This window comes from Podarcis liolepis (assembly GCF_965112155.1).
Source record: "Podarcis liolepis genome assembly, chromosome: 5".
Taxonomy (NCBI): Eukaryota; Metazoa; Chordata; class Lepidosauria; order Squamata; family Lacertidae; genus Podarcis; species Podarcis liolepis.
The window spans coordinates 35,333,158-35,475,146 of record NC_139556.1 but is presented as its reverse complement, the minus strand read 5'-3'; the positions used below and the strand labels follow the sequence as shown (position 1 = coordinate 35,475,146).

The window sequence follows — 141,989 nt, the reverse complement described above, 5'->3', positions numbered from 1 at the left end:
GCAGCTGTCTGCCAATGCTGTTACAGATAGAGATCTAAGAACTGTAAAATCCCTTCAGCAATGCAGCTAACCTGCTATCCTTCAGCACCACAGATATGGATGGGCCTGTGTGGAACAGGACAGGCAGAGGACAAGGAGATAAGAGAGACCTGGAATTCCTTTATGGATTGCATGGGCAGAGTGGTGGATGGCCATTTCTTTAAATAATCTATCTGCTGCTTAGCAACTGAGCGAAGTGTTACTTGGCCACTGGGTTTATTTATTTGTTAAGTTACTGGGTCTCATTCAAGCAGATGCAAAGCCACTGGGAAATGGGGAAAGCAAAATGTAACATTTCCCCCCAAGGCTTCTTATTAAATTGAACAACTACAACCACAAGAAGGGAAAGAAAAGGAAAAGGAAACCCGCATGCAATGCAGATTCACAATGTGTTTTTGTATATCACATCTATTACAGAAAGCTTCCAGGAAATTCAAGTAGCCTCTCTCGTGTATGAACCAAGATTCATTCGGTTTGTAAGCAAGGCAAATGCAGCTTGGAGGGCTGGTTTTATTAGCAGGTTGGGGGGGATGGGGATCACAGGAAATGAAAGAGTTAAGAAACCAGCCTCCTCATAGAAGTCTTCCACTACAGATGCAATGAAAAGAGACCCAAGCAGTTCACAATTCCTGATATAGATGGCCTTTATCTGTAATTTTACACCTGTAATAATGCAATTTGGGCATGGATTGTAGACAGGTGGGTGGGGAATGTCAGTATTACTTTACATTATAAATTAATAGCAATAAAAACAGTCTTGTTTTTAAATCAATTCTGTTCTAGAACGACCTGACCTGAAACAGTCCCAAAGCATGCACTAAAAAAAAGTCCACATTTTAGCATTTACACCCAGGTTTTGCATCAGCAAGAACAGCAATGTATGCGGAGGCATAGCTTGGGAGTTGAACTGCATTTTGTAGAGAAGAGCTTCTCCTCTGAAAGCAGGGTGGGGTGGAAGAGGGAAGGGAATCTAATAACCTATTTCATATTATTCTTTGTTCAAGGCATTACCTCCTTAAAAGCTTATTTCAGCTGCAGGCAAAAGAAAGCAGAGCTGCATTAGGGTGCCGCGTCTTACTTAAAGACCTTAATAGGCTTCACTTTCAGCTGAATCTCTATTCCTGGGGCTAAGTAGAAAACCTTAATACAAAACAATAAGCCAAGCAGTAAATACCTCTGTCAAGATTTTCCCCACGCTGATGAATAGCTCACAGGGAGCCATGATGACCAGCATTTTTATCATGGCCTTCCCTGAGGAGAAATCCTTTCGTGGCTATTGTTGTCCTGAATATTTGTGTCTGAAAGTTGTGCGGCTACATCTGAGCATGAGAGCCTGACCAAGACAAAGGACAAGATGGTGGCCGTTTGATGTATGGGGGGGGGAGGGGGGCTTTTCTGGGACATTTTGCCAATTCAAAGAAAGTCTGCCCAGACGCCATTTGAAAGCCTGTTTCCTGGATGTGTATATGGCAGCCCTTACATACGGGAGTGGCAGCTACATCTTACTTCAAGACTTGTGAGAGGAAAACATCCTCTGCCACACTTCATGGTGGCAGGTATGAGGCCCAACACATTGTAAACTATAGCAGCAGAAAAGTCCCACCCTCCTTTGCCACTGTCCTGATCCAGCTTAGCCCCCATAAAGGATTAAAAATCAAATATATATATTATGTATGTACTTATAAGCATTTCTAAGCTGCTTAATATTTTTGTTTAAAAATCCCTCAGCAGCCTATTAAAAACATAAGACAACGGCATTATAAAAACAAGAACAGATTCAGAAATAGCAAAGTCCAATCTTATGGGTCAGGAAAAGCCCGGGCAAAAAGCTAATGCTCTCACAAGATGTCTGAAGAAACTAATAAATGACACTTCTCTTATGGCAGGGGAAAGGGGGAAATAGCAGAAAATGAAATATTCTGTAGGGTGAAGTGTACTGGGGGGGGGGCAAGATTCCTCATACATAGATTAAAGGCCTAAATCAAAACCAACAATCTTATCATCAACAGTCCAAAGTCCGGGGGGGGGGGTTATATCAAGGAAATCAAAAACAAATAACTCAAAAACAGGGGGTGAATTTTCAACTCATCTGATACTTGAATTCCTGCACAGAAAAGCTACTTGCAACTGTGCCACAATCTTGTCTTCTGTTTTCAAGATATAGGAAGCTTCCCAAAATAGACCACCGTTCTCATGGAGATTCATGTCTTCGCAACTGCACCAGCCTCCTCAACAAAAATGGCTGTACTCTGCGGAAAAGCTGCTTCTGACGCAAGCCCCTCTCCTTCTGTGTTGCGACCTCTCTTTCATACCTTAAGCCCCATTGTTACCGAACACGTGTGAGAAGCCCATGCACACCAACTCAGCCACTTCATTTTCCACACAGAGAGTGGTCAGTTGCATGTCAAAGAATATTAGTAGCTGTTCAGTCTGTTACCAGGCCAAATTCAATGTGTTGCTATTGGTATATAAAGCCTTTAAAAGCTTGGGACCAGTTTACTTGAGGGATCATCTTAGCCCATATATGCTCATTCAACCGCTTCTTTCTCGCAAGGAATTCATCCTTTGGTGTGGCAGCACTCAAACGTTGGAACTCCCTGCCCATTGAGATTCAGCAGACGCCTTCCCTCAGGGCCGGCAGCTGCCTCAGGCAGCAGAATCCAAGGGTCACCACCACCAGAGAAGTGAGGAGGAGAAGCAGCAGGTTCCAGTGAGAGCCCAGCAAAATCTTGCCAGAAACCCGGAAGCTGCAACTGTGCAACCCCAGTAAGCAAGGCTTCAGTGGGGGTGACAAGCGGTGGATGACAGCATCTTCCCATTTTGCCTCAGGCATTGAGGCCACTCCTACCTTCATTGCATTGATTTCAATAGCCACTAAAAAGCTTGACACTCATTTTAATATGCAATTTTATTTTAATGTCTGATTTTATCACAAATTTTAATGCACCATATTTTTCGCTCTATAAGACGCACCAGACCACAAGACACACCTAGTTTTTGGAGGAGGAAAACAAGAAAAACAATTCTGAATCTCAGAAAGCAGCAATCCCTCTTGCTGTTCTGGCTTCTGGGATAGCTGCGCAGCCTGCATTTGCTCCATAAGACTCACACACATTTCCCCTTACTTTTTAGGAGGGAAAAAGTGAGTCTTATAGAGCAAAAAATACAGTATATTATATTTTAGGTAAACAACTTAGAGGTTTTGCTGATGAAATGATACACAGCATAATTTTTGTCAAATAAATAAATGTGATGTAGGAATGGGGGGCCTTTGGGCAGCTGGTTGGAGTGTTTAAGCTGTGCCTTCACCTGTGCTTCACATGTATATTTGCAGATAAAATACAGCTGCACCTTGGTTTTCTAACAGCTTAGTTCTCGAACGTTTTGGCTCCCGAACGCCGCAAACCCGGAAGTGCGTGTTCCAGTTTGCGAACTATTTTTGGAAGCCAAACATCCAGCAGGGCTTTTGTGGCTTCCAATTGGCTGCAGGAGCTTCCTGCAGCCAATTGGAAGCTGCGCTTTGGTTTCCGAACATTTTGGAAATTCAAATGGACTTCCGGAAAGGATTCTGTTCGAATTCCAAGGTACGACTGCACTACAAAATGCCAATCAGCCTCCTTTCAAATTAAACAAAGGCCAGATTAGCACGCTGACAACACCGCTGAAACAACTTGCCACTTTAAGACGTGGCATGAGCAACATTAGCACAATTCATTGCATCCACTTAAAAACAGTTTGAGAACAGGAATACTTTTATAATGGAAGAAAATGTGTAGTCACATTGGCTTGCCACCCCTTTAAAACACAGGATTTTTCAATCCTGGTGATTTCAGACTTTCTAAGGATTGGAAACCCTTCGTGTAAAGCGGGGAAAGGTCCAGGACAACACTGGAATAGGGATGACATCATGTGGACACTCTTGGATTAATGGGGAGAAAGGCTAGTGCAAATCCAGATTTGCTCCAGCTGTGGACAAGCACTTAAAAGGTACAAGATTCAGTACAAGCATGTTGCTTTGGGACCCCTTTTTAAATGTTGCATTGGCCAGGGCATATTCAATTGCTTGTGTTTCACTATGTGTTGGAATTAATTAACTTCCTGTTCTTTGTTCATTCGACATGTTATTTTGTTATGTTTAAATTCCACATATAATCTGTTAAAATAATAATCTCCTTTCCTGCCTCTGTCTTTACCCTCCCTTTCAACTTCTGGCTGACCACCTGCCTGCTTCCTAGAACCAGTAGGAAAATGGCCTCAATAAAAGATTACAAAGCTCTTTCAGAATTAAAAGGGCCGTTTATAAGAGACCAACACGGCTACCTATCTGTAACTGCGTTTATAAGAGGTCATTGATGAGCCCAGGAGAGTAGCAATATGGTAATAAGAATATGAAACTATCAGGGAAGAAATGGAAGAAATGTCAACTTCAGGAGAGCAATCCCACAGCATTAAAAAATCAATGAAGGTTTTGGCCATTAACTTCAACAGAAAGCAAATTACATGTAAGAACATAAGGAGTCCATTCTTTTGCTGTTGAAAAAGCAATAGAGCAAAGGAAGAAGATTTTGACCACCTGGTTAAGAACAGACAGTTCTTTCACTGCCTTCCTCTGCCACTCTGGTCAAGCTGACCTGGACTTCATTGTGCCTCTTAACTGAGCTCTGGGAAGCTGTTTGTGCAGAACTCCCCTGAGTGAGTCATGGGTGATAGATTCAGTAGTCCTGTCTTCTGTTCCTTACCTAACAAGGAACCTTTGTGTTTCATTTAAGGCTAGAGGCAGCTGCTGCTGGGTTTTCTATTTTCAACAATGTGGAACCGTCCACTATGCATTTCTTTGTCCCACAGCAAACCTCTGCAGGTTTCAGGTTGCACCTTGAAACTAGATAAGCCTAAGCTTGACATACCTTACAATTAAAAGCACATCAAAAATGTAGTTTTTTTGGGGGGGAGCTATGTTTTTAAGGGTGCTAGGAGCTATAGCTCTGTGAGGGGTTGGCTACAGTCCCCATGATTCTTTGAAGGAGCCCACGCTGTACTTTTACCAAAATTAGAAAGCTGCTTAGCAGCATGATATTTTGGCACCTACAGAAGAAATTTTGGTTTAATAAGGCTTTCTGGAATATCAATCATATAGCTGCTGAAACTGAGGCTGCTAAAGAGGCCAGATACCATCTTGGCTGTGTGTCCTGGAAGAGCTGCTCCCTGCCTTGCAGGCCTTTTCGACCTGGCTTGGGAGGGTAGGGGTCTGGACTACAGCTACAAAACCTTAAACTGCTGAACAGACTTTTGGGTTGAAGTATTGCTTTTCTGGGGAGGCGGGTGTTGTCATTGATGTCTTGTATCTTTATTTTAGATTTTGTTGTGACTTGCTTGGAAATTGTTGAGTTTGGTTTTGTGTTTTTTTAAATGTTTTATTTAATGTTTGACTGTTGTTGTTTTTTGTTATGTTGTAGTTATGGAAGACAGGAGTGCCTGGCATGCCTCTGGTCCATGGGGTCACGAAGAGTCGGACACGACTAAACGACTAAACAACAAAAAGCCGCCTTGAGTATGGTTTAAGCTATGGAAAGGCGGCCTACAAATAAAATTACGTAAGTTTTTAAAGATTGTAGGAATGTAGAATTTAGTTTGTAGAAATTGTTTTATGGGTTTTATAATGTATTCATTTATTTTATATCATAAAGCAGTTTCTAAATTTGTTAAATACATCTGTCTAGAAGGGGCTCTGTGGAATTCCATTGCACCAGCTAACAGACAACACTGATTTCCACAAGTAATGTCTGTTTGTCTACGGTTGTTTTTATAGAAGTATTTCACATCAAGTCTTACCTCTGTTTACTCCAGTGCACTATCAACTGCTAAACAGATGAGTATACAATGGTCAGCAATTGTTTACCAGGCTATTAAATGTAACTTTGAGACTCTGTAAGGGACATGTGCCACTATTTTTGCCCTCACAGGGGCACAATTTCTCTAAACACCAATTAATAATTCACTTGTATGCCAATTATCCCAACTCCTCATTATGCAGGAGCTCAATTATTCTTTGCTTTTGCAGCAACCCTATTAAAACTATATTATTGTAGGTGAGGTCTGAGTCATATTTATAAGGTCAGAGAATGCACAGCAGTAAACTTAACGCAAGACAGTTTTAATGTGCTGTCTTATATTTAGAGGGATGCAGAATAACTCTTGTTCTTAGGAAGCAGCTCAGCCGTTCCTCCGGATCATCATACTGGAAGAAACTGAAACTCAAGTAGACAACACATTTATGTAGCACAAAAAAACTTTCCAGAATTAACTGCACCATTAATAAAGATACGTATAGCATTTCCACTAGCTGTAATAGTCTCTAGGTAGCAAATTTTGAACACAGCACCATCTGGTGGCTGCTTGCCAACCTTACACTGCACACTCCCTTATTTGATAGAAACTTTTAACAGCAACTACAAGGGCATTTTTATGATTGACAAAGAGCACATGCTGATCTCTCTGCTAGGATGTACAGGAGCAGGAAGCTTGATCTCAAACAGAAAGTACCGCATGGGACAGTTACTTCTCCTAGTAGAAATACTGTATCTGTGTCCATGTAATAGCATTGGCACAGGGAGGAATTGTCTAGTCAAGGTAGGCCATGCCCCTTGACCTTTTTGAATAGCTTGTGGGCAAGTATGTATTAACAAGGAACTGGAAGACATATGCTTGCTCCCAGAACTGGGACATGTGCTTGCTCCCGGACTGTGGCAAAGGTGTGGGGGTCGGTGGGAATGCCATCTCCGTGGAACCTAGGTAAAGGTAAAGGGACCCCTGACCATCAGGTCCAGTCTTGGCCGACTCTGGGGTTGCGGCGCTCATCTCGCTTTACTGGCCGAGGGAGCCGGCGTACAGCTTCCGGGTCATGTGGCCAGCATGACTAAGCCGCTTCTGGTGAACCAGAGCAGTGCACAGAAACACCATTTACCTTCTCGCCGGAGCGGTACCTATTTGCACTTTGGCGTGCTCTTGAACTGCTAGGTTGGCAGGAGCAGGGACCGAGCAACAGGAGCTCACCCCGTGGCGGGGATTCGAACTGCTGACCTTCTGATCGGCAAGTCCTAGGCTCTGTGGTTTAACCCACAGTGCCACCCGCGTCCCATTTTCTTAATCACCACACAACAGCAGTGTTAGCAAGAACATGGCAACCTGCCTGTTCCATGGCATCATTTACCACACATTGAAATGGTGGTTAATGTGCAGTTCTGCTCACTCTGCTTAATGCAAACAAATCAGACCCCAAAATGGACACAAGAATGAGAGAGACTGCAAGTAGATCCCACTTGGTAGGCAGGTTGCATGTACTAGCCCTAAATCAGATGAAAACGCTGTGGGTTTTAGCACCCTCGTGGCAGCTGGTGGAATTTATTGCACTGTGACCGTGACTGCAATTTCACAATGGACTACAAATACCATCAAAACAGAACAGGCTGAAGGAGATCACCAATGTCATCTTGATTCTCCGAAAGGGAGGGAAAACCCAAACATCTTTATTGTAGAAGTAAATAATAAATCAGTTCTGAAAACCATGCATGCATGCGGCAATAAGGGTAATAGGGGACTCAAAAGAAAACCTTGCATCTGCTGTATTTTCCACAGTGAGATTATCTGTAAATTCCTTTCTAGCAGAAAGATAGAAAAGATTTAAACAAGTATGTAAAGCAGTTTTAGCAGTGTTTTCTCCCAGGTGGCTAGATTATGCCAAACTTCCACCAGAGTATAACAATAAAACAATGAACAGGGTAGTGATACAAATGTCTACTGCAGTTGACACAACGTAATATTATCTTGTGTCGAAAACAACCACCAGAGCAGAAATCTTTTCTGTGTTAACATTTTCCCTTCACCTTTGTAATCTATTTTTTAGAGAAGCACCACCATTCCCACTTCTGAGAAGTCATCCTTGAACTTCATTCTTTCCCCTTTCTTCAAGATTATTTTTTGGGGGATGGGGGGGGGTTGTAAGTACTTTGTAAACTGTTTTTTTCCATTGAGATCCAAAGTTATGGCAATTAAGATACATTAGTGGCACTCCACAGCTCCTGTATTTCCCACTGGCAAAAAATTTAGAGCTTTAAACATTCATTCCCTCTGAAATAGTACATGCTGTGCTGTCCTGCGGGCTACTGCATCTGAAATGTATAGAAATCAAACTTCCACTAAGAATCAGAAGAGCTGTAGTAAGGGAAACAGCAGGGGACTTTCCAACAATTCTTACATTTCTAACTTATCTGAACAGGTTGCATTTGAGCTGGTGTGTGTGTGTGTGTGTGTGTGTGTTTTATTTCCCTTTTAGATAGATAGATATAGATATATAGATATATTGTTACTGAAGGTCAATGGGAAAATATCTTAAACTTTCATCAAAAAAATCATTCAGATTTTAAGAGGGTAAAATAGGAACAGGTTTCTTACAATAAATGTGTAGATCTGTTCTGCCTCCATGCTGCCCTGGTGAGAAAAAACACGAGGAAAGCAGCAAAACGTGCTGTTAGAAGCTCACACACATTGCACAGGAATATGCAATTTTCCGTTTGCCACGCCTTTCAGCTGCCACTCCTAACTTAGTAAAAATGTAATCTTAAACTGCTTCTCCCTGTACAATATTCCAGAAATCCAGTCCTCCTTCAGCTCCTTGGCAAGCACTACTACTTTTGCTCTTGTCATCTTCCACCTCGACTACTATGGCCCCCTCTTCCCTGCCTTTCTGTTGTAGCAACTTAACTCTTCCATTCACAACTAGGGTAGGATTACGATCTGAAGGCAAATGACACAGCCACCTTGCTAAAGTTAAGTGGGTCTGGTCAGTGCTTGGGAGAAGAAGAGTTTGGATTTGATATCCTGCTTTATCACTACCCGAAGGAGTCTCAAAGCGGCTAACATTCTCCTTTCCCTTCCTCCCCCACAACAAACACTCTGTGAGGTGAGTGAGGCTGAAAGACTTCACAGAAGTGTGACTGGCCCAAGGTCACCCAGCAGCTGCATGTGGAGGAGCGGAGACACGAAGCCGGTTCCCCAGATTATGAGTCCACCGCTCTTAACCACTACACCACACTGGCTTCCTGGGAAACCTTTGCCCACTTTTATATAACCTTCAAGTTATATAAAAGAAAGGGATGTATATGTAATAAATGAAAACCAAAACTGCCTCAAAAATCACCTCTCACAATTCTTTCCAGGCATACGGCTTACTTCCTTAAGGGTGACCATTCACTGACAGAAGGAATCTGTCAATAAAACTGAGAAGCAGGTGTTTTTCGGCAATTCCCCCTCCACAGTGCAGTACCCTTCACCCCCGTATATCTGTTCCAAAGAGTTGGGAGTCCTTCCAGAGAAGATTTTAGGGGGTGATGGGCACTTCAGGGAGGAGGATGAATTCCCTCCTTCCCAGTCTTGCAGAGACATTCCTTCCATAATAGGAAATTGCTACTGGATACCACCTTTGGCTCTCTCTTCCTACAAAGGTGAAACCCAAGCACGTCTAGTCGCCTTTGCACATATTCTTCCTGTTACTCTTATTGATGCATTTATTTACAGGCTGCTTTTCAGAACTAATTAAAACAGCTCAAAGGAAACATTAGAAGAAAAGACAGTGTTAAAAATCAAACAAAGCACTATGAATACAAATACACACCAGGATTAAAAGCCAGCGAAACACAGCAAGCACGCAGTAGAAACATAATAATGTCAATCGTAAATTCCCTTACATAATGATAATAAAAATTCAAGTGCCCTCAGAGGGGCTCGCCAGACTTCCCTGGAGAAAGAATTCCACAAATATAGTATCACTACAGAAAATCTCCTCCTGTTCCTAGTGCCCATCAGTCAGATCTTTGCTAATGCTGGAACAGAGAACCAATCTACTTCTACATACCTCTGTCTCTAACACACAGTTTTAGACAGTAAGCTCCTCAGGCCAAAAGCTTTTTTTGTTTAACAATACTGCCTAAGTGTGATGTACATTAATAAGTGTGAAGTGCATTAATATTTGTAACTTAGTAACAAAATTATGAGGGGCTTGGTAGTACACACCTTCATCAGTATTATTTATTTATTTATTTATTTATACCCCACCCATCTGGCTGGGCTTCCCCAGCCAATCTGGGCGGCTTCCAAAAAAATATTAAAATACTGTAATACATCAAACATTAAAAGCTTCCCTAAACAAGGCTGCCTTCAGATGTCTTCTAAAAGTCTGGTATCTTGGAGGAACTAAACAGCTAAGAGAGGAAGAACTCACCTGGCAACAGAAACTACAAAAGTGGGAGAATGTTTTCTCACAATTGAAGCAATACATTGCTTAAGAAGTCAAGGACAATGCATTCAAGGTTAACTTAAAAGACAATTTAATAGTCAGCCTAATATACAGCTATTAGAATCACCTAAATATCACATAAATTACAAAAGAATTGGTATATAGCATAATAGATTTTTTTTTTACTATAAAACACATACCTCTGCAGTCCAACAACAATCCTCCCAAAATATCAGTTACAGTCAAACACCAAAAAAGGACATTGCACAACACAATTTCAACTTTTTGAGCCAGAGAAAATGAGGCCAGATTACATTCATTCATTCATGTACATTTAAACTGTAAAATCCCCCCTCCCACCCCCACCAGTTAATCCAGCTCCAGGTGCAATTTCACATGCTTCCATATATTTTCCAGTACAGTTCTCAGAATATTAAAGTGCTTATGTGCACTCTGGTATCATTCATATGCAGGTGTGCAATATTAATCATATTTGGACATTTTAGTTCAAAATCAGTTCAGCCAGTTCAGGTATTTTTTTCCAGTGCCAACATTTATACGTTTCAAAAGCATATTTAGACAATGATTTAGACAATGTGTGTAAATGTTCGTTTGTTCCCAAAACCACTGTTGCTTTCTCTTTCCTGTTGCTGGATTTCACGTAAAGATTAATCTCCAACAAACTCTAAATGTACAGGCGTCACTTCTCTAAATGGCAAACAAAAATTAATTTTCTATACCTACATACAAAACTACTCAGAGTTGCTATCTAGGGAAGATTAGTAGAAATATTCATAGTATGAAAGTTGTTTTTTTTTAAAGTGTGCATTAACTTCAGCTAACAAAACCACAATGAACAATTACAAATGTGCAGTATTTAGCTCCTGGATATATAATGTAATAATATTTCACAGCTGAATGAGTTCATCACTCTAGGCTCCAATTCAATGGTTTACCAGCATGAACAGTACATAGAAAACAGGCAAAACAAAACTGAATGTAAGGCTTTTGGATGGATACGATCTGCAAAAAGCTACACGTTGAGTGAATAAATTATTTACTGCTGCCTTCTTCAGCATCTCCAACCTACACTCTTATTCAAATTCCTTTCCACACAATATGCTACAGAAGGCTCTCTTCAAAAAGATTCACATATGGCCAGATTCAAGCACCCTAAGGACTGGTTCACAACCACACAAATGAGGTCGCCTCTTTTCAGGAATTTAATTCCAATGCTTCTTTTGAGTACCGGCAAGGCACATGGATGCATATGATTGTGTATTAAGCCCCCGGGGTTTTGTCGTTGTTGAGTAAAGGCAGTATGTCCACAGAAAGCAAAGTTTTGAGGTAGGGCCACTTGAGAAGGGATATGGGGTGGGTGAGCCAAAGCCACAGTTCCCACCCCTTCAGAATGCCCCGTTCCCAAGTCCTGTTGCTATAGATGCCTCCTCAACCTTTCTGGCTTATTTGGTAACATGCGAGCCAGACAACATAACGGGGGGGGGGGGGCTTAAGTAATTCATTATGTGATTCACTCATAGGTTTTTAAGCATGGCTCACAATTTACTATTATTGTGGAACTGAGCATAAAGCGTGGCAGTTTTCCGAATGAATTTGTTTTGGATCAAAAGAAGCTAACTATTGAAACCATGCTCTCCAACATTAGTGGGACATAATCAATACAGTCATTCAACTCTCCCTTAAAGCATTCCATTACATCACAATAGATGCTACGTGAGGTCATTTAAAAGGTACCAAACCTGAAGCAGAAGGCACTCAACAGGGACGGTTATTGCAAATAGTGTAAACTATATAAAAAAAATTAAAATAGCTAATATGAACAGGTCGAAAGGAGTGTTTTGTATCAGTTGCAGTCCTTTAAAAGGGCCATAATATAAAGGAATTTAGAAGGGTTTCGGCTCATGGGCTATAGTGGTTGTGCCCTTTTCTCTCTCTCTAGATTAGTATTTAATACTGAAATATGTTTCCCTCAAAATCCGTGCAATATTTTGCACCCTTAGTCACATTCCTAAGTGACCCTTATTCAGTTCTGCTATGACAGACTATGGCCATGGTGCAATGCACGCTTATTAAGAAATGCCACAAAACGCAAAGGGACTTATTTCCAGGTAAGCATGCATAGGACCTACTTGTAACCTGCCAGATTGTTCATTCAATCCACAATTTAAGTGAAAATAGTCTCTTCCTAAAATTTAAGCATCTCATATGGAATGGTATGGAATGTATGGGATACGCAAAAATAGTTCTCCTGTACAATAGAACAAAAATAATTTCAGTTTGAAAATACAGCCTCCATGTGAAAACACAATTATACACAATTTCATAGTTCTGTAAAACTAGTTAGTTAAAATATTTTAACATTTCATAATACCATTATTTTAAATTTCATTTGAATATATGCACCAGGAACCACTAATATCCAAAAATACCAAGAATGAAAATGTTTTGCTATTAAAAAATTATATAATTTAAATTCTTATCAGGTAAGATTGTACATAATTTCCCACAAAATACATTTAAAAGGAGTATTTTCACAAACACATCAGAAGCGATACTAAGAAGTGTCCTTGTGACAAGAGCCAATTTTTCAAAATCAATGTCATTTACAGAGGCTGTAGCTGTGGAGTCATCTTCATTAGTGTTTACATCAGTCATTCTTCCTTCCAAAGAGACACATTTAAATACTCCTTTCGCTACACAAGGGCTCCCATTTCAAGCCCTGTAGGTGCTCTGATATATACACAAAGTTCTCATAATACACAGGTTTTCATATCCACTTGAATTAGAGGTGGGCGTATCTATTTTTTTGCACATAAAATCAACTTGCCTCCTTCATTAGGTGAATAGGGAAGGCTATGCGTGTACCAGGCATTCCTGTGTACATCCAAGTTCCAACATACACAATAAGCTACAGAATCAGGAAATCTATGAAATAAGAACTTTCACAATTACGTACCCAACCTTATGCTATTAAAGCATCACTCTACAAGGCTTCCTATGAATAAGAAATGGAAATAATGAAATTAGTCCATAAACAATGGTGAGAGTATACTAACATAAAGGAAAGCATACTATCCTATTCTGAGTTTTTATTCTCTTTTCTCTTTCCTCCCGTGAAAGTCACATACGTTCTGAATTTACCATTTCTGCAGTCTACATTTGAAAGGGCTAGTTTTAGCTGTACCCAGTTTTTAATTTAAAGTACTCTTAACTTCCAACTGAATAAAAATGAGTATAATTCTGTTACAATTGCAACTATAAAAACTGAAAATTAGATAGGAGTGCTTTCTGTAAGGTGATCCTACAATGTTCTAGTTACATTAAATAGTGTAAGCAGCACAGCAATCAACAATTATAATACTAATATTACAGAGCATACAGATTACTGCCCTACAGATGTGAAATGGTACAGGACAAGAAAGAATAAATACCTGCCTACATTAGACATACCCATGTGTGTATGAGAGTGTATTCTGTGTTGAACAGAAAACAGACACAGATAACATAAGATACTATAGAATAAGCTAATTGTGACAAAGGTAGCTCAATAGGACAGAATAGTGTAACTTTTTCCAGAATATGCTTTAAATTACTTCACAGAACACTGAATTCTTCTAATCACTCTTAAAGATGGTAGTATCACCTTTGACATTGGTTTTTATTAAATAAGGCTCACTTTATAACCTATGTGAAAACTGTTTATCAATGTAGAATTTTTTTGATAGGAAATAAAAAGTCCATGTATATTTACCACATGTTGCTTCCAATTAAAATCAGTATTCTAGTGAACCTTAGAAAGTGAAAACACAAAACTCTGATAAATTCTTATGTCCAATTAGCCTACAAAACACCATACAATGAAGAAGTATTAGCAGAACACTGAAATTAATCCTAAAATTGTAGCTTTCCTTCTAAAAAGTTCGGGGGGAGGGTGATCAAATGCAGGAGAGACTGTCTGTTTGCATAATTCCCTTACAGCATTGCTGTAAGGTGCTTCCAAGTGGGGCCTGCTCAGTGACAGGAGCCTCTGGTTCTTGGTAGTTTTGAAGTCAAGCAAAGTGTTCTCCTTAACGGCACAACTAGAAAATGGACATTTGGTTAAAAAGCATTTTCCAGCGATGTGAATTTCAGGGGGTGGTAGAGGATATTTTTTCCTATGCAAATTAAGTAAACTTAATTTACACAGCATAATTTGTGCTAGAATTTTTTCTGGTGGCTTATAAAGTGATCTAATTTACCTGTGTTTCATAAGCAAAGCTAAAAATGTCAAAACTGCCAAGCTTGCCTTATACTGTATTTGCAGCTGGCATCTAGTTATTAATAAACTTACAAAAAGGAAAAGAAAATCCATGGAAAAAAATTAAGCACTGAAAGATTTTCCAGAAAATTTTCTGATTTGTACAATTTTACATCTTGTATTACTGGATTTGACTGCAACCATTTCCATGCTAGACAGATTCTGAAAAATGCCCATGAGAATTGTTGTGGGATGTTGTGCAATGTCACCTAGGGAGAAATTCATTGTAGAGCTATGCCAATCATTGATTAGCACAAGTACTTAAGCTTGCCAGACAAAACATTCACACTCTACCTCCTACTGCTTTGGGGGTCTCCTAACAAGAGCCATTGGCGCTAACGAAAGTCCTTGCACAGGCTTCCACTACCAGGACACATTAGTTGAACAAGGTCCATACTCTCCTTTCTGCCTTTTTTATGTTTATGGAGATGCATATGCTGCCAGAAGGAAGCTCTCTTGTATCAGCCAAACGTTTGCACGATAAGGCCCACTTCAAATGTAACGCTAAGAGAGCAAGCAGACACAAGCCTCAGACTCACAAATTCTCCCCCTCCTGTTCGAGCACAAGAAAGCATTTATAGCTACTGTTTATGGTTTGTTCCAAAATGCAGTTTCCCATTATATTGTAATACAAGTAAACTGTGGCTTATTGAAACTACAACATTAAGCCGCAGTGCAATTCTGGTTCGACTGAACTAACTCAGCTTTAAAAAAATAAAATAAAAATCCTGTATTTGGAATTAACAGAAACTGTGGTTTGTTCCAAAATGTGGGTGTAAGCTTTAAACATCCTCTACTTGAGTCTCTGGCTTCCATCTGCTTGTATTTATCAATGTGTAGTATTATGTCTGATAAAGCAGTCCTTATTCTCACCATAGGCAATTTAATAATTTTGAAGACCCTGGCTTATAATGGCCATTTTTCAACATGGACTTATTTCTAGTGCTCATACATTCCTTGGATGAGAGGATTTCAAGAGAATGCAACTTAAGAGACTGGAGAGCTCTTTAAATACTCTCTCCAACTGCAACCTCTTAAAACTATCTTAACCACTGGTTGTGCAATTTTAGAAAATTGCCCACACAATGAATGGCCATAGTACTACCTTATTTTTATAACTGACTTTAGACATTGTAGACTCACTAGTATATATTATTTTGCTGTTTTTCTGCAATGTCCAAAGCAACTCCTAGTTGAATATCTAAATATAAAGCTTATAAACAAAATAGGGCACAAAATCTGACACAAATGTTTCAAAACAGCATTTAACATCTTTACATGGCAGACAACTCCTATTTCATTAGTTCTGAAAAACTTTTCAATAGCACTCATAATAAATTACACTGTTCGAGTATACTTTTAAGTTTAGCCATGAAAAGATGAACATACCTACCCAGTTTTAAGAACGAAGCAGTATGATCACCTCACACTAAAATGCTGGTTCAATTAGAATATAGATTTTTAAGTATTTATCCCTCAGAAATGCTCCAGTTCTAAAGATGTAGTAAACACCTAAGGATAATATTCTAATATTCTCCTGATAACCCGTTATTTAGAGATATGGCTCAGTGTTCTGGCTGCATGGACGGACTCTGATTAAGCTAAAAATATTTAAGGGCATGAGAAAGCTCTACCATTTTATCTGACACAAATCATCCCCCAATTTTAGCTAAGCTTCACAAGTTAAATGCAAGTTCCTACGATTACCAGTTAAATCTCATTAGCTTCTCTCTTACTAAACTGTAAGAAACTACAGAATAATTTTCCTGAGTAAGATTATAAAATACTTGATCATCCTACCAAAAGTACAAAGACAAGTAAAATGTAGAACAATACAAACCAACATATAACAGAATCACAAGTGCAGAAATGTTGTTGCTTTTCATTATAATTGGCCCCCAGTAGAAATCATAGCAAAAAGTTTAAGTATCTAAAATATTTTGAAGGACGGTAATTAAATTCTTCAGACCATGAATATAGCCCTCATCGTGTGTGTTGCTGGGGAACACATGCGCAAAATCTATCATCCTGACTTCAACCTCCATGCTTTCTGGCAGCGTAGTAGGCATGTGGCAGAAAACTTTTTCCAGCTGAGGTATAACATTTCCATTCAGATGTTCTTGTGAAAGGCAAGCACTGCTCTTCCATATGTTGTCTTGTTCCACAGTTTCAACTTGAAGGGAAATTTGACTCTGGTGCCTTTTGTGAAGTGCATACATTTTAGAGAAGCCTTTGCCTACAGAGGTCTCTACCTTGCCATTCTCTGTAGAACTGATGACCCGAATGTTGTTATTATATTCCAATGTACCACCACTTGGCACTTGACCCTTGGACACTCTTCCCTTCTCGACCAGACTGCCATCATTTAACCATGTAGTTGTCATCGGATACAAGCCATCATAGACAAATAGTAAAGAACTTGCATAAAAGTTAAGCTGCTTCTGCTTCTCAAACCACTGCAGTATTTCTTTGATCTTTTGAATACTGGCAGCTACAGCATCTTTTCTCAGGCAGAATCCATTATGGAAAAACTGAGCCACACCTGCAAGAAAGAAACCAGTAAAATTAATAGCCACTGACTGGAAAGTTCAAACTGCAGTATAGCAATGGTGCCTAGCTTCCAAAAAGCAAAATTGACAACAAATTCTCAGCTATTCATATAACAGAATTCAGGTTTAAGTTGCTATTCAGAGTCAGCTGATAATATGCCCCCAAAAATTCAGACAAGTGTCCCAATTCAGATTTCCCATCATCAAAATATTAATTGCAATGTTAAAGGTTTCAGAGCAAGTGTGTCCGATTTATTCTGGTGTTCTCTGGTTCAAGACTCACTTCTTACATGCACTTAAGCAAGCCCTCATCTTTCAGTTTTATCCACCCAATGCACTATGGGAATACTATAGCATGATCACATCTTCCACACATTTTACTTGTGCAAATTCAATTGTACACACTCAGCTCAGGCAGCAGTTGCCTTCTGGATAACAGTTACAGCAGACAAGGAGGGAAGACTAAGACAGAAGGGAGGTGAGAGGCAGACAGAGGAAGAAGAAACCCACCTCTCTCAGCTGCATGGTGAGCAGGGAAGTGAGGATGAAAAAAATCCCAGCTGCAGAAGGGAAGAGAGAGGCCAACCTAGAGACATACAGGCAGAAGCAAAAGGCTGGAACAGTGTTGCAGCTTCTGCCTGCCTCTTTCCCTGTCTGCCTTTCTCCTCCCTTCTGCAGCTGAAGGAACCAGGTTTCTTCCTCCTCCATCTGTTTCTACTGCTTCCCCACTCGTTTTGCTGCCAAGGCAAGATTTCTTCTTCCCCTGGCAGTGGGGATGCAGGGAGCTCCTCTGTGAGATCCCCGCCCCCCCTTCCAGCAGGCAGCTTTTGACTATGCACAATTCTGCATGCGTGTGCTGCTTCTGGAACAGAACCCTTAAGTGAGTTGTGATTGCACTGTACAACTGACCTAGTTTCCAGGATTATTGTGAGAGTTTATGGGAATCACTTTAAACCCTCAAAACATACTATCAATGCTCAGAATTTATAACTAAAGAGCTGGGACTGCACTATAAAATATTCATGGGGAGCAATCCTATAGCAGGATCTCAAGTTAGGATGAGCAGGTTAGGATCCACTGCATCTCCACGTAAGTTAAGAGGTTCCTGGCATAAGCAGGCTGTGCTGTCTTAACTCCCTCATCCGAAACTAAGTCAGAGATACATGTATTTCCCCCATCTGAACTCTCCCACCTTTAACCCCAAGTCAGAATGATCCCACTTTCTTCCCTTCTCTGGCAATCCTGCATGCTAGAGGGTTTTCTAATATTGTCCTCAATTTTCTTAACTATGAGACAAGCTATATGTAGTTTATAAGCACACAGTCTCGTAATAAAGGCCTAATAGTAGTACTAAAACCTGGTCTAAATCCAAACATTACCATCTTTTACTGTCTCTTTCGTTAAGCCTCTTCCATAGTGCTGGTTTTGCGTCTCATAGCTGTCAGAATGGGCGCGATAAACCTTAAAACACACAAAATAATAATGTAATTTTGCCATCTGATTTCTGAAAAAATGTCTTTGTCCTAGGACTAGTTCCAATGTACTCTTCAGCATACAAAAGAAGGGGTTTTTTCCAAAATGCATTATCCACACATCTCTGAAACTTTCATGAGCTGGATCTATCTAGCAATCCAAACTCAGCAAGTTCACATTGAAAACATGATAAACTTTGTATATTCAGATATAGCTTTTTCAATGGAATAATACATCAGTGAGATGTTATGTTATATACCTCTCTATACTTTACAGTCCAATAACAAGAAACCAGTGCAAATAAAGTTATGGGTGTTCAGAATGTCTACTCTGATGCGCCAGAATCAACTGGCCTATGTAGTCTTTGGATATAGGCCAGTGACAGAGGATAGGTTAGTATTCTACAGGGGATCTAAACTCAGACATATAAGTTCATGACCAAACATCATTGCAAAACAAATCTGTCTGGAAAACAATAAACATGCTGCATAAAAATAGAAATTAAATGAATATAAAAATATGTGTGCAAATAACCACTAACAGCAGCATGTTTAGAAACAAAAAAAATATTATCTAGAATAAGATCACTAAACCAACATTTAAATTATATCTGTTACATGGGACAGCAAATGAACTGATACTTATTTTTCATTCTCAGTAACTACACAAACAGAAGCAGTAGACAGTGCATCCAGCAAGGTCCACCAGAAAGCCAGCCAAATGGGCAGGGTACAAATAATAAAATAATAAAATTATTATTATTATACAGGCTTCAGACCATGGCGTTCCAATTAAAATCTTAGAGAGATGCCTACAGACATAGGAAATACAGCATATATATATTTTTGCAATCTATGTCTCTATCCAAATCTGCCCATTTTCATTATATTAAAGGAACAGATTTTTGCTGACATATTTTATGCCAATCCAGAATATACATAGGACATTTATTCTGCTACACCAGATCTGAAAGTTAAGCACAAATATAGGGCTGCTTTAACAGGGAGTCTGGGAATGGTTGGAATCCAATTGACTGAAGTCAGCAAGATTATGATAAAGGAATAATACACTTCTCCCACCAAATGTTAATGAACATGTGTTTGGCACTATAAGAAAGCTACTGGACAGCAAAATTATACTAAAGAACTTGAACATCACACACAGTACAGAACGTTAATAGCTCCCTAAACATCTATGAACAACAGACCAAAAATGTCTGTCAAATTCAAGTGCCAAACAACATCATCCACCTTCAGTAATATACTGATAAAATATGTTAATAACTAGAGCCTCATTGAGGTCTCCATGGGGACCAAACAGAAAACATGTTGTTTCTTTTCTTCTACTTGGCTAGGGAAATTACAATTATAATCTATTGCCTGAAGGCTAATTTTTAAGGTTTTGAATGCGCTTCAGCATCAGAATTCAGTTTATACAGTTAAAAGCCAAATCTTTCACATTAAAAGTCAATTAATGCTTCACTAACACAATGCTATGCAAGACTGTTGCAGTTTATCACCATGCTGCACCAAAGGCCTGAAGGGATAGCCAAGCTATCAACACAACATGTTAGCTCTCTGGAGGACTGCTGTGAACAGCTTAAATTTCTGAATGCAACCCATATGAAGTTATGAATATGAAGTTAACAAATCTAGCTATTTGCTGGTGTTATTGAGTAGAACAATGAAATGGAACGTAAGTATGGGGTGCAAGAGGCGGAACTACTGAGAATATAATATGATAAAGGAGGAAGGATAGAGCTGTATAAGAAAACCAGGGAGATAAAAAGAAATATATTATCAAAGTCCACATCTAGACAAAGTACAATCTTCTTTATAAAAAGAAAAAAGAAAATCTTGAAGATGCTGTTCAGATTATTGTACTCAAAAGAGAAATCAATAATAGGTCTTCCTTTGGATCGCCAACCCTACCCACTTCTTTTCTTATTATTATTATTAATGAGAAATTAACGCAGATTGTCTCAATTCAGTCACCTACATCTTCCTGCAATAAGGGAAGCAGGGAATACGGCATGACAGAAAACATTCAAACCCAAAGCATGCTGACTCCTAGCATCTTTCCGTGGGGAAAAAATCATCTATATACACAAAGTATCAAATGTGGTGACAGTGATAATAATACAGCAAAACAACACCATCACAAACTGGCTTATAAGTATAAAACCAAATTTACTAAAATAGCTAGAATAGAGATAGACTTATAACCATTCAAACAACAAACATACTAAGGTGCCATGTGCATGACCAAGCCTGGAGATACTGTAAACATGGAGTGTATAAATGTACAACTCTATCTTAACAAGTTACATGTGCAGTAAACGTTATAGAGACTGGATAAATGAACCGTTCAAAAAGTAGCGTAAGCCCAATCACGGAACGGCAACCCCGTGCCACCACAACGGCAAGGGTAGCACACTGGAGAATATGAAAAAGTTTTTCAAAGCTGTTTTTCAAAGATTGAGCTGGATGAGATGTTCTTCAATGGGTCTTGAGTTGGAAACACAAAGCCGTGTACATGGATCAATCATGGGAAGGAAAATCAAAGTCACCACCCTGGTGAGAATAACGCAAGTAGCCAAAAGGAGCTCGGGGTCGCATAACTAGTTAGCCTGCCAGAGTCTCGTTCGTTATCTGGATGTTACCCTTGCCGTTGTGGTGGCACGGGGGTTGCCATTCCATGATTGGACTTATGTTACTCGTTGAACGGTTCATTTATCCAGTCTGTATAACATTTACTGTACATGTAACTTGTTAAGATAAGAGTTGTACATTTATCCACTCCCATGTTTACAGTATCTCCAGGCTTTGTCTTGCACATGGCACTTTAGTATGTTTGTTGTTTGAATGGTTATAAGTCTATCTCTATTCTAGCAAATTTGGTTTTATACTTATAAGCCAGTTTGTGGTGGTGGTGTTTTGTTGAAAATATCATCTAAACATAATTTTAGTTTGCCCCCATGTTGTCAAGAGCATAAAAAGATATAAAATCCAATGAAGAACTGCATCTTACCCTCATGCCTAGCACCAAGAACCCAATCTCTTCCATTAATGGGTACTTGCTGACTTGTTGCTTAATCTTCTCAGCGGAAGCATATGGATCATAGCTTTTCTGGCCTATTTTTACATCCATTATACATGGCTTTTTAAATCTGTGTGTCACATCTTCCAGTTTCAGGTACAAATCTGTTAACAATTCAGAATAAACCAGATCAATGTCATAATCTAACCAACCCAATCATTAGAGGTCAGTGGAAAGGACACAAGTACAGGAGTGGTTCAAAGATGACGTCCTCCTGGTTGTGGTATATTACAACAAGCATTATATTAACCATCTAATTCCCAACAATGATTCTTTTTAGTCTGTGATTTTATTTTATTTCATTGTGTATACTTTTATATCCCTTCTCACTATCAGACAGTGTTGTATAAGTTAATATAATAGTATAATTTTTTATAAATTATTTTTATTATGAAATTTGCTGTCCAGGTCAGCTTCAGCCTCCTGTGTAAGAATGTAAGTAATTACAGTAACCATCCTTTCAATGAAGCAAATTGTAACTAACATTCTGAGAAAGTATAAAATGTTAAAAGATAATAATAAGCCCTTTAGCATGCTTTAAATTGCCAACGTTTATTCTTGGCGGTAGTCATTTTATTATCTTCCTGCAAGACTACTGTACCCTACTAGTGGTACCCCTGTTGCTGTTAGAAGTAGAAGGTGTATTTTGACATACAAATTCTGCAATAGACCTAAATATGCTAAACTGGATCTTACTGAAGAATCAATTGAGTTTGCAGAAAACAGCCCTTATTTACATGACATTTTTCCATCTACAAAGCATAGCAAGATATTGTTTCATGATGTTTCCACATGATAGCGATTTATCACGCTGTGCTCGGGTACTTAGTTTCTGGCATTTTCAGAACCATCTCCCAAGCAGTTGCCAAAAACTTAGTGCTTATTGCACTTTCTAACAGCATTACCATTGGGTGCAGTAGGTGATGACCAGGTTCCATAATATTTTGGCAAATATTTTTGGAGTTCTAGAAACACAGAGTCTTCACAGTCAGCAGCATACACCTGAAATAAAAGAAATATGATTGAACTGCAACAAACCACTCAATTCCCTCTTGTGGCAGACTGCATTTGGATATTTAGAACTTATGGGGGGAATTCAACATCATGCTAAGGTAATCTTCAGCACAAGCATTTAGACTTGCCAGATGGAACAATTCATTCTCATACCCCTGCACGCTGTCCCAGCGCTTCTTCCAACCACCAGCACCCAACCAGTTTCAGGGGTACACAACCTAAAGACCTTGCCCAGGGCTTCCACTAACAGGACTTGTTAGTTGAATCTTACCCTCTGTATGTTTAAAACCTCACACTCAATGAGAAATATCCATTTAGAAAGGAAACAAAGTGTCTCTCAGAATAAATGCTGTAAATTGTGCCAGAACGTTTGACTACTGTTAAGTCTTTTATTAAAAACAAATAAAAACCCCCACCCCAAATTGAAATTCAAAGTTTGACAGCACTAAAGCACACCAATGTGTGCTGAGGGATCCTGTGCAGCATGAGTCAATCTAATCAAAACATTCTTAGGTGTACTAGTGGCAGGATGGGGCACAGGGAGACAATCTGGTCTCCCTTTCACCTTCAGTTATGGCAAAATCAAGTATGAGGAGGATAATCTTTCAGTGATGAATTAATCAACTGCATTCTCCCACCCACCCCAAATTCCTAAACTAAATGGCCTTTAAAAGATTATATTGGATTGGTATAACCCTAGAAAGCATCCAGTAAATACAGGAACTCTTAACATAGCCTACCAACTGTGGGTTTACGCTTCCAAGTAGGGGAGGAGGAGGAGGGGAAGGTGAAGTAGAGTGGACTGCAAAACTTGTATACTGTAACATTAGCAGCTTTATCGTTGATTGAATTTGTAAAACAATTAAAGTGCATTGTTTCTACTGCCATAAGATACCTGATTTTTGTTAGAGGGATGCAATTACCGTATTTTTCGCTCTATAAGACGAACCAGACCATAAGACGCACCTAGTTTTTGGAGGAGGAAAACAAGAAAAGAATATTCTGAATCTCAGAAGCCAGAACAGCAAGAGGGATCGCTGCGCAGTGAAAGCAGCAATCCCTCTTGCTGTTCTGGCTTCTGGGATAGCTGCGCAGCCTGCATTCGCTCCATAAGACGCACACACATTTCCCCTTACTTTTTAGGAGGGAAAAAGTGAGTCTTATAGAGCAAAAAATAGGGTATTTATTTTGTTCATGACTTGTCATTCAATTGCCACAAAGCCACATCATCAATGAAGAACAGAAAGAATATTAAAACATGCAACTCAACAACTAATTCCTAATGTGACACCAATGCAATTTTAAATTTTTTTATTCAATATTAAATTTTGACCCTTAGTTGGCAATAACAACTGCAGAGGCAAAATGCTGAGCAAATACTTTTCAGAGACAGAAAGACAGTCAGTCCTGTTATTCTAGTTACACTTAAAAAGGAAATGAACAAGACCATTTATAAATTACTGTTGTCCATTATATATACTTATAAAGGAAAAAATGCCTTCAAACTCTTGTCTGCCTGAACTATTGGATTTTCCGTCACCAAGAGAAACCAGGTGACAGATCACAGGCTGCCTTGCCTGTCTCCTATGTAGGTCAGGAAAAAGCTGAAGCTTGCTAACAGGTTAATTTTAGGTCTCTAAATTATTGTTGTTAACACACTACAAACTCTGGTGAATTTATTCCTTTTTCCAAATCCCCCACCCCCTAAAAACCAAGTCAATATAGATATCCAGCTATAGGAATAGTAAAATAATCAAATTACTTATACTGAAGAAGTTATAAGGTCTGATTAGCAGGAAAAAAATACTTTGTTATAGGAGACATTTCCTAAATGAGGATCACACTGTTTTTGGCTTTAATAGCGAATGGATTCATTTGCAACCAAATGTTTCAGCACAAACTGTTCCAAGAGCTCATATATTAATGAACTATTTACATTTTCTCTCCACGTGCACACTAATGTTACTTTATGCAACTCTGGCAGAAAGTACATAATCCACTCTGACTCAACCAAACATATGTTGTAATTTCATTCCCCAAGAATGGTTTCAACATTTATTTGCAATATTAGTTTGTTCTACTGACAACCAAAAGTTAACTTCAAAGATGTGCCACCTATGCCATGAGATCCAGTAACTAGCTACATAACCCCGGGTTCCTGTACAAAGTGATTTCAAGGAAACAGGGTAGCAGGAGCATTCCAGCACCCCCTTAACCAAACTGGCTTTTACTCCAATATCACACCTTATTTGGTGCAATGTACCACTCCCTCTTCAATGCATAAACCAGTCTTCATTCCCCCAGAGGCTCCATGCCTAAATAGGCCCCTAGATAATCAAATAAGCAGTTGCCAATGGGGCCACATCACAGCTAGCACGAAGCTCACTTATGGAATACAGTCATACCTTGGGTTGTGAACACTGCAGGTTGCATGTTTTCGGGTTACGGACCGTGCCGAACCTGGAAGTACCGGAAGGGGTTACTTCCAGGTTTTGGCGCTCGCGAATGCGCAGAAGCACTAAATCACACTTTGCACCGAATCGCGTCACGCACGTGTGAAGACACAGCGCTGCGGGTTGCAAACGTGCCTCCCGCATGGGTTACGTTGCGAACGTGACCCACGTGGGAGGCACGTTCGCAACCCGAGGTATGACTGTAAAAAAGCATAACTTCAGTTAGAGGATGAATCAGAAAACAATTACCTTGTTATAGAATTCTAGTTCTCTGGGCCCTCGAGGTGGTGGCTGCAATTGTTTGAGGACTGTGCCATCAGGATGCTGCAGGATGCCTGGGAAACAAGAAATACATTTGTTCACATCTTAACTTCAGCATGCTTTTGAGTCCAACTATGGTAACATAATCTAGTATATATACTAAATGTTCAAAAAAAACCCCCCAAAAGTTCTTGTTAGGGGGGAAAGTAAGAGTTCGTGTTAGGAAGCAGCTTTCTTTAAATGAAATCAATAAAACAGAGAAAATACACCTTACCTTTAGAGTCTGGTACTTATCCTGAAGACCAGGCAAATCTTTCACACATTGGCCTGGTTTGCATGTAATGCTAAGCCATGATTTGTTTAACAAATCAGTAGTTAACCATAAATTATCCCACAGATTTGTCAAACTATGGTTTGTTTCTCCAAAGTTTGGTCTGTTTCCAATCTGCTGTAGCCTCGTGCATTTGTACCCTGGTGAGCGTCTGGGGAGGAGTAGCCAAGCAAACTATGGCTAAGGAAAGTGCTGAGCTCACATGTAATGCCAAGCCATAGCTAAAACGAAGACAGGGAATAAGCAACAAGCCATGGCTTCAAATCATGGATGACTGGCAATAAGGAAACAATAGATAAGCTGCTGGGAAGGGTTCACACATAATGCTGAGCCATGGCCTAGCTACACAAGAACCAGGACAAATGCAAAGCAAGAGTTTTGCTATTTTGCAGCTAACTTCTCTGCTATTTTTCAATCACCAAAACACTGCTAGTTCTGAACAGTTTCATCTCACTGAAGTTTCTTCACAGCAGTGGTAACTTAAAATTTAATCCTTAAACATTCATTTGCAACTACTGGAATAAGCCCTTTGGAGCCAAATGAAACTTCAGTATCATGTCGGTTTTTTTCTTTCTATTGATGTTATTCAAGACATTCAAGACAGGCAATATTAATACAACCACAATGTCACAAATTAAAATTGAGACTCATTCTAGGCTGCAGTATTACCATTAGGACAACAGACTACAATAAATGTTATCTCCACTAGTTGAAAAATAACCAAGGTTTCTATTTAGTAATGGTTATAGTTATAAAAATCAGCCTTTGGACTTTATTATTAGTAAAAGTAAAAGTAAAACTTTAGCTTCTAGGTAAAATTGAACATGTTATTTTCAGCAATAAATCTTTGTTGTTATCACGGTCACATTATGCAACCCTGAGTGAAGCCACAATCAAAACCACTTTGTCAGACAAGCAAAATGTGAGTGTTTACCCCTTCCCAACCTCTATTATAAATTCCCTTTATTAAGAATTTTAAGTAGTCAGAGCACATGTCAGAACAGCTTTTTTCTAGTATAGTGAAAAGAGCAACTCTCATAGGAGTCTCTCCACTTTTTGAAATTCTGTGTGTGCTAGCAACTAGGGAAAGGAAATTTAAGGTAAGAACCTGGGACAGTGATAAGATAAGTAAGATCTTCTCAGTGATGACCCCAATACTTCATAATTATTTGCTCATGAAAGACTACTTCAGCCCAAGTTTGTTTATTTTTCGAAAGCAAAGTTTTACTACAACAAATTTTTAACTGGGAAACTTAAAAGGGTATTTTAATGTGCTCCACTGTTTCAACAGTTTAATAGTGGAATATATAGGCTGTCATGTTTACTTTTTTGTATTTGTGATTCTATGATTTTATGTATGGAAACCATACATAAAGCCCTGCTGGATCTGATCAAAGGACTCCAGTTCAGCATTATGCTTTCCACATTGGCTACCAGATGCCTATGGGAAGCCCATGAGCAGGACATAACTGCAGTAGCACTATCTTCCAACTCTACAATTTTATGATTCTATGATTCAATCCTAGCTGGCATTCAGAAGCATACATACTAGCTCTGATACTGGAGGAAATATAGCCAGCACAACAAAAAGCCATTGGTATTCTTATATCCCAAGAAAACCTATGGAATAAGTAAAGTATAAATATAATATAGACTGATATAGCAGATCTCACCTTATGAATATGTGAAGTGTTTAAAAAGTATCTTTCATTCACAGAACTCTAATATACATGACACTCCACAGTAACAATACAAAATCAAGGAGCTTATAATCTAAATTTCAGCAGTGAGGAGGAGTTGGGAGAATACATGGGATGGAATAAAATGCAGTTACGCTAACATAAGGAGGGCTGTAAGCACTCTGCACTTAAAATATAAACCCTGAAAATCTGCACCAAGGTAACCCCAGATCTGCATCACACACGCAAAAATATCTTGTGATCTGTGTGAGTTACGCAAATGTAGGAAAGTTGCTTATTTTCTTGTTTTAAATATCATTCAGTCACCACTTTAGGTTCTGAGATTCCAGAAGGCATTAACCATGCATTTTCATACCTATATTTGTAGTCCACAAGGGCTAGAAACACTTTTAAAAAAAAATCTGGAAGCTAAATTCTGCAACCACTACCACGTACATGCCAGAGCCCTGAACTTCAACTTCTTATAATCCATGCAAATTTGTTATTCCTGAAGTTGACTGCAACAGGGATAGCAGCTCTCAATCATGGTTTCCACACACCCCCTCCCTAAAGAAGAGATACACATTATGACCTTAGAAGGATGTTGGCTTAAGCAGAAGTCAGTGAGGAAGGTTAATCATGAAAACTGCAGCTAAACAATCTATGTTCTCACTTTAAAATCCTCTCCTTTCAGGAACAAACCAGTTTTCTTGTGAAATCCTTGCTTTCAGTTGTTCCATTTGAACCTTTGCTTTTGTAACTATCTGCATTTCATGGGTAAACAATGTTATAAAAATGAATAATTACATCTTATAAAAATATAAAGATGCATATGCAAGAATATGATGGGGATGAATAGTTACATGTTGAGCTTGAACATGTGTAAGACCCAGTTTCAAATTCCTGCTCAACTTCGAAATTTATTGCACAGCCTTGGGCAAATCACCCTCTATCAGTTTAACCTGAATCATAACATTGTTTTGGTGCTAACACACATTGCTATGAGCTTCCTGGAAGAAAGGATAGGGTGCAAATACAAGAAATGTCGATTTTCACCACTTTTTGAACTCCGTATGAGTACTCTACAAGTGTGAATGAGTTAAGAGAAACCATCTAGTGCGGTTACTGAAGAAAAGGGGACATACATCAATCAGGTGATCTACAACTTGCTAGAGGGCCTTCTCAGCAACAGCACCCAGGTTAGTTATTCAATCATTTCTATATCACATTATATTTTTGAAAAGTTCTCTAAGTGGATTACAACCCATCTTAAAACAAGTTCTTAACCTGAAGCAATATTTCTGGGTTAGTGGAGTCTGTAACCTGAAGCGTATGTAACCCGAGATACCACTGTATTCCCACTAACTATACTCATAACACAGCTAATCCCCACCCAACTATTTTTTGCCAACCAGAACTCTGGTTTGCAAAACATCCCCAGAAGCATTAAGCACAGGTTACAGCCAGCTCATTCACTCACCTCCATGTCGGTCAATATATTATCATATAAACAAAAACATAATCCGTTCTCCTTCCTCTCTCCCACCCGGGCAGGATCTTTGGGTGGTATCAAGCTACTTTACAAATACCTGCCAAAGAAGGGGAAGAAGAGGCATGGGAGGAGAAGCAACCAGTATGCTGAAAAACCTAACCATGGTTAAGTGAAGGCACTTTTCCACTTCATCTTAGTGCAGATGTATTTGTCTAATACTGGCTGATCATGTCTGATTTGTTTAATACAAAGACTAGAAGAACCTAGCTAGGAAAGAAAAATAGACCAACCAGAATCTGTCTCTTGTAACAGCATCTTATATATACACATGTAAAGCCCCTCTAGTTGCCATATAAATCACTTTAAATGGCACAATCTCTTTAAGTTCCTCATTGTATTCATGTCCATTTGCCACAAAACACAATGTGAATACAAGGATAAACACATTTTCTGCAGTGATGAAATTTCTCCCTAATGAATGCCAAACCTTCTGTTTACTCAAAACAGGAGTAAATCAGTGTGTTTATTCTTCATGCAATTTGTTTCCTGCAGAAATCCAAAACAAGATTTCGCAATTAAAGTAAATGCTTTGGGGATTTCTGGAGCAGAATCACAGTCATTATTTTCCAAACCTACGAATCCAATTTCCTTTTTTCTTTGGGGTGGGGTGGTGAAGAGAGAATCAGGTCATTTCCCCAGCTTCAAAACTTCCTATTCATAAACATTAAACCTACAAAACACCTCAGATTAAGACTACATGCTTAGGTATCAACAAGAAAAGCAGGGACCTTGTAGGTAGATACCCCTGAAGATTTAGAAAGAGAAGGGAGGTCATATTATTAGAAAACCAAATTAACACAGAAAAATGTGCAGCAGCAAATACAACAAAGACACAATAAAAGAAAGTGCTTTAAACAGCTTATTAGGCAGGAGAATGTGTCATTTCATTATTGCTCCATTAGTATATTCCCAATAAAGAAAAACATTTTTTTACTGTAAACCACCAAGGTGTATACAGAGACAGTAGAATACCACTGTGTTATTTTGTAAGGAAAAAAGAAACTGAAGTTCTGCGTGGATTTCAAAAACCTTCAAATTCTACTTTTGAAAATCCATTTCAGAGCATCATTTTCAGCTGTCATATACAGTAACACACCCTGTCCTTCCTACACATATTGCTCAAGATGGCTTACAATTAACATGCCTATTTTTAATTAATACTATTGTTGCATAGAGCCACAGCCAGCAGTCTTTCTCAGCTGGGTTCAGGGGCTGGATTGAGGGAGCCTAGGAAGACCACTCAGCCATAAAATAAAAAGTCCCTAGAAGACCTCAAAGCGGTCTCTCGCCGGATTGGGGCGGGGGGGGGACGACGACAAAATTAAGCAACCCCACGCATGCAAGGGACGTCTTGAATATTGCTCACACGGCTCAGAGAGAGGGCTGTCAGAAAGAGACACATAAGCAACCCCAGCGTATCACCCACAACATTAAGGACACACCGATGTCGTAAGTAAAAACAAAACTCGCCCTGGTATTATTATTTAACACTAGAGCACTGGATCCCACATACCAAAAACACGCACGCGCGTGCATAAACGTGCACACACACACACACACACACACACTTGGAAACGTTGAGGGGAATAACACCCAAGGCAGAAAAAAACCGGACTTTGGTTGCTTTGTATCCAGATCCAAACCCGCTCTAATTCCTGAGCGCGGACCCAAGGGACTTGGCTTGGGTTGGGGGGTACTTCCCACTCCCTGCCGAAGGGGTGCCGGGGGGGGTCCCGGCTTCCTGTCTCCCCTTAGGACCCGCCCCACCCACGCACCCAGCCCCCCACCCACCCCAGGCCTGCCACTTACCGCCCTTATCCTTGCCGTACATGTGCCCCGCCACCTGGTGAGACAGCGGCACGCAGCCGTTGAGCAGCCGGGCGCTCCTCCCTCCTCCTCCTCCTCCTTCCTCTTCGCCCTCCGCCGCCGACGACGCCGCGGAGCCCTTGGCGCCCCGAAGAAGCCGCTCGGGCTCCCTGCTCGCCGCACAGCGCGGGGGCTCGGTGGCCATTTCCTCGGAGGCTCCCGCCGCCGCCGCCACGTCCTCCTCCCCGCCTTCAAGGGCCTCCTCCGCCGTTGCCTCCGCTGCCGCCGCCCGCCGTTCGCAGCCCAGGCCAGGCCCGCGGCTCCATGGCGTGCGCCCCCGCCCGCAGTGCTTCCACTCCCTCAGGCGAGCGGAGCGGAGGCTTCCCTCGGCCGCCTCAACCGCTCGGGTCGACTGACTAAGCGGCACTGAGGAGAGAGAGCTAGAGAGAGAGAGATAGGCAGCACCTCGGCGTTACTGGGCCTGCGCGGCTCGCAGCGAGCCTGCGCAGTAGCGGCGACTGAAGCCGCTCGTCCCTGGCTTGGGAGGGGGGCGGCTTCTGAATGGTTTCCCCTACGCGGCTATCCGGACGCGAGGAAGAGGCAGCGCTGCTGTTATCAAGGGCACAGCACTACCTGACAGCCGCGCCCTTCTGTGCGGTGGTAAACCTTCCCTCTAAGCTCAGGGGTCCGGGGCCGACCCAAGGTGCCCCCTTCTCCGCCAGGGAAGATCTACTACATCAGGAGCAATCAGGGGTGCCAACTTGGATAAAATATTGGTATTGAATAATTGGATATTGAACTGAATTGGTAGTCGATTGAATATTGAATAAAATATTGGCACGGGTAAGCTCTGCCCCACATCTGATGCAGTGCATACACCGCATCTGAATGGCAATGCCCATCAACTTTGGGGGTGCCGGCCCTCTCCAATATTTTATTGGGGTCAAAGAGACCTTGGCCCCTGGGAGTTGGTTCCTATGGGAACAATGGAGAGATAAAGCTCTCAACCGGGATCTACCGATTAGCAGACCTTCCAAGTGTCCCTGTTTTCCAGGGACAGTCCCTGGATTTACAGAAGCTGTCTCAGTTTCTGATTTGATCCCAGAATGTCCCACTTTTCCTTAAGATGTCCATGTTTTCATCGGAGAAATGTTGGAGGGCATGCACCCCATGAGTGGGCCAGTCCTACTGTTGTCTAGGGAGTGGTGAGAGGGAGAAAGCACTCTGTATGTGCTCTGCGGAAGAGAGGTCCCAGTACATATTATTTTTACGGGACTGAGCTCTAGTAATAAACCACAAGTTCTGCTACAAACTAAACTCTGCCTCCAGTGGACTCCAATTCCGCTCTCATCAGCCCAAGCCTATCATGGTCAATTGTTAGATATAATGGAAATTGAAGTTCAGCAACATCGAGGATCAAAGGTTCCCCACCCCTGGTATGACAAAGCTCAGTTTTAAAATAAATAAATTTTAAATAAGGCTCAAAGTGAAGGCCATGAGTGAAGTCTCACTGTGAGCAAAGTTGCTCTCCTCACACTGGTAGCCTTTTTTTAGCCTTTAGACTTCTGCTAGATAGCTAGAGGATACATTTCTGGTAAGCACGCTTAAAGGTAAAGGTAAAGGGGCCCCTGATCATTAGGTCCAGTCGTGACTGACTCTGGGGCTGCAACACTCATCTCGCTTCATTGGCCAAGGAAGCCGGCGTACAGCTTCCGGGTCATGTGGCCAGCATGACTAAGCTACTTCTGGTGAACCAGAGCAGCACATGGAGACACCGTTTACCTTCCCGCCGGAGCGGTACCTATTTATCTACTTGCACTTTGACATGCTTTCAAACTGCTAGGTTGGCAGGAGCAGGGACCGAGCAACGGGAGCTCACCCTGTTGCGTGGATTAGAACCACCGACCTTCTGATTGGCAAGTCCTAGGCTCTGTGGTTTAACCCACAGCGCCACCCGCGTCCCTGTAAGCACACTTACTAAGCTGTAAATGCCCCATTGGACTTACTTTGAGTAAATATGTTTAGTAACGCAGAGCATCCAAGTCACAGTCCTGAATTCACCATTTCCTACTTGACCCATTAAGCACCGTGATATTGCAAGAGAGCAGGGATTCTGCAGGTGGGATGGCTAGATGGAGGAAAGGTTCACACAACAGACCAAAGGACACTCTGAGAGAACTGTTAAGAGTGTTGAACTAAAATCCCCACTCAGCTTTGAAACTCACTAGATAACCTTGGGCCAATCACTTCATCTCCATCTAATCTCCTTCACAGAGTTGTTGATCTGATAAAGGGGAGGGGGAACTGTGTGTTTCACTTAGGTCCTTGGAGGAACAGGGACAGAAATATGGCAAGTAAAATCAGTTTGAATGACATGTGAAACTATGCCACAAGTATGCATTTAAGATATGGCAATTGAAGTATGGGTAGTTGCTTCTACCAGCTTTTGCTCCATAAGTGTAATATATCTCCATTTCCTAATAAAGAATTCAGTTCTCAAGTCTGACACTATAAAATTCAGAGACTTTGTAGCTAGGAAACTGAACAGGACACCCCGAGCAGAAGACAGGAAGAGAAAAGGGCATTATCTCCTCTCAGTTTAAGAAGGAACCACTCCCCAAAAAAAACCTTGTCTGTCAACTGGAACAGATTAAAATCTTCATATTTTCCTAATCAACAATTTCCTGTTTTGTGGGAGGCTTGCCCAGCAGGATCTTTATAGGGTTAATGTCAATAACTTTGTTGCTCCAGTTGCAATGACTACCGATTATTTTATTTGCGTAAGTCAACATGCTACATATTGTTTAAAACCATAAATGGCTTGGGACCAAAATACATAAAGAACCTGTCCTATCAAGGAGGTGTATTTGACAGGAATACTGCCCTTCCCTTTAACAGCACCCAAGCTGTGGAACTCCCTGCCTGGACTCCACCTTACCATCTTTTCACCACTGAGAGCAATCTTAAAACACAAGAAGCTGGTATAAATTGAACCAACATAAACTAAGTCAGCCATTCAGCCATTCAGGACCAGGCTGAACTGCTCTAACCTGGAAGAGGGAAAACGAGCCTTTAAATTAAGTTACACTACTTTTTTCGTTGCCTTAATTTACTCCAGGTTCCTAGGTCACATAACCAACATGCATGTGATAAGGATTCAGCCTAGGTTTCACTCCCTTCTGTCCTGCCCCCGCCACACTCGTTTTTCAGATTTTACATGGGCTTAAGATCCAATAGAAGGGACGCGGGTGGTGCTGTGGGTTAAACCACAGAACCTAGGGCTTGCCGATCAGAAGGTTGGCGGTTTGAATCCCCGCGGCGGGGTGAGCACCCTGCTCCTGCCGCAACCCCAGAGTTGGTCACGACTGGACCTAATGGTCAGGGGTCCCTTTACCTTTATCTTTTAAGATCCAATAGGGTCTGCTGAGCCAGGATGGAGGAGTTATGCTAGCCTATGTCTGGCTGAGCCAGGTTAAGGGAGTTAAGCTGATCAGCAGGATCCTAACTCCACTCATCCTGGTAGATCTAGCCTTAGAATTGTGCCCCAAGCCTTGTTTAGGCAATTGTTTTGTTAGGTAAACCAATTTTTACTTTTTGCTCTTTTCTTGATTCTCTCTCAACTTTTTTATTTGATTGAATTTGTATAATAACAGTTTCAATATCTTTTTTAAAATTTTCTGTAAGCGCCCCAGGATGCTACATAACAAAAAGACAGGAGACAAATGCTTCTGCATGTAAAATATCTGAAATACCGTAGAAGCTGCAGCATTCCTAACAGACAACAAGGACTATCACAAACATAAGTTGCTACAATGCTGAAACCCTGGCTGCTGCCAAATAGTAATGACTGCCTGCAGCCATTTATTCACAAGGTTTGCAGTACTAGAAGTGATTTAATTATTCAGCTTCATAAATTTAACTCAAGGTTGTTAAAGGAGTCACACACTGGCAAGAAAAGGCTACATGTAGTATCTGCCCAATAGCAGTGAACAAATTGTGCTGTAGACTCAGCAGTCTCATACTGACGCACACTATCTGTGGTACTCAGAGTTCTCAGTGTTTAATGCCTTCCTCTTATGCACTCTAAATTTTTTTTTTAATGCCTTTACTATTTCCTCCAGAGCATAGAGGGGCCCACAATTAAATAAAGGGTTAGAGTCAGGGCAAAACAAGAGCTCAATCCCAGAATTTATTTATTTTTTACTAAACAGAATACTTTTTGTTAATGGTCTGCTTTATGTTGGGAGTGAAGCTTTCTTGCTGTTGAAACCTAATAGTCACAGGGAGGACTGAGAGCAATAGTTCAGAGTCCAAGGAATCTGGCTCGAGCCCTAGAGCAACTGTTAGGGAAATGTGAAGTGGGTGTTTCCCATTAGGCTGGCTAGCCACCTTCTCAATGCGGATAACTTTAAAAACTGCATACCAAATAATGCCACCTTGTGCAAATAGAATTCTCTTGCCTGGAATGGTCTGCAACTTTTCTAGACTTAAATGTAAAAATCCTGCAAGCGACCTTGTTTTACTCAACCTGCTTTTTGTAATACAGCAGTACATCATCGTCATTCTTGTGTAGTACATTTAATTGACCTCTGCCTAGGGGTACAGTTATCAGTTAATTCGTTTTTATTAAATTTCTATATTGCCCTTTATCAGAGGATCACAGGGCGGTTTGCAATATAAAAACACAAAAATGCATACCATAGCAACAACCAAAAACAATTCCCCTGCCACACACACACACACATATTTCAAAGGCCATAGATTGTTTAATTAGCCAAAGACCTGGCTAAAGAGGAATGTTTTTCATATAGAATGAAAATGCCCCATTAGCCTCCCTGGGGAGAGCATTCCACAAGTGGGGAGCCACAACAGATAAAACCCATTCTCTTGTTGCCACCCTCCAGACATCTTATGTAGGTGAAACATGAAGAAGGGTCTCAGATGATGATTGTGGGGTCAGTTCATATGGGGAGAGGCCGTTCTTGGGTTATTGCGTTCCTGGGCCATTTAGGGCTTTATAGGTCAAAACCAGCATTTTGAATTGGGCCCAGAAATTGGCAGTCAGTGCAGTCGGGCCAGGATTGGCGTTATATGCTCTCTAAGTGGAGGCTTCTGCAGTGTGGCAGAGGAAATATTTTTTGTTGGCAAAGAGGTCAAAAATCAAGTGTGCCGGGGCAGAATGAAAAGCCACTTCATTTCCCCAACACACCCCTGAAAAGGGGCAAAATCTATGCCAGCCCTGGAGCCAGTGTAATTTCCCTTCCTGTTGAAAAACAACCTGGGGGGCACAGGAAAAATACCTCTTTCACCTTCTGCTGTAAAAGCAAGCAGCAGGGCTTTGAAATGCTAGTTCTTCTGCCATGCAACTTCACACCACTACCACTGTAGGATTACCCTGAATTATGGATCCAATGATATACCCACCTACTGGGAAATAAGATGCAATTAATCAATGAACTTCTGAGTATATGTGTATAGGATTATGCTTTAAGATGATATAATTTTGCATGGAAAAAAATGCTCTCATATTATTTATGTCTTACGCAGAAGCATTCATAAGTAATTATACCAACTATCAGCAGGTCAAAAATACTTCCTTAAAATAAATTCAGTCATTATTATTTTTTTAATGCTTTCATTACATTTTGAAGCCTTATTCCTAGCGCACCATGTTTGAAGTAGGTGGAGAAATATACCACTTGGTAAAAAAAAAACAACTAAAAAGAGTCGTTTCATTGTTATATTGCTTGTGGATATGAACAATAAAGACAGCTTACAACAATTTATTTGAAAATAATTTAATGTATTATCTTCCCATACATAGTTCGGAGTACATTCTAAAGGTCTTTTTTTTTTAATACACTTAATGAGAATGTACATTTTACAAGACAAAACAAAAGCAAGATCACAAGTATTCATTCCTAACATACATTGTAGTGTTTAAGCAAGGCAAACACCATGAATTACATCAGTTGCAGCATACTGTATACCACACATCTAAAAATCTTCAGTGAAATGACTTAAGACCTCATTTTTACACCAATTACAAGTGAGCAGAAAACACTGCAATATGGTTGTTTGTGCGGTGTCCAGATCATTCATCATTTATGCATCTTTTCTCTTGATGATCAGAGGTCCCACATTGTCTCCCGTTTCATCATTATGGTTTGTATGAGACCCATCGCATAATGGAAACTAGGGAGGAAAAAATACATTAAATTTACTTTTTTATATATATAGCAAATAGCAATTCACAAACAACAAGGAAACCTAAGAGTGGCCTGATTTATACCAAGTCATGGTTTGTTTCGCCTAAGTGTTGTTGACTTGAAATCTGAATGCAGCCCAGTGGATAGCCATAATTTATTTTCTGGCAAGAAAATCAGAATGTAATGCTATGATTTGTAGTTGGCTTACGAATCACTGTTTTTGAAGACTATGGTTGGCATTATGTCTCAATCCAATGGCCTTGCTTAACCATGGTTTGTTTGACTATTCCTTCCCAGGTACCTGCCAAACTACAGGGAGAACCAAGTCACAGTGTATTTTCCTAACTGTGAAACCAACACATGGTTGGCTAAGCAAACTATGATTAATCAAACCATGGTCAAGAGTTAAATGCTGTTTACAGCCAATGCTGAAGAAATTTGGGTACGCTACCATCTAGTAATTTAGTAGGCCATCAGAAGATATCACAGTTCCTGTGCTGATATGACAGAAGACTTGTCCGTACTAAACTTAGACCTAGATTCAACTAACCCACTGCACTAGCAGAAGCCAGCAATGGGGCTTCTACCCTCTCCTCTCCTCCTCCAAAATCTATTCTGGAGAGTCAGGAGAATCCCAAAAACAGCACAGTGGGAGGGGGGCGGGGGGAGAGCCGGGTCATTCTGCCTGGCTTGCAAAAATACTTGCATTCACAGGCCCGTCAAAAAAGTGCAATTTTCAATTCCTGCCATTATAAATAAAATACATTTGTCTGAGGACTAGTATCAGCATTTGGCCTTGAAAACAAGGACAGGATCAAAGTATTTCAACATATTTGATCAACTGCTTTATTATCCAACCACTGTTACAATTTACACTAGAATAATTCCTTTTTTGCTTCGAACACTGAACAACCTATTCTCCTGTTACAATATTTCTTTTCCCACTATAACCTACCCCTCTCAGTTGTCTTTTAAAATATGAATGCTTAAACATCAATATTCAATGGGGTTTATTCTTATGTTACATGCTCTCAGGAGGAAACCTTCCTCGTATGGAAAATTGCTTTGATTCTAGAAATAGCCGATTATTGGGCTTTCAGTTATTCCTTCTGATTCTTCGTGATGAACTAAAAGTACCATATTTTTCGCTCTATAAGATGCACCAGACCATAAGACACACCTGGTTTTTGGAAGAGGAAAACAAGAAGAAGAAAAAATCTGAATCCCAGAAGCAAGCGGGATTGTTGCGCAGCAATCCCGCTTGCCGTCCTGGCTTATGGGATAGCTGCGCGCAGCCTCTTCCAGGCAGGGGTAGCCTTCATCCCCCTGCCCAGGAGAGGCTGCACGCGGCCAAAGGCTTCCCCAAGAGCCGTGCTCCCTTTAAAGAGCTTGCGGAGTGTGCCCTGCTTGGGGACTTTTCCCTGAGGAGGGAGAAGGGCAGCCCTTCTCTCTCCTCGTGGAAAAACCCTGAAGAGCCTCAAGATACGCTCCACGCGGCTCTTTAAAGGGAGCACTGAGCAGAGCCTCCCGCCTGCATTCGCTCCATAAGACGCACATGTATTTCCCCTTACTTTCTGGGAAGGGAAAAGTGCCTCTTATAGAGCGAAAAATATGGTAAGTACTTTGGCTGTGGAGGGTTCAGCTAATTTGTAATTTAAAAGTTACAAGATATTTGCCGTTTTCTTCTCTTACCTTCTTTGACCTCCAACATCGGCAGTACACAGCTTTCTCCCCCAAATCTTCCATATCAAATGCATGAACTACCTTTGGGTTATCTTTCTGGATATGGAGATTTACCATCCCATTACAGCATCTGTCCTTGCTGATAAATTTTTTGTAAGCAAGATAGCCAATGGCTGCCGCTCCAGCAGCAAACGTAACGGCTGCAATCCATTCAACTGAAACAGAAATATGGAGAAATGGTTAAAGAGCACTCACTAAGGCCTTTTGTGCAAACTGGTGCTGAGAAGTTACCGTCTGACAGAATTTTCATTTTCTCCTCATACACACTTCATAGCATTTAGTAGGGCTTAATCTGTGTTCCCAACTGCCAGAATATAAACTGAAAGCACTCTTTCCTATGCATGTCTACTCACTAAACACGGAAAGATTTTGCTTCCAAAGTGTGCACAGGATTAGCGCCTTAGGGTTACATCTAATGTTAGACCTATTCTGAATACAGACATTGAAATTAATGGACATAATTAACATAGGTCCATTGATTTCAGTGGGTCTACCTCCAAGTATATCCTAGTTGGATTTAACCCCTAAAATGCTATTCTATTCCAAGTGGTGAGTTTGATCAAGTTCAAAAATACGATTGTAGTTTTAGTTTTTGTTCTGACACTCATGGAAAGGAACCACTTCATTTCTTTTGTGTAGACCCAGTAGAAGGGGTAAATAAACTTTAGAATACTAGAAATCATGTTTCCCTTCTCAAGGAAATGATTAACCCTCAAGACTTCTTCCCCCTCCCTATGCAACTTAGAGCACAACCATTTCCAAGTAAGTACTATTTTCAAAAGGTCAAAAATGTAGCTAACATGTGACTTTAAGGAATGCCAAAATGAGAAACAAGTAAGTTAGATCGAAAGAGTTACATAGAACTACATACTGAGACAAGAGATAACCTGGAAAGGATTCTCATAGGAAGAGAAGGAATTCGAATATTATCTGGCAGGTAAAAATAAGGTCATCAGTACATGTATTTATTATTAATCTAGTACTCTGTTGAGGAAAGAGAAGTCAACCTATTCATCAATCACAATCATTGACACAATAGAGGTTACTAGCTTCCAGGCTAACCAGAGGTGATTAACTTTGCAAACAAACAAGTATTTCCCAATTAAAAATTCTAAAACTCCCACTGACCGCATTGGGATTTATGTGTTTGGATTAGCAACCCTGAAGATGCAATCTTGTGCAATAATACTTTATACTTTGTCCACACTATTATTTCAACAGAAGGCATTATGTTGAATCAGGAGTTCCACTAAAGTAGGAGTAGGAAAAAAATTTAGCCCAGCAGGCCAGATTGTTATCTTCCCCTATCTGTCAATCAGTTGATGTCACAATGAGGTCCATTGACCTTTTTTGCTCAGAGGTGGTCTTCAGAACCCTTTCTCGAAACACTATTTTGTGCAGGGCTTTGAAAGGGGCTTCTGACAATCAGCCAATTATTGGATCTTCAGAAGTTCCTTTCAAAGTGCTGGTCAGCAGAGCAAATAAACACACTTTCAGCTAAACCAGGTTTTTACCTGCCCTGACCTCATGCACAGCATCAGGTACAGAGAAAGTTGCTACAGCTTGGCCAAAACTGTCTCATAGGCCAAATGAGGGTGCCTGGTAGTCCTAATCAAGCCTGCCAGCTGGAAGTTCTCCACCCGGCACTAAAGCAAGGGTTGCAGTCGAACACAACCAAAATATTTACCCTAGAAGCTTTAGCAGAGCTTCCAGGCAGACCAAAAAATATACCAGAGGTTAGGAAGCTTGAGCTCCACCAACTTGTCCCTATCACCTATATGCAAGTCCATAACACTTTTATCAGGACCAGCTTAAGAACAAAAAACAGCAATGGGCTGCTTTTGCAGAATCACAGAATTTTTCTCAAGCTCAGTATTAAATGAGGGGAGATGGGAAGAGATAAAGTTGTTAGCGAAGACATGGTAGAAAGTTGTGTTTACAATGTGTGATTGCAGTATGAAGGCAGTGTTTTAAGAAGACTGATTACAGTTAGAACCAAAATGTTTTGAGAACATCCAGTTATTTTTCTACAGAAAATGTTCCATTCCAGAAGCTCATTAATAATAAAGAATAGATGCCACTAGCCAAACTTGGAAGTTTCGGAGTTTTTAGCTTTGTCTGCTAAAGTAAAATAAGCATGTTGAATTAGGTTATTCTCTAGATCTTGGATATCAGAAAATTTACTAAAACAAATGGAAGATTTTCTCATTTGCAAATTACCCTAATTTACAGAAGAATTTTCCCTATAAAAATTGTCTGGAAAAATCGTATCACACAACCAGAGATATTTTATGCTGAGCAGAGAATAAGACAAAGCTCTGCAAAAGGCTTCCTGGACAACCATCTTGGAAACTGCAATATATTGGAGGGCATGGCAGAAACTCCATCTGCACCAAAAGTATTTTATTTACTCCCTCTTCTTTATCTCTGCCTGCCTAGAGTTCTGTGAAACTGTAAAGTTCTTACCGTCAATATCTAACAAGCCTCATAAAACTGTTGTACTGTACTCTCAATTTAACCAACTATAGTGGAGCAACACAGCTGCCGCTGAATCTTTTTGTAGATAGGCGAAAGTCCTTGGTGCCGAGTTTTATTTCCAAGTTCAGTAAGACAAACAGCTCACAAACTCCATACCCACACATGTCAATACAACAAAAGCTATACAGTATATAACTACACACTCATGAAATCCAACCAGCTCATGTCAGACAGAACACAGGAAAGCATGGACCAACACATCACAAAAAGAAGCTTGCAACTTTCAGATGCCCTGCACTTGTTGGAAGTTAGGGGGTCTAACTACATACCTGCAAGGCTGCACCTGTGTCATAGGCACATATAAACCATAGTAGGGAACAGATCACGCAGACCAAGATAAATATGGCAAGAGTATTCTGATTCCTACTATTTAACTTAACTAACATAAGTGGAGGATGGAGTGTTGCCACCAAAAGCACTGTAGGGCGCAAGGAAAATGGGTGATCAGGAACTATGGTGAATGTACAGAATATCATATACAAAAGGATTGAGCTATATAACATATGTGATGTCAGGATCCCGACAGGCACCTGCCTAAAATGCTGGACAGAGACACCTACAAAAAATTACAACTCTGGGCGTGCATCAGGTGTCCTTAGAGATGTGAATGCCCAGAAACTAAGGCCTGAAATTGAGAGAGTTGACATGGAGTAGGGAATAACACAAATACTGAAAACAGCTCTTACAGCAATAGTGCTTTATTTAGTGTGGTTGTACAGCACCTGACTGCTTTATCCTGTTTTTCATCACAAGATGACAGTTCTGCTCTACAGATCCTGGAACTTGAAAGATTGTTACTTATCCAGGATCAAAGAACAGTTAGGTCCCTTTAGATTCTGAACAAGCTTCCTCAAACTCAGCCCTCCATATGTTTTGAGACTACAATTCCCATCATCCCTGACCACTGGCCCTGCTAACTAGGGATCATGGGAGTTGTAGGCCAAAAAAACACCTGGAGGGCAGAGTTTGAGGAATCCTGCTTTAGAATCTTTTCAAAGCTGGGCAATAGTTCTTCAAAATATGAATTAGCAATCCGCACCCTTAGTTGATGTTGGTTTGCTAAATCTTACAAGTAAAAACAGGGGAGAATCCCAGCCAGTCTCTGATTATGTGCCAAGTGCCCTCTGCTCACTATTGACCAAAAAGCCAGCCCTCAAATCAAAGTGCGACTTTTAGGCAAACGAAGCCCTGAAGCCTCTCCCCTTAGGAGCAGGAGCCTGAATGCAACCTTTCTCAAACCCACACCTAGTTACATTTCCCCCAGCAGGAGCACTAAACTACCCCACTAATCCCCAAAGGTATTAGTTAAAGACGCTGGTTTCCGCGCAAGAGCTTCAAGGGCGTCCACCACGAGCAGTTCAGAGGCCGAGCTTCACCACGCCCCCTTCCCAAAAGAGCCAAATTCCGGCTAGGAACGCGGTGCCTCAGCTTAAAGACTTGAGACAACAATTCCAGCAGCAGAAATGCTTGGCATTTGTAGCGCAGTCACGAGTTCCTTTGTTCTCGGCGCAGAAGCGAGCGGGAGAGGCAGAGGTCAGGCAGGGAAGCCCGACTGTCGGAAGTGCGCGGCGCCCGAGGGCTCCCGCGGAGCAAACAGGTGCGGGGAGAAAGGCGAGCGCTTGGCCAACGCCCGCTAAGATGACTCAAGGAGGAAGAAGCAGCCTCGGGGCATCGCTGCTGCTCTTGCTGCGCAGCGCAACGCTCCAAGCGGCGACCGGAGCCCTGGAGGGGAAAGAACTGCTGAAGGTCACTGCAAAAAAAAAAAGCCCAGGGGAGCTGCAGAGGTCGCAGGTGCAAAACTGCTCGCCCCCTATTACAGTCAGGTTGGGGCCACTTTATTAAAAAAAGACTATGCCCCGCCCGCCTCGTTGCAGGCGCCACATTCCCGGAGCCTTTCTCTTTCCCCGGCCGTGAAGATGCGCCTGTTTCGAGGGGGAAAGAGAACTGCATGGCACACAGGGCCCTGCGCTAAGGTAACAGGTCTCTCTCTCTCGGCTGGCAACGCGGGTCAAAGGGAGGAAAGAATTGCTCGGGAACCACGGAGAAACCCCACATAGCCCGCCCCCCTTGCAAGGGCGCCGCTGCAATCCCGCGACCTTGCAGGCTCTTACCCCGCACGGAAGAATTCGACCCGAGCCCCATGACTGCAGCCCCGGACGCACGCCGCGCGGCCACCCTCTGAGGCTCCGGCGAAGGGCGCGCGAGGCGGGGCGAGGGAAGTGACACCCGGCGGCGACGCGCCTGCGCGCCAGGGCTTTTAACATGGCGCCGGCCGGGGGGCGGCCTCTCTGCTTCAAGGGGCGGGGCAAGCGCTGCAAAACCACCCAGCGCGGCTCTAGCGGGAAGGGCGGCCGCGGTGGGTGGAGGGAGGTCAGGGGTCGGGGGTGAGATCGCCGGCGGCTGGAGACTTAGAGACCCCGGGGGTCGTCGGGAGGATTAAAGGAAAGGGGGGGGGGGAGGAAGAACAGTCAATGCCACCCTGAGCATAAATGCTGCAAATGCGAGAAGCAGCTGAATAAACGAGCCGGGAAAGATTTGGGGGACAGGTGCCAAAGGGGACAGGGTCCCTCAGTGGAGACCTAAGAGGGCGCTGCCCCACCAACCGAAGCGCCTGCCTTCCCGCTTGCAAACAGTCCATGGGATGGCGGTGCCTGCCAGCTCCTCCTCCTCCTCCTGCTTAGCCTCGGTGTTGCTCTTGCAGAGTTGTTCCCAGGTTCACCTACACCTACCAGTCTTGAGGGGCACCTGCTGCCACTGATCCTCGAAACCTTTAAGAAGTTGAGAGGAGAGATGATCCCAACAGGCGTAGGTTGTTCTCCTGAAAGGCAAACCTGTTGGAATTTCCTTTCAGGTGGGGCTCTCCTGGAGATGCCTGAGAACTTCCGCAAGCAAAACAGATGGGCTACCTCTTTGAGCTACAGCCCCTTCCCTTAATTTTCCCTCTTTTTCACCTTTTTCATCAAGAAGGTCCTCTGCTGCTGACAGGTTTCCATGCTTTACTTACAACAGGGATGGGAGCCTTTGATGCACCATATGTTTTATTTTATTGATTTAGATTTCTTACCCACAATTTACCATAAGGTATATAAAAGTGTAAAAAAAAAAGAGAAGAAAATCAGTTCCAGATCCCTGACTTGCCTGTGCCTTTAAGATGCAACATCAGAAACACTTGCCTGGGAGTAAGCCTTATTGAATTCAGTGCTGCTTCCACATACACATGCATAGAATATTGGGCTGCAATCCTAAAAAATACTTAGTTGTTAGTATACCCAGCTTATATGGAAAAGTAGATCTACTATTATGTAACTGGTGAGGATGGGCTGAACAACCCCAACTTTCACACACATGCAGCAAAAAGAAAAATAAAGAAAATCAGTAGAATAGCCTATGCAGTCTTCCAATACCAGTTGTGTAGCGTGCCGGATAGTGGTATCTATGGTTTCACTGTTGTGGTGAACTAATGGCAATTTGCATATATTCAGAATGAAATCTCATATTATTTTGTCTTCACAAAAGACAATTGTTCCAAGTAGCCCTGTTACGTCTTTCTTGTAAAACATTCTGCTTTACAGATACATGGCACACAGAAATTCCATAGCAGACTTCCTCAGCCTTGTGTCTTCCAGATTTTTGGATTACTACTCCCATCATCCCTCACCAACAAGCTATGCTGGCTGGTGCTGATGAGTTATCAAGTCCAAAACGTCTGGATAGTACCAGGATGGGAAAGGCTGCTTAATGGAGATGTTGATTGTCTGTCTGCCATGCAATACTGTTGATTATTAGGCAGCTATTTAAAGGTACAGAAAGTCTAGCAGGAAAAATAAGTAAATATTGCTTTCAGATATTCAAGGGTGCAATTTTAGAACCCATAGGTGCATTTCCACTCACTGTACTGCTTGCTTCAAGACAACTGAGTTACTTACACAGCGTCAAACAAACTATATTCTAAGCCAACATCAACTTTTAAATAAAAGTATCACACAGCTCTCTGTCTCTGAGGCCTCTGTCTTTTTAGACCAAAAGAATTGTGCCTTGCTCTTTTCCAGTTGCTGGTTTCTCTCATGAAGCACAACAAAAATCAGGCCCCATCTAATGGCTTCCACCGTGTTTCCCTGCTGACCTACCTCTTCTCGGAATATATGCAATAATTACTTATGGAGCTTCAAATCATATTTTGCGGACGAGGGATGCCTATGGTGCCATGTAGCAGCAAGTCAGCCCTAATGCTCTTAACCTTTAATGTCATCCTCCCCCCCATCCCCAACCCAGTATTTTGCCGCGTGGGGGGCTGCTCCCGACCAATTCCGGGTCCTGCCGTCATCACCCACCTCCCCGGAGCAGACCCGCGGGGGTCGCAGCAGCCGCCGGGGCGCCACTGGAACTACACGCCCCAGAATGCAGCGCGGGGGCGTCAGGAGGCGGTGGGCGGGGCGTGGAAGTCTATTAGTAGAAGCGGAAACAAAAGACCCTTCGATTGGGAGCGGAGAGGCACCTCGGCCTCGGCCTTAACACGCCCCGTGAGAGCCCGGCCCCCTCCTGGAGCAGCCAACGCCGTCGCCGCCTCCTCCTCTCTCTTCCCCCCTCTCGCAGCTTCCCCAGACCGGCCCGCCCGCATCCCCGGCTCCCCATGGCGCTGAAACGGATACAGAAGGTGAGAGCACCCGAGTGGGCCGGGCTGGGCTGCTCGCTGTCCGTTGGGAACTGGGTGAGCTTCGAGCCGCCCGGGCCTCGGGGGGTTAGTAATAGACAGGCGAGGAGCGCGCTTTGGGGCTGAGGGGATGCGCAGGTCTCGCGAGGGGCCGGAGGAGTGATGGCTGAGGGGGGGGATGTGGGCCTATATGGAGGGGCTTAAGGGCGGGGGGGGGGCTCGGTTGAGACCACCCTCCGCCCCCCTTTTTTATATATAGAAGATGGCATGTATATTTTCACGGACACCTTCCGGGAAGCCGTAAGGGCCCCGTCTTGTTTCTGCAATGGTTTAGCAAGCGCTTGGGGGCCACTGAAAAATCCTTCGTTAAGCTGACAGGCCGCCCCCCCCCCAATAGGCAAGCCTTATATATTCGCGTTTGTACCAATACAATGAATGGTATAGCAGCTTTTTTCCCCTAGACTGTACCACTTTGGATGGGAGGGGTACAGCGTGTGCTTATTTTATTACCCACCCTCCGCACACAACACGCACGCATCACATCAGAACAGGAAGACAAGGGTTATCGTATCTAGTTAGGCCATCGAAATGGTTTAGCATACAGGATTGCTCTTTGCATTTGCGTTTATGCTATAGTCATAATCAGCCGCCTTGTGCCACCAGTTAGTGGAAAGGTGAGATATAAATTCAACAAATAATAATAAATCCCCAGGAGAGCATTTGCACATACAGAGGCTCCTGACCCACCAGCAATCTGAAGTAATGTAGCCCAGGAACAAGAAGTAAGGTCTTAGTGAATTGCCTTATTCCAGTCTGCCAAGTGTGGAAATGGGTGCAAAAGAATGCTTTGGGAAATGCATACTGAGATGTCATTATGTTGCTCCACAGGCATGGGATAGATTTTTGTGTGTGTGGCTGGGATAGTGTGAGAAATTCATTCTGCAGCTTCTCCCCACACCATGGTCAGCATTTGGGAAATTGGGCCAATGCTGGCAAGGGGAGTTCAGTGTGAGTTCTTACAGCCATGTTCTGGACTTCTTCCATTACAAAGCAGGAATAAGTATTAATGCAGTAGTTAGTATGCAGCTAGAACAGTATGATATTTAAACCTAACTAGTTCACATTCAAGCCAATTGTCCTGGAAGGTTTGGAGGACTCACACCAGAGAGGAAACTAGATAAGAACTCATTTGTCTCCAAAACAAGAAGCTCCAGATTTTCCCCAAACATAACTAAGTTCAGTGCCACCTAGTGCGTAGACCATATAATGACACAATCCACACATTAATTAAAAATGTGTTAAGTGGGTGGGCTCCTGCTCTACCATTTAGCTTGTAGGTTTGTTGAAACACTAATCCTTAGTAGCAGTTGGGCGTGTACATGGATACCGTGCTGGCAATGCTTTCTGGTTGATGTAATGAGGGCAGAGAGAGACTTGTGGCTTGGGATAACAGGGTGTAACTTTGTGTATTCCCCTAAAATGGATGGGGACAGATGACAGTTCCCATCATCCTGACCATTGGCCATACTGGCTGGGACTGATGAGAGTTGGGAGTCTAAGATAATCCGGAGGGCCACAGGTTGCTCCATCTCTGCCCCCAAATATTAGGGGTCTAGAACCTGCCTCACTGAAAGAGCATTCTGTGGTCCATTTGCTTTGAAATGTCCCTGTGTTCTACCTGTGGGCTGATTTCCCATTGCTGCTATTGCCGTTTATGGAGGGAGGATTTCTTGTTTCTAACTTGTTTTCCACATGAATGATATGCTTCAGTACTTGCTAATAGTCTAAAAAAAGAAAGGGATATTCAAATGTTGTCCTCGTCAAGTGAATGTTAATAGTGAAAAGCTAGGGAAGGTGAAGGACTGAGAAATTGAAGGTTTGCCAAAAAGGAGGCAAGCTCTATAGATGTTACAGCTATCAGCAATTGGTGTCACTTAACACAGTTTCTTTGTGAATGTAGATAAGGGGGAGCTACTTAACACCATTTCTGAAATTATGTTCAACCTCCAAGAAGAATTGACATCTCTGACTCATTGTCTACCCAAGGTGATGTCTCATTGCAACAGACGCAGTCAGTTGACTTTTGGGAGATTCTCTTTGACAGGAGATCTAGGACAGGAAAAAGTACTTTGTCATACATTGCATAGCTAATTTATGGAATTCACTGCCATAAGATGTGCTGATGACCACCAACTTAGATAGCTGTCAAAAGAGATTAGAGACAAATGTATGGCTATCAATGGCACCTAGTTATGAAGGCTATATGCTGTTTCTAGGATCAGATGTAATAGGCCTCTGGATAAGAGTTGCTGGGGAACAACAGTGCGAGAGGCCTTTTGCCCTGTTTGTGGGCATCCTACAGGCTTCTAGCTGGCCACTGTGAGAAACAGGATAGGGCTTGGCTTGATCCAGCAGGGCTGTTCTTACAACTCTTCAGCTTTACTTTGTTGTTCTGGGAGCAGCTTACTGCTTAGGGCATTTTACAAATGTGCCAAGGCTGCAATCCTAACTACATTTACTTGGAAGTAAGCCCCACTGAAATCAGGACTCGCTTCAAAGGCACTTTGGGTATAGGAAATATTCCCTTGCAGATGTTCTTAATGCATAGAGCAGGAGTTCCCAAACTGTGGTCTGCAGACGAGCTTCATTCAGGTGGTCTGCAGCATGTCTGTAAAAATACAATTTAAACTTGCACAACAATATCTAACACAATGCACTACAATTGCTATGATAGGCAGGAAAAAAATTAAGTGGTCCACCAAGACCTTTAGCAATTTTCAAGTAGTCCATGGGAGAAAAGTTTTGAACCACTGGCATAGAGAGTGAAATAGGTATTTTTAATTCAGTTGCACATTTTAACAAGGGATGAGCAGAACTACCTGGGGTACTTGAGGGGTGCTGTGTCTACTAGTCTCATTGCCTTTCAGACTCTCCCTTAAGAGATTAGCCAAGGTAAATACCAACCAACACTGGATTGAGGGGCATCCATCATGTGTGTCTAGCACAGATGGAGCAGCTCTTATTCCAAGGCATCTGATCAACAAAGGAATAGTATTTTCACCCTATGCTGGATTTGAAATGTTCATGACGAGGGAGGCAAACACTACCCTTTGCTTCCCTGTATTCTGGAATGAGCCTGGATAGTTTTAGTCAGTATCATAAGATTATTCATGATTGGTCTGTAGTATTCTCTTCTGTTGTATTCTCAGCACTTTTCCTATCTTGGTCAGCTGAACTTTAGGACCTGAGACAGAAGTCTTTGTCATTGTAAAATACTTTCTCTTGTTACACTTCTGATAGATTTGTATTTGACCAATAACTGATGACACTTGATCAGTCAGACTTCAATCCTACTACCCGGTCAGTGACAAGAAGCAAACTATATGTGGCTGGAACTCTCCATTATAATTTCAGTGATAGGCTATGGCTGTCATTTTTTACACAACCTCAGGGTAAGTCTAATTGGGACTTACTTCTGAGTACTATGCATAGGACTGTGCTGCAAGACTATCTTAGCTACCCAAGCCTTTAATTAAAAGCACTATTTTTTTACTATAATATAAAGGGTTTTGTAAAATAGTATGCTGCATTTTGATATTTGACATGCTTTTATTGTAATGCTGGTTGTAAATAGCCCTGAGGCCTTTTCATAGTGGAAAAGTAGAGTAGGAATCTTACAAGCATGTATTTAAATGGATTTGTATTAAAAGTTGCATCTTTTAAGCTGCTTCGCTGTTGGCCCTATGCCTTTTACGCTATTAAGCTAGATTACAGGGTTTGGTTAATGTATTAGTTCTTAAACTGTGGTCTGGGAAGTGTGAGTAGTTCCTTGTGCTTCTTTAGTTGTCCTTGAAAATACCAGAATAGAGTAAGATTTTGGAAGCTTTCTTTGAAATGGCCTCTCTGCTGAAGAGGCAACTCTTTTAAATTAATATATATTTAAAGTTCAATTTCCGTTTTGAATATGCATCACCCACATTCTTTGGTAAGCATCTATTCCTGCTCATCCTCTTGTCCCTCTGTTTTTCTAGTTGTATTCTTCTTTGGGGTGGGTGCCTATCAGTTTTTGCCTACGTTGCTCTCTAAGGCACCGTGTGTGCTAATAGCATAGTCAAAATAATAATGAATACAGTTGTAGCTTAAGAGAAGGTTGCTTTTTGAGTAGTGCAGGTACCTGAAGAGGAAGCTTCAGCAAAACTACCATTGTGTGCCTTGCTTGCCCCCCAATTGCATGCAGAACTTCACTGCATTGTGTGACCAGAAATATAGTAGTTAAGTTTCACTTTGAAAGCTTTTCAGTTATCTCCCCATGACATAGCTAGAAGGTAAGAAAATGTGATGGTCTGTGAAGAACAAGCATATTCTGAATGGTGTTCTTCAGTACAGTACAGCAAAGGAACCACCGGCTAGCTTCTTTAGTGCTGAAATAAACAAGATGGATAATATAAAAATCTTGCACAGTCTGCAGCTTGAATGACAAATGACGGGGCAAATCATTTCTGTTCACTCTGTTGCTTGTAAGACCATGGCAGCTACTGCCATGTCAGCAATGTTAAATAAATAAGTATCCTGCTAAAGCAGGGAGGGAGATGACTGGAATAGATAGTGGATGACATCATCAGGACCAAAAATGGGCCCCTTTCTGCCTCTCATCAGCCAGCATCCCCAGTGGTGAGGGAGCTGCTGCAGCACTTCTCCTTTATTCACCATGGTGTAAGGTGAGAAGTCCCATGTTGCAGATCTTCTTTTTCGAGGTCTGGCCCACTTTCAGAAGGACTGACTATGGCATGGGCAGGTTGTTGCAGGGTAAGCTTCTCACCTGTGGACCAGGACCAGACATTTACCTAAGCAGTAGAGGGGAAGGCTCAGTGATTCACTGGCTCCAGGTAACAGAAGAACCTACTCTGAAAACACTGTTGCTAAGAGTCATCTTGACTTCCATTCTTTTCTCACCCCCCAAAACCCTCCTAAACAGGCAGGGCAAGTGACTGCAAGCCAGACTCCCAAGTGATAAAATACTACTGAGGAATGCAGTAAATCTGGCTGTAAAAGAGCAGTGATTTAGACAAAGGTTGTAAAATTGGGGGGGGGGAGACATTTGGAGAGCTATTGTCGATGCAGCTGCCCTTCAGGGTTACGGAATTTTACACTTTCCGGGACAGAGTCTTACAAGGCAACACAAGGATCCCTACTAATTGTAGATGACGTTATGCTTTAACACTTGCAGTAAGGCTGACATGCTGCTATCATAAATGGCAAATGCGGCTTGTGTTCAGCCTCCAATGCTTAACTATGGTTATGTTCTAGAGCTGGAAGTAATATAATAATTAGCGCACTTCACCCTCCACCCAGCTGTCAGCTGGTGCTTGAGAAGCTTTGCAAAGCAAAATACACTCGGTACCCTCTGCGCCCACATAAACTAATAACAAATTAAAACACACTTTTACAAGGGATGGGAAGGGGAGCTATACCAAAGAGTAATTTGACAGTGAATCCCTAAAAGCATGTGGGGAATGATTTATATCTGAAGGTACGTTCCACGTTAAGGTGCCTGTCAACTTAAAATGAAGTGGTAGGATTTCTGAAAGTGGGATGTGTCTCAGCACAGCCATAAGGATAAGGGTTCAGGAGGGGTTGGAATATCTGCTTGATAACCAACAAAGCAGGCTTATGTTCTCTATCTGCTGCCTTAAAGGCAGCCATCATAAGGAATTTGCGGTAAGTTTAATAGAAATACATTTGTCATTACCAGTGCTTTCTATCTTCCATGAAGCCTTTCCCTATCTGATGAGGAATGCCAAGGTGAAAGGTATAGAACCTCTTCTGCACTGCAGAGGATACCAGAACCATGTTTTAGGTTGCACTGTCAGAAAGGCATTGGCCAAGCCAGTTGGCCTTACCATCAAATTGTACATGCAGAAAGTTCCTTTTTAACAAGAGGTTTAAGAGAAACTGAGCACCGTGGTTATCAAGGTATGGGCCACATTTGCAAGGGCAGCGTACGATAAGCAAACATGTAAGTTGTGTGAAGTATATAGCCAAACAAAATGACTTTGAATGATTGCATCAAGTCAGAATAATACTTGGGTTTCTAAATAAAGCACATGGCTTTTAAAAACAAGGTGGTTGGAAAAAATGTATAGATTCATGTTAAGTCTGGATTGAAGTGTTTAACAAGCACAGAATCTAATAGTTCCAAATTCCATCTTGTGAAATTACGGGAACCAAGTTAAATAATGACTTACACCAGTGTTGGTTGTAAATATTTTTAAGAAGGGAAGAGATGTAGCAGGGAGATGTAGCCAGTTGAGATGTCATGGACAGTGTATTGGATTTGGACTGAGGAGAGCCAGGTTCAAATCTTTGCTCAGCTGTTCACTAAGCAGCCTTAGGCAAGCCACTGTGTCTTGGTCTAACAAGGTAGTGGTGAGGGTAAAATTAGATAACTATTTATATACTCTCCTGGGTTCCTTGGAGGAACAGTGACATACAATTTTAAAGTATAACTGTGGCTCCTCGAAGGTCTCACTGTTAAAGAGATGTCCATTCACAATTTGTTTTTACGTTCTATGGGGAAACATTTGTAGAGTTCTGGTGTAACAAAACTGCCAAATAAACAGCTCCTAGTCATGGAGACTAAACTGAAAAACATAATGCTAAAATACTAAAGGATCTCATAATCAGAGGGTAAGAAAGGACAACTCAAAAAGTTCAAATATCGAGAAGTTTTTCAAAACATGGTAAAAAAAAAATGCTGGAAGTGAACGATTTTGAGTAATATGTAAAACGGCTGAACATGACTAACAAGTGCGGTTTGGCATCTGCTTCATTAAAAAAAACAACACAATGCATATTATGGTTATTCACCAGACCTGCAGATTAGCAGCTGCCCTCTGGCACTTGCTACTGAAAATGTACATGCAACTCTGCTCAACATGTTCCATCTCAGAGTTATAAAAACAATTAATCTTGGAGGAGTTCTGTATTTTAAAAATAGCTGGGGGCATTATAGAGTACATGGAGCTCAAGTCCCTGCTGAGATTAATATTTCTACTAATGTACACGTCTTAACGTGAAGTGCCTGCTGAGAGGTAAAGCTGCAAAGTTATGCTGAACGTTAATCTTTCATATTGTGTTTTGTGTGAGATTGCATTATAGTAAGTTTTTTATGTTTAATGAGTATTGTCAGAATACTTTCAAAAATTGTATTATAGGTTTCTATCTCAGATAGCCCTGTATGAGGTCCTTTTCCAGAAATAGGTTTTCTGTCATAAAAGCACAGCTTTAATACTAATTTGATCCACCTAGTGATATATGGTGTATTCAGGAAAGTCATTATTTAGAAGAGTGAGCTAATATGTGAGAGAAGGTGTGCTGATAATTTGAAAGGACCCTGTGCAACTGGCAGCTGGTGACTTGACTTGATGAGGAAATGAAGTAGACTTGTCAGCAAATGAATGCACTAGATAGAGCAGGGCATTGTAATCAGCATGATGGCCTACAGAGGTTGGACTCCCAACTCCCATCAGCCTCTGCAAGCATGGCCACGAGTCAGGAATGATGGGACTTGTTGTGACTATAAATTGGAAGCTCCTGCGTGGAACCAATGCAGACCGAAAGCAGCACAGCTTGCGTTTGGCACCAAATTTAAACAATGCCCAATGGAAGTCAAGCTTACAAAGGAACAATCAAGAGCGCACTTTTAAACTCTCAGTTGGTGCTTTCCAGCTGTGGCTTTTACCTTGCCCATGCCGGATGCCATATGACATCCAGATTGGGAGGCCTAGCAAGGCTAATGCCCTCTAACTTAACGTGCTTCTGGCAGTTGTATTCTAGACTGGTTTCTCCTTCCTGTGTAACATAGGTAAAGAGTGTATGAAACCAGGTTCTTGGATTTAGACCAGCTAGCTTAATTGATTTTAGAATGCAGATCTTCATGGAAGCCTACTGCTTGCCCAGTTAAATAAACTATTACTGATGTCGCTATTGCAGAGTCTTGAGGGCCAGAGATGATTTGATGTTAAATACATGAGTACATTGAACAAGTATGTGTTTTCCTATGACAACATCCCTAGGGGCCCCAATCACAATCAGAACTGCAGGGATTACTGTGATTTGATTGAAAAATCTCTTGCCTGCCCAAGATCCTGTTAGCCATGGAAGTAATGCTTTCCACTGCCACCAATGGTAGCTTTCCTCCTAAAGTTAATAGCAGCTTAAGGGGCATGTCAGAGGGGAGCATTGAACCCTGTCTCTGCATGCCCCAGTCCTGCTTCCCCCCTGCTTGTGGCTGTTGTTAAAATATAAGCTACACATTAAATACACCAAAATACACTGGGAAAGTGTGTGAAAAGGGTACATCCCATGGATTCCATGCATCATTCTTACACATGGATGAATTGTTCATGCCGATTAATAACAACATTAAGCTTTTCTATAACATCCCTCAAGTAGTCAAAGCACTTTGCTTTGACTAATATTTTCCATAGGTCTGTATCTGGTCAGAGAGGAAGGTGTAGTTTGTTCACGAGTGTCCAGTGGCTGGGAATTTGATGTGTTGAATCTACATTGGAGGTTTGGGGGAGTGGCAAGGAAAATTGTTTAAAAGGAAGGAACTATAACATTATTGAAGCAGAATCTGTCTTAACAATTTGCAGCCCGGCAGTACCATATATGTTCTCAGTCCCATCTCCCTACCTCGGGTACACTGGAAGTATTTTTGTGGTGTAAATTGAAAAAGCGCTGTTGTGTTTTCTCAACTGTATTGAAGTGCCAAGTTGTTCAGTAAACCTCTGGGAACTTTGGAGAGGTTATTAGGGTGCTAATTTTAAACTCTGCAGGCTCTATTTGTGGTTGGCAACTCAGTGAATCATTCACACAGCTCATCTGCAGAACCACTGTCTAGGACTCGGTGGGCAGTACACATCCACATTTCTATTACAAATTCTCTTGTTGAAAATGCTACAGCAGAGAAGATGCTTTGGCCATAAGGAGTTATTTCCTTTCTGCTGGAAAGAAGAAAGGAATTAATTTGCTCCTAGCTCAAATTTTACTCAGAAATACTTCTTTAAAAATTTCATTCTAGCTATTCTTATCAGGATTATGGGGGAATATTTGAATCCCTGAAATATTTCTGGAAAGTATATTTGCAAATAATTATTCATGCTGGAAGTCACTTATTATAGTGAAATTCATTTGATTCTTAGGTGTGAAATAGTCCTGATTTTCTTTCTTAGGACCCACCACTGGGTATGTCATTTGTAACACAAAATCCCATCCTTATGACACAAAACCAGCACAAAACTTTGGCATAGGTTTTGAGGGTTGCAGATAACACAGATGATGACATAAGAAGACCCCAGCTGGATACGGCCAAAGGCCCATCTAGTCTATTATCCTTTTCTCATGGTTGCCAGTCAGATGCCTATGGGAAGCCCCTAAGCAGCACCTAAGTGCAGGATCACTCTCCCTGCTTGTGATTCCCAACAACTGGCATTCAGAGGCATTCTGTACAACATGGAGATTGATAGCCTCATCCTCCATGAATTTGTCTAATTCTCTTTTAAAGCCATCCAAGGTGATGTCAATTACTTCAGCTTGTAGGAGCAAAATAGCCATTACTTGTTTTCAGGGCACTGCAGAGAGGGCTCCTTGCTTGTGTCAGACAGACCGACTCCAGTGTCAGATAAGAGGATTCTGAGCAGGAATTATAGCTAACCCAGGCACAAGTAGCAGCACTAACATGGTGACAAAACAAACACCACTGCTGTCATTTTTATCAAAAGTGTGTGCATGGGGAGATAGAAACTGAAGCCCTTGGTGATGAGAATTCAGCTAAAAGTGTTACACCATTTCCTCCAAAGAAAGCACCCAGTTTGGATTCAAATGTGGGTCAAGAAGACAGCTGTAGTATGGACAAGGGAGCAAAGAAGTGATAGGTATAGACCTAGACCATTTTTTAAATACTGTTTTTCATATTGTGAGTGGTTAGAAGCAGGCAAGGACCAGAACACACTCATATTTTTGCAAGAATGATCCTACTCATGATAAGTCATCTAAATCAGCTGCTGTGTCATCCTTTTTAAAAAACAGACTCTCAAGCATTATGAAACTAGACAAACTCATCCTCCGTCTGTGAAAGCATAAGAAGATCCCGCCAGTGCTCTTCTATGACAGTATATAACAAAATTACCTGGTGATTCGTTAAGCAGAGAACATCTTTTCAATGTGGCTTATTTCTTCATTGTGAACCACTCAATGGCTTTGAAAGCATAATTGAAACAGGAGTCATGATAAAGAAAAATAAACAAGTACCACTTTGCAGCGTTAGGCCACAATTTCCCAGTGAATCCCCTGGTGACCATTTTGCAAGAGCACCTGAAACCTTGGAAAAACTGAATATCCAGTTTAGAAAACCCATTGGTTAGTTGGCATAAACAGATCATACGACCAATAGAATGGAATGTAGAGTTTGTCTTGTTAAGTTCCAGGATACTTTATCAGTGCTGATCTCACTTCATTGGTTTGATTATGAGGTTGAATCCAGAGTTAGTTGTGCTTAGGTGCCAAGACAGGTTTCAACAATTTAAACAACTTACAGTCACAAAAATAGGGTGGGTTCCAACAATATACATCTGAGGAGTCAAAGGCCAGGGGAAAGAGGTGTGTCTTCAGCATTTGCAGAAATCTTTATACTGGAGTTGTCAGATGCACCTCAGTGGAGAGGGAGGCATATGATCTAGTCCTAGACAATGCTTCTGAGGGGGCTTGAACTACGAAGAGGCCTTCTTCTGCTGATCTTAACACCAGAGAGTGTCTTAAGGGAAGGACATGGTCTTTCCTCCATTTGGGGCCTAAATTTAGGGCTTTAAACAATAATGTGAGCACCTTGAATTTGGCCCAAAACAAACTGGCAGCCAACACAGCTGTTTTAAAACGGGGCTTATGTGATACCTAAATCTGGCTGCTGCATTTTGGGCCAATTGAAGTTTCTGAATGTTCTTCAAGGACGGCCACATAGAGAGTGCATTACAGTAGTTCAGCCTGGAAGATACCTGAGCATGGAGTACAGCAAGCAAGTCATTCCTCTCCGAAAGGAGCCGTGGCTGGCGATCTGGTTGGAGTTCAAAAAAAGCACTCCTAGCCATCAAGACTACCTGAGCATCCATTGGCAGTGTTGAATTCAGGAGTATTTGTGATGCTGCACTCCAGGGGAGGAGTGCAGGCCTGGCCAGAATAGGCTGTCTCCCCACCTCCCGGACGTGAGAACTTGGGACACACAACACTTCGGTCTTCTCAGGATTCCACTTCAGTTTATTGTCCCATATACAGCTTATCAACCACCTCTCCCACTTCAGATGGAACACAGAGACAGAGCTGAGCGTCACCTGCATATTGTTGGCACTTCATTCAAAATCTGATGACAACTCCCAGCAACTTTGCCTGGATGTAGCATGGGTGACACAAGACAGCTCTCATCATACAAAACCGTCTTCCGTGGCTACAATCTGGAAAGGTTCCTGGGGCAACTTTGCAGGGTGCTTAATAATAATAATAATAATAATAAATTTTATTTATACCTCGCCCTCCCCAGCCGAAGCCGGGCTCAGGGTGGCTAACAACAATCAAGGGACAAGGTGGCTCAGATTTTTGGATAGTTTTGAGTGCCACAGTTAGAGCACGTCTAATCAAGGCATCCAGAGCCTTGTCTCTTCCATTTGTACTGGATCAGCTTGGATTATTGCAGCCTGAGGATCTGAGCAAGCTGCTTGAAGAAGTGCAGCTAACCGCCTGTCCCTTGAGCCTTGCCTGCCTTGGCTTCTTAAAGCTAACCATAGAGAGCTGATTGGGTGGGTCTTAGGGAGTGATGAATGATTCCCTGGAAAAGGGGGAAGTACCATCTGGCCTTAAGGAGGGAACATGACAACCCCCCCAGAGGAAAAGACAAATACAGAACATAAAACCTATAAAACGATTAAAAGAGGGTGAACCCTTGCCCTCAACATATCCTAAAGATGCAAACCAAAGAGGGGGGAAAGTGCTTTGGTATCACCTCTTTAGGGCAGCCTGCACCAGCACCAGTGCAAGGTGTGATGGTTTGGTGGTGCCCTGAGCAGCTGCAGGCACTCAGGCAGGTGGTAGAAAGCCTCAACAAGGCCTTATCCTCCCAGAACAATAGCCTCTTGCCTCTTGGAACCAGCTGCTTCTGTAGGGAGCCTGATGGCAGACTCTGTGCCTCTTCCTAACTGCTAGCTGCCTCCTTTCCGCTCGCATCTCTAAGCTCATGAAACATCACAGGAGCTATTTCCTTGAATAGGCATTTTGATTCTCAAAATCCATTACTTTCCCTCATGACAAATCGTTCATGCCCATCAGCTACTCAAAAATAAATGGTTAATTTTGATGTACAAATCAGTCCTCGGCTGAAAGGCGCTTCTGAGTGTATATTAACTGTTAAGCTCAGTGCAGAAAAAAATTATGAGCTTATTCAGGTTTCAATTAGAATTGGCCAGTTGCCTTTGTATATAGTCTTGTTTTCAAGTTCGTGTACCATTATGAATGAGCACTACTTTTCTATAATTCTAAAAAGGAGCAATTTCTCCTAGCAGTGTATTAGTCAAAATTTACATCTTCGCTGTTTAGCATTACATTTTCCCACAATCTGTGTGGTATCCTACTCAGAGGAGGACCATTGAAATCAATGGTTTATGCACAACTAAAGTCTATGAGCCTACTTTAAGTAGAACTTAGTAGGATACCACCTTTTGTCTGTTAGGCTAAAAAATAGTTTTGTTGTTACTTGGTGCAAGCTTTATGTACCTGAGCTTCTGAAAAGGGTCACAACAAAAATGTTTAACAAGCCCTTTTTCCAAATTTACTGTTTGTAATGTTAAAGGGAAAATGATACGATCCATCAGTTTTTATTTATCGTCTCTGTACTCACCTTGATGCAAACTAGTTTCCTCTTTGCTATGTCCCAATATGGCAGCAGCTGGGAATTATTTTTTTAATTAACAGAACCCATTTAAAGAGCTGTACTGCCAGTAGTTAAAGCCTTTCTTGCCTGAAAGGCAGTGCTAAATTTGGAACCAAAAGTCATGACTAGAGTTTAGAAGATGAGCATAATTTGTAACAAACAGCATCAAGACTAAGTTTCAGGCAGTTCTATAATTACAAAAGATAACAGCGCTGTCATCGCCAGCAACATTAGTGAATAGTTATTTAAACTATTTTAAAGGTTTTCCAACCCCCTAATTCTCCCTTCCTCCCCTTCTAGTCAGCTTCAGTTCAAAAGGCAGTACATTTGCTATCACAAGGCACATTCAGCAATTACAGTGAACGAAAGTTAAGTATTTCTGTTGATTTAAACTAGAGACTATCATTGGAATAAAAGAAAATAAAGTACTCAAGCTTTGGCTATATCATACCCAGTTTGTAAAAGCTTCCCTATTTGGTCACCTGGGAATGATGCTTAATTACCATAGGTGAGCAGGACATGTATAAGCCTGACAAAATTTGCCCTTCTCTCAAACTTATTTAAATTATTTTGAAGAATCCTGTTTTTCCAAATGACAGCCAGAAAAACATCAGTTTCCCCTTCTCCAAACAATCTTGGGAAAACTATTGGCTCTGTTATCTGAATATAGTAGCCGGTGTGCTACTCTCACATAATAATTTCCTTGACCTTCAGAAAAGAGCTCTCACCTATCTACTTGCAACTAATTTTATTCAGAGAAACGAGTTGCATGCCAGTACAGTGAGGTCATTCAAGTATACACTTGTCCGAATAAACCAATGGCAAAATCTTTTGGAAGTGCAGTTCCCTTTTTAATCTAAGTGGCTCAGGTTTCACTGAGAGGGGAGAACAAGTTATATGTGCAAAGCCAGATATTACCAGTTCGAGAGAGGATCCACAAGTGTCAGATTTCCAAGCACCATGAGTCATGAACATTGAAGCCAGCAAGCTCTTAAACAAAGCAGCAGTACTCGAGGCAGAGGAAGACATCTTTACAGTTTCCAGCTTCAGATGAAACCAAACATCCCTAAAATTGTTCACTTCTCTAAAAACTTACTGTACTTGGTTGAAGCCCAGAAACATCTCAATTATTCAGGGGTGGCAAGATTCTTTTTACCTGCTGGTGCTCAATACCTGTGCAAGCAATGCTACAAAAAGCTCCCACTCCTATGAGGTTCTCTGCTCCAAATCCTGCATGTTCCACATTATACCATTAGTTATTCAGCCGAGTCCCATGTGAGTCCTACATATGCCAGTGAGGCCAATGCAAACAGTTCCAGGATACTGAGTTACCACTCCCATCCATGCCTTCTATATGCTCTGCTCAAATGAATATTCCCAGAAGAAATGTTCATGTGAATAATCCTGAACTGTGATTTTTCCCTCAAGCATAGCTGGAAATCTATTTTGTACCAATAAGGATGAACCCCTGGATGGCATGGTGTTATGTTTGCTCACCTTCCTGCTGCTCATCAACCGCTGGTTGGTGAACCACATATCCAAACCAACTATATTTTGCATGCCACCAGTAACTCATTAAACTTACGTTTGCAGTGGGTGAGCAAAATGTCCAGAGCAGTATTCTGGAGAATTGAAGTCAGCTGCAACATCCCTATGAATAGCACCTTCAAAAATGATGTGCAGAGAATTCAGCTAATTGAAAATTGCCCATCTAAGTGATCAGCAAGTAACATTGAGAACTTAAAAACCTAAAGTGATGAGGCTAAATGTAGTCAAGAAACTGCCTCTTCCCTATATTCCACTGAGAACACAAAAACCTGATTGGTGCTCTTTTGAATATCTATGAGGGCAGACATTTGCCAATGGCCCTAACTAGGTTAGGGTGAGGAATCTTTCAATCCAAACACTGAATTCCTTGTGGAAGCAAAAGTCAGCAGAGCAGTTAATTTGACTCTTGTAGCAAAAACTGGAGGTTTCTGCAGATGTGCACACATGCAAGCAAGCAAGCAAGCAAGCAAGCAAACACACACACACACACACACACACACACACAAACACCCAAACTTCTTTATCTAGGCTAGCAAGATGCAGTTAAAGGACATACTCCAACCAGGGAAAAGTACCTGTGGGTGCAATGGAGGGCCAGAGAGAGATGTGGCCTGAGGAGTGGGTGTGTGCTCAGATATAAGTGCCTGGAGGTTTGCATTTGGCCTCTGGGCCTGAGGTTCCCCATGTTTGTGCTAGACCAGGGCTCATCAGTGTGGTGCCCTCCAGATGTTGCTAGACAACAACTGCCATCATCATTGATCATGGTGCCTGGTGCTGATGGTAGTTAAAAGGGCACCCACATTAGACCTCAACAGACATGGTTAGTGAGGAGAGAGCTGAACCACAGTGTTTCAAGCTTCATTTGGTAAATCGTAATTAAGCAGAAGTTTGAAAGGGGAAATTCATATTGTGGAAAAGAAATGGAGGTTATTGTTTGGGCTTTGGAATGGAATGATACATTACACACAGAGAAGGAACCCCCAGAACAGCACATGGAGGAAGGAGAGGACTGATCATTCTGTCTCGCATTTGGCACCATTTATTGCAAGCCATTCTGGGAATCTTTTTGGCTGAATAGCAGAATAAAAATGCTTTAATAACGATGCATTGTGCGTTCCTGTTGGCAAGCCACAGACTAGATCAAGCTACAATATTGTGGTCAACTTGAGTTTCAAGTCCACTTACCAATGTCCTACATCAGATTTTTCCCATTTGAGAACTAAAATATTGTGGAATGCATACTTTCTTGTTGAATAACATGTTAATGGAAATGAAGTGTAAATTATATGCAGTAAAGTATGGTGATCAGCTGCCTAATTTAATTGTAGTGCTTAATGCTGAATTGGTTGTCATTGTATTTGGAAAACTCTGTCTTCATTGAAATTTTTCTTTCCTTTTTGTTGTAAATTGTGGGAGCACTTGATCAAACCTAAAGAGGATCCACATTTGGATAATTAATCTTGGGTTTGTTTAAGTAACATTGCAAATGTTTTCATGTTTCCTGTAGGAGCTAAGTGATCTGCAACGTGACCCACCTGCACACTGTTCAGCAGGACCTGTTGGAGATGACTGTAAGATCTTTATAGTTGATGGCAAGATACTTTTGCCTATTTTGTTATGCTTAAACACTTAATAAGGTGAATAATATTTTGTGTTTTTCAGTGTTCCATTGGCAAGCAACAATTATGGGACCTGTAAGTATGCAATTTATACATAACTTATCTTCTGATTCCTCTTCTGTAATAAGCTTTAATGGATTTTTGTATTCTAGACAATAGATGTCAATGTTTTCTAGATCGTAGAATCATATGTGAGGAGGAAATAGACTCTGATTATTTGTGAACCAGAGATGTACTTTATATACAACGAGAGAGACACTATCACACTTTATACACGTTGGCCAACATAGGGAATTAAAAAATAAACTCCAGAGCTGGGCTGGAGAATCAAGCCATTCAAGAACTCTGAGCCAAGGTACTGTTTGCTTTTAAAGCCTGAGTCATGTTTTTCATATAAGAGATAAGTCCAAAGACTGTAATAAATAGGACCAACAGATGGGATTGCAGAGACCAATGGTAGTGGAGAGCTATGTGAAATAACAAGTGAGCTAACAAAGATGGGTTCAAGGACCACTCGTGTTTTTATTTGTGATCAATCTACTACTAGGTTTATATCCAGCTGTGGCAGAGTCATCACTATTTCAGAATTCCCTAATTCACATTCCTATACTATGAAGTCATACATTGTTTTATGTAAATGTACTACTTTCCCAGTCCAGCAGCTGCCTTCAGACAAGTGTTATTTTAGTAAAGCATAAGGCATGCAGAAATTATGCATAAAAATGAATTTATAAAATCAGACTGATGAAAGGTTATTTTAGTTATGGAATACATATAACCACATATTATAGATTTTATTTCTATTGCTGAGCAAGAAACAGCTCTGTTATTTCTCAACACTGAAAAGCTTTTGATAAAATTGAAAGGTCTTTCCTATTTCAAACTTTTGAACACCACCTGTTTTGGAGAAATATCTATGACATGAGTGCAAGTTATATACAGAAATCTGAAAGCAAAAGTCTATATAAATGAGACTGCTTCAAAAATACTCAGTTTTTCACACAGAGCTAGAAATGATTATCCTCTAGCCCCACTCGTATTTGTATTGACAACAGAGCCATTTGCAATCAAAATGCATATAAGACAATTAGGGGGGTAAAAATTAATGAGCAGGATACAGAATAGAGTTGGTACATAATCACATAGTATCATATTATATTTTAATAGCAAGGCTTATAATTATGGCTTATAGAAATAATTAATTTGCCCTTTCTATATTCCTTTGTAGCAAGAAGTATAGTATATTTCTAATCATTATAACCTTTCTCTTTCAAGTTTCAGCTTTGTTACAGTTCATTTTGATTAAGCTTGCATTTTATTGTATTATCTTCAACAAAAATAGTGTTGATATCATGATAGGTCAAATACGAACAAATAGAGCCATATCTGGATAGGAATTACATAGGCATGTTTTCAAAACCTAATTTGCTAATTAATATATACTTTCTGGTATGTGCCTTCATAATAAAATGGGCTGTTATTCCTATTTGCTTTTAAAAACCTCAAGTTAAAAAGATGCATATAGTCAGAAATTTGTGTGTGGTCTAAGGTGTGCAGAGAAGGAAGTGGCCTAAAAAGAACATACTGAGGAGTTGTTTTTTTAAGTGATACACTCGTTTCTCTATGGTTAAAAGTGATATGGCCATTGAGTTCATCACACACACACACACACACACACACACACACACTCTTCAGTAATTTGAGCTGCATCCCCCTGATCAAAAGGAAGTGGGGAAAGATACTTTAAATCTGCCCCTCAAAGGTGCATCACATTGTGGTATTCTCCAGTTTCTATGTGTTCAATGCTCTGCCTTTTGAACTTCTTTAACTTGTTTTTCTCAGGTAGGGGGGATTTCTGCAGAATATACTTTGAAACCTCTTCTGGGTTATGCTTCTATACACACTAGATCTGAGCCTGCAAACACTTTCTTTAAAAAAAAAAAAAATTAGCAGAATTTGCAAAAAATCCATGATGACCTAATACTACATTTTAGGTTTTGCATCATGCCCTGCATGGTGTGGGTTCTTGTAACATAGAGTGTGGCGGCCACAGATTATGTCTGTTGATGAAGAGGAGGACTAAGGCTTTGAACTTGGGCAAAGTGTACTAGGGAGACACTGGTGCAGAATGAAAGCATTACCCTGTTAATTTGCTTGCTTTCCAGCCTGATAGTGCATATCAAGGGGGAGTCTTTTTTCTCACAGTACATTTTCCAACAGACTACCCATTCAAACCACCAAAGGTAATTTTTTAAATGTGATATGTGCTTTTCAGAATTAAGTGTAATGTGCAAATATAAATGAAAATTAAATGTAGCATGCGCTTTTTAGAATAGGGCTTGACATCTGTTTTGATGTATTCGTTGTTTTGAGGCTAAATACATTGGAAGGATCAGTATAGAATAGCATAGATAACTTATTGAAGCAAGAGAGAATTAAAGAGGGCCTAGCCGAGAGCCTTGTGAAACTCTTAAAATGAGTTATTTATTCCAGGAACTCTTTCCACACACAGCTTATTGACAATGGAAGGTAAAAGGTAAAATAACCATGATGTAGGAAATTCTGTGAAGTGTACAAAGCACACACTTGGTTTTTGAGGAATACCGATCTAGCCTATTGTTCTGTTAAAACACATTTCTAACCATGCTCGTGATTTTACTATTTTATTTTAATTTGGATGTAAATCACTTCGGGGCTTTTTTAGTTGGAAGTGATGTATAAATTTAATAAACCTATTGGTCTCTGCGCAGAGCTTCTCTGACATTATTGACCTTGGTACGTTTCCAACAAACCCCATTTTCCTCAAACGCATTTTTTAAAACTATTGGTCTGTAACTCCTTTAATAAGCAAATTGCTTTAATGCATCTTTGCACTATCCCATTGCTAATCTTAATTTTTGATAGTCTTAACTTTGCTAGAATTGCATATATAAAGTTAAAATAGGAATTACTGCTTAAATCTGCTTAAGTGGTCGTATGTTTTCTGTGGAGCTTGCATTTAGGTGCTGCTAGATGAATTGGATCGTCATGTTCTACATAGCCCATAAGGCACTTTTTATATCATCTTACCCAGGGAACAGCTATAGTTAATACTCCTTGTGCATTCGTAACAGATTGTGTAACAGAACGTATCACTACTTGTTATCAAGCCAAGGTATTCGGCTTTTAGAGATGTCAGATGGAGAAATAAAATAAAGAGTAAGAAAAGGACAGTGTGTGTGATTAGAACTCTGTAAAAATATGTAACCATTCTTCTGTTGCAGATTGCATTCACAACAAAAATATACCATCCAAACATAAATAGTAATGGGAGTATTTGTCTTGATATCCTGAGGTCACAGTGGTCACCTGCTCTGACTGTATCTAAAGGTAACTATTTGGAGAAATACTATGCCCAATTTAACGCCACCATCCTGGTTTCTGATTATGATTTATAGCTGAAAATGCATCTAGTTTAAAGGAAGGCATTATCTAGACAGAGGTGTTTGATCTTCAAAGTTTTCCACAGGATCTTATACCCAGATGCGTTGGCTGTGTGATCGTGTACATCATCTACTAATTTGGAAGACATATCATTCAATAAAGTTTGAAAATCTGCATTACTATAAAGGATAAAAACTTTGCATCTACCTCTTGTCCTTTACTATCACATTCATGTCATAAACACTCTTTAACTGATCTTTTTTCTTTTTAATATAGTTCTTTTGTCCATATGCTCTTTACTTTGTGATCCTAATCCAGATGACCCTTTAGTACCAGATATTGCACAAATCTACAAGTCAGACAAGGAAAAGTAAGTATGGATATATTTTTTAAAAATCTGAATCAGTTAGTTTTTATATTCTTAGCCCCTCACCTCACTTACGATTTGACTACTGTGATAGGGTGATACACAACAGAGGAGCTGTGTTGATTTCAGCGGGTGTACTCTTGAATAGGACTCACGTTGGATATCACCCATAAGGTTTTTTTAACATAAAAATGGATTTTTTAGAAAGCTTACAAACAATTGTACTACTTCAGAATGTTTACAGCGTTCCATTTTGACATCTTGCATACTTGGGCCACTAAGGACAGAAGTAGAAAATTTTAAATTTGCATTCCTCAGTTTGAAGTAGCAGTTATCGTTTGTAGAATTATTTAACTTGTATACCATGTCAGCCTTGTTCCTTCCTTTTTTCTGATGTATTACTTATCCTAAAGTTCACTGATCTGCCAGCTTGGCTTTAATGTGTGAGCCTATTTCTAGATAACAAACTGCTTTGCAAAGTTCTGGACACCCACCTTTGTGTCCCTACAAATGTTTGGAAGAGAACCTCGTTGAACTTTTCGGGGTGTCATCAAACTGACCTTGTGTTCAGTCATATCATCTTTAGTCTGTGGTTCAGCATACTTCCCTTGCTTTGAGCTAGACTTTAAGCTAATTTAGACTAGCTAAGAGGTTCACTGTCTTTACCTGTGTGGCATCCTAGTTTGTGAGCAGATTGAGATGGTTGTTATTGTAGGTGCTTGTTCGACTGGCTGTAAGTATCATACTCAGCCTAATGAAGGTAACTAGGCTAATTCGTTTACACGTTTGATTCAGGATGATGGCAACAATCCTGCCACGTGTTAGATAATATTTGTTGTAATTCAGTTTGTAAACTTCTGTCTCTTAAATTGTAAGATTGAGAAAGGGGGAAAGATGTTGAGGTGTAGCAATATGAAGGCATTGTAAAGGTTACAGATTGCTACTCCAAAGTCTGTACTTCGGAATTATCCCTTGTTGTAATCTCTGTGCACCCCTGTCTGTATCTTGCATAGGGATGCTGCCCATTATCAGGTTACTGTCCATCAGTTACAATTCATGTCTTGTAGTCAACTAAATCCAACTCAGAGTAGACCCAATGAAATTAATAAATCTAAATTAGTCATACCCATTAAATTCCACTATCAATGGATAACATCCCACATCACCATGTTCAGCCCGTGACTTTATCTGTACACAGCTTTTCAGCTGAGCTAGCAAACTCTCTATTCGGCTTGTATCCTAAGCTCTGACGAACCAGGAAGGATGCAAATGTACACACTGATTGTGTGCAGACAGCCATGATATTATACAATGGAAGCAATAGGTGTGCATCATGGGGTTCTCTTGCCTTGGAAAATCATTAATTATTGGCTGCATTTCCAAATCACCCTTCCTTCCAAAGGCTTCAGAATGATATAATATTATTATTATTATTATATTATATTAAAAGACATCAATTCCATAGATCATATTTCGTTACATTGTGCGAAGTATGAGCAAGCCAGGGCTGAACTGATACTACCCTTGCTGGTGCCTTTCCCGGGAAAGTCAGAGGCTCACTATGTCAGGTTCCTACTGGAAGACCGGACAAAAGCTAGAACGTTGGCAGTGGCAAAGTTTTTATCGGTGGTTGCAAGAACAAACGAGCCCTATATTCCAAACAAAGTGCTTGATTAACCTGGAGGTAGTATGAACTCTGTATTAATTTGTAATGTTTTGTTGGGTCTCTGGACCGTAATAAAGATTGATGATGATGATATTATATTAAGACTTCAGAATGAAATAATAATAATATTATAACACAAAATAGAAAATAATAAATAAGACATAACAGTAACCAACACACTTTGAAATACTGTATCTATAAAATGCGGAACCATTAAAATGCACCAAAACCATCTGCTACTCTTAGGTGTTAACATTAAGACTTTGCATCCTCCGTGGACTGTTTTGCTTTCTGCTCAGCACCTGCTCTTTTCCCCAAGTGTGAGCATGGGTGCTTGCTACTTATCACTGCTCAAGTTGCCCAAGTGTGTTTTGAATCTATACTTTGTTTTCTAAGCAAACATAAGTAACATATAACCGAATAAGATTGTTAAATAACCCCTTGAATAAATTTGTTGGCAACACTGTGAATCCTAAGCTTGTGTGTTTTCACTTTGATTTTCTTTTACAGATACAACAGACATGCAAGAGAATGGACACAGAAATATGCAATGTAAACTTTGAAGACTTTTTCATATATACCAGAGTACTGTAAATTCTAGGGTTTTTTCAAAATTAGAAGTAAATGGAGCACAGTTTACTGTTTCAGTGTACCATGAAGCCCTTTTTGATTTTCACCCATTATAAGTGTGTTTCTGGAACAAGGAAATAACTACGAAAATTAACCTGAAGACTGTGATGAGAGTATTTATCCTTTTTGTATGCTTTGCAAAAGACATTTATTATGTTTTTTAAAGATACGTGGACATCTCTGTCTCCAGCCTACAAGATCCATAATGCAGTTGTAGAGCAACCAAATTATTTTTGCTGAAAAACTAGGTGTTACATGAGAGATATTCTGTGTGTCTTTGAGATGTCAGTCCTGTAAGTCTGTGTTTGAATTTCATTCTTTGTTAGTTCATTGTATAATTTGTATTTTTTTACTGTATAGACTATATTTTATTTACCATGCAAGTCAACTCACTTTAGACTTTCTGCACAGTATTGAAAAAAAAAATACAACTGCGATTAAATGAGTGAACTATTCCTCCCCAGAGGAATGCTCTATAAACTGATAAACTTCTTAAAACAAACTTTGCACTCTAATTCTCAGTATACTGATTATGGAGAAACACTTGGTTTTGATTCTGTTGCATACTTAATTTTATTGCAATGTGAACTAATTGCACTACTCTGTAGAAAGAAATGTAACTAATTTTGTTCTATTCACAGCTGACTTTTTTATCCCATAAGGGCAGTATAATCTCTGACCTTTTAACAAAATTGACTTGAAGCTTTTCCATATAAATAAAATGTGTTTTTTACTACTTGTCTTGGCTGTTCTTTAACTCTTGCACATCCTTTACATGTGCTTGCTCTGAAAAGATCAAGTTATTGTTAAATGTGTGAATTGCTATTGGGAGGAATTGGCCTGTGTGTTTGAAATTGCTGTGAACTGATATTATGGTAGCTGTTGCATAACTTTACATGCAAATTCATTGTGTTGTGTATATGATCTAAGTTCTTGGATCTTGTACCCACTACAAAAACTTCTCTCTGATCTCCAAATCTTGCTTAAATTGATAACAACTAATGTTGAAATGTCACTTATGCTTCTTCTCTCCCTCACGTGTATAACGATATATTGATGTTATACTTCCACACACTAAGCTGATGCCTCTAAACCATTATATGTATACTTCACCTTGCATGTAAGGAGAAAAACAGCCTTAGGGACTTTACAAATAAGAGTGCTTTAATTTTTAAAAAAGTATGTTGCTTCTGAGGTAGTAAATGCTTATTGAATGCATTTATTTTGTGGCTGTAGCAATTCTAACTAAACACAACTTACTTGACTAGGAGGTTTTGCCACCATTTGACCCCTTTCAGAGAAGGGAATAGAGTCCTAGTGTTTGGCTACACCAAGGAACAATTAAACAAAAAGCTCACAACTGGAATAGGTAGAAATGTGACAAGCATCCCAGTGACTATTTTTTGTATTACTGGACTTAAATAAAATAAAAAAAAACCTGTGCAGCATTTTAATCTTGAAACTCTTGGATAGTTCTGACAGCCTAGGAAATAAGTCTCTACTTATCGTAATGGTCCTCTAGGCTTCAGTTGTTTACCTCAATCTGTACAATCGTAAGATGGAAGCTTTCTGAAATAAGCACTGAAAAAAATTCATTGCATTCTGTAAGTGACTTTGCTTGCTGTGAAAAAAACAATTTCTACAAATAGCCAATAAGTGTTTCAATTTAGTATATGATTGCTTCAATGTACTTGAAAAAGGGGATGCCATAGCTTGAAAAGCAAAACTATTCACCACATTTTGACATGAATACTAAAAAATTACCCCTTGGTAAAATATTCTGATGGAGTTATTTCCCAAACTTTTTTGCCCCTATCTGTCTTAGATGTTTATGATAGGCTTGTCCCGGATTAAATAATTTATAGTCCTTTAATCCCTTACAATAAACTCTTGTGTAATTTGGTAGTTTGATTTGCATGCCTGTTAAGTGAAAGAACATTTAATCTTCTGCTTTGCTAAAATTATATGGAGGCTGGTTTGAAACTGTTTAGATGTTACTATGCTTTGAAGTATGCATCATACAAAAAGGAATTTACTTACCATAATGCAAAGTCTTCAGGCTGAGCAAAAGGTGCAGATCAGCAAGCCTCTTATTCTTGCTTCATAAGAGTTATTTGTGAACAAATGTGTTGAGCCCACACTTGTCTCTCTTTTCAGTGACATTTAAAACTGAAGTTCAGAGACTTATTTTACATACTGTCAGGCCAATCGTAGCGCCTTTAAGAAGACAAGAACTCCATTCTCTTGGCTTTCTTTAAACCACAGCTTCTGAGGGTGTTAAGCATTCCCTCTTAAGTATTTTTGTATTTCCTGGTAAATGTTCTTTTGCTGTTTAAATGATCCATTGTGAAGGTTCCTTCCCCATCCCGCTCCTTGTATCAAACATTTGCTCAGTCCTGGTGCTTCCATTATGGTGGCATAAATGTTGTCTGTGCTTCAGTCCCCTCCACCAAATACCAGTTTATACTGTACAATGCCTTAGCGAGGGCACTAACTGAGCCATCTCATTCTCTGTATATTCCTCACTTGGCACTATTGGCATGACTAAAGCAAAGGATCTCTGTATCACTGAAATTCTTGAAGTGTAATCTTTAGTCATTCTAGTTGTTAAATAAGGCGTACTTTCTAGCTACTTCTGATGTGGTATTTTTTCTGCCTAAAGATGTCAGCTGAGGCTTGAATGAAAATAAAGATCTGATTTGAAATCTGAGTGTGTCGAGTTTTATTCTTAACTTCACCCTTTTGAGTGAGAAAAGGAGTGGTAGCACTTTAAACTTGCAAGTGACAGTTGTCTGGTGGAGGGTAGGCGTGGTTTTGCTATCCAAGCTGTTAGAGGAGGCTCCGAGTTCTTTTGGAGCCATGTACTAGAGTGCTGGCAAAACAAAACATTACTGAAAGTGCCAGGTTCTAAATATGTAAGATGTGACTCAATAGCTGTGTTGAACTCTCTTGTATTCCCATGGTTCTTTCCTTAAGGGTATAGCTTGTTCCCACAGACGCAAACCAGGACATAGCTGTCAACATTGCCCTTTTAAAAAGGGAAATTCCCTTATTCTGAATAGGATTCTTCGCAAGAAAAAGGAAAAGTTGACAGCTATGAACCAGGAGCGTGTCACCTAAGGCGGTAACAGCTTAATATATTGGATGCAGTTATCTTAAAGTAATGAAGACTTCCTGTTACATGCTTGTGGAATTGGGATTAAAGCCTTTCCTACTATTTAAGAATACTACTAGTTTAATGTGAAAGTGCACGTGTAGGCAGCATTAATACTGCTGTTATGCAAATCTATGGTGCAGCCATATTTGGAGTACTGTGCCCAGTTCTGGTCGCCTCAGCTCAAAAAGGATATTGTAGAGTTGGAAAAAATTAGAAAGTGGCAACCAAAGTGATCAAGGGGTAGAGTGATTCCACTGCAAAGAAAGGTTGCAACATTTGGGACATTTTAGTGTAAAGGAGAGCAAGTGGTGACATGATAGAAGCTTATAAAATTCTGCACGGCATGGAGAATTTTTTCTCTCCCTCAGAACACTTGAACTTATGGACATCCAATGAAGGGAAATGCTGGAAGATTTAGGACAGATTTTTTAAAAAGTAGTTAGTCACACACCACATAGTCAAACAATGGTACTTGCTCCCTCAGAAGGAGGCAGTGATGGCCACCAACTTGCAGGGCTTTAGAAGCTGGTTAGGCCAATTCAATCAATACCAGTCACAGGAAACCACTGGAGGGGAGAGTGGGCCCTTGTGCTCATGTTCTGCTTGCCAGTTTCCCAGAGACATCTGGCTGGTCACTGTGAGAACAGCTTGCTGGACTAAATTGTCCACTGGCCTGATTCAGCAGGCTCTTCTTACATTCTTATGCAAATAGCTTTGAACCACCATGATCTTTTCTAAAAACCACCTGAGACCTCTGGGTACAGGGTGGAATATAAATTCAATTAATAATGTTATTGTTTAGTCGTGTCCGACTCTTCATGACCCCATGGACCAGAGCACGCCAGGCACTCCTGTCTTCCACTGCCTCCCGCAGTTTGGTCAAACGCATGCTGGTAGCTTCGAGAACGCTGTCCAACTCTCTCGTCCTCTGTCGTCCCCTTCTCCTTGTGCCCTCCATCTTTCCCAACATCAGGGTCTTTTCCAGGGAGTCTTCTCTTCTCATGAGGTGGCCAAAGTATTGGAGCCTCAGCTTCAGGATCTGTCCTTCCAGTGAGCACTCAGGACTGATTTCCTTAAGAATGGTTAGGTTTGATCTTCTTGCAGTCCATGGGACTCTCAAGAGTCTCCTCCAGCACCATAATTCAAAAGGATCGATTCTTCGGAGATCAGCCTTCTTTATGGTCCAGTTCTCACTTCCGTACATCACTACTGGGAAAACCATAGCTTTAACTATACGGACCTTTGTTGGCAAGGTGATGGCTCTGCTTTTTAAGATGCTGTCTAGGTTTTTTGTTGCTTTTCTCCCAAGAAGCAGGCGTCTTTTAATTTCGTGGCTGGTGTCACCCATCTGCAGTGATCATGAAGCCCAAGAAAGTAAAATCTCTCACTGCCTCCATTTCTTCTCCTTCTATTTGCCAGGAGGTGATGGGTCAATTAATAATAATTAATAATTTGCAAAAGCAAACTTCCTGGGACCTCATCCATTTGTCCGGCTTTGCTTTGTACTGGCTGCTCAGGGTCTCCTACCTTAAGAGAATAGCCAGGCTATTATATTACTGCAGATAAGCAGGATTTCCCTCCTTTTTTGCTCTCCCTGCCGCGAATCCATATTGATCCAATATTGCCTTTATTTCTCCCCTCCTCCTATTAGCAGCGAGGGGTAAGAAGCGCTTCGAACCGCTCATCCGACTCCACCAACCAAACCCTCCTCACTTCGCAACTAGGGAAAGGCGCGCAACTAAACCCGCCTTTTCCTCACAGCCGGAGAAGGGCGCGCTGGCTCCGCCCGCCGACCGCGCTCCAATCAAAAACTACCTTCCCACCCGGATTTCCCGCCCTCCCCATCGCTCCTCAAAACATTCCTCCCCGCCGACGGGAAGGACGCGCACGCGCAGAAAAGCATCCGAGCCCGCGTCTGCCGCTTCCCCAAGAGAAGCGGCGTAATGAGAGAATTAAAACACCCGCGGTTCCCCAACTGAGCGGAACAAAGGTTCCAAGACCTGACTAACCAGTTGCGTCGCAGATATCTCTGCTCCCTCACCCCAACATAATGCCTGCCCCCCACTAAATCTTGGCTATGCCCAAGCACACCATCCCTATGTGTATATATTTATACCCCTCTCTTCCCCGCATATGGCGGCGCGCCGATAGAGAACCGGAAGTGAGACCTTGTATAGTTGTGTCGCACCCCCTCCTGCTCGACGTTCGCGAGCGCACGCACGCACTCGCAGGTGCCTGTCATTCTCCCCCCAGTCCCCGTCTCTCCCGCCTCCCGGCTGCGACTGCGCGGATTGCAGATAAGCAGAGCGTCGGGTCGTTTCCTCGGCTGCCCACAATGCCCCGCGCCAGTGGCGCGCGATGATTCTGAGGCTCGAGGGCTGAGCGGAGTCGGCGCTACTATGGCGGCGGCGCTGCTGTCCCGCGTGTGGTCGTCGTCTGTCTCTGGACCGCGTTATTTCCTCAGGTAACACTGCCCGCGGCGGGGCGGCCTCCTCTCCTGGCATCTCCCCCCTCGCTTTTCTCGATGGAAGAAAAAGCCATTTTCGGTCCTACCCGGTGCCCGCTGACCGGTGAGGTAAAGGGAGCACAGAATTGCTCTGTGTCCTTCGCTGCTACTGCTCCTCCTCATGCCGTTGCCAGATCTCGAGGTTCGAGCTCGGGGTGTCTGGAGACTGAAGTCTCCCTGTGGATGCTTCCAGGGGAAGGAGTTGAAATAGGGAAGCGAAGCTGTTTTCCAGTTTTCTTCAAGGTGGAGTTAGGATACTTAAAAATAAAATATGATAGTCAATGAATCATAGAACTGTAGAGATGGAAGGGGTCCAAAGGGTCATCTAGTCCAGCCCCCTGCAATGCTGCTGCCCCGTATGGGGGGGGGCACCGAATCTGCATCCTTGGCGTTATCATCGCCATGGGCACCCTGGTTTGCTGTTGTGGTTTTATTCGGCAACTCTGTATTACTTTGTCTCTGCTACCTGGTTATCTTTTGGGGTGCCTACGTGCTCTTGTGCAATAAAAGAATTATTTTTAAAAAGTTTGAACCACCCTTTGTTTCTCTCTGTTGTGTTCTTACCAGGCTTGGTACCTTTCTTGGAAACACTGGTGAAAGTTGGCAGGCAGGGAGATGGTAACTTTGCACTTGACGTGCATATGAATGAGATCTTCAAAAATCATTCCATGTTCTCTGACCTGATACACACAATCGTGGGCATTTCCAGTTGGGGGCAGCTGCTTTCTCCCCCCCCCCCAATCAAGTAAATAAAAATAACCAATTGTGTCAAAGATAACTCAGTTCTGCTCCCCCCCCCCAACATAAATCTTGGCTAATGCCCAGGCACACCATCCATATATTTATCTATTTACATAATCTATATCCCGTGCCTTCAGTATAATTGCATCCTCCTTGGGAAGAACCCACACAACCAGCACATAAATCTGTTTTCAGCCTTAAGTGTCAGAGTCTCAAGAGGCTTGGTGACTCTTACCTATTTGAAAATTGACTTGAATTTCTGAGTGCTATGGAACAGAAATGTATTTCATTTTCCCTGCTCAGAATATGAGCCATAATTAGCTACTGCCCACCTTGTGGTTCTATTAGAAAGGATTTTTGTTTGAGACTTGAATCTTGACTGGAGGGGAATCAAAGTGAACCCCATATTTCCCTCATCATTTCAGCTGTAATTTCTCAGCTATTTTCTTCTAACTTAATTCTCCGCCAATATGCTTCAGCTGAGTAAGTTGGTTTTAACTTTTATTAAGAAAAAGAAGCCTTCAGCAACACACAAAGTAATGCTGTGGTTTTTATTAAGGGAGCATGGTAATAGGGTTTTATATTTAGTTAATACCTTTTTATCTGGTCCAGACTGTACATTTCTCTTGTTCAACCTTCAAAGCTGTTAGTCTGTTGAAATTAATGGCATCCTGATTAGAACTGCCAAACAAAAATTTCCAAAAAATATTTTATTTCATAAAATTTGTACACTGCTTTAAAAACACATCTTAAAGTGGTTTACATCATCATTAGCTAACTAGGTAGTTACATAGGACTTGTAGGGGGGTAATTAAGTGTGTGTGATTGCATCTGATCTCTAAACTGAGCTTGATCCTATGACAGTTTGTTAAAGAGGATAGAGGTGAAAGCAGAGCTAGCATTGGCTGGTCTGCTGTACAAACCAAAATCATAGAGGTAATTTTGTGTCAGGTCTTTCTGTTTGTGTCCACTTGACCCATTCGGGTTTGGTCATATAATGCTTAGGTGAGTCTAGGAAAAGTTCAAGTTCAAAATGTGTCCTTGAAAGTCTGCTAAATCTGCGATTGGGTAGAAGATTGATTGCATTTATATCCCATCTTTTTCTCCCAATGAATTCAAAGTGACATACACAGTTCTCCTCAATCTCATTTAATCACAACAACCCAAGTGGGGATTTGAACCCGGCTCTCCCATGTCCAACACTCTACCCACTATGCCACACTGCCTAAATCAGGCTGTTATTTTTTATATTTGTGAATGTAGCTGCATTATTCATTTCCACTAGATTTCAGACTGTTCTTTTATCCTTGGAGTAATGTCTGATTTTATCTGAAGCTTCTGTTATAATAGGTATCAATTTTGCTTTTTTTTAAAGGTGCAGTGCTACTTGTTCAGTAGAGAAATGGTTTTCAAAACAATGTAGTTCAGATAACCGTCCAAAGCAGCCACTGACAGCATACATTCGCTTTTATAAAGAACAGCAACCCTTTTATAAGAAACAAAATCCAGGTAAGGAACTCACTAAGAATGAAACTTCACTGTAATATAAGTTTTTGTTGTCGATTTGTAAAATATGTTAAAAGACTGACTGGCCTTTTATTTTTCTTGTCAGGATTCTCCTAACTTGCTTGAATCGTTGGTTTTCTGTGTGCAGCAAATTATTCCCCAAAGCCTCTTTTTTCATTGCATTAAGTATAGCCATTGTGTACGCTTGTATTTAGATAATCTGTGAGCCCACATTCTGCAAAAACAGATAGGCTGTACTGTATTTAGGATGCTGGAAGGAAAGAGCCAAGTGAATGTGGTATGTTCCTAAATTTGGTTAGGTAATCATAAGTATACCACAAAATCAGTATGTATATCACTTTGCTGAGTAATATACTAAAAAACAATTCTGAACCCTGTGAATCAACAGAGAAGAGGAGAGAATGAATGCAAGCAAATAAATAACACTCCTCACTTATTTAGGCTTCATTTCCATTTCGGGTGAAACAGCCCAGAAATGGCACATTTTGAGGAATTGTTTGAAGGAATAGAGTGGTGTCACTGTGCAGCAGTTCTGGGAATAAGCAGCATAATGGACATATCTATTTAGGGAACCAGAGACTTGCATCCAGATGTATGGAGAACTTGCACACTTAATGTTGCATGAGTTGATTAACTGCTGATATTATAAGACTTCGTGTTGTATGTAGACACATTGAGAGTAGAAGTATGGCCTGTTCTAGATGTGTTTCCACTCCTTCTAAAGGACCAGGTTAGCAGTTTAGGGGTGCTGCTGAGCCCAGCGTGTCTCCTGGATAACCAGGTGGCCGTGCTGTGGCTAAGAGTGCTTTTGCCCAACTTCAGCTGAAGTGAGACTTTTGGTCACAGCCCAGTTATTAAGGTATCTACTGGGGAGATTTCATCAGCCCCTGGCTTTGGTAGGTGGCCAAGAGGATGTTATTTTGCCAAGATTTTGATAGTATTTGAGTGGTTAATCTTTTTTGAGACTGTCTTCTAAAGTATTGTTTTCACTATTTTTATTGCTCTGTTTCTGTTGTATTAAAAAGTATGTTCATAATTGTAAACCACACTTTTGAGAACTCTAAGGCATTATATATTTTTTATAAATTCTGTGTTTTGACTTCTGAGTAACAATGGTGTTTAGTACAATGCACACCAAATTTTAGCTTTGTTTCAAATAGTTTGGCTATACGTCTGTCAAACCCAACTTGTATATCAGTGATGAAGTTAATTTGAGTTTGTTTATTCCTTAAATTTGTTTTTGAAATTTGACACTAAATTTGACAGGATCTTCATCCTTGTAGCTTTTTTTTTACTCTGCAGACATAAGTGTTGTGGACATCACAAAAAAGATAGCACACGCTTGGAGGGAGCTGCCAGCATCTGACAAACAAGTAAGCATGGATTTTGGTGTTCATATGAACAGAATGTTATTCTATTTTACTAATAAAATTGCTTCCTTGGTTTGAAGAAACCTCCTTAATGCCTAGGGTTCTGTATTATTTGAAACAGATATATATGCTTTTCACAAGTTTTAGTAAAATTGTGTTTGTTCATATTCTAGCCATATGAAGCAGCCGCCAAGACTGACAGACAGATCTACAAAGAACAAATGATCAAATACAAAGCACAACTAACTCCTGCCCAGGAGGCAGCTTTGAAAGAAGAAAAGAGAAGGAGAGTGGAAAAAAGAAGAGCAGCAAGAAAAAAGAGGGTTAGTACTAAATAATCTTTATAATTTTATAATCCACCCTTCACTAGTAGGTCCCAGGGCAGGTTACATTTTAAAATTCAGAAATAAAAACAGTTAAAACAAATCAGTCACAGGAACAGGTTAGGTCATGAAATAGGATGATCTCATTGTCCAAGTACCTGAAGAACGTTTGCCACCTTATATTAAGGTTTCAGTATAAAACACATGATGCTCTCACACCAGTTACACATGAAGGTGATGTGTCTTCTGATGCTACTCACAACTTTTTTCCTTTTGTATACTTACAACTGGTGCCTAATATTTTATGATTGCTGCTTACGAATAGTATAAAAGGAAAAGCTTTAAATTATTCTATTTTTTATTCCAGAATTTATAAACCACTCTACATTCAGGAAGTACACAAGTGGTGTACAGAAACAGAGTTTCAAACAATACAAATAATAAAATGGTATTAAAGCATAAAAACTAACATTGGAATAAGAGCTAAGTGTTTGAACTTGCTTCAATTCTAAGGGAACAGGCTTTTTTTTTTACTGTACATCTACCAATTTAAACTTTGATTTGATTGTGACTTTGGGGGGATCTGTGTAAAATCATGCAGATTCTATAACATCTTATTTTAATTCTGCTGGGTCTGAATTTTACCCAAAGCCGCTGGAAAAGCAAAATGGAAACAAAAAGCACCTTTGCACCTGTGCTTTTTCTGTCTGGAGCAGGGAAGTGGGTAGAAAAGCAAGCAGAGCAGGTGGTACCTACAGCATTCCAAATGTGCTCAAGAGACTCAAAAAGCTTTGGGGGCCCCTGATTTAGGGCTTTAAAGGTTAAAACTACCTGTTTGAATTGGGCATGGAAACACACAGCCACCAGTGCTGTTGGCACAGAATTGGTGCTGTGTGCTTCAATCATAGAATGATAAGAGTTGGAAGGGACCCAAGGGTCATCTAGTCCAACCCCCTGCAATTCAGGAATCTCAGCTAAAACATCCCTGACAGATCTCTGTGTCATCGTCTTCATGTCAGCATGTCATGGCCTTTCCCTTTCCCTACTGTGGTTTTACAGGACTCAACATAAAGCACTGCAACACTATACACAGAAATGGTAATAGTTTTTTAACTTAAACCAGTTTTATTAGGAATCTTTGGATTTTAACAAGATACCGTATTTTTCGCTCTATAACACGCACCTGACCATAACACGCACATCGTTTTTAGAGGAGGAAAACAAGGAAAAAAATATTCTGAATGAAACAGTGGACGTATCAGTTTTGTGATTCATGCTGTGGCCACAGGCATGTGATCTGATGGTGAATTTGGGGTGACCCAATGCAAAAATCCTGAGAATCCCTGTGGATCCATGCTTTGTAACCACGTTTTTGCACCATTGCAGCCCCAGGCAACAGTGGGTGCGTGATTTTGGGGGGGGCAGGCTGTAGCCATGGACATGCTATGTGCTCTGATGGTGAATTTGGGGTGACCCAATGCAAAAATCCTGAGAATCCCTGTGGATCCATGCTTTGTAACCACGTTTTTGCACCATTGCAGCCCCAGGCAACAGTGGGTGCGTGATTTTTTTTGGGGGGGGACAGGCTGTAGCCATGGACATGCTATGTGCTCTGATGGTGAATTTTGGCTGACCCAATGCAAAGATCCTGAGGATCCCTGTGGATCCATGCTTTGTAACCACGTTTTTGCACCATTGCAGCCCCAGGCAACAATGGGTGTGTGATTTTTTTGGGGGGGGGACAGGCTGTAGCCATGGACATGCTGTGTGCTCTGATGGTGAATTTGGGGTGACCCAATGCAAAGATCCTGAGGATCCATGTGGATCCATGCTTTGTAACCACATTTTACGTGGGGAGGGAAGGAAAAACACAGAAGGCTAAGAATGCAGGAGAGGGCTATAACGTGAGGAAAGGAAGGCAAAAGTTTCCCCCCCCCCCCACCCACACAAGCCAGCCACTGTTTAAGGATTTCATCCTTTTAAATGGAAATAAGCATATTTGAATGCTGTGTGTCTCCAAAAACAAAAAGCAGGAAGTCAAATCAGAATTTTAAGCCGAACCTGTAATCTCTCTTCCCTTCACAAACATTGTTCCCTCCGGAGCAGGGAGAGGAATTAGAGCGACGCTCTGCTCTCCTCTCTACTTGCCTGGAGGGGAGGGGCTTTCCCTGCTCTTTGTTCGGACGCTCTGCTCTCCTCTCTACTTGCCTGGAGGGGAGGGGCTTTCCCTGCTCTTTGTTCGGACGCTCTGCTCTCCTCTCTACTTGCCTGGAGGGGAGGGGCTTTCCCTGCTCTTTGTTCCGTTTGAGCAAACACAGCAACGAAACAGAGCAGGGTGGGCAGTAAGACCCTGAGGCAGAATGCAGGGAAGCAACAGCTTTCTCTCTCACGGAGCTCCCTTCTCCCTGAAGCGCGGTTTGATTTTTGCCTTATTTTTCGGCTACAGGGACCACACATTCGCTGCATAACACGCACAGACATTTCCCCTTCCTTTTTAGGAGAAAAAATCTGCGTGTTATAGAGCGAAAAATACGGTATTCTTTTTAATGTGACTTGGAGAACTCTGATTTCAATTCTGTCTTGGAAATTGGTACGTCTAGTATGGCTAGGATTCAGATGTGTCTGGTGTTCTCGCATGCATGGGGCTTTTCGGCGTCCCCTTCTGTTTGGTGGCCTCTTACACCCCTCCTTCAAAAGCTTCCACCTGAAAGGTCAGAGGGTCCTTCAGAGCAGCACGCCATAGGGTACAAGTCTAAGTCTTGGTCTATTGAATGTCCAAGTCTGCCATTCCCTGAATCCTAGACATAAATGGGTGTGTGGGTGTTTTCTATGGCTGAACTTAATAACACCTGAGAGAACTGCTCACTGATATCCTTTTGTCATTTTAGCAACTAACAATGCTTGGAAAACCTAAAAGACCTCGGAGTGCCTTCAACATTTTTATGTCTGAACACTTTCAAGAAGCTAAAGGAATCTCAATTCAGGTAAACCAAGGGAGGCTGTTTATTTTAACAGCTACAAGGATGAAGATTCTGTCTTTCGTATTGAGAATGAAAATTAGAACTGATTTAATGGCTATTTCCCATTACTGCCATAATCTGTTGAAGATCCAGTAGGAGTTTTGCGGTATTTTGAGTGCCTCGCAGGTTTTCATAGCAGTGTCCCTGACCAAGAGTTTCCATACAATAGCTGTTGAACAGCTTGTCAAAGATCTGGCATTATCAGGCTACATATACTGAAATTCCAAGCTAGCTTGATAGTTGCAGCTAATGGATATGAAAACTTTAAATGTTGCCTATGAGTAAGGGCCCAATTCGTTGGGGCAATGGGAGATCCATGGCCAGCTCTCCTGCAGGTATTTTAAAAATAAAACAAGTGCAGCTGTAAGGGGGGGGCGGTTAAGTCTTTCTCAATTGACTTAAATTGTTTAATAATAGATTTTGATTGGTTTATTCTGAGTAAGACTGACTTTATGTAGCACCCATATTTTGCATATCTTGCATTATAAATATATGGCAGGTGGGTGGGTGTAGGGAGATTTCTGCTACAGAACTTCAGCAAATATCATTGTATGTTTTTGTTTCTCTTGTAGGCAAAGATGAAAAATTTATTTGATGAATGGCAAAAAATGAGCAGTTCCCAAAAGAAGGTATTGTCATAAAAGTGACTTTGAATTCCAATAAATTGACATTTAAATTTAGGAATTTGAATCTGTCATGCTTAAATGTGCAGCCAAGTGTTCTAGTAGTGACAGTCAAGGTGCAGTACAGGTGTGAAATAATTCAATACATGCCATTCACCTATAGTAAGAACTGGCCGTGGAGACCAACCACTTGCGTCCAGATAACAGTTCATTTTAAAATTAAAAGCAAAGTTTTCAAACTCCTCTGGCTCAATAATGACTCAATAATGTAAGCCAGTACATTGAAGGACGACACCATTGTTACTTGTTAAGTCTGAATCAAGTCAGTGTATGAATATGTTTGTGTAGCTGTAGATATGTTTAGAAATCTAAGCCAAATCTTAATACTTACTTACGTATGGCTGAATCACTGTTTCAAATTCTGATTCAAATTGTAATATTTGAAATACAAATCAGAATGTCAGTTACCTATTTGGCACTTTGTGCCACCAAAAGTTTAAATGCCTCAGGTTGTGTTCCTGAAGGAACTGTATGAGTAATCATGCTTTCAGGGATTGATCCTGGCATCACTTTAAGCCATACGTGAAACTGTGTCTTAAAATGCATGCGCTTGTCATAAGGAAGATTATGCATCATAGCAAAAACAAGGCGTCATAATAACCAGCCTGTGGTGTTTTGCTGCATGAAACAAACATGTGTAAATACTTTTCACATGAAATATTAGTCCTTGAATCTTTCAGAGATGTCTCTAGTAGTGGAAAGTAAATTCCTGACATTTCTGTAGTATATTAACTTAGTACAAACAACTTTTCAGTATGTGAATTCCATTTCTTTGTGCATATCCAGACATATCAGCAACTTGCTGAGGATGATAAGATCCGTTATGAAAATGAAATGAAATCATGGGAGGAGCAAATGGCAGAAATTGGACGCGAAGATCTTATACGTTTTAAAAACAGAAGGAAACTATCAAAAAGAAAGAAAACTGAAAAAAAGGTTGCTTCAAAAAAGAGGGCTACAACATTAAAGAAGCCTTCGGGAAGCAAAGTTGACTCAGCTGCAGCGAAAAAGAAAGTAAAGGCAAGGCAGTCTGAGGAGTAAGTTGGAAAATACTTGGATTTCATCATTTCTGATTGCAAGTGGAAAGAGACTGAAGTGAAGTCTATTCATTAAAGGAAAGACTCCCAAATCAGAGGTTAGACTTATTTTGGAAACTGTCAAGTAAGTAGAGTAAATCAAGATTGAGAGAATTTAAGCAGTGATTAATCACGAGAGAAGAGGTGCTTTTTCCATAAATGTGTAAATAAGCATTCTCTTATAAATTTTCTTTTCGCAGATCCTGTGATCTGTATAAATTCATAATGTCTAGTTGCTAATTAGAAATAGAAATTTAATGTAGGCTGCAAGTTTATTTTGTGTGTAAATGCATGTAATCACTGGAGAAAGCATGTATATTTGCTGATTTCAGCCTTGTAATTAAAGAACTACTGAACTTACAGATTTTCAAGAGTGTTTTTCAATTTTTATACGTACCGACAATGCATACTTTTATTTATATTGCTTAGAAAAAATAAAACTAGCAAGTTTGATATAAAACACTTTTTCCTCTCATTTTATTCAAATCAGAACAAGGTCATTTCTGTCTAAGATTGTTTTCAAAATGCATTTTATTGTATCAAATAAACCCTTATTTTAAACATAAACAATTTAACAAACCCAACTGGCATATTGATCCAAACATTTGCACCGGCATTCTTGCTGCAGTCTTGCAGGCATATCCAACTCCCAAGAGACACCGATCTACTCCCAGTATAAAAAAACTGGCAGCGATCTACCCATTGTCATTGGAGGGAGGAGCATGCTTGGGATGGGGTGGATTGCCCAGAGTTGTTGAGCTTTTTTGGGGAGGATTTATTAGCTTTCCCCCCATAGCTTTTTGTACACAATAAGGATCCTGTGATCTACCAGGATCAGCTGGCAGCTGGGGATCTACCGGTAGATCACAATCTACTGGTTGGACATCCCTGTGCTATAGTATCAGGGGGAAAAGGAAGCTGCATTTATCCTGTTATTATCTACTCCGATGGCAGTGATTCTCCTGCAGTTCAGACAGGAGTTTTTTTACAGCACTAGCTGGAGACACCAGGAACCATTGGATCAATGGAGATTCATTCATAGAATCAGAGAATTGTAGAGTTTGGGAAAGGACCCAAAGGGGCATCTTGTCCAACCCCCTGCAATGCAAGAATCTCAGCAAAAGAATGTTTAACAGATGGCCATCCATCCTTTGTTTAAGTACAGTGGTGCCCCGCAAGACGAATGCCTCGCAAGACGGAAAACCCGCTAGACGAAAGGGTTTTCCGTTTTTGAGCTGCTTCGCAAGACGATTTTCCCTATGGGCTTGCTTTGCAAGACGAAAACGTCTTGCGAGTGTTCCGATTTCCCCCCGCTTCCCCCCCCTTTTTCTAATCCGCTAAGCCTTTAATAGCCGCTAAGCCTTTAATAGCCGCTAATAGCGCTAAGCCGCTAATAGGGTTGCTTCGCAAGACGAAAAAACCGCTAGACGAAGAGACTCGCGGAACGGATTAATTTCGTCTTGCGAGGCACCACTGTACCTACAATTAAGGAGAGCCCACCACCTTCTGAAGTAGTCTATATTCCATTGTCAAAAGTTCTTCCTAGTGTTTAGTTGGAATCTTTATTGTGCTTATTGTTATTTGAATCCGTTCATTAGAGGTTCTCTGCCAAAAACATCATAAAAATCAGGTAACAAGAAAATTAGAAGAATGTCAGCAACATATTCAAAAGCAAAAAAATTGGAAAAAATATATGGGGGAACTAAACACCTCCGCAAACAAGATACATTTTCAGTACTTACACTCTTCAACCTAACCTCAAGTGGAGGAGCATTTCAGAACTGGCAAGTCAGATTTAAATATTAAATCATGAAGGAAAAAAGCCTGCTTTAAATCATGAAAAATAAATATTTATGGGTGACATCCAGTGAGTCCACAGCCTGTACAGACCCACTGAAATACAGACTTAAATAAATCCAGCCCGTTTGAGTAAAGTGTATCTACTCAGAATATGACTTAGACACACCCTCCATTATTGAAATAAAGTATACCAGCAATTTACGCACATTTAACTTGTGTGCGTTCAGCTTTACGCACTTGACAAAAAAAATTAAAAGGGGGCTGCCGTCTGGGGGGAAAGACTTTGATTGTCCCACCTGCCATTGAACCCAGTGTGTTTGGACTACACCCGATTTTAGCTTTAGACGTGGTCTCCGGAACGTAATCCCGCAGAAGTTGCGGGCTTAGTGTACTTCTCTAGAAAAAACATGACAACTCATTGATTTAACCACAATCGCACCGAGTGAGATCTATTGTAATGCCATCTGCCAATAGGTTTACCCACTGGATTTGGCCGCCGCGCAATAGATCGCCTGGGCAACACACGACGTCCGCGCGCCACAGCTGCCTTTGAAGCGGTAGACTCTAGAAGTAGAGATAGGAAAAAGGAAGAGTCACACATCTATGAGAGTAATGCGAACACGCAATGTCTCAAATGGAGTTTTCCACTGTAAGCTTCCTAGCTTTAGAGTATATAAAATAACGCGTGTGAGTTATATAGGCTCCATCTTCATTATGGGATATAATAATAATATAATTTATTATTTTTACCCCGCCACTCTGGCTGGCTTTCTCCATCCACTCTGGGCAGCTCCCAACCGAATATTAAAAACACAATACAGCATTAAACATTAAAAACTTCCTAGGGCCGTCTTCAGATGTCTTCTAAAAGTAAGATAGTTGCTTATTTCCTTGACATCTGATTGGAGGGCGTTCCACAGGGCAGGCACCACTACCGAGAAGGCCCTCTGCTTGGTTCCTTGTAACCTCATTTCTCGCATAGGAACATGGGCGTAGGCAGGTTGTTTTTTTTTAGGGGAGGCGAAACCTCAAATTTGCATTGATTTGTATTGACTTTTACTGATGAGGGGCAGTTGCCTCCGCTTGGCTACGTCCCTGTATGGGAGAATCCCGGCCAAGCATCTCTCTTCATTTCGTTTCCAGCTTGGCAGGGGGTTGGACTCGATGGCCCTTGTGGTCTATTCCAACTCTATGATTCATTTTCTTACAGGGACTGCAGCCTATGTGTCACTCTTCACCTTTTTGTATATCTAGGGTTAGTCCCTCCACTTTCCTCCTCCTCTCTGCCCCCACCTTCTCTTTAATTCTTGGCCTTTCAAGTTCGCGACATCTCGCGGGACGGCCGTAAAGCAGCGCGGGGAGGCAAGAGTGGGCGTGGCGGGCGGGAAAACGGACGGGCGGACGCGGCTGAGAAACAGTAGCCCGCGCAGCAGCAGCAGCAGGTTGTGTCGGCGGTTCCCCTGGCCGAGAGCGGGAGAGAGCGTGCGCAGGCGCGGTGGTGGTCTCTCCGCGCGCTTGGGCTCGGAGATGGGGCTGCTGGAGCTTTGCCGCGGGGCCTTCGGCGCCGCCGACCTGTACCAGGTGCTGGGCGTGAGGCGCGAGGCTTCGGCCGACGAGATCCGCCGAGGCTACCACAAGGTCTCGCTGCGGGTGCACCCGGACCGCGCCGACCCGGACAGCAAGGAGGCGGCCACCCGGCATTTCCAGGTGAGGGGAGGCGCCGGGAAACCCGCCTCGGACTCGCCGGCTGGAGGTTCTGCGAGTTGGTTAGCCGCGGGACCAGGGTTCAAATCCTGCTCTGACTCGCTTGGCACCAAACTCGACTTAAATCATAAACCAATACAGTAATAATAATTTATTATTCATACCCCGCCCATCTGGCTGGGTTTCCCCACCCACTCTGGGAGGCTCCCAACAGAATATTAAAAACACCATCAAACATTAGAAACTTCCCTAAACTTCAGGTGCCTTCTAAAAGTCAGGTAGTGACTTAGGCCACTTGCACCCTCCGTCTCATTTTGCAAAATTGTGTGCGGCCCTGGGTTCCTAGGGTGGAAATGCGACCAAAGTGGGATCCGCCAAATAATAAGAATTTTATATATATATATATAATAATGATGGTGATGATGATTTTATTATTTGTACTGCACAGATCTGATTGGGTCGCTCCAGCCACTCTAGCATCTTCCAGTACAGTGGTACCTCGGGTTACATATGCTTCAGGTTATAGACTCTGCTAACCCAGAAATAGTACCTCAGGTTAAGAACTTTGCTTCAGGATGAGAACAGAAATTGCACAGCAGCGGGAGGCCCCATTAGCTGAAGTGGTACCTCAGGTTAAGAACATAGGCGCCGACTCCATGGGGCTTGAGGGGGCCCGAGCCCCCTCAAAAATTCGTTTGGGGGGGCTCTGCCCCCCCAATAATCTCCGGCGCCCCTCCAGCAGAGCGCCATCGCCGCCCCTCCCCCAGCCCAAAATGCACAGGGTCGGGCTGCATGCCTCCTGCCCTCCCTCCCAAGCAAAAGCTCCACCTTCGGAGCTGATTAATAGGAGCAGCACGCTCTCCCCTATTCGCTCACGAGGAGGCGGCGCCACTTTATTTGCATATTCATGAGCTTATTTATTATTCATGAGCTTTCCCGGGCCCCCCCAATATTTTTTATAAGTCCGCGTCCCTGGTTAAGAACAGTTTCAGGTTAAGAACAGACCTCCAGAACGAATTAAATACGTAACCAGAGATACCACTGTATATAATTTCATCCATAGATCTCAGGCCAGTTCACAGCTTAAGATAAAAAACAAAAAAATGTGTTAAAAAAAACCCGAGAACAAAGCACATCTCTGTGAGGGTCCTCTTATTCTAGGCAGGCCTGCAATAGGAGCCCTGCCCTTCCTTAGCCCCAATAGTCCAGCTGCCTGTCTCCTTGTTTACAACCAGTCCAGGGGCTGGGGCTGCCTGTCAACTTCCTCCTCAGCAGGGAGGAGAATGGGGCAAAACTAGAAAGAGTTGCCTCTGCCTGCCCCCACCTACTGTTGATGTCCCTGCCTTCCACCCTATCAGCCTCAAAGGGCATCAGGTCGTTTAATTTACAAGCGTCTATCTACATACTTAATAAGTCCCCCTCCCCAACTTGTGTGTCTTTATTGGGGGTGGGTCCCTGTTCTGCTTCCAGTCTTAGGGACCACTCCACCTTGGCGTTTATAGGGGGAGAGTAGAACCTGCCACATTGCGTTGCAGTGCTCCAGTTCAGGCCTGGTGGGAAATGTATGAGCCAAGAGGACCATTTCTCCCATGCCCTGCTCTGTGGCCTAGCACAAGATGGGTAAGAATTGGGCACACTGCTAATTCTGAACCTGAGTATTTTATAGCTATATAACAGGGGTGGGGTGGTTAATGGTTATGCATGGTAGAAAAGGAAAAGGTTTACCCAGTGGTATTATTCTAGAAAAAGAGGAGCTGGAACTCACCACAAATGCCTCCATTTTTCTAGCAATTGTGCAAATCCTGAGAGGTGCTGGAACATCCTGTGTTTGCCTTTTCTTTGAAAATCTGGATGTATGGCAACTCATGTCGGAAGGTTAGATTTTGGCAAATTCCCTTAAAAACACCTCAAAAACTTACTTATTTTCTTGAGATTTTGCAGAAGAAGCTCAACAACTTTTGTGTCCAGATTTTAACTTTTTGAAATATGGCAGGCTTACTTCAACCTAAATCCCACTTACTACAGTGGTACCTCGGGTTAAGTACTTAATTCGTTCCGGAGGTCCGTTCTTAACCTGAAACTGTTCTTAACCTGAAGCTCCACTTTAGCTAATGGGGCCTCCTGCTCTCGCTGCGCCACCATCGCACGATTTCTATTCTCATCCTGAAGCAAAGTTCTTAACCTGAGGTACTATTTCTGGGTTAGTGGAGTCTGTAACCTGAAGCGTATGTAACATGAAGCATATGTAACCTGAGGTACCACTGTATAAGCTGTTAGGACTTGAGAAGTCCAGTTTCCTCTTGTGTCCTACCCGTTTTGGTTCTCTCCAATATTTGGTGTTATTTGGGGGTTTTATAATTATACACTTCTGTTTGCCTAGGGAGTTCCTCGAGTATGTTGAAACCACTGCAATTTTGGGGTAGTTCCATTTTGTTTGTAAACTTATTGGCACACAACTACTTGGAAATTCCACTGTTAGAGGGAATGCTTGTAGGAGTGCAAATATCCAGAGATGTAGTGATCAGGTGGGATTGCTATGAGGAATTATAACAGATATAGACTAAGCCATCTGTGTCAGCAATGAAAGCATTGCGTTGACTGGGTTTAAACTATTGTGATATGATTTTTGATCAATCTACACCTCTGCATCTCTGGCCCTTTGGACCCTACTGCCCATTTCTCTCTTCTCACGTCACGTACACAGCGTACACAGCAGTTGCTTCGCCAGGCAGGCATCCTGGGCCATAAAGATTGTGGGCAAGCTTATTTGAAGTAGCTCTCTAATGTATATTAATCTTAGGGCCAGGAAACAGATCTCACATGAAGGTGATACTGATTGCTATCCTCCTGGCCATCCTCCTTATCATATGTATTGCTTGTTTATTACCTCCGGGGTTGCCAGATGCTCTTCTTTGTAGTTCTCAACTTATTTACCCCAGAAATATTTGTGCTTAATTAGTTTTAGTGGTGTAACTTTTTCCCCACGTGGGGTTTGATGAAATGCTCAGAGGAAATATGATTGGTTCTTACGAGCACTGTGTAAAAGATGCTTTTGCTAATAAAATGGCCTGGCGAGGGGTGTGGTGGATGCACTTTCTCCGAGAGCCTTGCTGGTCAAAGCCTCGTGTCTTATTTTAATCAGGGTCCAGTCCTTCCTTTACTTTGCAAACGCAACAAATGCTAGCATAGTAACATAACCTGAATAAGAAAGAAGCCAATTATGAGGCAAGTGGGATGGAATGGGTAGTGAGAATGGGTAGAGTAGTGAGGTGGTTGGTCTTGTCTCCTCTTAGATCCTAGGCAAGGTGTATGCAGTACTGAGTGACCAGGAGCTGCGGGCTCTGTATGACCAGCAGGGGATTGTGGATGAGGAGTCAACTGTGCTGACTCAGGACCGCAACTGGGAAGAATACTGGAGGCTGCTGTTCAAAAAAGTAGGTAGTCTTCTTCAATGTGATGGTGGTCCTTATCTCACAACTGGAATGATGGAATGATAAAATCTGTAAAGAAAGTGCTGTTTCTTTTGTCTGTAGGGCAAATGTAACTTCTGTGGGACCTTTGCTCTCATCCCCTTTATTTTATTTTCATCTGCAGGATGGGTTGTGATTTGTGATGCCAGATTTTTCTCTGACTGCAAAAATCAATTTTTGCAAACCTGAACCTTATGTGATTTTTTTGGTGTGATATCAAAATACGATGTTCTGTTTTTACAGCTCAAGAAGTTCAGTGCCCTTTCATTATTTCTTTGATCCCTGGAGAAATTTGCTTAATGCTGTTGTAGTAAATGGAGTGCAGCTAAAAAAAATAAATGGAGATGGCATCGCAAGGAATGATAGCTCTGAAATGCTTTAGTGCTGAAATACCATCCTTTCAAGTTTGTACACCGTGGGTTGTATCCAACAGTGAAATACTGAAGGGTGGACCTATTCAAATCAATACACTTGAGTTAGTCAAGCCCACTGATTTCCCTGGGTCTAAGTATGACTTATGGATCCTTAATCCCCCACCCCGTTTGCAGGCCAACTTTGACAGGTGGGCAGGACCCTTTGGGTGTCAATGACAAGTGGCTGACATCTGCCAAAGTTCAAAGGAGCTCATTAACCAGATGGATGGTTTGAAGATGTTCTTTCAGCGCCAGTCTGATGATTGGTGCAGGAAGCCTGCCTTCAAAGGGGCTCCCAGTACCCACTGATCAGCAATTACAGGGAGCCCCCTTGAAGACCAATTGGAGAAAACAGATTGGATTCAAGCTATTTTCTCCAAATGAAGCATGTTTCTGCAGATGAATACAACCTGTGTGTGTCCCAATCAGCTTCATCTTGCTTTGCCTGGCTTTGGCTACACTTCCTTCCATTAAAAAGGCCCTGTACAGATGAACTCAAATTACAGAAAAGTAAAATTTTAAAGTAACAATGAATTTGGGATGGAAAAATGTGTGTGTGTAACTTGAGTGTGGGAAAAAGGATTGTTGGAATTCAACTCTCTTTGTTGTTGTTTTAAAATTAGATAACTGTAAAAGATATTGAAGACTTTGAGAAGAAGTACAAAGATTCTGCAGAAGAGCTGGTGGACATTAAAGCAGCGTATGAGGATTTTAAAGGCGATATGGACAAAATTATGGAGTCTGTACTGTGTGTTGATTATACAGATGAACCGAGAATAAGAGAGATTATCCAACATGCCATTGATTCTGGAGAACTTCCATCTTACAAAGCCTTTACAAAAGAGTCTAAGCAAAAGATGAATTCAAGAAAAAGGAAGGTAGGTTTGCAAGAGGCAAAAGACTCTGTGACAAAATGTGTAAATCTTACCATCAACTACAGTTACAAATGCTTCACCAACCGTAAACATATTTCCTATTTCACGTAATGTACATTTTCAAATGTAACATCCTTTCAGGGGTTGAACCAGTGCTTGAGTTGCAGAGAGAACACAGCCTGTTTTCTTCATCTACTGGTTTCTGGAAGGGGAACCCCCCCCCCCAATTCAACCCAGTTCATTGAGAGGAAAGCCTGTATTTCTTTATCTTGATGCACTGAGTGAACACACCAAATTCAGAACATCCTTATGGAACAGAATCCAATTGGTTTTTGATCTTTCCTTTATAGTTGCTAGGTATTAAATGAGTATCATCTAGGATTTTATGATATACTCCCATTTATTTACTATTTATGATGTGGTAATCCTTGAATGTAAAACACTAGAATCTACCTACAATAGAGCAAAACATTTGCTGTCCTTTCTTCTCTCTGGGACTCATAAGCAAGTTTTCCTAACATTGTTCAAGCCATTCTGCAAATTTGTTGAAAATGGCCAGGTAGAAATGCTTACAATATAATATTAACAAATAAATTGCTTGCTGCTGCAATAGGTTAAGAAAGAAATTTAGCATTCGCTTCAACAACTGTGTCAATGTTTCAGGCTCGACAAGAAGCTAAAGAGGCAGAAAAATCCAGAGAAGAACTGGGTCTTGGTGAAGGAGAAGATGACCTAAAAGCACTAATTCAAGTAAGAGTGGAGAAAGCTACAAATCATTCTAACAAGTTAGATAGCATTACCTTTTGTTAGGGTAGAGGCAGCCTTTAACTTTAAATGATTTAATCCTCCAGCATTGCAGAGCTAATTTTAACGTTCAGGATAGCGAAAAGCAGCGAGGTCCCCCTGGGATTCTTTTTTACAGAGACTAGTGTTATTTAATTTATTCCAAAATGATCAGGAGTTGCAGGTGAGCAATGAGACAGCCAGATTTACAGATGACACTAAATTGTTCATGATAGTGGTATCCAAAGGCGACAAAATTGCAAGTGAGGTTTAGTGTGTATAATAAGTTGTAAAGTGATGCATGTTGGGACAAAGTAATAACAACTGTAATTTCACATACATGCTGATGAGATTTGAATAGGGCTGTGACTAAGGGCTTGAATATTTAAGGGAATTTGCACATGAAGGAGAGGCAATGTATGATCTGATTTCTTCATCATAGTTAACTGCCAGCCAACAGTTGTTCTTAGAGTTGCATTTTTAAATAGTTCATCTTGAACAATATTATTCATACTTCACAACAATCTGATCTCTTTCAAATATTCTGCAGATACACTATTTTAAAATATTTATATACATTTTCTTATGTATACTACCTTATTAGTAACTTGATTAAATGCCAAATCTCTAGTCAAAACATGAGAAATACTTGTAAGCTCATTTAACCATCTTGTTTTTGTCATTTAACAGAGCAAAAATGAGAATCGAAAAAAGGAAATGGGTGATTTTCTGGCTCAGATGGAAGCAAAGTATGGCACCAAATCCAAAAAAGGAGGAAAGAAAACAGCACCCAAGAAAGGAATGAAATGACTTTATTAATTTTCTGCTTTCATTTCATTTCTTCCGTTAATATTAATCTTGCTTTGAGACAGCCAAGGAAAGCAAGATGCTTTCATCAATTCATTGAAACTCACATTGGGTAGAAGACATTGTGAAGAGGTAAGCTGCAGAACTAAAGCTGCTATTTAAATGCTTCAAGATGCCACAGAGGAGTCAAGGTGGCGTTTCGGACTGCAGCAGTACAGCAAGATTGCTGTGAACAAAAAAGAAACTGGTAAAATGAAAAAACGTCAATCTTAAAAAAAAAACTTCCCATCTGAATTAATGTAAAATGGTATTGTATGTTGCAGGAATATGTTTGGGCAAGTACTGTCAGTTTGATTTTATAAAGGCATTTATTAAACTTAATAAAGTATGTTTTTGAAAAGTGTGTGAAAAGTCAGAACTTGCCCATGATGGGCTCTAGCTAAAATGCATCAGTTGAAGAAGGAAGGTAGGAGGCAGACAGGGGGAAATGGTAAACTTAGGTGTTTGTTGGGCTCTGTAGTATGCTATCTAAAACCTTGCTTCACTGTTGCTGGTGTGTGTGGTCTGGGAGTCCATCCAACAGTAGAAGCAAACTAGCAAGCTGGTCCTGCCTTCTAACTGTGCAGGAGGGGCAGCCTGAATGATGGAGAATATCTCCCAGACTTTAAAAAACAAGAGGACAATATTGATGCAGTGAGTGAAAAAACAGTGCTAAGGGTATGAAAGGTCTTGCCAATGATGTGCCACTTATGCCTATAACTATGAACATACATACAAACTTTTCAGGGCCAGAAGCTATAGTGATAGAATTGGAATAATGCTGGGAAGATCCAAGTTGAAATCCCTGCTGTGCCATGAAGCTTGCTTGGGTCAGTTACTCTTGACTGCACCATTCTCAAAGCCAAGATCTACCCATTGGGATTTAATAACAATTCAAATGCATTTTAGAAAATATTTTTTTATTTGTATATAAAAGTTATTCCATATTACAATTTAATAAGAATCTGTTCCCACCAGTTTTTTACAACTTTCACATGGTATCTAGAATATAATGCAAAGCTATCTTTAATTTACATAACTTCATACAATTGTCGTCTGGCACTTACTTTGTCTAGTAAGACCTAGAACTATTTTTTATGTTACATTAAAATTACAGCAGACATTAAATGCAACATTCAATGTAGGCAATGCTTTTTCTAAATATTTCCATCTTAACAAAGTGTTCTCTCCCCAGTGAGAGAACATTAAAACTGAACCTTCCTGCTGTACATTATGTGTGTACCAAACATCTTGCTTCATTTTAAACAAGGGAAAGTAAGTACTGAAAGTATAGATGGTAGTACACAAAACTGTTGCACCCCCAAGTTGGCCACCTTTCGGACATCATCACCTGCAGCTTTTTCTAAGTATGCAAACAAGTGGCACTCAGAACATTTTATACATTTAAGACAAAATACTGGAAGTGTGCCCAAGCACACTTATTTAATTTTACTAAATATATTGCCATCAAGTGCCAATAACTGGCAAGTCAATTGGTGTTACAACATTATCACTCCTAGAGGAATCCAATTCTTTAGGCAGACATTCTTTGTAATAGATTGTATTAACAATAATACTAGAGGTTAGCAGATTTCCTGAACACATGCTTTCAGCACCCAACAGAATACCATAGCTGATTTACAGGAACAAAAATAAGAGAGAACCTTAAGTCTTTGGCATTTGTTTTAAGTCAATACAAAAATAAGACGTTTTGTAAAGAAAGTTTTAAGTCTTCTGTAAACAGGTTTGATATTGCTACAGTTGAATACTGATTGTAAAAGCTTCTACAGTCATTCCCTCATCTTGGAAATAGATGGTTTATTGCCACAACATTATAGTCCCTGTCTGCTTCTCGATCCACCTCGGCTGTGAGTTCTCACAGAGCCATGTAACTGAAGACCTACTGAGCAAAAACCAGATAAAAGCTGTGAAAGCAATGGTACTAAAAGCAAACTTCATGCATGCAGTAATGGGCTGTATTCAGCACTCCAGCTTTGCTAGTGCAGGGGACTTCATGTGCAGAACAGAACTTCCTCTTCTGTCACCTCCAGCTCCCCATGCATGCTCAAAATCAGTTCCAGAGGGTTGGGAGACCCTCCAGAGGAGATTTTGGGGGGCATGCTGGGGAAGGAGAGGAAACCTAAGTCCCACTGTACAAGTGGCACCCTGCTGGCACATCACTGGATACAACCCAAAATTATGCCCACAAGTGATCATGCCACAATAAACCTGTTGATGATTCGGAACACCACATGCTCTTGTGGTGTGATCCTCTCGTGCCAGTGTACATCATAATGCATATGGGGCCCTCAATGACATGTACGTTTCCAAACAAATTTTGACTGGCATGCATTCTAAGAGGTCCCAGGCATGTGAAAGGACTGTACCATTTGCGTTTGCTCTCAGGCCCACTTTATACAAAGGTATAGTTGCTTTTCAGGAGTTCTCATGTGACTTCCTTTACAACACTGATGAGAGGGACCAGTGACAGTAATTACATCCTTCAGCAGTACAGAGAGCCTGGCACAGGAAATAGCCACATCATCAGTCCATCCCACGTAATCACAACATTGCCCAAAAGGCATCAAAGTCACCAGGAGAACAGCAACCCCCCTGCTCCTGCAATGGAAGTACTAGACCTCAATTGGAAAAGGAAATTAACAATGCTCTGCCCTAAATTTGGTTCATACTGCTGAATTAAAAGACAGAGCAAGACTTCTGTGTCTTTAAAACAGCAAGCACAGCTCTTTCACACGAGGTGTGATGGAAGAAGCTTCATCTTTCCATACAAGTATTTGAAAAGACATGGCAGCCCTATATCAATTTCAGTCTCAGTTCAAAGCTACCGCTATCAAACTAAAAGGCACTGTCTATTAATATACATTTGGAATGTGGAATTCACATTTGTAGGGCTGAAGAAGTGTGAACTTGGAAGACTTCCGTGGCTGTCATGTATGAGGGCGTGTGCCATGAAAGAATGAACATAGCTGGAACCCTGGTTTGTATACTCGACAGCAGAAACGACAGGAATATAACCTAAATGCACTATTCCAGGTTCAAAATTACACGTTTGACAAAATGGCCAACAACTTCAAAGAGAATGCTACGTATTTTATGATTTGCAACCAAATCAAGTGCATCGGTTGCCTCTTACTTCTTACCCAGCGGAGGTTGGTCTTCTTTGTCCTCCTCGTCCTCATTCAGAAAATTACCAAGAGCCTGGTGGTGGAAGGAATTAATATAGGAAGAGCTGGATATCCCTAGACTGACTCCCATCACTCCAACATTTATAGCATCTGTAACGTAATACGAGATTTCAATCTTAAACTGTGGCATATTATTAATACAGTTAGCGTACCAAAGCCATTTTAAGCAATACACGCTCCACTTTGCACATACCTGTGCCAGCAGATCCTTTACTATTTCGTGGTTGATTAGCATAATCAATAACAGTGCAAGAGCGACGATACTGCGAGTCTGGCTAAAAGCGCCAAAAAAACAAAACAAAAAACAGTTAAAGAATCAGAGTTGGAAGGGAGCCTGAGGATCAATTAGTCCAACCCCCTGCAATGCAGGAATCCTGCCCCCAGCCAGTCCTGGGTGGACTTCAACCACCACCAACCAGACGCACTGACCCATTGCACCACTAGAGGTACCATGTTTTGGATCAGGCTATTGCAAAATCAAAATCCTCAAAGCACACAATCCTTCCCCGTGTCTGGTTCTCCTGTAGCTCTGCTTCTTTCCTACCCCAAAGCCGAGCAGCACTCCAGGGCATTATGGGGAACAGGCTGTACTCTTTCCACATCCCCATCTACTCTTCCTTCTCTGCACTATAACGTTTCTCGAGATCTCAAGTAACTTAAGCATGGAGAGAGAGGGTGTAGTGTCCTGGTATGTTGCTGCTTCCACATACTGAGAGGCAGAGAGTAATTGTGTAAAGCTACTATTATGAATCTGAAAGCCACTCTGAAGGCTCTCATATCTATTCTCAGGGGGAAGTCAGACACACACACACACACACACACATTTGTTTCTCTTTTCCTTCTCCCCCATAGTTCTGAAACTAAGCCAAGGTACAGGGAACTGAAGCAATCCCATTTTCTACCTCTGTCGACCTACCCATGTTTCCATTCCTTGCTTCCTCTTGTTTCCCTCTGCCTATTTTACATGGGAAGCCCTTGTTGTAGGTCTTTGTCATGTTACATGTACGCCGATGGTGTTATATAAATTAATTAATATTTGTGTGGGAGCCACACAACCTGGGACAATTAGAAGGGACCTGTGCAGATCCTCATTCATTTGCTTTAAATATACCATTGAGTGCTGAAGGATTTTGTACCCACGCTTAAAATAACAGGGAAACCTGAAAGGATAGGCTCATGGATTTTGATACTGGCCACAGATAATGGCAAAATGAATATCTATACTCTTTCCATGTTTGAATGTAATTTGAACACACCTTACCCAAAATGCATGTGATGTGTTGGGCCTGGAGAAACTATCAGGTAATAAAAATCTTTCATGCACTGGTTGATGGTTAATTTCATCTGCTATTGCACTGCGAGCCCGGCTAGCATTCCCCCGAGATTTCTGCATGGTGAAGAGAAAAAAGCCATGGGTTTTAGATACAAATTTACAATAAAAGAATGCAAAAGCTGGCAAATACTGGTATCACACCCTCTGCATTAAGGAAGTAACAGACAGTGGTGCAGTTGATTAATCTGATGAATAACAGAGAAAGATGAACATTTTCACTCTCCTGGTAAACACACTGCATGAAGCATTCTGCTTCAAGGTTGATAGTCTCAAGAAGTAAAAACAGATCACTCACAACCCAGAAATTAGATATAGTAACTACTTAAGAATTAATATTTGCTTTGAGGGTGGGTGTGGGTTTTAGTTTTAAAATGCACAACAATTATTTTTATAATATTCTCTTGTAAATCATAAACATTCATTCAAACAAAACAAAACAAAAACCGATTCTTACTATCTTACAGTAAGGACCACAAGGCGAGGCTTGAAGAATCCCCTATCATTATAAGACCAGAATTGTTTCAACAGAAGAGGTGGGCTTACCATTTGCTTTTGAGATCCCAAATGATCTGCTATATCTACAGTACTAATTGGAGGAAGGAGGTTATTTCTGCTCAGTGGCATTGGGGAAGGTGATGACAGTTGCTCATTTGCAGTGGACCTGGAAAAGACCAATGACAATTACTAAAAACAACATTTGCACTGGAAATTACAAGACTGATGTGAATTCAAGGTAAATAACAAAAAGAAGTGTCCATGCAAGTTGATGAAAAATACTGGGTTTCAGTGTGGGGAGTCGATGAGATTGTGGCTTAAATGGTGAGCTCCATGTGGGAGAAACTCCAGCAGAGATGAGAAATGGAGGAATCGGCATGCATTTTGTAGACATTTCTCTCCATCACCAGTGAGGAATACAAAGTGATTGCAGGTATTTCAAGCTTCAACACTTTTCCTAGTTTAAGGCTAAAGGAGGAAAATAACTGTCTTCCACAGGTAACCTGGCACCCTTCAAAGCTGATTTATTTAAATTATTTCACTGCAATTAACAGCAACACAACTTGAGGACTGCTTTCAGTCTATGAAATGCCTTCCTTATTGAGTCCTTTCAAAACACTGCTTCTCTTTTACCTCTAAAAATCAATGGCCAACGTGACCTCACTGACGGATTTGCCTCAAGCTTAACATGTATCTGCAATCATAGCCTAATAAGTCTTATCAAAGGCCTAGTCTTCAGGAATGGATTGAGGCAAAATACTCGCTTGCCATCCATTATTCAATCACGAGAGAAGAGAGTGATATGTGTGAGCTGAAATACAAGAAACATACCAATGGAACAAGGCAAGCTGTTACTAGCATCTGAAGCAGATATCGCCACACAGTGAAGCTAAGTGTCTGACATAATATGCATCTTGATATATGACTGAAATGGATGAGACAAGTTGTGTTAAACTCAACTCAAGTAAGACAGATGCTTGAGGGCAAAGGGAAGCTTTTTGCAGATTCTGCATCAACCTTTTTAGTTGTCAGCACCTGTCCATTGATTGTGTAGGTGGTGCACACTTTGGGACCAATCCATCTTGTGTCCAAGTTTCAACTGTGGTCACATTTATTTCTTCTAGGTCTATACCTTGGTTACCTTGAGGGATGAATACTGCAGGGCTCTCTATCTGGGGCTGTAGAATGGAAAATACACAGTAGCTGCAACTGGTCCAAGCTCAAGTAGCCAATCTCTTTCAGCACCGCTATACTGCCTCTCAATTTTATACTGGACTCAAAGGAAATCCTTGTTCTGCCTATACCTTGGCCCTCTCACTGCTCAGCAAGCACCCCTCCGTGGCAGAGCTTCTGTAATATTTGATCATTATATTTATAAGCCACTCTGTAACAATGTTCTTTGAGCAATGAACAAATAAAAAACAGCTTCACAAAATCAGAGAACACGACGAAACAAAGACTAAAAGCCAACAGCCAAGGGAGCATGATGCAACTCTAAACTTATCTGCTACCATAAAAGGGGGCAAGGGGAAATATCCCAAAGAGACAAAACTCTAAACTTCCAAGGAAACAACAAGAACAGAAGGACTGCGGAGAGAGAATCAAATATGTGTTTACAAAGAACTGAAACTACTGCACAGATTCTGTTCTTAATGGTATAATCGTGCTAGTCCTCATTCAGCATTAATGCAATGCATGCAGGATAAACTCACTCTGTTCCTGGGCTCCTTTGGGAAGAAGGGTAGGATATATAAATTTAATAAATAAAGGTCCCTCTGCGGCGTTTGAAAAATGTAACATGCCCCAGAGGAACAGAGCCTCCACAAACCTTTGTGTTTTTAAAGAAGAATACATTTTAAAGGCTTATGTAAAGTAGAGGATCTGCTTAATAGAGTTACCCTTCTTGTCCTTATTTTAAAGGGTTTCATAAACAGTCCTGCTCTTGAGCAGTACAATGGTGAAATGCTTTACCTCGAAAATAGCAATCATAAAATAGCACAGATGTGAAGAACTGGATGGGAAGGGGAATTGTGTTGCCCAGCACTAAAGATATAATGGGCACTATCTTTCAGATGGCTATAATAAGCAGCCACATTTTATGTAGTACAGTGGTACCTTGGTTCCCGAACGGCTTAGTTGTCGAATAAATCGGCTCCTGAACTCCGCAAACCCAGAAGTAAATGTTCTTGTTTTTGAATGTTTTGCAGAAGCTGAATATCCAACAGGAGGCTTCCAATTGAGTGCAGGAAGCTCCTGCAGACAATCGGAAGCCGCGCCTTGGTTTTTGAATGATGTCAGGAGTCGAACGGACTCCAGGAACGGATTAAGTTCAAGAACCAAGGTACCACTGTACTCTATTGCTGGAGAAAGTCTGCATTTTCCTTGCAACAGTCTATCATGACTTGGGTGATAGGGAAATGGTGATTCCCTGCAAAAGAGGTATAAGCTGGAGAAGCGGATGTTTTGATTCTCTACATCATCAAATAATAAAAAGGTAAAGGACAAGGACCCCTGACAGTTAAGACCAGTCGCGAATGACTCTGGGGTTGCGGTGCTCATCTCGCTTTACTGGCCGAGGGAGGCGACGTTTGTCTGCATTTAGTTTTTCCAGGTCATGTGGCCAGCATGACTAAGCTGCTTCTGGTGAAACCAAAGCAGCGCACGGAAACGCCCTTTACATTCCCGCCGGAGCGGTACCTATTTATCTACTTGCACTTTCAAACTGCTAGGTTGGCAGGAGCTGGGACCGAACAACGGGAGCTCACCCCGTTGTGGGGATTCGAACCGCCGACCTTCCGATTGGCAAGCCCAAGGCTCAGTAGTTTTTTACACCACAGCGCCATCCGCATCCCAACATCAAATAATAACTGCATAAATAAAGTGATAACCAGGAAAGGCTTCAGCTCATACATGAAATCTTACAAAAGAACAGCTTAGAACATGGCCACAATTTTCACAGGCAGTGTCTAGTGCCTCCTTTTGCAAAACAGAACAGATTAGATAACAAATATTACTTATCCGACTGCCTGTCTCACCCACCCCACCCTCGACTTCCATAAGATCTGATCCTGTCATGCTGAACATTTCAAAAGGCAGAGATTAAGCCAGAAGTAAGTATCAACCTACAGCCGTGTTCCCCTGATGACATCCTCCATGGGTCTCGGTGTCCCTGAGCGAGAATGGCTCGTGTTGATGGGGTGCAGAGTACGTGGCGGAGGGTTGCGCCTTCTAGCAGACTGTGCAGAATAGGACAGAGAAGATGTACTGAGCTCAAGTGGGCGATTTGGCCGAGCTCTGGTTGACAGGATAGAAGTGGAGCCTGGCCTCATAAGCAATCTGTCATCCAAGTCTCTGGCACCAAGTGGGGGAAAGCACAGGAGCAAAATGAAATATTCATAAACTGATTTCGCACCATCCGCATCCATTAACGAGGCACAATACCACTACAAAGGCAGCTACCGCACAGCTATTCTGCTCTATAAAGCCCATGTGTATCCCGGTAAGATGGTCTGAAGGCACATGAGGTCAAAGCTAAGCAGGTTCAGTTCATGCCTGGGTGTGTGAACCACAAGTCCACCACCTTTGGCTGCATGACAGAAGAAAGGCACAGTAGTTTTTAAAAATGTGGAAGGACAACAGATTCCATCCTAGCATTACAACCCTTTGCATTTGCATTTCAGTGAAAAGGGGATGCTAGTCAACACCTATTGTGGTGCAGGAGGCACTAGACTGAGCAAATCCACTAGCATATTAAGTATGAATTTTACATCTTCTGCATGTTGAGAGGTGTAATTGATTTCTATGTGGGGGTTTTGATAGTAACCTGAGCTAGCTTGATCTTTAGCCTAGCTCAGTTTTAGACAAGCCAAAATGGACTAGAGTAGAAGCATTCAATGGTTCCTCCACAGCTGTGGATGCATAGAGCAGGAGGAAGGTGTTTAAAAGTCAATATAAACTTAGCAAAACTTGAATCCCAACACAACTGCTTCCTTATATCTCTAACTCGCAGTACAGCTTTCATACAGAACAAACAAAAGATGGCTACTCTTACAATATTTTATCCATCAGAGGCAAGTTCCTTTGCTGTAAGGGGATCCCATGAATAACCATCAAACCATTCAAATTACGTTGTGGACCACCGCTCGTTCCTTGTGAGAGATTTGCCTGCAGGTTACAAGAAATTAAATTTGCCCTCAGCATTAAATGAAAGATACGCATTTGTTAATTTCCAATCTCGGCTCTTACTGAAAAAAGGATTGGAAAAGAGTAAATGTCAATGGACTCAAGAAAAGCAGTGCATACCCTCAATTTGTTCATAACTAACACGTAACAAGGCATGAATGGTCTTATAAGCAGTTCTTATATCTTTTTAAATTACGCACTGTTTATTATATAACATGGCTTCGTAACCAAGGTAATTAAATTATTTAAACTTAGCATAAATTAATCTGGACAAAATACTTTCAGCAGAGAAAAAATGTTTAGGTCACACGCATAAACAAACATATGACAACATGGTTAGATTTCTACTTTGTGTATATGCTACCTACTCAGTCCTCGTACATCTGCATGACTGCATGATAGATTGATTTCAGTGGCCCTTGTTACCAGCTACATGTGTACGACTGCTGAAATTCTCATTGTTGACAAAGCATGCATTATCTTGAGGTAAATCTTAGGAAACAGGGAGAGGGGGCACTTGCTGTTCTCAACTGCTGAACTGGTCCCTGCTGCAATTATTGGTAGCCACATCCTGACCCAGTGGCAGAGAAATCAGACTTGAGCATCAGTAAGTCAGCTGGGCTTACAACTCTGTTTCACAACCACCTCTCTTATCAGGTTAGGAGAAAGGGCATGGTCCCTCATTCCGCCCCCCCCCTTCTTTGTGGCAGGCCTCCCCCAACCTTGTAAGCATTTTCTCACCTAAAGTATATCTGGTTACAGCAGCTTCTGTACTGAAAAGACACGGTGTCTGTCATAGCCCGCTGCAGCCTTCCCTCACTTATAACTTCCAGTGCAATATAATACCACTCTAGAGTTAGCTGACCTTTAGGAGTAGGTTTTTGAAAGGTCAAAAGGGGGACTAGGAAAAGTCCTACTTAGTACTAGGGTGCCAAATCTATAATCCTAAAAAAATGTAAGCACAAATCTCGTTGACGTTTGTTACTGAATTTATTCAGGATCAGCCTAAACTTGCTAAGATGGAATATTATTAATGTATGACTAAACTAAATTAATACACTAGCGAATGAGGCTCTCCCTTCCCCAGACACTGCATCATATGTCCCATTGCCTCCTTAATAACAAAGGAATCCAAGAAACGGTGTGACCCAAAGCTGTCTAATTTGGAAGTAAGTTCTGCTGAATGTACAATACTTCTGTGGTAATGAATTTTGACTCAAAATAGTTCTGCATCATCTGGGAAAACGCAAAATCATCATAATCATCATCATCATCCACCCACCATATTACACTGACAGGAGAAAGAAAAGAGCTATACCCCCCTGCATCATACATACTTCCGGTGTTTTTCTCTTCTTTTTGCTTTTGCGGCCACATCGGTGTTTTGAGTACTATGCATACAATAAGGTATACATGAGGAAGACAGAGGATTATACAGGGAAGTGAAAGGGGGAAAATAAAAAAGGAAAGAAACCGAGTTAAAATGGATCAAACACTAGTGAAACCTTGGGTTCTTATCTTTATTATGGAGAGTATGCAGAGCAAGAACTAGTACACATTTTAAAAAACGAAGGTAGTTAACAGAGATGCTTTATACATCCAAGCAGCAAAATAAGAGTGCTCTCTATTGCCCACTAAGCTGGGTAATGATTGAGTTGGTATCTCCATACCAGTCCTCTAACTCTGTATACCTCTTATTTCATCAAAGCGCAAAGAAGGAAAATATTTTCAAAATAAGGTAGATAGAATTTTAAGAGTTGTGACAGTATGTGATAAAGTGAAAGTTTTGCAAGGACAGATATAGTCAAGCCATTGCAATGTCTAATTTTCAGGCAAGTTAACATGATAAATTTCCTTGCCTAGACACCATCTCAACCTGATGTGTCTTTTTAACTTACCGGATTTGAAGGGATGGAGGGCATCTTAGTTTGAGGCATTCGAGGTAATAACAGTGGCAAAGGCTCAAACTGCATAAACGGGCTTCCTGAATCTGTCCGGTTTGTTTCAACAGTTATGACATTCTTCTCATCGTCTACCAGAAATAGGACAAACATAAATCACTATGCACTGTTCACTTTGGATTCTTATAAAGCAAAATTTTAAGAAAGGTGGCTTTTGTCTCCTTGAAAAGTACATAAATGGGCTTCATACTCTTGATTTTAATCAGAGACATTTAAAAGAGCTAGAATACATGGAGTTCCATGCATGTCAGTGGACCAAAATATCTGGTCATTAAAATCCACACAGGATAAGACTTCCCAATGCAATTTATAAACTATGACTCACTGGACTGAAACTGTTTCTAGGCATAAGGCATATTTCGGGGGGCGGGAATATAGCTTGCTAAGTATTTAACACTACATTTTGAAGTGGGCAGGGAAAACTTTGGAGAATGATATCCACTGCATTTTAGCCTTGAAACTTACCTGAGACTGATCCTTCCCAGTGTCTACAGATTAATTGCTCCATATGGCCCAAGACTTCACTCCAGACATCATCAAATACATAGGAAAGGACAGCATCTCTCATGCAGTAGGATGGCGAGATAGGAGGGAAACCTAATTTCCGTCTGTCAGGTGAAAGACCCATTTTCCAATCATGCAACTCTTCTTCCCTTTGAATGAAACAAGATAATGTTACAGTTCTGTTTTAATTTTATATAATCAAAGCCAGAAGCGACTTTGTGCCTACCTGACAAATTTAGAGCTGATGGGTGGAATTCAATGTTGAACTCTTCTAATTGTTCTGTCTGAGCAATCCCTGCAGCTTACCAGATGGAATGAGCCCCGCTCCCCGGCCACTGCTCTGGGGGGGCTTTCCCAATGCCCCTAAGAGGTGGGGAGAGGAAACCCTTTTGTGAAAGTTCTTGCACAGGGCTTCTGCTGACAGAGATGGTTAGGTGACTCCTGCCCTTAAGAGTGGTAGTCAACAAAGTTTTACTCAGAGCAGACCCACTGAAATTAATGGTCTTAACTCAGTCATGCTCATTCATTTCAATGGTTTAATTATAAACCAATAATTATTTTTGTACATATCTAAATGCATTAAGCTGCTTTAAATTAAATTATGCACAAGTTGCTTTAAGTTGCCTCATTTTAAAATATTCCACCTTATGTGTTTTCTGTAACTTTTGTAAGCTTTCGTATTACCATGTCATAATGCCATTAAGCTTTGTCCACTAATAAACCAAGTGATTTGTTTCAGTTATAATCCTGAGTCTGTGGCTTTCCCTGGTTAAGATATACTCCCCGCCGCAATGGGTTCCTGCTGAGCAATTCAAAACTTTAATAGAGGGATTCAATGACTAGCCAGGATTTGGCACAGTACTCAGTGGCTATGACTGGATCACAGAATTAACACTCCCTACCTCCATCCCAAGGACAAATGATCAAGACAGCTAGAAGGAAATACTACAGTAAAGATGAATAACTGTTCTAGAAGGCAGCATTCACTAAATGCTGATCATGTTCCCGGTCAGTCCAGTGGCTGAAAAACTCTCTGAACTTCTTCTTTTTTGGAACTTTGTGAATGATAAATAGCAAGCAGTACATTTCCACTAGTTATGCTAGTAAAACGGCATTGGATCTACCATGTTAACAGACATTTTACTCAAATGAGACATAAATAAAATGTGCAGCTTGAGTTCAGGTCCTTTGGCTCACAAGTTTCCAGTGTGTCCTCTGCCATTCAGCAACTTGTCCACCTAGTACTATACGCATTGCATGATAATCAGAATTAAGAACAACACCGTGATGCTGGGGAGGAATAAACTGCAATTTTAAACTCAACAGCTATTTAGTGAGAAAATCACCAAATCTATAGCGTGGCACCGCCGACAAGGATTTACAGAACTATTATGAGCACTTCAGTGGAAGAACAAACAAAACAACAAAATCACTGTGTGATTTATTATTTTCTACTGTTAGGAACAAATTACATTTTAGCAATTAATTCCAAGTCACTAGCAGCAAATATCAGTGCAGACCAGGTTAAACAAATATTCAATACCTACACATCTCTGCGATCAAATGCTAAATATTCCTCCATTACACCTTCAGAGACAATCACTCCACCGTCTCCTTCTTCACTCTCCAATAAACACAATTCGGGTGGTTTTGAAATGTTGTCTTCTTTACACATAGGAGTAAGAGAAAGAGGAACCTTTTTGCCCAAAATACTAAATCTGAAAAAAATGGCAGTAAACAAGGAGGATTACTTTTATATCTCAATGGTACAGTTATGGTATTGGTGACATGGGCAGATTTTCCCGCTCACCCATGGAGGCTCTTAAGCTCTCCCAACAGCAATGGACAGATATCAAATCCCAACCATAAAATGAAAGCTGGAAAAAATTATTCAGTTTTAATAATGATGATGATGGTGTTAGCCTTTTGAGTTGACTTATTTCATTTTAGACAACAAACCCAAAAAACAGACCTAATTATCCTAAATGCAATTATACCCTCTCTCTTCTTTTCAAGGACTAAGAGAAAGAAATAATCTCAGAAACAGTTTTCTTAAATATTCCAAAAAGTAGTTGTGGAGAAATTAGCTTATGAGCCCTCTGACATTGTAGAAGCTAGTACAACCAGCAGTAGAATGCTAAGATTGTTTAGAGATTCATTTAATTCCTTTATTATACTTGGTATGTGATCACCTTCTGACATGGGAACAACTACCCTCCCCTGGGCCATGGGGTCATGAAGAGTTGGACACGACTAAACGACAACAACCATCCTACCAATGCCGTACAAGCTATCCTTACTATAAAGCCCCCCCCCCCTTTGAAATGACGACTCCTATATGATATCAGAAATGGCTACTGAAGCTCACCTAAGTTTCAGAAACAGTTTGCCATATGGCATGGAGAGCAGATGTCTAAGGAAACAATAGTAAAGTCTCCATTTGCTCAATTCTTTGAATCCTAGCCAATAACACCAGTGTTTGCTAGGCATGTGGACAATATCTGAAATGCATTAATGTTGCTTCCAATATATTACTGATACGATAGCTACTTTCAAAAATCATGGTTTGTTCTGAACGGCAAATATATTTCATAAACAAAATAGTTACAAAGAAGACTAATTTATTCTTTCAATGAAAATAAGGTGGTTATAATGATGCTATTTTTTAAAAGTCATTTTATGCTTCCTCTGAGAGCAGCTCACGGTGCAATCCCATGTATGTATATAAGTGAAAGGTATATAAGGTTAAGTGTATATAAGACTGCAGTCCTAAAGTGCAATCCCATGGTCCTGCAGGGGCGGGGTGAGGGGAAAGCATTCAAAGGGTGATAGGATTTAGCAGGTTTCCCTCTCCACAGAAGCTCCATGTGTGGGGCATGAGTTCCACCTCCCCGAGGCCTCCTTGATGCAAAATGTGGGGTGGGGAGCTTAAAAAAAAAAAAAAAGCTCAAAAGGGGAAAGCTCAGCAGGGCTTTGTATTTGGCAGTTCATCCACCACAAACTTTCCCCATACCTTGCCCCAGTAGGTTTGCTCTGCCAATCATTCACTGATAATGGAACACTTCTGCAGAATTAGAGATCACTGATACTTACTCACTCGGATCTTTCTCTAGTGATGGGGTCATATCTGATGAACCTAAGGTGCTGCAAGTTGAACTCGAATACCAGCCGTAACCTTCGTCTGTGGGAATCACTACTTGTTTCCCTACAATCCTGATATTAAAGAGAGAATTATTTTAAAAATTACAAATGGCTTTGGAGAAACTGGCAAAGTATGCTTAATCCACAAAATAAGACCAGAAGCGTTCAGCAGGTATACAAAACCTACAACTCAAGGAAGGAATTTACTTGTGAGGGAAGGGCAGTGTGAGCAACAACTACTCTGGAAGAGCAACATCAAGATAAAATTATCATCTCCTGAAACATTATGTTAGTAAGTTCCAACAAAAGCACTTCTTACAGTTGAGTCATTCAGCATCAAAGAAGAGATTTGGAAAGAAACAGCGGAATCAACCGCTGTGTTGGTCCATAATGATTCACTCAGGAACAAGAGCAGAGAGGGCGGCACATTTAGAACAAAAACTGAGCCTCCACAGCAGTCGTGAAGAAGCTGAAAAGTACAGCTTTGTGCTGTTTTCTAGTACTGTGAAATATATCACTAACACATCATGAAAATACCTGAGATGGGGAAAGCTTGACATCCATTGTTGGCACTCCTCCTCTAGGCCTTCAACATACATGCTTGTTTTCTGTTCATACAAGAGCTCATCAATATATCTAAATATTTGTTGTACTTGCCGCGTGGCAGCTTTATCAAATTCCTGAACAGAAATTAGGGAAGAAATAAAAATGGGAAACAAAATTACATCTTTGGGGGATTATGTGGACTAGCTAGCTTGTTTCACAATTTAGCAGGATACTCAGGACTTTCTTCATAAAGCAAATATAAAATTAACCTTGTAGCACACACTTCCATGAGAAGAGATGGGGGGGGGATTTATAATTCATTTTTCACTATGCCTCCTCCAGGCACCACACCTGAAGGGTTAAGGGGTCCTTGGGGGATACTCAAGGCTTTAAATCCAGGTTAATGAGGAAAGCATATGCTCAGTGGCCAGAGAATACTGACTGTGTGCTAAGAGTGTTTTTTTGTTTTTGTTTTTTAAGGAAACCTAGGAGGGAGAAACAATGGAATATCTATCTATTTTTTAAAAATAAATACACAAACAAATATATTGGGAGGATATGACTGACAGACTGACACAATACGTAGGAGCACTCTTTGTTGCAGGGCCCTCTAGGAAAGAATAAATGAGTAACCTGAATTGCTAGTACAACTCAAAATGTAGCTCAAGGCCAAATAGCAATGGAGCTGCACCAAGTACATTGTTATAGGATGGGAACCAAGTCTTCTAGAATCTTATCAGGAGGCCTTAAAATTGAATGTTCTTGTTCCAAGGACTATTTAAAGCAGCAATATATAAGACTTGAGTATGTCCTAAACCATGAAGGTTTTAATGACTGATTTGCAGGCAATGTTGTACATTTTAATCAGCAATACAATAACAAAACTAACAAAGATGAAGAGCAGAAAAGGGAGGAATTGGGAAGGATCAGATAAGAGAAGAAGTTCTTGAGCCCAAGGTACAATCCAGGTAATAAGATGATTTAAGTATTTGAAACAATGCATCAGACTGCAATTCTAATTTTTGAAGGATCTTGTTTGTTAAATTATCCAAAACAGATAAAGAGGAACTACACTAATAATTTTTATCAGAAACTCTTCTAAAGTTATTGGACTCTGAAACCTGCAAATATTTTTAAGATAAAGACTGTTCTTAAGGATGCTAAATTCTGTACCAACTTCCAAGAATGAATACACACAACTCTATTAGAACTACAATATTTTTGCAACATTCACTGCAAAAAAATCATGTGCATGAGTGTAACTGAAATATGTCAAAGCTTGTACCGGCCTGCCCACTGGCTCATAAGTGTATTTGTTAGGACCAGTGTGTGAAATTATGTGAAGGACAGAGATCTAAACTTATGAATAATATTTTTCAAAGGATTATTCTCATTTTAACTGAAGGATTATAATCTACTCACATCGTAGCCCCAAGAAAAGACTGAGCTGTCTTCTGTAGAGGTGCCTGTGAAGCTCTGACTAGCTGACCATGAGTTTCCATCGTCTACTGAAGTGACAGATTGGTAGTTTGAATCTTTTGTACTTTCAGACTCACTAAAATGTTCAGGGGGAGTGGAGAGAGAAGAGAGAAAGGGAATCTTAATATAAGAAAAGTCATATGAGTTAAGCTTTCCAAAGTGAATAGGAAGTATATGAGGAACAGTTTAGATTCTAGTGGGGAAGGTATCTTTCAAGTAATGTAATTCTGCGGATACACGTTAAAGGTACCATAAAATAGACACATATATGAAGTTCTGCTAATGATAAAATATGTTTTAGTCCAATTTATTACTATTGGACTGAAGAAGGAAGCTAAAGTTACATCACCAAATGAAGTTTAGTAACAATGAAATCAAATTATACTGTAACTAACAATATTATATAAACATCATGAAATAAAGATTGGTAACAATGAAATCACATTATATTATTTCTAACAATATTATTTAAACATCAATGTATGTGAACAATACTTAAGAACAGTTGTTGTTTTTTGTTATCCTGGAGCCCCAAGTTGCAATTATACAACTAAAAATGAAACATGCATATCAACTAGAACAGGAAGACTTGTTTTTAAAAGCAGCTATGATCTAGTGCAAGAAAATAGGTGCCTCTTCTTAAATGGGGTTTCCATGTATTACCATGTCCCCATTCTAGAGCATTGGAAAAAAGAATGACTTTATTTATTTTCAATAAAGTTTGTAATTAAAAAAAGGAGGGAGAAAGACTATTGCCTTTGGTATCTCATGACACCATGATGCAAATTAAAGCAATAGGTTACGCCTTTCCAAAAGGGCATTGCTGGCTTCATAGGATTAACATTTGACCATGGCCAAACAACAGACAGTCACTATTTGACTGGATGTTTAACAAGTGTCCCAGACCTCGTAAAAGTGGAGGGGGAAATAGAATGAAAAATGAAAGCAGTCAACAGAAATGTATTTTCCAACCTCTTCTCACAAACCTCCCCCCACAAATATTTACACTATCTGAATACCTTGAAATGTCTTCCTGACTTTCAGTAGATGGATAACTGTCATCCAGTGAGTCTGGCAGGGGATGATGTTCTAAGGAACTTTTTGTAAGTCCTCGGCTAAAAAAAGGGTGGGGGAAGAAAATTATAAATGTGATTCTAGTAAGGGTAAAGGGACCCCTGACCATTAGGTCCAGTCGTGACCGACTCTGGGGTTGCTCATCTCACTTTATTGGCCGAGGAAGCCGGCGTACAGCGTCATGTGGCCAGCATGACTAAGCCGCTTCCACCTTCAGTGGAAATAAATTACAACCTCTAACAGTGACTTTAATGTCTTCTTAACAACAACCAATCAGCATTAAAAATTGTTGGGAACTGTTTCTTATTAACATAAATATGTTAAGTTTTAAAAATATATATTCAAGCTAGTCACACCAGAAGAATGCAAAAGGTTTTCGTATGACATTGATTGGTTCTCTAGCACAAGTTACACTTCTGATTTGAGTGCCACACTTCCATTTTGAGCATTACGCTGGCAATTTGAGTGTTACACTGAGGTCTGTTTTTGCTATTTATTTTGCATTTTTGTTTTTGTGGCTTTTTTGTTTTGTTTTTGTGACTGTGTGGAACCCAGTTCAGCTGATTGATTGATTGATTTTGTGACTGCAGTACATTATTGCTTCCATTTTATGGATCAACGGTCTCGTTAGATAGTAAAATTCATGTTAAATTGCTGCTTTAGGGGTTGTTTTTAAAAGTCTGGAACGCATTAATCCATTTTGCATTACTTTCTATGGGAAAGTGCGACTTGGTTTCGGAATGCTTTGTTTTTGGAACAGACTTCCGGAACAGATTTAGTTTGAGAACCAAGGTACGACTTTAACGCTGAATTACTGTGTTGTGAAATGATGCCTGTCTCCAAAGCGGAAAGTTTGGGAAGCTCTGCCCTAGGTGGTAGCAGTGGCAAGATTTTATTGATGTCGCTGTTATCTCAGCCTTGGTTTTCAGGGAGGTGGTAAATCAGCTCCTGTGGGTTAGTATGGCAGATTGTTCCTCCGCCAATGAAAAAAACAACACTCAAGCCACGCATAGGCAAACTTGGCCCTCCAGATGTTTTGGGACTACAATTCCCATCATCCCTGACCACTGGTCCTGTTAGCTAGGGATGATGGGAGTTGTAGTCCCAAAACATCTGGAGGGCCGAGTTTGGCTATGCCTGCTCTAAGCCTAGAAAACAGGGTGAAAGTTAGGCTGGGACCTTTCTCTCCAGCAAGGCGGCTTTCCACGTGGAGGGGCCTGTTTTGGTGGGCTCGAGGGCATCCCGTCAGGGGAGCCTGCTTTCCCCCGAGGCACTCCGGAAAGATATAGCCCGGACCCGCCCCCTCCCGAGGCCTCCGTCTCCTCCGGGACGCCCCACCAGGCCGCGGCGGCAGGGTCGCCGTCGGGGAGTCGGAAAGGTCCCCCACCCTGACGGAGGGCGCCTCAGGGTCGCGACGCCAGCGAGGAAAGGCCACTCACATCCCCTGGGCGTCGGGGGCCACCGGCTTCCGTGTGTATCGCGAGATCATCCTCCCGCCTCAGCGCTGCATCTCGGTCCCTGTCGGCGCTGCCGGCTGGCCGGCTCGGCCCTCGGCCGCCATGGCGACGCCCCGCCCCGCCTGCCCTTCCGGTCCGCTCTAGGCCAGCGGAAGCCTCCACTCTGTGGTGGTGGTGGTGGGGCGCGAGCGCGGCCGGCGGCGCGCGGTGATGACGTAACAGGGCGCGTGCGGCGGCGGCTTTGTTGTCAGTGGCAGCTCAGGTGAGCGGCGGGTCGCCCGGTGGGGAAGAGAGAGAGTGTGTGGGGGTGTATTTTCGTGTATACAAACAAAAAGGTAGATAGTCTGTTGATTATACATGAGCCGCTATGTGTATGTATATTGACATAGAAAGGGGCGGTGCTATTTTCTTTTCATATGCTTTGTTGGGGCACTTTGCAAACAGGCAGAAGTAGAGGAAATTCAAAGCGACTTCACTCAGTCACTCAACGGCTAATCGGGCTGGTAAGCTGAATGGAGAGCGGGCTAATGGTTTTTTTGTATGTGTCCAAATGATAACATAGATGAAATAAATATCCTCTCCGGCTTTTAAAATTTAGAGGTTTCCTTATGGCAGATTCTTGTCTCTGGGACCCTTCTTGCTGTTTTGGAAGTCAGGGGAAAATTGATTAAAAAGTGCTCCTTATTAAATGTCTGGATATACCTGTCCATGACCTAGTCAGAAAATTAGGAGCATGCACGTTCTCTCAATAAAAGCTTGACTTGTTAGAAACTGAGATATGAAAGCTAGGAGCTAAATGGCACCTTAAACCTAGGTTATGGGCGGAACAACTGAATGCTTAGGTACACTTTTTTATAATAAGAATACAAAGCTGAAAATGAATGAACTGCTGCTAAAATATTATGTTCTTTTTTCATATGTTCTATTTCTTCCCTGCCTACCCCCCTAATATTCTTAAGCAAGTCTCTTATCCAGTCTCAAGAGAGTAGCTGGAAGTGAGAAAGCAGAAAAGGGTCCTCTTTTCCTTCCATTTTGCAGTTTTTACCTTAAATCCTAGGTGCATTACTACTCCCAGAGCTCAGAAACTGTTCACCCTAATGAAATTCCTTGTTGCAAAATGCGCCTAGAACAATGGGAGTTTTGAACACTGCTTGAAGGTGCTGCCAGCATTTTCAGTGTGGTGTGTGTTGGAGGAGTTCTTATTGTGCTTGTGTAAATGGTCTTGAAAGATTTATTTCTAAATGGTGCTTTTTCAGGAAGTACAGAATGGAGAAACTGAACCTTGCAGCAACAGAAGATGCAGTGCAGTACCAGTTGTTCTTAACACATGAACCAGAAGACCCTGCGCACTGTCAAAAAATTCTTCAACAATACATTGAAAGAATATTAGCACACCTTGCACCCATGCTGGTTTCCTATATTTGGCAAAGCCAACCATTTAATCTGAAGTACAAACCTGCCAAAGGTAAAGCTATTACATTTGCTATATTCTGTTTTGATGTTTGTGAATCTAGAGCAGGGTCTCCCAATTCTGTAAGAAACAATAGAACATGCAGGTAGTGATTCTGTAGCATTATACAGGCTGTCTTGAGCTTTTATACTGAATTATCATGATTTATGCTGACCCAATTGGACACTAAACAGTTATTCTGTGCAACATTCTGAGCAGCAGAGTAAATTTTTGTTCTGATCATAATTTTATAATGAATATTGGATTACCTGAAAATTGTCGAATTTTTGCCATACTGGATATTTCTGTATGGTTTTTGAGGCCCTTATTTAAATGTTTCCTATGCTCTTAAAACTATGTTTATTTTTCTATTATTATTCAGAAACGGCAAAGTCTAGTTTCAATTATTCAGAAAAACGCAAATGAACATAAATCTCTTAGCCGAATGATCAGCCTTGTTGTAAGAGAAAACTGAGCTCCTCAAGCCTTCTCTTATGACTTCAGGTGTAAACTGTTTTGTTTTGATTACATTTCTATCTACTTATAAAATAGAATACAAATTGGTTTTGTTAGAGTAACCATCTATTATTTACATTGTGTTTTGCAAAGAGCAGTTTTGACAGAGCCCTGTCCCAAGGAGTTTACAATTTTAAAATAGACACTTGGGGGAGGGAGAAGATGGAGGCAATGGCAGCATAGGATAAGATCATACTATGATTTTCAATGAGTATACTTTGGCTGGATTGCTATAAGGTATTGGGAATAGAGGGTAATTTCAAAGGCTGTCTGGAAAATAGTCTGGTGGTAATATACTGTAGTCTCATTTCCCCTTCTCTTTTTTAGAACATATACCTGCTCATATTGGTGGTCTCACAAAGTTTGGGGATAATATTGAAGATGAATGGTTTATTGTATACCTTATCAAGGAAATTACAAAAGAGTTTCCAGAATTAGCAGCCAGGTACCTTTTCATTACCAATTTTTACATTCAGAATGTGAACACTTGCTGATTAAGGTGTCACTTGTGGAAGTAGCTTAAGCTAAAATTGTGCATGTTTTCTATATGTTAAACCATTAGATTTATATTAAACTAGTGCCCAATGGAGGAGAGTATTCATTTAAGAGTGGGACATAGTTTGATTACATCCAAGTAATTTATAGTTTTTTCTTTCATTCTTGCTAAATCAGGACGAGAATGTTTTATGTTTACATAGGAGGAAAACTGCAGTCCTATACACATGTGCCTGCGTAAGCCCCATTGAGTTTTGTCATTATTTTCCATTTCAATAGGGTGGGTGATAACGATGGTGAATTCCTTCTGATAGAAGCAGCTGACTTCCTTCCCAAGTGGTTGAATCCTGAAAACAGCTGCAATCGGGTAAGAGAGATTTAAGTGTGCTAGCTACCAAACCAGTGCTAAACCTATGACTGTGTTTATATGGGCTATGCTTATTTAACCTGTTCAAAATGGTGTGTTTTTTCCCTGTGCTGCCTCGGAAGTTGCCCCCCCAAGTGGCTCAAAATGCTTTCAATGTTTATCTTACAGAAATACAGTGTTGAAGACTTTTAACATTGTGGGATTTCTGTTTCGTTTTCTTGTTTCTGTAAACTATGATAAATTGTGAATCTGTAACTTGGATGAAGTACTTTCAGACTTAGCAAAGAAATGTATGTTTTTGTCAGGTGTTCTTTCATTGTGGGGAATTATGCATAATTCCATTGCCAAAAACTCCTGAAGAAGAGACCTTATTACCTGCTACCAGTCCTACAATTCCTCAGGCGCTGAAGTTGCTATCTGCCCATTCTAGTGGCTTTGTGGCTGCAAAATCTATTAGAACAGCAGTATACAAACGCATCAATGGGTAAGTGACCTGATCTGAAAAAAATGTTTCTATTAGAGTGTCTGGAATGCTTCACTTACTGCTTAGGTGTCCATGCTATGGTATGTTTTCTATGATAAAGGCATGGGAGTTTTCTCTAGGCTTCCTCTCAGTGTTGCTGTTTGTTGCATGTTCTGGACAGATTTCTAAACAATATTGTAATGGAAGGTCTGTGTAACCATTGACATCCAGGGCTATGCTCACACCTGGCTTGTGCAAAAAAAAAGGAGAGGTGGAGAAATACATTGCTAAAATCTGGCAACTCCAGTCTTTTAGTCATTTGTCTATGAGAAAATAGCATTAGCAGATTTTAACACAGAGTAGTGGCTCCCCCCCCTTCAAGAGCAGACAAATTATAAATGGTACTGAAGCAAGAGTCTCTTTGAATAGAAAAAAAATTCAAGTCACATGGGCTGCAGCCCAATACTAACTTGGGAGTAAGCCCCATTAGACTCACCTGGGTAATTGTAGGGTTTGTGGAAGTCTGGGAGAAAACAGATTTTTCTTTGACTCTGTCCAGACTTTGAATATATCCGACCCTGTGGATAGGCTTGAGTTTTCCAGTTGAATTTTATAAATATATTTTGCTACCTTAAATCTGACATACAGGTGTATGTTTCTAGACCAAAGGAGAGAAATTACCTTCATATAAACAAGGTTTATACGCTCAAACTATGTGTCTTAATCAGCATCTTGTTACAATTTTGTTCCACAGGTATCCTGAGCGAATCCAGACTTTCCTTCACCGAGCTCACTGTTACCTTCCAGCTGGTATTGCAGCAGTACTGAAGCAATGTCCTGCATTAGTATCTGCAGCAGTCCAAGCTTTTTATCTGCGAGACCCCATTGACTTAAAAGCATGCCGCATTTTCAAAATTTTCCCTCCAGATACACGCATAATGACTTCAGTAAGTGATGATTCTATAAGTCCCATCATGTGTGCTTTACATAAGGTTTTAAATGGGCTTTCATACCATCTTTTTGCTTTGTATAAGACGAGCAGAAATGCAAAAATGATTGAAACTGCACCTATTGAAATCTCCTTTTGTGAGAAGCATTAATTTTCTGCCATGGTTTAATAGAACAAAGAAAATGTATGAAAATAGAACATGAAAACATGAAATCGGCATGGCCCAGGATCAAAAGAGTCCTGTGGTTTTTTCACATCTGAAGCTTTAGTGATTTTTCTTCTCTGTGTCTACTCAGGCTAAGGCTATGCTTAATGATACTCAGGGCAATGAGTCATTTTGTTAATGTGTGGGAGGGGCTGGAATAGAAAGGGAGGCCCTGAGCAGAAATCTGCATGCGGCTCTTTTGATGCTGGCCATAACATTTTATAGTGATGATGCTGATTAATAATATTATTTATTAATGAATTTATATAACATTTTGTGACAAAATGGGCTTTTGAGCAGTTTTTGAAGTATAAAAACCAGCTACACAAATATAAAATTATCTGTAATTTAGGTTAAAACCATTCCATTAAAACACAGCAATTAAAATGGGAAACTCAGGTTGCATGATCAAGGGAATCCCTGTGTAAGCAGGTGTGTCTTCAAAAGTCAGCAGAATGCCATTACAGATCGGGTCTCATATTTTAGCAGGGAGTACATTCCGTAACAGCAGTACCACCAATGAAAAAGCCTGTCTCTGTGTTACCATCAGCTGATCATAATCAGACCTCAGCATCTAACTGATATACAGTACTGTGGCTTAAGCTTTACAGGCTCATGTTACTCAAATTCATCTTAGTGCATCTGATGAATCAAGCTGTGGGTTATCAAACATCATGAGTCATTAGACAGGAAGTCCCCAATGTATCAAACAGTATATATTTGGAAAACCTTGTGTGTGTTTTTCCAGTTTCCATAATGCTTGAAATACTAGTCAAGGTACATTCAAATGAAGCAGCTGCAAATTTAATAAAATGTTGTGATCATTTCAGGTTACTTTTACGAAGTGTCTGTATGCACAGTTGGTTAAACAGCCGTTCGTACCAGACAGACGAAGTGGATATGCATTGCCTCCTCGTTCACATCCTCAGTACAAAGCATATGAACTAGGCATGAAATTGGTAAGCCTGTACTTGATATTTCCCCACACAAAACTTTTGTTTGGCTTCATTAAGAACTCTCTGGAGACAGTTTTGTGAAGATTTGGTATTGTTTAGTTTGAGAGATTTTCTACCTGTGTTACCAAGAGGGTTGCAAACGTGCTCCTGATTTCAGTGAATGCTTGTCAGTTTCTTATATGAAAAAATAATCTTTTTTCATTTGTTTTTAATTGTTTTTTAGCTCGTATGTTTTATTAATGTATCTAACTTTATAAGTCTGTGACTGTAATAAATCACTCCTTTTACTCTGTATCTCTTACAGGCTCATGGTTTTGAAATTCTGTGTTCCAAGTGCAGATCACCTTCTGATGATTCCAAGGAACACACGTTAAATGTTCCACTGTGGGATACCTTTCTCAACAGTCTCAAGAAAAACAATTATTTTAAGGTGAGAATTTGCAAAAATCACTTTATCATTTAACTTTGTGAATTGCAGGTCACGTGTTGCAGCTATAATGTCACCATACTTGCTTTGGGCCAGGCACGTGCAACTCCCAAGAGACAGTGATCTACTCACAGTAGAAAAAGATCGGCTGTGATCTACCCATTGTCTTTGCCAGGAGTTGTTGAGGTTTTTTTTGAGGAGGGTTGACCAAAGGCAATCACTAAACTTCATACCGCGATCTACTTGGGACACCCCCACGATCTACTAGTAGATTGCTATCTACCTGTTGGACATGCCTGCTGGGCCATTGACCAAATTTGCATTAAGCGCTTTGAAGATGAAACAAGATTTGTTCCCGCCCAGTCACAGACCGAAAGGAATTGTACCTTTTTCTTCACTTATACAAAGTCAACCGAAACAGGATTCTTCAGGGTCTTGGAGGGTGAATATAAGAGCTCAACTAGAAGGTTCAGTTTCTCGTAATTAATCTGTTTCTGGACTTCAGGCTATAAATTAGGAATTTGGCAAGGTGTTTAGAAATCATTTCCCAATCCAGAGAATTATTGTGCATTATAGAGTTCATGAACCTCCCCACACATACGTTGCATTGTGGACATTTCCTTGTATACCTGTATCAGAGCAGAATGTATTGACCTGCTATTATGTTTGAATTTTGTAGGGAGAGCTGGAAGGTTCTGTGCAGTATCTCAATCTGTTGCACAGAGCAGAAAATTATTTCCGACATACTGTAATCAGCTCACAAAGGTAAGAACGCCAAGGTGGCTTATATAAATTTTGCTGTGCTTAGCTTTTCTAGTTTCCTTAATTTCTGTGTATTTTCCTTACACTGGCACTTAATGTGTATGTATACGGCTGTGAAATGTATACGCTGTATTATTCAGTGCTGTGAAATATTTATTTCTAACATACAGTGGTGCCTCGCAAGACGAAATTAATCCGTTCCGCGAGTCTCTTCGTCTTGCGGTTTTTTCGTCTTGCGAAGCACGGCTATTAGCGGCTTTAAGAAAAAGGAAACAAACTCGCAAGAACTCACAAGACGTTTCGTCTTGCGAAGCAAGCCCATAGGAAAATTCGTCTTGCGGAACGACTCAAAAAACGGAAAACTCTTTCGTCTTGCGAGGCTTTCGTCTTGCGAGGTACCACTGTACAGTTCCCACTAGATTATACAATCATGGAATGAGAGAATGGTAGACTTGGAAGGGTCCCTAAGGGTCATCTAGTTCAGCCCCCTGCAATGTAGGAATCTCAACAAGATTATACATGACAGATGGCCATCCATCCTTTGCTTAAAAACCTCCAAGGAAGGAGAGTCCACCACCTTTGAGAAAGTCTGTTTCACTGTCAAATAGCTTTTATTGTGTTTCCCCTTATTTTGACTTGGTGAACATACATCCACAAAAAGAAATTGTGCCATCTGGAATTGTTGACAAATATTTTTTCTAAGAATGTACCAACACTGTGTCAAAAGTTTTCTGTTAGTCGGATTAAGACTGCCTAAACTTAGTTTATAAACACTGAACCTTAAAAATACGTACTACAAACGTGCTGAAAAAATAAGTATAGTAAACTAGTACAGTGTATAATGTCCTGCAGAGAGACTTCAACCCTTTCTAGATTTTTCACTACAGCTGGCTTCCAAACACATGTATACATACCAAAATACTCAAAATTTTCACACCCGTACACGGTTTTTCCTACACCTGTGTATGTGAAACATAGCATGTAATAATTGTGAATGTAGCAAGCTATACAACTAGAAAAGTGGTTATAAATTGTGTGTGCTCAGCAAATTTTATTTGCATTTTTAGAATTGTGTTGTCTTCTTTGGTAGTTCAGTTGCCGATAGCCCAGGTGAAGAAATTTTGAACATATTGAAAGCAACTTCCTTTAATCTGGAGGATTTTGGAAAAGAAACCACCAGCCTTCCTCCGGAAGATGGTAAGAAGAGTGAATGAAAGAGCAAAGTCACAACCCGAACATCTTGAAGATTTTGTTCCTATTTACCATGTCTTTCTTTGCTGTGATTGTCAGATGCAGCAAGTGGCCGCATTTTAAGCAGCATGTATTGTGTCCTTCTCTTTCAGATGACAGTTGGTTGGAGATCTCTCCAGACACACTGGATCAAATTCTTAAGGAGGCAGCAGGCACGAACAAATCCACTTACACCTCAGAAGAGGAGGAACAGAACTATGACTTGTCGCAGATCACTGAAAACATGAAGGCTTTTATATCTAAAGTCTCAACTCATGAAGGAGCAGAAATCCCATGGTATGCTTTTAAGTATCTAATCAAGTTTCTGTGTAGGTGGAGTCATTTCATTTGTTTAGTAGTTCAACTTTCCAAGCAGACACAGTGAATTCAGAGAGGCTTAATCTTCCCTAAATTTTGCATCCTGGGAAAACTTTTAAGCATTTACAAAATTGCCAACCATGTCCTTTAGTTACTTTGTTAAATTGGCTCATCCGGATCTGGTTAACTGTGGCAAAAATAGGAAATGGAAAAACTCCAGAAATGCAAAACCTATTCAGAATTAGAGATGGTATAGAATCTATGGATAATACGGGGCCTGTTGAATTTGGTGGCTCTGTACAAGTTGTTTGGTCTCCTACACACACACACACACACACACACACACACACACACACACACACCATTTCTCCATGAGTTTGGCAGCGGCAGCAGCAGCAAAGTTTTCACACACTCAGCAGTTGATCCACCAGGTAAGGCAGATGGATTGTGTGGTGTGGCTGGCTTGTTGGCTGCAATAAGCTGGAGAAATTGGCACCAGCTCCCCTAAGCCCCCAGAGAGAGGGAAAGTACTATGGATGTGATGAGCGCAGACATTTTTCACTCATATATTTGATGGATTGGGTGGGCTTGAACACTCCCAAAAGATGTGGCAGAAAGATACAAACAGCAGGTATTTGGAATTCCCCCAAAAGGCCAGAAATATACAGGGAGAAGACCGTACAATTAGTCTGTCTGGTCAATGTGCATGACTTTAAAATACTCAGGCCTGATAAGTTAATGTTTAAATGAAGGCTGTCTTCAGTCAAATGTCTTATTTTGAAAGACTTTGAACCATCCTGGTTGGCAAATTCTGCCAACCTTCATAGGCAGACTATGCGTGGATACATGTTTTTTTCTTGAATAGTAATGTTACTGTGCTGCAACAAAAACAGGAGTTAGTATAAGCTTTGGACCGTATAACTGATTCTACCACTGTATTTGTAATTATTTCTGTGCTTTTCTGTTAATATACAATGGGCTGGGTCCAACAGTCCCTGAGTAAATCTCTGCTCCCAGAAAAGGGGAGCTGATGTGATTTTTCCAGATTCCTTCTGAAGTCCCACCACCAGTACCCCCCCCCAATAAAAAAAGATGGGCGGGTTGGATGACTTCTTAACAGAGTGGGAGGTGGCACAAGGGACTTGAGTGGGGGAAATCTGCACAATTTGCTTTGCTGTTCCTGTTTGCAGAAGCATCCACTGGATTAAAGCTCCTTCTGCAAATATGACTCCTTCCATTCATGGCAGGGCTCTGCTGAATCCAGCCCAATATATTCTTTCTCAAATACCAAACACCAGATATACAAAAAAGTGCAGTTACGAACTTTTTACTTTCAGGTCTTCTGCTGAGGCCTCTGTCACTTTTGATGTGGACTCATTCACAAATGCATTAGATAAAATACTGGGTGAGTTTACTGCTGGTGGTGGAAATTGAGATATAGAAGTATCTTGAAATATAAATCATGTTATCCTTTTGCCTGAATCTCTTTGTTTATTACCTGCCTTTTACCCTAGATCCCCAGGTCAGGATATATAAACTACAATCCAATCGCAAAATAAAGTATAATCAGCAAAAAGTAAAACAGCAATAATAAATGCATAAAGCAGATATAACATTCTTCCCAAAGTATTAGCAAGCAGTTTTATTGGTTATTCAAATAGATTCTCATTCTCTCTCTTTCTCCCTGGGGGCATTGATTCTATTATATTTCTAGGAGCAAATTCAGAAGAGTTGGACTCTGATGATTTAGAAGAGGAAGAAGAGTTTGAATTCCTAGACAGTGATGAAGAATCTGAGCTAAAAGCTGAAAGTCATGGGGAAACAGTATCACAGATTGAAACACCTGGAAGTCTCAGATCATACATGGATGAAATGGACTCTGAACTGGCATCCACCAATATTGGGAAAAGCTTTACTAGTCGGCCCAAAGTGGTATGTTTAACTTAGATTTCCTATCTAGGGACCATTAGGGAGAAGAAAGAAGTATGCAATCATTATGTTGTTCCAAAAAACCCTACAATTTAACCTTGCATAGTGCTTTTAACATTTGGCTGTCTCTGCCAACAGCTATGTGATTTCATTAAAGATCTCTGCATGCAAGTTAAATAAATAATTGAAATTTCACTGTTTACCTTTTTCTACAGGTTGGGTCTGGTAAAGGATCTTCGTCCCAAGACCCTGACAGTGATTTTGAAGACAACATTGGTGCAGAGGACACTGACTTGGCACCTGTGGATATAGACTTGAACCTTGTGACTAACCTGCTGGAATCATATAATGCTCAAGATGGACTAGCAGGACCTGCCTCTAATCTCCTACAAAGCATGGGAGTACATTTGCCTGAAAATACGGACAAAAAATCTCTCTAGCGGTTCAGATGGAGAAATCTGGTTACGTGTCATAACAGAAGCCCAAGAGCAGTTCTTGGATTTTTATTTTTTGAGTGAGGGATGAAAGCTTTTCAGAACCCAGGAGACCTAGTATGCAAACTACTTTAAATACATGTGAGCAGCATACAGTATTCAGTTTCACTTGCTACCCTTGCGGAACCACTTTTTTTTTAAAAAAAAGTCATGGGTGTATACAGTATAAGAAATTAAGAGGGAGGATTGAAAATATTTTTCTATAAGACTTTTTATATTCAATAAAAGGCACATAAATGTACATTTTTTCATGTTGTCATTTTAGTACTAAAAATATTAGAAGGGCGCAGAGGGCTTCTGCAAAGACAGTGTTTGCAAAATATCAAAACACCAACTCTACCCTTTTTTCTTTTTTTGGTTACTAGTTGTAATAACTGGAAATTTGATTATCTTTCAGTGCAGCTTTTATATTTATCTCCAATATTAGATAATTCAGCATTCAGTGATTATTCAGGAAAAAGCTTTCTGCATATATCGGTGTGGTTAAGTAGTTCAGAGAAGGCAACATTAATCTGTTGAGCTGATCGTGGCTGTTAAGGTTTTCTTTGTGTTCTTTGTACAGATATATTTTCTGTGTGTTTGAACAGCACTTGCACTAGGATTGACCTTGCTTGCCAACATTTAGGCTGTCAGTAGCCTATTTTACATAAGGAGTCAATTGTAGGTTGAAGTCCTGATGCAGCTGAGTCAGATCTGACTTCTGTCTCAAGTCCTAAGTATATCCCTTTTGAACTGGCTTTCATCTTCCCCATCTGCAATATGAACAAGTTGATTTAATAAGTTGCCCAATGATGTCATAATCTCTCCAGCTTGTGAAAGTAAACTAATTTCAAATGAAATAACTCACCGTCTGTTAAAAGTGATGATAAAACTAAGCCAGATTACTGCCTTTTCTTCAAGCTCTTTTTTCTCCATACAAAATTAAATAATTGTAGTGGGGGAAATGTTTTTCGTTTCTCCATTATAGTTTGCATTAAGTTTGTTTTTATTGTCTTTCCAACCCCCCTCACTGTTAAAACTCAACTTTGACGTAGGTAAACATTCAAAAACAGCTGTAGGCAAAAAAAAATGATGGTTCTAGAACAGCGGTTCTCAACCTGTGGGTCCCCAGATGTTGTTGGACTACAGCTCCCATCATCCCCGAGCTCTGGCCTTGCTAGCTTGGGGTGATGGGAGTTGTAGTCCAACAACATCTGGGGACCCACAGGTTGAGAAAGGCTGTTCTAGAATGCTCTTATCGTCTTTCTGTCCTCAAGTAGTTACTGGAAGTATATTTTAATTTTGATACTCCTTTTCCATATCCGTAAGTTATACATTATGAAAGTTTACAGCTGAAGGGACAAACTGCATCCTGAAGTGGGGCGGGGTGTCTCAAGTGCAATGTTGCTTCCTGCCTTCACGTGGTTCCATGTCACAACTCATTTGCGTTTGTGGGAACAGTGGAGAACTTAAATCTTCAACTGTTTTGTCCAGGAGTAGACTCTTGATTCCTAGCAGCCCCAGTCACTATGGACAATGGTCAGGTATGATGGGTATTGCAAGCCATGAACAAAGAGTGGACTACAAGTTACTCACTCCAATTTAGCAGCTTTCTGAAGTGTAAGGTTGCCACCAACTATTAGTAGCTTCAGTAGTTGCTACTGAAAACGGGTGGGTGAAAGGAGAAATTACTTTTCCCACTAAAGAATGACTAGCTTTCAGTTGTACCATGGAAGCCAAAAGCCTTGGCTCCCAAACAAATAGCTCCTGAATGATTGAAACCCAGAAATGAGTGTTCCGGTTTTCAAACGATTTTTGGAAGCCAGACGTCCTGCAGCCAATCGGAAGCCATGCTTTGGTTTTTGGGTGGTTCCAGTTGAACGGACTCCCAGAATGCATTCTGTTTGAAAACCAAACCACTGCATTTCCTTTTGTAAAATGGAATGTAGGGGTCTGTTTACATGGTTCAAGTTTTACTGTAAATATGATCACCCTGCCTGAAGTATTTTCTTCTGACTTTTCTATTAAGTACCAATAAGTATCTGCTTCTGGCCTTTCTCAAAAGAAGGAATATATCAAAACATTTTACCACAATAGGAGGAAGTACTGACATTCATTGCTAAGCTTCAAATCCACCCTTCTCTTGGAACGGAATACATCCCTAGAGGGGGGAGGTTATGCAAAAACAAAAACAAAAAAATAGGAGTATTACAGCTGCTCATAACGACTCTCAAGATAGCTAAAATACTTGCAGTCATTTGCTAGTCTTTCAACATGCATGGAAAATTAGGGCATGCGCTACCTTAAACATGAATATCAATTAAAATAAATCTTAACAGTTCATTTATCAAGCATCTATGGTAAAGAATGGACAATTCCTCCCCAACATAAGTATAGGAGGTCATGGATGAAAAGTGTAACATTTGTTGAGGCCAAAAGAAGCCCTCCACTCCACTTTGGTTCCAAGAATCTCATAAGGTCTTTTTCAGAGAGTGGCAGGCCCCAATACAGTGTTCTGTTGGGCTGAAACATCTACTGATCTTTCCTGAGGAAAGGGCAGTTGCTGTGCCTTCTACATTTTGACTGATAAGCAGGCTCCTGAACTGAAAGTGACCTCTATATAACTGATCTGAGTTTCCATCTGGAACATTTAATTAAATAAGCTGTCAAATGAAATGGGTGCTTCAACTGCATTTATCACTGCAACCTTATTCCAGCTATATTTTTGCAGCATTTTCAAACAAGAAAACAGTTGAGCACTCTGGCTCGGAAGCAGTGTATGGGCAATATTCCCAGAAAGAAGAAATCTGGGCTGATGGAATCCTTTTTATTTGCAGGATGAGAATGTTATACACAGACAACGCCCAGGACAGGAAAAATTGTGAACTGCCATAGAGAAACAATGAAGCAAATAATAATAATAATAATAATTCTGGTTTGGTATCAGTTCCTTAAAAGAAGTAGGAAACAGTTCAAACCTCAGAGAGCTTATAGCAATAGCAGTAAATACCAAGAGCCGCATTCTAAAGGCAAGTCTAACTACTTTCTGCCAGGAAGATGGAATTCAGTTGCAGGCTGTCACAGAGGAAGTGAAATAGAAGATGAGAGCTGAACGCCTTTACTAACATGAACTTTACAAATAACTAGAGTATTCGTTTTTCAGCTGCCAGCTGGCTTCAAACTGTTTAGAAGTTTGTACAATTAAGTAGCATATAAATGTCACTAAATAAAATAAATAAATCACATTTCTGGTGGTGTAAGCTTTTGAGAGGCTTTTGTTTTTAATTGGAACTTTGGCATTGTATCTAGCAAATAACTTTACAAAACATCGGGAGAGTTTTTAGACCAGAGCTTGCCAACATGTCACTGGCCATGGGATCCATGCCCCTCGCTCCTTTTCCCACTGAATTTGGGCCTGAAATACTCATTGTTGCCAACAGCAGAGGCTGTGGGGTGGGTGGGTGGGTGGGTGGGTGTAGTGCCCACAACAATTGCAAATCATAGAATCAAATGTGCTCATGAGCCCGACAAGGCCAGCAACCATTGCTTAGGGTCAACTCTGACTTACCAGTTATACTCTAGAAAAGCACTTGGGAATGATTTCCATCAAGAACTGTGAAACAATGGAAGCTGCAGGGAGGAGCCACTGACCCTTAGCAACATGCTTCCCCCCCCCCTTACAAACCCATCCAGGTGATATATATACACCTTCAGGATCTGACGGACAAATTCTTTAGCCTCAGGCAAAAGTGTGAAATGGAACCACACCCTCTGCCTATAAATGTCCTGCAGAAAATCTTAACAATATGGAGTCACTGAAATTAAAAGGCCAACTGGCACTCGGATATTTACCTGGAGCAGTAAATGATTGAGTAAGTGTCTCTAAGTAGGCACAGGACCTTGCTTTTTGACCCATTCCTGAATCAGTTGATGGGCTATGGCTTGCTTAGGTGGCACCCAAAATGAGAGGTTGTCATCCTTGTCTTTGGAAGGTTTTGGGTTCCGCCCAAGAGCCTTCACCACTTCCCCATGGCTGAACCACTCGGCAGCTTCTAGCTCCTGTCTGTTGATATTAATCTGCAAATGAAAAGTTTTAAAAATAAAAACAGCAGCATCATAACGAAAGCTTAGAGTAGTGTTGTAGTTAACAGACAGGAAGCCTCAAGTACCAATCTCGCCCCTGTCACACAATCACCTGGTGGCTAGACAATGGACTCCTGCCTCTCCCCCCAATCAATGTGAAGTTAATAACAATAACCTATCTTAACAGCAACTCCTGCAGCCTGGCTGGTGCCAAACATATTTCTCTGCTTTCCTTTGGACCACATCAGCGAGACCGAGAGGGGGTCTTGTCATATGAGCAGCCCAGGACCTCCATACACACTGCCCAGGCTTGCACCCCAGAAAGGTCACTTCAGTGCTGCTAACACAGCAAGTTGATCTCACCCCCAGAGGCACACTCCATTGTCTCTCGAGCCAGACAGATGCCAACAATGACAAATATGCATGTGTGTGTGTGTGTGTTTACACACATATCTATTACAGTCAACTATTTACGACAGTGAAAATAACTGCTGCTTGTCAGGCTGCTTGGATAGACAAACAGGGCTGGGAATACCAATGCACCTTCCTGCTCTCCAGAACTGTTTTCAGTAGTCAAAACCACAGAAGAACCAAGGCGGCAAAGGATTTTATGTCACTGATCATATACATTTAGATAAGCCAAATCAATAAAGCTTGGTTTGGTAACCTTGGGTCCCCAGATGTTGTTGGACTACAACTCCCATCATCTCCAGCCAGTTTAGCCATTGGTCAGCGGTGATAGGAATTGTAGTCCAACAAGGTAAGTGGATCAAATGAAAGATTCCACCACCACCTCCTTACCTTGCTCCGTTGCGGGTTCACCAGGGCATGGCAGCCAATCATTAGCGTGCTGCTTGGGAATGGCCAATGCTGAGATGCAGAATAGCTGACAGACTCCACCTCTAACCCCACCTCTTCAGCCACTTCTCGCCGGAGTGTCTCTTCCAGAGTTTCACCTTGGGAGTAGAAAGAGTCTCTAAGGGCAGCATTGTATCCTGAGAGAAGGCTTACAAGTTTTCTTTTGAGTAGGCATGAGGATATACCTCACGATAAGCATTTCTTGTTTATGCTTAATGGATTTCCAGCCCACCTTTTAGGTTAAATGCCCTATTTTAACACAGTTCAAGCAGGGTTGGTCAAGCATAGTCAGTCAACCAACTTTTTTTTATCATGAAGGCTTGATGCTGGTGGTGTCTGAAGAGGTGGCTTGCTACCTGGTGGTACAACTGCCTTTGAAAAACCAGCATTTAATAGTTGCTTACTGTTACGTTTTCTTCCTAAATGAAATGCAAACTCGTCCCTGTTGAGTTAGGATAAAAACCAATGACAAGAACAGTTCCCTGAATTGTTCACATCTTTGAAAAGCCCACCTAACATTGTTAAGTCATAATAATTTATTGCAAGTCTTTAAAAAGTTAATTCACTATTTCACAATAGCAGTTAGCTTACTTGTTTTTGACAAATAAACACAATGATTAAACTTGGTGATAATAAAGATAAATGAAAAATGCTTGATGGGACAGCTGACCAATTTATTTATTTTTTACTGGTCAAGTGCCCAACTAAGTTGGAAGAGTTGAGACTTGATCTTAACTATGTATTCTGACAAGTGGAGAATTTACTTGTCTGGTGGATTGCTGGAGAGCCACTGTAAAAAGTGACTCTGGTGTTTTGGATCAAGCGAACCAACAGAACAGGGGACTACCAATGGAGATACACATGTTTCCTTTACAGGCTGGTTTCCCTCAGTACTTTAACAGAGCTCCTTTCTTCAGCTAATCTTTATCCACCAGCACTAACTGCTAAATGCTAAACACAGGAATCTAAAATGGCAGAATATGGCTTCCTTCTCATATCTACTTGCACCTTTTTCAGACTTCATCTTCAGCAGGAAAAATGCAAGAGTAATGAAGTTCCTTCCAGAAATCCATTTTGCTTTTATGGTATTAATCCACTTTTACCTTTGAGCTGCAGCTCTTACAGTACTGTGCTATTTGGACCAATGGTGTGACACAGTAAAAGACAGCTGTTTTCATGAGTCCTAAAGCAGGACTCAGTCCAAACACCAAGTTAGGCCAAGCAAGGAACCCAATTTGGCTGTTTTCCCCAAACCAAGGCTATGTACCCCACACCTGACATCATACGTGACATTAATTGAGGGGCAGGTAGAGACACGGTTGGATTGCCTGTGCAACCAAGTTTCTCAAGGAGAACTCAATCACATAACCACTCCCTGAAGAAAGCAGGCTTTAAATCACTGCCCATCCAGCAATGATGCTGAAAATATAATTGCAAAAAGCCTAACACAAGTGTTTTTCAGTTTGCAAAATGTCTAAGTCCATCAAGGTACTTCAAGAGCTGACTCAATTATTGTTAGTTTCAGCGTAAGTGCAATATAGCCATTAATTGTTGCTTCCCCAGGTTAGTAAGTTACGTGTCAGACAATGAGCAAATTCTTGTTAGGTTTCCCACAACTCATCACATATCATCTCTGAAGTAAGCAAGTTTTCTACCACATGCTATGAGGTAGCAGGCCTCTAATTAGAATATTGTGCATGTAAACTTAACAGTCTGGTGTCACATGTTTCCTTACCTATATCACAGAAGCCAGACAGAGCACTGTACATCCCTTTAGGAAAAGATGCTTGCCGTACGAGAAGGCATCGACTCCCATCAGACACCAAAGTAATAACGACTGGAGACATCTTTTTATGTTAAAAAAAAAAGCCAATGGACAAGAAATTAAGAGAGGGATCAGACCTGCTGATTCCAATATGGAGTACAAACTGCCACCACAGGAGTGGGATGTGTGAAAAATGCAAGCGACCACTACAAAGGCCCCCACACTTACACTTTCCTGGCTGTTATGGGCAGACCCTGGAGCAAAATAATTGGCAGTTCAGAAGACAGGATCCTGCTGCGGACTTTGGCACCATCCCGACTATCAGGGTCCACCTTAGTGCTCTTGGGGAAACAAGAGATGTGGAATGCATCTCTGTCTCTTTAAAACTTTTTCAAATAGTAGCTATGCAGGTGGGGTGGGGGGCTGGGTGTGTTTGAAGATGCTAGGATTGGGATTCAATCCATGGTACTGGGGAATTCTGAAGGAGGGGGCCTTGATGGTTCCCCTGTTACACAATGCTTCCCTAGAGAAGCTTGTCTGATACCTTCACTAACATATTTCAGGCACCAGGCAAAGACTTCTCTGTTCCCTCAGGCCTTTGAACACCATCTTAATCCTTTAAAAATATTGAGAGTGACATTTTTATGACTTTTATGATGGTCAGAAGGTGCTTTGTCCTTTTAGATTATTTTAGCTGTTCGTGATCAACTTTCTCTGTACAGTTTTGGCTTCCATATTATTTGACAACAAACAACAACAACAATGCATACTATGATTACAATTAATTGATTATTTTGTTTTTGTTTTAATCACGGTAAATGGTTCAATTGTACATCGCCCAGAGAGCCCAGGTAACTGCGTGTCCAGTGAATATAATAAATTCCTGCTCCTCTCTTGGCAACCTTTCAAGGACCATGTGTCACCGGTGAGGGGAACCAAAAGTAGGTGGAGCACTGGATGCAAATTTTACATTTGTACAGTTGGCTAGTTTCTAGATACACCCACACACCCTTCTCTGTCCCCCATCCAGACAAGCAAGAGGCATGATCAGAGTTCAAAGACACATGCCAACTGGACAAAAATATTTGAGGGTGCCCACCTGTGGGTAATAGATTATTTCACTGCTCTGACAAACCCGTTTGCTTCCAGCCAGGTTCTTCACTGTGAGCTGTCCTGTTTTCCCACAATACTGGTTGTTATCATGCCAACGAAGGAGAGCCTGAGCCTATAAACATCAATCAGGTTATGAAGAACGCTGAGAGGATACGAACGGCAACCCATTTGTTAACACACCCATCAAAACTTGGTTTATAAAATAAGAACAAATTGCTCCAGGAAATGCATATTTTCTTTCCATATGGCACAGGTGTGAGGAATCTTTGGCCTGCCAGATGTTGCTGAACCACAACTTCCATTATCCCTAGTCATTGGCCATCTTGGGGGGCTGAGAGAAGTTGTAGTTCAACAACATCTGAAGGTTCCAAGGTTCCCCACACATTCTCTAACAGTAGCACAACTTCTAACAGAAAAACCCTCAGGTCAAGTAGGCTAGGCAGAGGCTTGCCCAAGAATAACCACTGAGCTTCATGGATGAGAAACAGATTTGAGATTCCCACAACCAAACACAACACTCTAGACAATACACCATGCTAGCCCTGTAACAAAAGGAGCCACGCACCATCTTCTTTGGCCTCCGTGTCCACTTGCTCTCAGGAGCGGGCTTCTCAAGTATTGCCGGGGGTTTATAAAATCAGAATAAATTACTCCCCAATGGATTGCTTTCCTTAATCACCACTGCAGCCCTTTGAGGGCTTTATTGTCTTCAAGAGGCCACTTTGATGCCCCTCAAGTAAGAGCATCACAACTGTGGAGTGTATGCACATCTTTGGTCCTGGACAACCCAATTGCTCCATTAAGAGTTGGTTCTCCCGCAGTGTGGTGAATAAACAACAGCCGACACAGCCGTGGGCTGGGCACACTTCAACCAAAAAGATAAAACCATTTCTTGAGGACTTTGATGTGGTAAAGTGAAATGTGGGAACCAGCCCCAAACCGCAATAAGTATAAGAAGCGGTTCAGTTTCACCCTCCCTCTTACATCAATGTGTTCTACATAGGAAGCTGCATAATAGTGAATCAGGTCCGTCTAGCTCAGTATCTTGTATACACTGACTGGCAGGAGGTCTCCAGAATTTCAGGTAGGGTTCTCTTCCAGCTCTGCCTGGAGATGCCAGGAAGTGCTCCTAGGATGCTAAGCCAATGTTCAACCACCTAAGGCAGGGGTCAGCAACCTTTTTCAGTCGTGGGCTAATCCACTGTCCCTCAGACCATGTGGTGGGCCGGACTATATTTTGAAAAGAAAAAAGAAGAAGAACGAATTCCTATGCCCCACAAGTAACCCAGGGATGCATTTTAAATAAAACACATTCTACTCATGTAAAAACACACTGATTCCCAGACCATCCGCAGGCCGGATAGAGAAGGCGATTGGGCCGCATCCGGCCCAAGGGCCTTAGGTTGCCTACCCCTGACCTAAGGGATTGTGTGGTGGAGTCTCTAGCAGCAAGTGGCAGCCTGTCTCACTATCACAGAGGGGCAAGGCATGACAGGCCCCAGGTTCTTTGGCTAAAAATATTCGGCCCACTCTGGTCAGGGTCCCTGAATGTCATTGGCTCAGCTGGGCTGTCCTGATAGCAGGCAAACGGGCCTACGGTGATGGAAGGAGGGTTGGAGGAATGAGGCAGAGATGATAAGGCTGGAAGGACATTTGTGAGGAGAATAAAAAGTGGGAGAGAAAAATGAGTTCACAGGGCCAGAATCTGCAGAGGTAAGAAAATCTGGATTTTCAGCTTTCTAACAGTAATATAATATCCAACACAAGCAGTCTCTGTGTTTACACGTAAAATCCTACCGTGGAAATCAAACTGGCATCTTCTTCTTCTAACTGGAAGAAAGCTTTCCTCATTTTCCCAAATGATCCATTGAGTTCAGCTTCAAGGGCAGATCTTTCCAAGGATCCTGGAATTCAATAAATCTGTGGGAATTGGATATCTCAGTTACTACCCCTACCCCCACGTACCCCCACGCCCTTTGATCTATATCAATAGCACATGATTATGGCACTGTAGCTGATAATAATAATAATAAATTTAGTGTTTACACCCCACCCATCTGGCTGGGTTTCCCCAGCCACTCTGGGCGGCTCCCAGATGAGACTGCTGCTGTCACACAGGTGTCAACGTCATCTCAAAAGCAGTATATTCTTACAAAATGAAGACACATTAGGACAAATCGACTTCAGTGAAAAGCGGGTGTGAAAAATATAGGCCTGTATACAAGTTTGAAGGTGACACCATATTATTCAGGATGGTGAAAGGGCAACTTTTCTGCGAAGTGTTCCAGAAGGATGGCTCCAAATTGAGTGAGTGAATGGGCACCAAAATAAGAAATCAAATTCAATACAATTAAGCATAAAGGGATGCACACTGGGGCACATTATTGGGGGCTGAAGAACTGGCTATCTCCCACCTCGGGATTAGAGCTGGATATATATGTATTGTTATGGGTTGGGGATGTCAGTCTGGATGATATCCTTGGATCCCTTCCAGGCCTGTGATCCTGTATCCGGTGGGGCTTAGAATCTAGTAGTAGAACAGGCTGCTGAACTTCTCAGACAAGTTTCCTTGCCTTCAGTGTTTCTCATACTTGGGTCACCAGCTATTGCTGGACTACAACTCCCACCATCCCTAGCTAGAAGGACCAATGGTGAGGGATGATGGGAGTTGTGCTCTCATCAGCATCTCAACTAAGCAATGGCACTCTCCAAGGAGGGAGGTGGATAGGCTTCCTTGCTCCCTGCACTTGGCTAGATGCCACCTCATCCTAGGTTAGAAGAACAATAGCCAGAGTTGTGTCTGGGAGTTTGCTGGCTGGTGCTGGAAGCTGGAAACCTAATCAAGAAGCAAGATCTGTTGGGTTGTTAATGCTGTGAGCCCCTCCATCCTATGTTCTTTCTGTGTGTGTAAACAAAGCCACTTATCCTAAAAATACCACAGTCGCCACTGAACTTCATTCCAAGGAAACTGAACCCTGGGTAAGTGCAGGAACCCCTGCAGTCTTTCGCTGCTTGGAGATTCGGGTTGCATGCAACAGTATACAAAAGGTCATTCTAACCTAGGTCCAAAGCAAAATACGGCCTGCACTCATTTGAACATCCAACCAGCATGGAATCCTCTATCTTTTCTTCGCTCTGTTTGAACTTCTCTAGAATCCTCTTAATTTCTGAAAACCAGACAAACAGAGGAAGAGGAAGCTCAGAAAGGCACATCAGCACAACATTGGTTAACATTTCTGTAATCTGGGACAGCTGTAGGGATGGGCGATGTCAGCTTTTCAACATTGCGATGTATCACCAGCCAAACATCGAGATATGACGATATATCGCTATGTTGAAATGGAGGAGATGGAACACACACACACACCAAGCTAGGAGAGGGGAAAGACGAGCACCGTCTCCTTGCTCGCTAGCTTCCCCAGCACCACAGTCCCTTCCTCTCAGGGCAGCCTATTCTCCAAGGAGCTGATTTATCCTCTGGGCTCCAGTGCATTCCTGCCCAATCTGAAGTCTCCTTCACCACCCACCCGATTCTCCACACTCCACACCCCAATCTCACAGCTCTTTCCTTCACTCACTCACACCCTGATTTCAAGCATCCTTCACCACATGCCTGATTCTCCCTGTGCCTTCCTTCTCTCACACACACCCTGATTTCAAGCATCCTTCATCACTGATGTATCAGTACATCGCCCAGGCCTAGACCGCAGTCCTAAAACAAAAGCCACAGGTATATTTTATAAATCTCTACCACAAAACCTGAAGTCGTTTGGAAATTTGTTTCACAGTTGAAAATTTCATAGAAACATAAGCACAGCCTTGCTAGTGCTTGTGGCACCTCTAGTCCAGAGGTTTTCAACCTTTTTGAGTCCATGGCTCCCTTGACCTACTACATTCTTTCTGCGGCACGCCTGTGGGGCTCGGAAACCCAGTTATGTCACCCCTTGCCATCATGCTTAAAAGTTTCATCAAGGAACGCCAGGAATTTAAGTTTTATTAGAGTGCTGATACCTTCCTGCTGAAAATTTCTAACCCCTGACTTCTCTCTCTCTCCCCCCTCCCATTTAAACTCAGTGATACAGAAGCCAACCGCAGGAGAAGGAAAACCCAACGACAGACAGAGACAACAAATTTTAGGTTTATCCCTGTCCTCTCTCATCCTTCTCACTGTTGAGTTCTCCAAGGACAACACTGAGGCTGAGGTGGAAGGAAGCGGACAGGCAGTGCTTCCCGCTGGACTGCTTGTAAGTAATAAGGCTGGCAGGTGGGGGCTGGCTGGGGGCAGACTGAGGTTAGTGAGGCAATGCCTTCTTTGCCCTAACGGACCACCTTCCACTGCTTAATCTACTGTTCTCCCAGGTTCTCTGGGAGCAGGCACTAAAAGCATCTTTAACACCTTAACAGATAGGACATTTCTCGTGAAAAGGAAGGATTGTTGCAGAATAAACTTGTTACCTGCTGCATTTAACTTTGGCGCCAGGAGCATGCTTCCTTTCTCTTGCAGTAAGGGAGAGTAGTTGTGAAACAGGAAGAAAGTTCCCAAGTTAGAGGCTTTCCTGCAAGCGTCATCATTGTCTTTTAGCTCGGACATATACCTGCAGGTAGAGAAGGATCAGAAAGTGCAGCACATGAAGAAGACTAACTGTGCAAGCCTACGCATCTGTTCCTATTTTCTCCGGGCGAGTTTCCCACTGCAGCCCAACATGTAATTTCCTTACTTACTTCTACAGTGGTGCCTTGCAAGACGAAAAGAATCCGTTCTGTGATTCTCTTCATCTAGCGGTTTTTTCGTCTTGCGAAGCAAGCCCATTGACGGATTAGTGCTATTAGCGGCTTATCTGCTGATCAGATCAGCTGATAAGCGGCTTAGCGGCTTAGAAAAAGGGGGGGAGGGGAAAAAACCAGCAGGAACTCGCAAGACATTTTCGTCTTGCGAAGCAAGCCCATAGGAAATTCGTTTTGCGAAGCACCTCCAAAACGGAAAACTCTTTCATCTAGCGAGTTTTCCATCTTGCGAGGCATTCGTCTTGCGGGGCACCACTGTACACAGAAGTAAGTCCATCTCAGATCAATGGGGGTTATTCCCAGTACAGTGGTACCTTGGGTTAAGTATTTAATTTGTTCTGGAGGTCTGTTCTTAACCTGAAACTGTTCTTAACCTGAAGACCACTTTAGCTAATGGGGCCTCCTGCCGCCGCCGTGCCGCTGGAGCACAATTTCTGTTCTCATCCTGAAGCAAAGTTCTTAACCCGAGGTACTATTTCTGGGTTAGCGGAGTCTGTAACCTGAAGCGTATGTAACCCGAGGTACCACTGTACAGGGAATATGGGTACAGGGCTGTATCCAAAGTATTCTGTGGCAGAACCTGTTGTTGCATTCTCCATCTTTGTGCTCCAGATACTTGTAAAAATACTGATAATACAAGGTCTATTATTGACTGATTGAATTTATATCTTACCTTTCCTCCCAAACAAGCCCATGCCAGCAAACGTATCCATAATTTAGTAACAACAGCAATAAAACCCAACATTCTAAAACCTTCTAAAAACAATTACAGTGAAAACGAAAAACAGTTACAATTAAAAACACAATTCTATCCAGAGATTGCTATGAACCTTAGTCTTCAGCCACCAAATGTCTGGGTAATTAAAACAGTAAGCCGTAAAAACATACTGGAGTAATTCTAGCTTTATCCCATTAACAACAAATTCTAGCATATTGGGCTCAAATTCCCCACAGGTTAAGCATTTACCTCATTTTCTTGACATAGGTTGAATGCAGCCTGGAATACAGAAAAGAAGCTCTTCTATATCCCACTCGATAGACCAAAGTGATTACCATCTTGTGTGCCATAGCTTAAAAACAAGAAAAATACCATATTATTATTAATAAGTCATACATATGCACAGATATACATCTTCAAGGATATATATGCACACACACACACACACACACGACTGAAAATCAAGTTCTTTCAATATTCAATAAAAACGAATAAAAACCTGATTTACCACAAGCATGCCTTACTGCCTTTTTTCTGTTATTGTAAAAACTGTAAGTTAAACCATTAATGCAAACACCCACATTTTCTGTCTGCTCACCTACAGAAGGTATCATTTACAGTCTCCATTTTTTTTGCCAGTAAAACTCTTGCTACTGTAACTATGCATGAAATGAATTTCTTATGTTCCACCTTAACTGCACCATCCAAACAGAACAGGAAAAAACAAACAGGGTGTCATAGAATCCTGTAGTACCCTCAGATCTTTACTGTCTGACAACAGACATTTGAGAAGAAACTGTACTTTGCCCTAAAAGTCACAGACAGAAGAGAGTTCAGGAACAGCTGCAGAAGCTCCAGCTCTTCCTACTTACCAGAAAAAAGTCCTTATTTTCTGGTAGCTGTCCCTCCCCGTGGAATGTATTTTAAAAAGCACAAAGGTACATTAACTTTCCTTCCATTCTATCTGCCAATAACAGCTGCTGCCTGCATTACAGTTGCAGCTATTCTATCAAGCAGGAGACTAAAATGCAATCCTATGCATGTTTACTCACTAGAAAGCCCTTGACTCCCACTAAATTTGATGGGATTTATTTATTATTTCTGTTTCTATACCATTTGCCACTCCAAATTGCAAAGCGTATCAGAGATAAAAGTATATAAAAATATTAAAAAGTATAAAATATGCAATAACAATGGAAATACTGTAACTTCAGTTGCAAGATGATTTACTGACACGGTGCAGAGTTAAGAGTATCTGATTTGGGAGAAAACCAGGATGAAATCTCTACTCAATCATGTGACTCACTGGATCAGTCACAGCCTATGAGCTAGCTCAGTACTTCTACAGTAGTACTACAGTTACTACAGTAACTTACTACAGTAAGCGAACCAAAGTCTTCAGGCATATGCAGAAGTGGAAAGGGAGAAGCACTCAGAAAGTAATTTTTAGTTTTGAAAACAAGATGTGTTCCTTATTACAAATGCCCTATTTCTATCTGTGCAATGTCAAAGAGCATGAAGCTCCGCTCCCCAGAAAGAGCTGTACGTAAGCGGGATTTCTGTCATCAGGGAAGGAATTCAAAGTCCCAGGAAGGCTGTGTGGCGGGTTCTTCCATACCGTAAATGCTAAATCAATCACAGAGAAGTTGAACTTCAGATCTCAAAAGTACAGATTTGCTTTTTTCCTCCAAGCTGCTTCTCAGTCTTAAATCCCTGCAGGGTCAGACAGTAGTCAAGAATGACAAATGAAAGCTTTCCACTTACTGTTATATAAAAGCACACGGCAGTTTCCGTCAGCAGGAAGCATTTAGCAAACACTCCACACTGATTGGCGCTCGGTTCAGGTTGTCTATTAATCCAAACTACACTACCCATAATCCTTTGGCTCAAAATGGGCCTCTGGGAAGTGTAGTTCAACAGGTACAATTCCTTTAACAACATAACCAATAGTGGAGGTACCTATGCTGAAAGTGCTCTAAAGTGCTTACCAATGTTAGTAGGATTTGGACAGCCCCTTCCTCATTTTCCTCCAACGTTGGTTTAAATCAGGGGTCAGCAAACATTTTCAGCAGGGGGCCGGTCCACTGTTCCTCAGACCTTGTCGGGGGCCAGACTATATGTTGCCATGATTATGACCCACATTTTTTTGCAAAAACCCTTATTGGGACCAACCCCAATGTTGCACAAATGTGGTTTTTTTTTTGGGGGGGGGTGTTTCCTCATACACACACGCTGCTTCCTTTGCAGTTTACGAGTTGACAGTTATTATTTCTCTCGTAAGGCAGGAGGGGGGCTGAGGTAAGTGCACCATTCCTGTCAGCCCTGGAGAGCGTGTGCACATGCGTGGGTGAAAGGAAAAGCCGTTGGCCACGCTAAGTCAGGACAGCGCCACTCAAGCAAAAATGTTCTTTTCCTCGCGTGAGGGAAGACGAGGCGGCAGCAGCTATTTACCTTTCCATGGCTCGCACCTTGTAGCTAACAAGCAGCCTCCCCATCAGAGCGCAGAACTGCTTTGGAGTGCAGCCACCATAAACACTGGCGGGCATCACTCCCGAGGCGCCTCTGAGCCCCTGCCACTGGTCAGTCGGCGGCAGCTCCATGGTGGAAATCCGAACTGTGGCTCCCTTTCCCTCTTCCCCACCCCAGAAGAAAATACTGCTGCATGCGCGCGACCGACGGAGAAGGGGCTTGTCTCGAGCAGCCACCTGCCTCACTTTTGACCCCCAAGCCTGGCTGAGTCGCAGAAAAACCAGCCTGCGCATGCGCTATGCTGGCTGCTTGGATTCCTGGACCGTCTGCAGGCCGGATCTAGAAGGCAATTGGGCCTGATCCGGCCCGCGGACCTTAGTTTGCCAACCCATGGTTTAAATTTATGCAATGCTTCACATAGCCGAAAGGAGTCCTTAAAGGCAATTGTACACAAAAAAATAAAGCTAACAATAGAAAATGTGTTAAAGCAATGGAAATGTACTAAAAGTGTTTCTCCCCCAAAATTATCTACCATATAAAAAAACACCTTCATCAAACACAATAATGAACACCAAAAATTATTATAGCAGGAAATTATTGTTAGTAATTACAACACAAAAATAAATGAGCAAGCCGCTTTTTAAAAGCAACAACAACAACAACAGATTTGTCAACCTGTGGCTTTCCCAGAGGCATCTAGTTGGGGAAAAGGATGATGAACTAGACCTTATCTTCCTCTGCCCTTACGTTAGTAGTGTTTACGCAGAATGCTATACTATTGTTTTCTATTTTCCCAAATAAGACTGCCAACTCAAATTTCTGGTTTCTGTATTGGGACTGCAGGTGACCTTTCTAGTTGTGATAGTGGAACTCAGAGCCAGGCCCTGGGCAGAACCAGCTATTTATTTATGGATCCAGCTTTTGGTGCGGTTTGGAGCAGAACCCAGAATAAATGCATAAGATGCCACACAAATCTTTTTGTATTCATCTGATGTGAACCATTAAGGGTGGGGGGAACCAGCCTTAACTGCCTCTTGCTTCTCTGGCAACTGGCCCAGCAGCAAAACCACATTTGCAGGAACAAATGTACCTGCTTTGTACCAAGCCAGGTAATTGGTCTTTCTACCTCAATGTTGGAGGCCTGCTACGGCGGGCAGCAGCTCTCCAGAATTTCAGACAGAGAATTTCCTCAGTTCTACCCAGGGCTTTTTTTCAGCCAGAACTCCTCAGAGCCTGGAGTTGTTTGAGTACTGCAGCCAACACTGATCTTACTGAATGAGTCAGTAACAATATTCAATCTATAGAGGGGGAAAGTTAAACAAAGTCTCTGAAGCTGTGTAGATTAAAACAACCATTTTGATGATGCCATTTGTATGCTTAAGGCACTCTGGCTGATGAATTCTTAAACTGAAAATAAAAATAAATAAATGGGAGTATTTACAAAGTATATTGATAGTGCCATCCTTTTTGTTTTGTTCTCAAAGACAGTAATAAAGGTTGCCAGGCATTTAACTGGAAGATATATATCCATACACAATTTTAAAAATGAGCCGTTACGGGGATACGGCACACTTGTTCTTCAAATGATATACAGCACTGCCGAGTTATGCTTGAGTGTTTCTCACGAGCTTCTTGAACATAGCAAACACTATCCTGTTAATCCACAAGGCTAATAGGATTAACTGAGAAAACAGCTCTCATAAATCTCTTTATAACAAGCAAGACTAGAGTAGTGCCTATGATAAAGGAAATGTCTAGCTTGCTTGGCAGAAAGATAGATGGAACTTTCGTCTATTAACATATAATGCTTCTAACACAGTTTACTTGAAAAATTACTTACTGTGCTATGCTGTGGGTAAGGAGACTGATTTTATAAGCCATTATGGTCACATTGGCACTATGCATTTAATTCAGTATGATGCCCCATTAACAGTCATGGCTTTCACCAAAGAATTCTGGAACTATAATTTTTTAAGGGTGTTGGTGGTTGTTGGTGTTAGTCTGGTAAAAGAAAAAATAAAATATATTAAGATAAAAAGGAGAATTCCCTGGCTGCCTAAGATCCAGTTTTTTGGGTAAGTACTCTTTGGTGAGGAAGCCCCAACAAAGATTTAAAATCACAAAAATGCACCAAAGTAAAGTTTGGAAATATAGGTTGTTAGACCTTTAACCCTTACAAGTTGCTTCCAGAATTCCCCACTTCCCTTAGCATAGAAAGAGACTACACATTTGGGAAGTTAAAAAATGCTTTACTTACAAACTCTCCAAAGGTCATATTCATGTGCTTTCCCATACAGCACTACAAAACACAGGCAGTTTAACTGAGGTTCCAAAAAGAGGTAAATTATTTGTATAGAAACACAAAGATGGTTTGCTTAAACCAAGCGGTCTAAGCTTGGAGCATCCAGCTTTGACCTCATCACTTGGTGCAAGTGGGAGAACAAAGGACAGGCTACTCTATGGCTTTAACTCCTTAGTGCATTAATTAGAATTAAGCATACTGGTTATATGAGGCTGATTTATCAGTTACATGACCTCTATTCCCCTCAGACCATATAAACCTTAAACTTCAGTTCTCACGATTCTTTGGGGGAAACCAAGTGGTATCATAGTGCCTTAAAATATAGTGCAGATGTGGACTATATGTTGTTCCCCCCGCAGATGGTCCTGACCCCAACAACATGTGATTTCCCACCTGCTGCACCATAACATCCACCTGTTGAGTGTGGCTTTCTGAGCAGGGGAAGCCTATGCACGTAGGGTTCCATGGGACCTGTGACCCCAGTCATTGCTGAGATGTCCCATGCTCAGTGTGAGAACACTGAGGACAGGGCCAGCTGTGCAGCTCCACTGCCACTTCCAGAGTGTGGACCATGTGTGCACATATAATATCTGAAGTAGCTACTGTTGGGCTAAAGGTGGGTCCTGGTCTAAGAATGTTAATGAATACCGTTCTAGGTCATACTATGGGGAACATCTCCATGGAGCATCCTCCTAAAGGAAAAACAAATACGCCTTTTCATTATTTAAAAAACCCCAAAGTAAGAGTTGCTTCTGTGTAGTTAAGTCCCACACCACACTGGTGACACCAGAAGGAAGGATTTATATGGACTGAGCAAATTACATGGTTCTTACTGTTGTTGTTACAGTGGTATCTCGGGTTACATACACTTCAGGTTACAGACTCCGCTAACCCAGAAATAGTACCTCGGGTTAAGAACTTTGCTTCAGGAAATTGTGCGGCGGTGGCACAGCAGCAGCAGGAGGCCCCATTAGCTAAAGTGGTGGTTCAGGTTAAGAACAGTTTCACGTTAAGAACGGACCTCCAAAACGAATTAAGTTCTTAACCAGAGGTACTACTGTACTACTACTAACACAACCATGGAAGCAAATCTCACAAGGCAGCAGTTACTGCTGGAGTCGGTCCCAATGTAATGTCCTGAATATACAAAACAGGCATTAAGATACCAGCACACCATTATTATTATTATTATTATTATTATTATTATTATTATTGATGGGCGCTGATTGTGGGGTGGGTACTCCTCATGCCTGCAAGCTTCAGCATCAGAATGCCAGCCCCTTATTCCAGATTAATTCTAGTTCATCCAGACTGAACTTTTCGGGGGGCGGGGGGAATCCAAAACAAAACCCTGTTGCCAATAACCCATGATTGGCAGTATCTGAACAACCCACTTACGCTTACGGGATTAATCGTGAGCAACCCTTCACCCCTAGAACAATCCATGAAACC

General features: G+C 41.3%; 8 protein-coding genes across 24 annotated transcripts; 4 read left to right on the top strand and 4 right to left on the bottom strand.

Annotated features, from left to right (window-relative positions):
• Positions 1-10,394: 10,394 nt before the first annotated feature.
• On the bottom strand, positions 10,395-31,356 carry IPMK (inositol polyphosphate multikinase). Its single transcript, XM_083505726.1, has 6 exons — positions 30,866-31,356; positions 25,483-25,568; positions 22,672-22,768; positions 21,698-21,870; positions 18,574-18,655; positions 10,395-17,187 (listed from the first exon to the last, which is right to left on the bottom strand). The coding sequence occupies exons 1-6, from the start codon at positions 31,065-31,067 to the stop codon at positions 16,568-16,570; spliced, it is 1,260 nt and encodes a 419-aa protein (XP_083361852.1). The 5' UTR covers positions 31,068-31,356; the 3' UTR covers positions 10,395-16,567.
• A 5,288-nt stretch (positions 31,357-36,644) lies between these two features.
• On the bottom strand, positions 36,645-43,610 carry CISD1 (CDGSH iron sulfur domain 1). Its single transcript, XM_083505205.1, has 3 exons — positions 43,464-43,610; positions 38,764-38,969; positions 36,645-37,057 (listed from the first exon to the last, which is right to left on the bottom strand). Exons 1-3 carry the CDS (start codon positions 43,492-43,494, stop codon positions 36,968-36,970), a joined length of 327 nt encoding a protein of 108 aa, XP_083361331.1. The 5' UTR covers positions 43,495-43,610; the 3' UTR covers positions 36,645-36,967.
• Positions 43,611-45,712: 2,102 nt separating this feature from the next.
• Positions 45,713-70,937, top strand: UBE2D1 (ubiquitin conjugating enzyme E2 D1). 3 transcript variants are annotated; one of them, XM_083505202.1, is made up of 7 exons: positions 45,713-46,006; positions 62,035-62,098; positions 62,190-62,221; positions 64,312-64,389; positions 65,410-65,515; positions 65,846-65,939; positions 68,113-70,937. In XM_083505202.1, exons 1-7 carry the CDS (start codon positions 45,983-45,985, stop codon positions 68,156-68,158), a joined length of 444 nt encoding a protein of 147 aa, XP_083361328.1. In that variant the 5' UTR covers positions 45,713-45,982; the 3' UTR covers positions 68,159-70,937. The 3 variants fall into 3 exon arrangements, with proteins under 3 accessions (XP_083361328.1, XP_083361329.1, XP_083361330.1); XM_083505204.1 differs by having other exon boundaries at positions 45,810-46,060; XM_083505203.1 differs by lacking the exon at positions 62,035-62,098 and having other exon boundaries at positions 45,783-46,006.
• A 2,638-nt stretch (positions 70,938-73,575) lies between these two features.
• TFAM (transcription factor A, mitochondrial) lies at positions 73,576-82,995 on the top strand. Its single transcript, XM_083503236.1, has 7 exons — positions 73,576-73,853; positions 76,012-76,145; positions 77,466-77,536; positions 77,707-77,856; positions 80,745-80,840; positions 81,449-81,505; positions 82,346-82,995. The coding sequence occupies exons 1-7, from the start codon at positions 73,789-73,791 to the stop codon at positions 82,598-82,600; spliced, it is 828 nt and encodes a 275-aa protein (XP_083359362.1). The 5' UTR covers positions 73,576-73,788; the 3' UTR covers positions 82,601-82,995.
• Positions 82,996-85,769: 2,774 nt separating this feature from the next.
• Positions 85,770-92,887, top strand: DNAJC9 (DnaJ heat shock protein family (Hsp40) member C9). Its single transcript, XM_083503237.1, has 5 exons — positions 85,770-86,142; positions 89,433-89,573; positions 90,646-90,900; positions 91,561-91,647; positions 92,371-92,887. The coding sequence occupies exons 1-5, from the start codon at positions 85,963-85,965 to the stop codon at positions 92,488-92,490; spliced, it is 783 nt and encodes a 260-aa protein (XP_083359363.1). The 5' UTR covers positions 85,770-85,962; the 3' UTR covers positions 92,491-92,887.
• Positions 92,888-93,429: 542 nt separating this feature from the next.
• On the bottom strand, positions 93,430-112,064 carry FAM149B1 (family with sequence similarity 149 member B1). Of its 7 annotated transcripts, none has more exons than XR_014526176.1 (16): positions 111,887-112,064; positions 110,393-110,488; positions 109,317-109,449; positions 107,886-108,028; positions 107,301-107,420; positions 105,755-105,925; positions 104,169-104,356; positions 103,641-103,774; positions 103,080-103,133; positions 101,612-101,724; positions 100,687-100,911; positions 97,609-97,726; positions 96,994-97,119; positions 95,926-96,007; positions 95,688-95,853; positions 93,430-94,429 (listed from the first exon to the last, which is right to left on the bottom strand). XR_014526176.1 is itself a non-coding variant. In XM_083503075.1 (16 exons), the coding sequence occupies exons 1-16, from the start codon at positions 111,934-111,936 to the stop codon at positions 94,359-94,361; spliced, it is 1,959 nt and encodes a 652-aa protein (XP_083359201.1). In that variant the 5' UTR covers positions 111,937-112,064; the 3' UTR covers positions 93,430-94,358. The 7 variants fall into 7 exon arrangements, 5 of the variants coding, with proteins under 5 accessions (XP_083359201.1, XP_083359202.1, XP_083359203.1 ...); XR_014526177.1 differs by having other exon boundaries at positions 93,430-94,426; XM_083503075.1 differs by having other exon boundaries at positions 95,688-95,822.
• Positions 112,065-112,069: 5 nt separating this feature from the next.
• ECD (ecdysoneless cell cycle regulator) lies at positions 112,070-122,706 on the top strand. The gene is made up of 14 exons (XM_083503106.1): positions 112,070-112,166; positions 113,161-113,369; positions 114,198-114,315; positions 114,645-114,732; positions 115,038-115,216; positions 115,950-116,142; positions 117,180-117,308; positions 117,610-117,735; positions 118,412-118,497; positions 119,585-119,691; positions 119,838-120,021; positions 121,380-121,447; positions 121,757-121,974; positions 122,187-122,706. Exons 2-14 carry the CDS (start codon positions 113,171-113,173, stop codon positions 122,409-122,411), a joined length of 1,920 nt encoding a protein of 639 aa, XP_083359232.1. The 5' UTR covers positions 112,070-112,166; positions 113,161-113,170; the 3' UTR covers positions 122,412-122,706.
• A 337-nt stretch (positions 122,707-123,043) lies between these two features.
• NUDT13 (nudix hydrolase 13) lies at positions 123,044-140,197 on the bottom strand. 9 transcript variants are annotated; one of them, XR_014526180.1, is made up of 11 exons: positions 137,531-137,618; positions 136,016-136,118; positions 134,719-134,858; positions 133,323-133,430; positions 132,061-132,167; positions 130,250-130,375; positions 129,121-129,232; positions 127,329-127,483; positions 126,297-126,521; positions 124,534-124,605; positions 123,044-123,217 (listed from the first exon to the last, which is right to left on the bottom strand). XR_014526180.1 is itself a non-coding variant. In XM_083503210.1 (10 exons), exons 3-10 carry the CDS (start codon positions 136,114-136,116, stop codon positions 126,327-126,329), a joined length of 1,044 nt encoding a protein of 347 aa, XP_083359336.1. In that variant the 5' UTR covers positions 136,117-136,118; positions 137,385-137,479; positions 140,076-140,197; the 3' UTR covers positions 123,044-126,326. The 9 variants fall into 9 exon arrangements, 7 of the variants coding, with proteins under 7 accessions (XP_083359336.1, XP_083359335.1, XP_083359332.1 ...); XR_014526181.1 differs by having other exon boundaries at positions 124,556-124,605; XM_083503210.1 differs by lacking the exon at positions 137,531-137,618 and adding exons at positions 137,385-137,479; positions 140,076-140,197 and having other exon boundaries at positions 123,044-126,521.
• Between the last annotated feature and the right edge of the window lie 1,792 nt (positions 140,198-141,989).

What these genes read in the sequence shown, in the direction of transcription:
- UBE2D1 (XM_083505204.1), top strand. Translation starts at nt 45,983, where the DNA reads ATGGCGCTGAAACGGATACAGAAGGTGAGAGCACCCGAGTGGGCCGGG. An exon ending in AGGACCTGTTGGAGATGACT is followed by an intron (nt 62,099 to 62,189) that starts GTAAGATCTTTA and finishes TGTGTTTTTCAG; the next exon opens with TGTTCCATTGGCAAGCAACA. An exon ending in TGCTCTGACTGTATCTAAAG is followed by an intron (nt 65,516 to 65,845) that starts GTAACTATTTGG and finishes TTTTTAATATAG; the next exon opens with TTCTTTTGTCCATATGCTCT.
- CISD1 (XM_083505205.1), bottom strand. Translation starts at nt 43,494, where the DNA reads ATGGGGCTCGGGTCGAATTCTTCCGTGCGGG. An exon ending in GTCGAATTCTTCCGTGCGGG is followed by an intron (nt 38,970 to 43,463) that starts GTAAGAGCCTGC and finishes TTTCTGTTTCAG; the next exon opens with TTGAATGGATTGCAGCCGTT. An exon ending in GATGTTGGAGGTCAAAGAAG is followed by an intron (nt 37,058 to 38,763) that starts GTAAGAGAAGAA and finishes TTTCCTCCCTAG; the next exon opens with TTTCCATTATGCGATGGGTC.
- IPMK (XM_083505726.1), bottom strand. Translation starts at nt 31,067, where the DNA reads ATGGCCACCGAGCCCCCGCGCTGTGCGGCGAGCAGGGAGCCCGAGCGG. An exon ending in AACTAGAATTCTATAACAAG is followed by an intron (nt 22,769 to 25,482) that starts GTAATTGTTTTC and finishes CTTTTATTTCAG; the next exon opens with GTGTATGCTGCTGACTGTGA. An exon ending in ATCACCTACTGCACCCAATG is followed by an intron (nt 21,871 to 22,671) that starts GTAATGCTGTTA and finishes AATTGTTAACAG; the next exon opens with ATTTGTACCTGAAACTGGAA.
- DNAJC9 (XM_083503237.1), top strand. Translation starts at nt 85,963, where the DNA reads ATGGGGCTGCTGGAGCTTTGCCGCGGGGCCTTCGGCGCCGCCGACCTG. An exon ending in CGGCCACCCGGCATTTCCAG is followed by an intron (nt 86,143 to 89,432) that starts GTGAGGGGAGGC and finishes GTCTCCTCTTAG; the next exon opens with ATCCTAGGCAAGGTGTATGC. An exon ending in ACCTAAAAGCACTAATTCAA is followed by an intron (nt 91,648 to 92,370) that starts GTAAGAGTGGAG and finishes GTCATTTAACAG; the next exon opens with AGCAAAAATGAGAATCGAAA.
- NUDT13 (XM_083503205.1), bottom strand. Translation starts at nt 137,573, where the DNA reads ATGCTTCCTGCTGACGGAAACTGCCGTGTGCTTTTATATAACA. An exon ending in ACCTATGTCAAGAAAATGAG is followed by an intron (nt 134,859 to 136,015) that starts GTAAATGCTTAA and finishes CTCTACCTGCAG; the next exon opens with GTATATGTCCGAGCTAAAAG. An exon ending in ATGCCAGTTTGATTTCCACG is followed by an intron (nt 130,376 to 132,060) that starts GTAGGATTTTAC and finishes TGATGTTTATAG; the next exon opens with GCTCAGGCTCTCCTTCGTTG.
- TFAM (XM_083503236.1), top strand. Translation starts at nt 73,789, where the DNA reads ATGGCGGCGGCGCTGCTGTCCCGCGTGTGGTCGTCGTCTGTCTCTGGA. An exon ending in GGACCGCGTTATTTCCTCAG is followed by an intron (nt 73,854 to 76,011) that starts GTAACACTGCCC and finishes TTTTTTTTAAAG; the next exon opens with GTGCAGTGCTACTTGTTCAG. An exon ending in TTATAAGAAACAAAATCCAG is followed by an intron (nt 76,146 to 77,465) that starts GTAAGGAACTCA and finishes TTTACTCTGCAG; the next exon opens with ACATAAGTGTTGTGGACATC.
- FAM149B1 (XM_083503075.1), bottom strand. Translation starts at nt 111,936, where the DNA reads ATGATCTCGCGATACACACGGAAGCCGGTGGCCCCCGACGCCCAGGGG. An exon ending in AGTCAGGAAGACATTTCAAG is followed by an intron (nt 109,450 to 110,392) that starts GTATTCAGATAG and finishes TGAACATTTTAG; the next exon opens with TGAGTCTGAAAGTACAAAAG. An exon ending in TAAAGGATCTGCTGGCACAG is followed by an intron (nt 95,823 to 95,925) that starts GTATGTGCAAAG and finishes ATTACGTTACAG; the next exon opens with ATGCTATAAATGTTGGAGTG.
- ECD (XM_083503106.1), top strand. Translation starts at nt 113,171, where the DNA reads ATGGAGAAACTGAACCTTGCAGCAACAGAAGATGCAGTGCAGTACCAG. An exon ending in TTTCCAGAATTAGCAGCCAG is followed by an intron (nt 114,316 to 114,644) that starts GTACCTTTTCAT and finishes CCATTTCAATAG; the next exon opens with GGTGGGTGATAACGATGGTG. An exon ending in TGCATTAGATAAAATACTGG is followed by an intron (nt 121,448 to 121,756) that starts GTGAGTTTACTG and finishes TTATATTTCTAG; the next exon opens with GAGCAAATTCAGAAGAGTTG.